The sequence below is a fragment of the Nannobrachium achirus genome (assembly GCF_963921795.1).
Source record: "Nannobrachium achirus genome assembly, chromosome: 5".
NCBI classification, from domain to species: domain Eukaryota; kingdom Metazoa; phylum Chordata; class Actinopteri; order Myctophiformes; family Myctophidae; genus Nannobrachium; species Nannobrachium achirus.
In genome coordinates, this window is record NC_137814.1 from 34,757,450 (window position 1) to 34,901,628 (window position 144,179).

The 144,179-nt window shown below is 42.7% G+C and overlaps 4 protein-coding genes, 1 long non-coding RNA gene and 1 pseudogene across 6 annotated transcripts in view; 2 read left to right on the forward strand and 4 right to left on the reverse strand.

The window, feature by feature from the left end:
• Window positions 1–1,412: 1,412 nt before the first annotated feature.
• LOC308285619 lies at window positions 1,413–2,339 on the reverse strand. Its single transcript, XR_013962073.1, has 2 exons — window positions 2,073–2,339; window positions 1,413–1,890 (listed from the first exon to the last, which is right to left on the reverse strand). It is a non-coding gene; the product is annotated as an uncharacterized lncRNA (long non-coding RNA).
• Window positions 2,340–7,690: 5,351 nt separating this feature from the next.
• Window positions 7,691–16,795, reverse strand: LOC308285616 (NAD-dependent protein deacylase sirtuin-5, mitochondrial-like). Its single transcript, XM_080726431.1, has 9 exons — window positions 16,717–16,795; window positions 15,866–15,962; window positions 13,412–13,545; window positions 11,796–12,021; window positions 11,233–11,320; window positions 11,069–11,122; window positions 10,213–10,336; window positions 8,875–8,990; window positions 7,691–8,700 (listed from the first exon to the last, which is right to left on the reverse strand). Exons 2-9 carry the CDS (start codon window positions 15,957–15,959, stop codon window positions 8,646–8,648), a joined length of 891 nt encoding a protein of 296 aa, XP_080582557.1. The 5' UTR covers window positions 15,960–15,962; window positions 16,717–16,795; the 3' UTR covers window positions 7,691–8,645.
• LOC308285617 (enhancer of rudimentary homolog) lies at window positions 7,707–8,027 on the reverse strand (annotated as a pseudogene). The gene has a single exon. The product of its transcript is annotated as an enhancer of rudimentary homolog (transcript).
• Window positions 16,796–35,113: 18,318 nt separating the features above from the next.
• Window positions 35,114–43,737, reverse strand: LOC308285019 (uncharacterized protein). The gene is made up of 8 exons (XM_080725738.1): window positions 42,300–43,737; window positions 42,000–42,205; window positions 40,930–41,028; window positions 40,041–40,140; window positions 39,654–39,661; window positions 38,673–38,783; window positions 37,600–37,720; window positions 35,114–36,571 (listed from the first exon to the last, which is right to left on the reverse strand). Exons 1-8 carry the CDS (start codon window positions 43,714–43,716, stop codon window positions 35,115–35,117), a joined length of 3,519 nt encoding a protein of 1,172 aa, XP_080581864.1. The 5' UTR covers window positions 43,717–43,737; the 3' UTR covers window position 35,114.
• Window positions 43,738–45,172: 1,435 nt separating this feature from the next.
• LOC308285615 (phosphatase and actin regulator 1-like) lies at window positions 45,173–87,499 on the forward strand (the record flags this gene model as incomplete). Its single annotated transcript, XM_080726430.1, has 11 exons — window positions 45,173–45,500; window positions 48,354–48,518; window positions 55,050–55,130; window positions 59,605–59,811; window positions 63,180–63,501; window positions 67,725–67,921; window positions 69,860–70,016; window positions 76,550–76,605; window positions 80,692–80,753; window positions 83,118–83,258; window positions 87,419–87,499. 11 exons carry the CDS (start codon window positions 45,173–45,175, stop codon window positions 87,497–87,499), a joined length of 1,797 nt encoding a protein of 598 aa, XP_080582556.1.
• An 11,640-nt stretch (window positions 87,500–99,139) lies between these two features.
• LOC308285614 (PH domain leucine-rich repeat protein phosphatase 1-like) overlaps window positions 99,140–144,179 on the forward strand; it is a gene marked incomplete at its 5' end in the record, with an annotated part of 92,710 nt that continues 47,670 nt past the window's right edge. Inside the window, 1 exon segment of the mRNA XM_080726429.1 lies at window positions 99,140–100,793. Coding sequence (XP_080582555.1) covers window positions 99,140–100,793 — 1,654 coding nt within the window.

Sequence of the window (144,179 nt, forward strand, 5' to 3'; positions counted from 1 at the left end):
AAATGTCAGGTTTTCAATGGCCCCCACAATAGCTTCGCGAGTAATCTCTGTAAGAACACAAGTAGACAATAAGAACATAAGTAGACAGTCAATTATACAGTACACAAAACTGAACATTTATGTCATAGGTTGTGATGTACACATATATCTTTAAAGGTTACAGAACATGTCAGTAGCTGGATGGAAAGAGACCTAGACCGGCATATGACAATCTGCATAAGATATTTGTTTTTCAAGCCCCTGAGCCACGAAAAGGAGACAAATCCACGCAAGAAGCACCCCTGTTTGCACCTTTTAGGGCATGACATCAATGTAGCTAAAAGTATTGATTATGTATGACCATATTATGTATATCATATGATATGGCCATAGTATGGGGGTTTTGGAGTAGGCCTATGTTGTCACGTTTATAAAAGTATATTACTCTAATGTTGGCTTTTGTGCCAGCAAACTTGAATATCTGTGATAGGCTAGCCCCGGTACCGGTAGGATATATCCCATAAATCGAACGTTGTAATTGAATAGTTTGTAGCATAGATCCCAAAAGCCAGATGGACAGGCGATAGATTTATTATTTCTAGTTAATTTCCTTACGGGACATGTATTCCATAGCTTGAAGGTATGAATGCTCTGCAATTATTAATAAATAAATCACACCCGTGTGAACTGAGCGGTGGTTTACCCATCCCCCCCCCCCCCCCCCCCCCCCCCGTGTGTGTGTGTGTGTGTGTGTGTGTGTGACTGTGTGTGCGTGTGTGTGTGCCTGGCCTGAAAACAGCGCCCCTCCCTTAACATGTGTGGTCATAAAAGGTACTACACCACAGGCAGGCTACATACAGACAGACACACACCAGAGGCTACATACAGACAGACACACACACACACACGGCCACGCTATGGAGACGGTGTGACCACCGCTCAATAAACAAGAAATGACAGTTGTTGACAATTCGAATATTAGTCTACGAGGGATTTGGCAGAACTATTTGTTCCTCCATTCCCTACAGAAGGTTCCCTTTGCCCTAGAGGTATTTGTTACAAAATGCATGTGGATTTTTGTATTTGTCTGGTTATTGTTTTGTTGTATAGTTTATTGTGACAGGGATAGGGACTAATACACAATACCAAAATAAAGCTGTTGATTGTATTGAAAAGACAAGTTGTCCTCTTTATAAGTTAACAGTTCTGACATCCCATTAATCATGCATATGTAGGCCTATGTAAGACACAATTGGATCACATTCTGTGTTTTTCTTTGTATAGCCTGCTTCTTACTAAGCTATATTGTTATATTCATAGTATTCAATTGCAGACATCTTGGTGGAAAACAATAGGTTGCATTGTAATAAAGGTAATAGTAATAGTAATAAGTAGTAATAAAAACATAAGAGGCATTCCAAAGATTAGGCCTATTCAAGATGCAAGATTCTTTATTATTACATACCGTGGGTACCATAACTTAACATATTTTATTCATTTTGGTATTTTACTGTGTAAAACAAATTTCCATTGCTTACACCACATGACATAGCATTAGTGCCAGAACGGATATGTGTGGTGCAGGTTCCCAGATGGTCATCATGTTTCAAGTCCTGGTCCCACACCTCCAGTTTCAGGATGTCACCAACTTGCTTGTTGGGGAAGTAGAAAGTTGCACTCCAGTGCGGATTCTTGTCGTTTCTGATTAACTCGGTCTGACCACCAAAGGTACCGCCACACCAGATCTTGAGATAGGGATCTGGATCATTCCAGGGGTCTCCATCCAAATTATTGGCATACATGTTGGTGATCTCAACAGTACCATTGCCCCCGTGTACAGCAGTCAGGCCACAGAGGAACAGCAGACCCAGCATGAGAGATGAGAATGCCATAACCCAGACACAATGAACTCTGAGAGGTGAGAGAGAGAGAATTTAGTAGTAGAATATATGTGTGTACGTGCGTGTGTGACATGTTGATTCAATTTAAAACATAGCCTTTTTTCAATTAGATTTAGTTTGAGTCTCTTTGTACAGTATTTTCAATGACATTCAAATGTACTTTCCTCTTCTTCTTGTATGTCCAACACTTACCTGTAAAGTGGACTGGCTTCTTTTAGTTTCCCAAAAAGACCCAAGAGTGTCTGGCTGCAGTGAAGGTGGCCCTGGTTGGCTATTATTTATATCCAGTTAATAAATGGGTACGCCCCATTTTAAAGTAGTTTCACCAACCAGAGAAATCCATGCATGCTTAACAACAACTACTTCTTATCTAACTGAAGCAGGTAAACATTTACATTTACTCTTTGGAATAAAAGGACAGCGAGTGTTTTCCAGCAGCAGCATCACTCGCTCCTTCTGAATCACTCTTCAGGATCATTGTGAAACCATGTACTTTTTATTGTAGTGCTACCTTTTACCTCTATTCACTTGGTCTTAGACCAAAACAAACTGTCCTCCTCTGTCCAGTGTTCCTTCGTAACGGGTCCACCGTCCAACTGCATGAATTTACAATGGGTTTGTATAGAAAGTATTTAGATATCAGATATCTAAATACTGAACCAAGCAACGTAAAAACTGTCTGGAGTGCTCACATCTGGGTTATATAAATATTGAACCAATGAAAAGTAGTGACACAGGCTTGTGACTAGATGATAACTACATTGGATCCATTGGAATACTTTTTTTGTTTTGTTTTGGACATATGAGGTTTCAACCCGACAGCAATGATATGTTGCCAAAGGAGAGGATTCCAGCAAAGCTACAAAGAATTGATTTCCTCTGGTATTCAGTGGTGGAAAAAGTACTCACAATGGGGAATCCACTCTCATAGGTACGTTGGTGTGGGTGCAGCCTTACAAGTAAAAGCCCAGAATTAAAATTCTACTTGAGTAAAAGTGCAAAAGTATTGGTATCAAAATGAAGTGATGCGACGCATTGTGAGCTTGTAGATCGGCTAGGAAGTGTATATTGGCCTGAAGAGGTTAATGTATGTTTTGTGATAATAATCCAAATCTAGTAATTAGTAACTTAAGTTTTCAAATAAATGTAGTGGAATAACAATATTTGGATCCGAGATGTAGTGGAGTAGAAGTAAAAGTATTGGTAATTGGTAATATTCAAGTACAAATACCTCAGAATTGTACTTAAGTACAGTACTAAGTTACTTCACACCACTGCTGGTATGTCCTTCACCCTCCACAACACCCCACTGATGATCTGGATACACACATAATCAAAAAGGTCTGAACCCTGACACGTCATCAGCCACTTGTGGCGAGCGAGATGGAGAGCTGGTCTATGGTCCAACTTGTGGCTTGTATAGGCATATTGACTCCTATATGCTGATATTTTTTAAATGTGTCTGATGAATGCTTCGTTCAAATATGACATCATAAACAGAGGGATAGATTTAGCTAAAGTTCTCTTCCTGGGTTCCCCATTGTAGGCTAAAAAATCACACCAGTGTGAACTGAGCGGTGGTCGTGGAGGCTGCGCAACAGCACTACTGTGTGTGTGTGCGCGTGCGAGAGAGAGAGGAGGGGGGTGTGTGTGGGTCATGCTGTGGTGGTGTGTGTGTGTGTGTGTGTGATTCACACTCAACACGAACACTGGCCTCCCCCCAGGGTTGTAAACGGCTCACTTCCTGTGAGTGATATCCTCTATGTGTGCTGTATACCCGAGCCCCGTTGTGTCCCTATTTAATCATTTCGATTTTCTATATTGTTGTGTAATAGTTTTTTGTGTTCTGTTTTGTCCAGTTGTTTAATTGTTGAATGTTTAATGGACCACAATGGAAACACGCTTCTGACTTTTTGTGCATCCATTCACGTGAATAGGAATAACAGAGTTAATATTCTCTCACCCCATTTGAATTACTGGCAGCTATCTTGTAACAAATGTTGCTACAAAAATGTAGCCTAACCCAACTCACACTTGATGTAGTTGCCAGAAGTCTGTTTCCCCTTTCTCATGTACACTGAGTGGATATGATGCAGAGTAGGCCTATGCTTGTACATATCCTGCAGTAGACTGAAAGCTACCTAATGGCATCTACTGTTCACTTTATGCACAAGCATGTATTGTACAATATACACATTTTCAGCCCCCCAGCCACAAAAAGGAGACAAATCCATGCAATAAGCGACTTTGTTTGCCCCTCCATTCCTTCCCCCTATTTGCCCGTTTTAGGCCAGGTTTTGGGAGTAGTAATTTGTCACGTTTATTGCGACCGGAGGTCTTGTCTGTCACTCTTTTTCTATCACTCTTCTGACATTATGTCACTCTTTTTCTGTCACTCTTCTGACATCACAATATAGCTAACCTGTTCTGACATCACCTCATCCCAGCTCAGCAGGATATAGCTGACCTGTTCCGACATCACATGATGTCGCAAATGAATTCCGTCCATGTCCCTTTTATGCCCATATATGGAGATCCCTGATGTCATCAATTTTAAGCCTGTGTGCGTCATAGTGCGTGACATCTCATCGCAGCTCATCCATATTTGGGAAAATATGGCCACATTTTGTCCAACTTAAACCAAACGCAACGCAAGTCACACTTGCAAATTAATTCCGTCCTTGTTGCTGATCCCTGATGTCATCAATATTAAGCCCATATCTGGGATATCTAATGATGACTTGTGCCAGTAAACTTGCATGTCTGTGATAGGCTAGACCTGGTATATCCCATAAATTAAGCATTGTAATTGAGTAGTTAGTAGCATAGATCACAAAAGCCAGATGGACAGGCGATTAATGTAATATTTCTAGTTCATTTCATCCCAGGACATGTATTCCATAGCTTGAAAGGATGAATGCTCTGCAATTATTAATAAATATAAACAAGAAATTACAGTTGTTGACAATTAGAATATTAGTCGACGTGTAAGGTCCTTGGCCTGCTGTCAAATGTGCACAAGAAATGTGATTCTGATCAGCCTAGCACCTGGTGTGCAAGATTATCTGAGGGAACATATAGGGCTGAGGGAACTTGAGCATTGACCCATCTGCACAGACACACTCATATCATACAATGGTGCGAACACACAAGCTGCAAATGAAAATACATCCTGTCCGCCCCCACATCATATTTACTGTCATCAGACCAATGCCACAAATATCCATTTGCAGTATTTTGGACATATTATGTGTTTCCTTTTTAAGTCATCAGGAAAGAGACACCAATGCCACCCATGGAAATGTTATCTGGTGGTTCTTAGTGTCAAGTTCAACCAGCATGTTGCCACACTGTTTGAGTCATTAAGGTAGGACTTTTTGTTATTGCTCAATTCTTGCCATCTGTGATTGATGATACCTGCCAAAGTCAAGTCCTCTCTCACTGTTTACCATCTTTCACCCTTTCACTTTCAACGTCATGCTGTTCACATTTACATGTTAATGCTTATTCATTATAGTTTAAACAAAAATGTAGGGTAAAATATTTATGCATTTTATTTAGTTTCATTTTGAAGCATTGCAATGGCAGTGTTTTTCATGTTGTAAAGTACTATATTTTGAAGCATAGCGTACATTGATACACAAACAGAATCAAGGTGTTAAAAAACATCAAGTCACAATGTAGATCAATTTCCTACGTTGTTTCCAGTAGCAACAATTCAGTACAAAATCATTAAGTACTAAATGAGTACAACATTTTTTTGCATTTTACATTAAGCTTGTAAAACTACGGATAGCCCATTACATGCAACCATAGTGACAATAAAACACACATTAAACATGTATGTACAAGAGGGAGATGATACTGATGCAGACTAGGATACAAAACAAGTGTCCCTTTCTCTATCCCGTGTGTACTTGTTCAACAGTCAAATCTGTACACTTGGCTAAATCTCTGTAGCGCTAGTTGCTGTGCACTTGAGGTTTTAAGCAAGTATTTGGTCAAGATGTTGTAAACAGTTTGAAAGGCACTAGATTACATTTTGGAAAGTATGCTGGTACATCCAGTTAAAGAAATAGAGCATGTCTCTATCGGCTATGTAGAGCTGTTATAACGCTTAAAAAGGGAATGCCACTCATTTTCAACATTAAAATGTGTTATTAATATACCTGCTTAGAGCGGTTGAGAGGAAATAAGAATAAAGCCCTTCCGGATCTTTTATTTTTATTTTTTAATAATAGTTTATTCACATAAAATCAACGAAAACGCTAACATAAGAGCAGGAAAATCCCTTTGAAAGAAAAAAGTAGGAAAATGTTGCCTTTCACATAGTATACTGTAGTAACATGAAATATGGAAATGAAAACCACTGGGATCACTGAAATTGGCCTTGTTGAGTAAAAAAAGAAATAAAGCACCCTCATCCATCAACAATGGCTTCAAACCCAACTTTACAGTTTTCCGACCACTCAATTTTCCAAACACGACCACCAAAACCTAACCTTAACCTCAGTAAAACTAATGCTGATGAATGCCAACACTGGTGAATGCCAACCTGGTGAAATGCTTACCTGCCAACACTGGTGAATGCTAACCTGGTGATTGTTAACCTGGTAGCAGGGGCGGGCATTTGCTCTACGCAGACTACGCAACTGCGTAGAGCCCCAAGGCAGAGGGGGCCCCCTGCTGGGCTCATTATTCTGAGCATTTAGAAAAAAAAAGTAAGTCTCTAGCCCATTCCTGTCAAAAGTTATGATTGTTTAAAGAATTGACCAACTGCTCACTGGAGTCAATAGGTTTCACACAGAGATCAAACTTCCTTCGCCAAACAGGAAGTGCCCTTCACCAAACAGGAAGTGCCTCTATATCTCATGAACCGTTTGTCGTACAGACTCGGGGCTGGTGTCATATGACTTGATTAAGAGTCCTTAACCTTAATTGGCGCTTCCTTCGCCAAACAGGAAGTGCCCTTCGCCAAACAGGAAGTGCCTCTATATCTCATGAACCGTTTGTCGTACAGACTTGTGGCTGGTGTCATATGACTTCATCAAGAGTCCTTCACCTTAATTGGTTTAACTTAGTCCTGTCCCCTCTTCTGATTGGCTGTTGCCCCTTGTGACGTGGGTAGAGCTGCGAGGGCCCGGTCATTGCTGCTTGCAGCTTTAATTTTATCAAAATTTTGAAAAATAATAATTAAATTAAATAATTAATAATTAAAATATAATTTTAAAGTATTATTATTCACTGATATTCCCTTATTGTTATTAAAATAATTATTGTCCTGCATCAAATATGTCCTGTATAAAAATATACATATAGGCCTACTCTATATAGGCTACCTTACTGTACTCTTCTTAAATTAATCAAATAGATCCAAAATGATTGTGGTTAGGTATTTAAAACCAACCATAATGACAACAAATAGGCTTCCTCTGCCTCTGCTCTTCATTGTCTTGTCAAGTTCATCGTCTTGTCATGCTAAATCATCACTTTTTCAGAATAGGTATTGAGTTGGAGGGTGGCATTTTTAATTCCTGCACTTCGCACGCACGCATACTGTTTTTTTTCACGCATATCTATTTTTCACGCGCGCTCATGGGGGGGGGGGCCTCTTTTACTACCTTTGTGGGGAGCCCCCAGTTTATAAAAACCGCCCCTGCCTGGTAGGACCAAAGGGAGGTCGAACCAATGCTCTGCTTCCAGTACAGGTACAAAACATTGTCACATAACTGTTTTACAAAGTTCAAATATGTGAAAGAAATCAAGATTGTAAAAAAAAAGAAGAAGAAAAAAAAAAAAGATTGATCTGTCCCATCCATCTCGTCTTTACTTCCCCGCTTGCTGGGCCTGACGCTGCAGCAGCAGCACGTATATTTTCTCCTTGATCCAGTCTTTGTAGTATGACTGGTATGTTTGAGTGACAGCCCTGTACACAAGGCAGCTCAGGTCTGCCAGGTCGTCAATGAAGTCAACAACTGACTGATGTCATACATTCGTGATGGAGGGACAGTTGGGATTCATCCTCTTCAGATGCTCCTCATACATATTGCAAACAACTTCCTTACATTCATTCACCGACTCCTAGTCAGCATATGTGCGGCCCTCAGGTCTCTTGGTTGGCTGGACAAGCAGGATTGTGTGAGACATGTTTGGGCTGGTTGCAGATTTGGAACTTTCGTCTTTTGTGTGTTCAACCGAGTATAATTTGTAAATATCGTAAATCCTTTACAACGCAGCAGCAACAGCCTCTAGCAGTGAAGATTCAATGGAAATGATAAGCAATATTGTTCCGGAGGATCGATTCTGGGGGTCCTGTGATCATATGACATACACAGCTCATGGTCTAGAATGAGGAATTTCATCTCCAAAATAAGGTATTGTAATAATATTTTAATGTTGAAAATAAGTGGCATTACCCTTTAAGTACATCCTATATCGATCAAGCCCTACGTAAAACATCAACCACCATAATATGAGAAGATATTTATCTCTATAAAAAATAACAACACAAAATCATACTGTATAAAGTCCCACTTCCAGTCAACCACATGTATAGTTCAAGTATCTCATGAGAAATCCATCTCAACTGTGTAGAAGGATATGTAGCGAAGCTATCAACTCACCAAGTGCTGAAGTGTCTTAAGGCAGGCATTTTGGAATAACAGAACATTATTATGAAATCCAATGGCCCCAGAGTGCATTATAGAAGAGGCCATTGGTTATTGCTTACAAAGTCAGCCTCCCGTCTCCTAAATAACGTCTGAATCATGGTGCCAAAGCCAAAGGCAATGTGGTTCCACATGGACCCGAGAAGTGGTACCTGTATCACATACACACAAACACACACACACGTACGTCAGGATTTCTGTCTGTTGAGAGGCCATCCCGTCACTCTCATAGCATTCATGTCAAACAAGTAGAATCCAATGCAGTGGCTTACAACCATGTGGTGCAAATAATATAATCAGAAGCAAAGCTGTAGTGTATCGCTTACGTAAAATATTCGGTTTTCGGTGTCGTTTCAAGATTGAATTCTGCCACAGGGACGCCTCTGGAAGCAACCTGGGGGCCAAACATGGCTGCTGGGTATACAATGGAGGACGTGCCCACCTGTGGGTTAACAACAGGAGGCTCAAGTCTTTTGATTGATTGAATACAAAATGGGCAACGTTTAAAAGGTACAGGCAGTACAATGAGATTTAAAAAAAACACGCCAAATGGATGACACAAAAAAGCCAATGTTCCCATTATGGCAACATTTACCACTCAAATAACTGGACAACACAATAACAGTGCAACTAAAACAATCAAAATATATAGTTTAAATTCATGATGATGATATAAAAGGAGGTGGGTGGCCTGGGATAGGACACATGGAGGATGTCACTCATGAGCCGTTAATAACCCTGGGGAACAAATTTAACTAAGTCCAATTGGAATCATCTTTAAACTTTAATGGTGAAGTTAAAACTTTCTGGGTTGTTCCAATATTAGCATTCCAATATTTTGTGGCTGCATAGCAGAATTTACCCTTAAAGGTGATACACCATGCATTTAAAAAGTATTTATGTCATATTGTTTATGTCCCAAAAACGTTTTTCAAAAGGTTTGAGGCTAAATTACCACTCCTGAATAGAGAGCCTCTCTCATAATGGCTCTCAGAGCATTTTCAGCCGCAGTACCACCTTTGGCCTGAACTGCCCCCCCCCCCCCCCCTTTTTGAAAAAAGATTTTTTTTGAAGAAAAAAAAATATTTTTTTTCCTTCAAAAACGGCCGATGATGACGTCATCATCGGCAGCAAATCTGGATAGCCTGTTTTGAGAACCTGTGGGATACTTTTAACCTTCGCCTTCTCAAAACCAGAGAAAGACACAACGGTCAGAAATGGGACTTTGTGAGGATAGAAGGTGCTAGTGGGACCCCAGGTTTTAAAATAGGAAAAGTGAAATTTCATGGTCTATCACCTTTAAGAGAGGGAAGAGATCTGGCTTGTAGATCTGCCATTTTCAAATATCTGATACTCATGTGGCCGAGTCGCTTGTTTTGGGCTTGTTTTCATAGAACTCGTTGCTTATTTCTCTCTCAAAATCTGGCGACACTCGTGAGTACTGGGGTGCAAGCTGACCAGAGCGCCAAAGAGACGAGGAGAGCAGGGTCGTCCGCAAACAGGGAACAAACCTTTACAGTGCATGCTGTTTTCATGTCGAGTAAGAGATCCACAATATAACTAAGTCCTTCCACCAAGATATTGTAACCATTAACTAGTGTGTCATATATAAGCAGGTATTACAATACCTCTTTAGCTACAGTAACAACGGGGACACAACTCACCACCAGACAAAGGTCGCAGGTATCCAGCTCCTTTTCCACCTTGGTCAGGATATGAGAATCCAGAGTTTCCCCAAAGAACACCACGTTGGGCCTGAGCAAACCCCTGCAATCACTCTCCTTACACCTTCGATATTATCACGAAAAGAGAAATCTGAGATTAAATGTGTCATATATTCGACTATTGCTACTCAAACTGAATAAACTAACATGTCATGCCCAAAATATTTTTGGTTATATATTCTTACAGAAGCCATTTTGCTCTTACTTCATATTCAGGTACAATGATTATAATTACATCTAAAGATGCTTCTCCTTCATTCACATTTGGTGAATGTAGCCTTGGCCAGGAAGAGGTGATGTCTTTAGGCGGTAACCATCGATCATTGGGTATTTCGACCCTGACTGCTACGCCCTCCTGATGGCGGGTCGGCAGTGGTGCCCATCTCCTCCTCCAGGTCAAGGCTAAACTCCTCTCTCCTGCTCTATAACCAACAAGAGGCTCCTCTGGGGAGGTATTGGGTGGGTCCCTCCTGTGGTTTAGAGGTGACATAGGTGCGTAGAGATCTCCAGCACTGTGGGGTTGTTCCTGCCTGGAGCTCTCCTTTGTCTCACCAGCTGCTACAGCTGTGCACTGCACCTTTGACCCCTCTTGTCCAGGCTTGATGTATTTTGGCCTTCTGTGTTCCTGCAGGTCTTTTCGCGGCGACACTTCATTTCCAGTGCCTCCCCAGTTGACACGAGTATGAAGTAAGAGCAAAATGGCTAGTATGTGAATATGATCTATATACTTTTAGAGCATGAACAGTGAATTATGCAGTGGGGACATGGCAGTTTTAACTTGAAATTAAAGTCCAACCTTGGCAGGTTTTCCACAGGAATCTGGGCATCAGCAACGTCAGGGTCAGGTGAACTGTGTATAGAGGTAACAGAAACATGTTGCTAATGTAAGGCAAAGAAAATGGAAAGGTCAGACCACAATAATATGCATGTGTGTGTTTGTGCGTGTTAAGCACACTTTACCCTTTGCCCTCTAGGGCAGCGCATAGTTGTTTTTTCTGGTTCGTGTCCACATGTCCGCAACTCACACAACGCGTCTCTGTCAGACTGCCTGCAGTTATAAATACAGAAGAGAAACACAGCTGTAGATCACTGAGAGCCTGTGTATTAACATCCCTATGTCCTTCATGTTCATAATAGGCTTGCTGGCTAGTTTTTTGTCCTGGCAACCATTCCTAGAATGCCTGCCTGAAAAAAATCCTTTGACCAATCTATTATTTGTCTTGTCATTTAATGTTTCGATAAATTGAGTACACAGGATCCCAATGGAAACAAGCCATAGGCTTTCTTGGAAAAATCATTTTAGCAGACATTGTATTGTACCGTACTTCCCTGTACCAGGCAAACTGTTAAGTATTCAATCAATCAATCAATCAATCAATCAATCAATAAAATGAGTTTCAATACTTGTCATTTAGAAATCAAATTGTGATTTGGACACTTTGACACTTTAACAGTGATGCTCTTCCAGTCTAGACTTGTTACTGCTTGTAGGTGTTGCCATCATCATTAATCCTGTGCCTCACCATGAATCTTGAGCACATGTTTGGAGCCGGCTCGTCGGTGGAGGTCGTCAATGCTCTGGGTTATGACGACCACAGAACGCCCTTGTTTCCTCAGCCGAGCTTCACACTCTGCTATAGCCAGATGGGCCGCGCTGGGTTTCTTACTCAGTGCCACCTCCCTCCTATACTGGTAGAACTCCCAGACCCGAGATGGGTTGCGAGAAAATGCCTCTGGCGTGGCAAGATCCTGGGGACACATAAGGATGGGCACACGTGGCTTTCAATTCTTCTCTTCTTCTCCATCAAAGTGACAAACAGAACATACAGTATTTAACTGAAAAAAGTGTCATGCATTGATTGCACAAAACCAAATTATAAATGAAGCTTACCCACATAAACCGTGGTAGTGTCACAATTTTGGGCTTGTCAAAATAGGTGAACATTCATTGAGCTTGGAGTTCAGAAATGTTCGGCAAAGAGATTTGGTGTAGAGGGGAAAAAAGGGGACCAAGTACAGACCTCTGGGGACCGCAGTCAACAAAGCACTGTATATACAGTAAGGTTTAAGGGCTTAAGGCAGTATGGATCCAATTGTAGGATTCTGAGCCAAACGTTAGAGAGAGATAAAGAGGGAGAGAGCAAGTTTAGGTAGCTAAATATGACAAATCTGTAAGAGGATACATTTCAAGGTATGAAAGAGTTTTTTAAGTCGTTCTCTGCCTCCCTTTGTACTGCATAAAGCCTGGGTCCCTACACGAAGCCTGGTTATGCAAGCAACACCATTTCCTTCATCTACTAGCTGTTGTCTAGATAAAACACTGATAGAACAGGAGGATGCCCAGCATTATGTAAAGATAAAATACACCCACTTCCCAACAATAGCTCAGAGGAATATGACAAAAGACCAAAGTTTGAGTTGAATTTTATATAAGATACAGTATGCTTGTGATATTTGATGTCGCAAGTTCAAATATACAGTATACTGGTATGTATTTTTATCACATACCCAGCCTTTATTTTCCCTGCATGGAGGGTCATAGAAGGACAGAGGAAGTGATAAGCTTGAATCGATCTCTTTTCTTGTGGCAGTTGACCAGTCAACCCATGCTTAAATGCCATCGTGCTTAACGGTCAGGCGAGCAACCTCACTGCTGAAGGAACTCATCATGTGAAACACGGACGAACCTGGCCACCAAACATGGTTGGTGTGGGTGGTTTGTTAAAATGCATAGCTGAGGAGACATTACAGTTTATCCAGGCAAAGAAAATCAGAACAAAACACAGAGCAATGCTGGACATGTTTTCAGAAGAACTCGCACCCCACACAGGGACCAGGGAAGTTTCTCTTTCTCGCTGAGAGTAATGGCAATATTTGTTCAATTAAAGACATCATCACATGTTATTTTTAATGGTCTTTGAGAGAAAACAAGGGCACTCGTCATTGAGCAATCACAAATGCCCAGATTATAATCTATAATTATTTATTCACACACACACACACACACACACACACACACACACACACACACACACACACACACACACACACACACACACACACACACACACACACACACACACACACACAGTACATAATACAGTAGATAATTACATTTGTTTTTTGTTTGTTTTATTACCTGAGACAACCATTTCCTCCACCTCCCTTCAGCTCCCTTAAAGGTTGGTACTCCACTTTCTGCACTCACACCTGCCCCTGTGATGATTGCTATGTGCTTCGCTTTGGTAAAGACTTTCCGGAATTCTGACATATCTGGAAAGGAAAGCAAAATTAGTATAGGCTACATGGTAGCCACAAATTGCAACTCTGCAACTCAATTTCTTTTTATATATATATTTTGAATGAAAAGTGCTATCTGTTAAACAACGTTAAACTCACCAACATTGCAGCTGTACGAAAAGCTTGAATTATCCTCTATCTGCAAAGTGTTTCTCTGATAGAAATCCACCGTAGACATGAGCTACTTTCTGTCGAGAAATTCCATACAGGTGATTAAGTGTTGGAGTTTGGAAGCGCTCGTGGGAACTCACTCAACGGTCCTGCGTACCACCTGTTTCTAAATTGCACATAATGAGGGCGGCATAGCTCAGGGGTAGAGAAACCGTTATTAGAGCACGAAGGGTTTCCGAAGGGTTCCCAGTTCTAATCTGGGCTCCCCCTGAGTTAATGTTGAAGGGTCCTTGGGCAAGACTCTGAACCCCACATTGCTCCCGGTGAGCTGGTTGGTGCCTTGCATGGTTTCCTCCGCCACCGGTGTATGAATGTGTGTGTAAAACTGTGAATGGGTGAATGTAATGCACAATCTCTGTAAAGCGCTTTGGATAAAAAGCGCTATATAAATGCACCATTTACCATTTACCATTTGAAGGAGGCAGCGTTATTGGAAACGAGCGCTTCCAAACTCCAACACCTGCATGGAATTGCTTGGCAGATTTCTTTTTTATTTTTATCCCACGATTTTGTAACCCATTTTTTCACCCAGTGCCAATTGCCTAACGTGTAATCTTGGTTTCTGCTCTCCCTCTGCCACACCTGGGGAGCTCTGGCTGGCCAGGGGGAGGCAGTATAGAAACCAGCATGTTTTTGTGAGGGCATCTACCCTAGGAGACACGGGGAGAACACGCAAACTCCACACAGAAAGGCCCTTTCGCCAACCCCACCTAGGGTGTGAGCGCTGATGACACGGAGGAGAGAACACGCCCCCAGCGCCCACAGCGAGAATCGAACCCAGGACCTTCTAGCTGTGAGGTGACAGCACTACCAACTGCGACACAGTGCCCCCCAACAGAAAATAGCTCATTAGTCATAACATGTCTACGGTGGATTTGATCAAACACACACTTTGCAGATAGAACAAGGATAATTCAAGCTTTTCGTACAGCTGCGTTGTTGGGGAGTTTAATGTTGTTTAATACAATCAGATAGGACTTTCTTTTCTGTTTGGATGCATGGGCTGTCAATGGTTGATGTTGCAACTCTAGATTGAACATAATTAAAACAAAAACTAGAGTTGCAATTTGCAGCTACGGCTAGCTACATGGATACGTGAACATTGGACACCTGAGAACTCTGGGCACCAATGTCACTCAATTCATGAGAATAAGCTAATATAGAATGTATTTTCATCAAATGGAGTAATTAGTATCAGAACCGGCACATCCTGTCAGCACGTTCTTCTGCGATTCTGTAACACCTCAACGTCTATAGCTGACCTCAATGCATATGGCTGACCTGCCCATATATGGAGGCTGACCATAGAGTTATAATAAGTAGGCTGACCTGCCCATATATGGAGATCCCTGATGTCATCAATATTAAGCCCATATCTGTGAATGCCAATATATATATATATATATATATACACACATGTCCCATATATGGAGATACCCGTCTGTAGAACCAGCGACACTGGTTAGACTGACATGTATAGTCTATAGGTTGCTCTTAGGCGTCTTACTAGTACATAGTATGTGAAAAAAGGTGCTTGCAGTGTGTGCTGTGTCTCAAGTGATTGAGCTAGTGTAAAGCTATTTAGCCTGTACTCATGTTGGTTCATGTTGCGACATATTGTAAGCTTATAATGTTCTTATAGATATCGCCTGAGTTAGTGCACTACCATATTTCAGATCTAAAGTCCAAACGACCAAATGGTCTCTTAGGAGTCCATTTGGTTCCTGAGATGGCCAGTCTGAAAGTCTCTATTGGTAGTAGACCAGGTGCTTCAAAATAGACCCCAAGTTGAAAGTGGTGAAAAAGGTTTCCTGCAGCGCTTTATTGGCCAGGCGGGCCACCCGGCCTTGAATCTGCAGCACCCGGCCAAGAGTCTGGTGAAAATTATACAAAACTACTCCTAAACGTGCAAAACAAACTATAATTTTGTGTTTGTTTAAGCAACTTATCTTCCTATGTTGAGGGCAAAAATAAGAATTAATCAAAACTAAGGGAATTAATTTAATCAAGAATGTGCCCCCCCCCCCCTCACCCCTCCCAGGAAACCCTGGCGAACAGCCATAAAAGCCACCTGGCACAGACCCAACAAAAGCATGCAATGTCTAATAAACATAATCTTTACCTGAGCTGGCCCTTGAAAACTCAAACAAAGGTCCTCTTGTCACGTTGGACATGCGTGGGCCAAATGCAACAACAGCCACATTTCTGAGGATCATTGTCTGGAGATTAAATAGATATCACATAATAAATCATTACTTGCTCGTCAGTCAAGTAACCCATTAGGCCTATATCTCAATGGGACTCACTAATATTAGTGAGTCTCATCGTAAGCTTTGTCTGAATAGAAAAATAATGAAACGTATAATTCTAAAATGCCTGTAGAGGGCAAGGCCCATTAAAGAAATGTAGGCAGACAATTATCCTGGCCGCACCCTGCAGGATGGAACTTGAGCGACAGCTTTTTGGTGGAAACAAAAGTATGATTCCAAACAGGTTTTGTATGAATCCTCAAGAATCGACTCGCGAACACTGGAAACAGAATATTTAGACAGATTGATTGAATACTTGGAAAAACGTACAGGACAGCACCTGGCACTGATACAAGGTCAACTAAAAGGATAAACACCACAAGAAAGCTGCTTGCATTGGGGTCCCTTCCCTTTGTACTCAATTCATACAAAACGGTATATAGGCTATATCCTGTTGATTCCTGCACAGTTGCATATGTTTCGCATAAACTCGTTATTGGCCATTTCACAGATATGGAAAGTGTTTCCATTTATTTTAAGTTGCTCCATAAGTTTGTTTGTGATGCATTCAGGCGAGTGTGGCGTGCCTTTTGACACGCGCTTGCAACCATTTCCTGGACAAAAAACACGAGTAGCTTAATATTTGTGTTGCATCATTTGGTTTATCATCCGCAAACGTTACAACACATCCAGCTGCGTTATTAACTCCTCCATCCACACTCACCTCACTTCACACTGGGCTGATGTTTCCTCCTCGATGTCCAGCCTATGTGTCCAGCGCTGTTTGTTTACCTTTAACACCACGCAATCACACGCACTGGGAGCCGTAAATACACACATTGTTGTCGCAAAGCAAAGCATGCTAGAAAAAAGGAGAAAAGTTGGGTGAAATGTGGCAGTCCATGAGCGCCATCTGGTGGGAGACACTAGGCAGTGCGTTCTGTTTGACTTGTGTAAATGATTCATTCATTACGTCCCACGTCCCACTCGTTCCCCAGTGGTGGAAACAGTACTCACATTCTTTACTTGAGTAAAATTATCAATATAGACTGCAATATAGAAATACTATAAAAAAAGTCCAGAATTCAAAGTGTACTAGAGTAAAAGTACAAAAGTAGGCCTATTGGTATTAAAATAAAATGTAGCCTACTTGAAGTAAGTAGAAAGCATAGAATACTACTCATTATGCAGAATGTCCCATTTCAAAATTTCAAGAGTATATAGGTCTATATATATTTTTAAATAGTAGATCTACAAGCTCACAATGCGTTGTATATTTTCAAAGTGTTATTAATCTATGTTTTGTCTCAAAATCTACAAAGCTAAGGGAAAATACCTAGAGTGGAATCCGCCAATGCATTTCAATGAGAATGGAGCGTTCTTTTGCAGAAATCCTCTACTGGCAAAAAAACGCTCCATTTTCATTGAAATGCATTGGCGGATTCCACTCTAGGTATTTTGGTGTGAGGGCACCCTAACTCAAGTTTTCAAATAATTGTAGAGGAGTAAAAGCTCAATATTTGCATCTCTCTGAGATGTAGTGGAGTAGAAGTAAAAAGACAATTGGAAATACTCAAGTAAAGTATATAAATAACTCAAAATTGCAGTAGTCTATACTTGAGTAAATGTAGTTACTTTAAGCCTCGCATTACATCCCACTCGTTTCACTCCCATTTCGTCACTTCGTTCTTCCTCCCCCTCCCTCCCTCCCTCCCTCCCTCCCTCCACATCTCTTTCATTCATTTGCTCCCTTTCTTGCTTTCCCGGCTGTGACACGTTTTTATCAATTCGTAACGGATCTTAGCCCACACAAACACAACGCGCACGCACGCACGCTCTCTCTCGCGCTCTCTCTCTCTCTCTTCTCTCTCTCTCTCTCTCTCACACACACACACACACACACACACACACACACACACACACACACACACACACACACACACACACATACACACGCACGCGTACAACTCACTCCCCCTTTCCACCCCCCACCGCTCCCCCTCCATCATCAACACCTCCCACTGTGCGGCCGTGGCATCGCTCGTCTCCTCCACTCCAGTAGACAGTCACTACTGGACCCTGCAGTTCAGTTCAGATTGATGGCGACCAGAACGGACGGGGGCCGTACCACCACAGACCGCCGGCCCATCAGAAGACTGCGCTCTAAAAGCGACACCCCGTATCTGGTCGAAGCCCGGATCTCCTTCAACCTTAAGACAGGTAGGCGCACCGACACCGTATGTATGCAGCCTGCATGCGCACAGCACCCCTTATGTCAGTGATGCTCAACCGTTTGAATTTCAAGAACCCCCAGTTTGACATGCATTATTATTAGGCTGCGGACCCCCATTTCATGGCATTTCTATATGTGGGACCCCAATATATATTGTAAAATCATTAAATCAATGTTGATTTTTTAAACTCACAATGTACTCAGAATGTACAAATGAAACCAAATGGACCGTCATGGTTTTGTACAGTACAGACCCATAAGGGTCCATTTGGTTCCTAACTATTATTTAGCTGGGGACCCTCTGGAACTCCCTCAAGGACCCCGCTTTGAAAACCAATGCCTTATGCTCACACTAGGGGGGGGGGGGGGGACCATTCCCATTCCCATCCTATGGTGTGAAAGTCAGATTTCATTTTTATTAAAAGGTAGAGGCTTTTTGAAATCCCAATAGAGAACTTTGGGAAATGTGGGTGATTAATTATGTATGTGGTATAATCATTAACTGATTTCGGTTGACAGAGGGAGTTGTGAAATACCGAAACAGCATTAAAAGGCTAATACCTGGCAGAGAGGGCTTCACCAAATACAGTGTTAATGCACCGACCGTACTGACGGCAGTAGGCTATGAAGTTTGAATATGGCTAACATACACTGCTGGGTAATTGCTGCCATGGCTAATTCAAAGCCGTTACATAACAGGAGCTTCAACTGTAGAAGTCTACTGTATATAGCCCGTGCTTTGATGATGGAGCATATTGCGGTTCACACTTACAGCTGTGGGTAATGGATATAGTAGGCTACAAACAGCTTGTTTTACAGTGTCATTTTAACCTGTGTATTTTAAACAATGTGCATAAACATTCTAAATGGGCCCAAGTTTATTTCCTGAGAATATCAGTGGCTGTCAGGACAGGACATAAACTTGGACCCAAGCTGTTACCTGGCAACGCAATTCCACTGAGAACAAGGTATATTTGGCTTCAGTGCTTTCTGTTATTTACTGTGTTTATCAAGTGTGTTATAGCTATGACTCCATCTTCCAGTCTGAAGTGTGTTGCATCCCTTGTTACCATGGTGACTTGGCATTTTCCTCTGGCTGAGTCAACAGGATTCTGCTATTTAGGCTACTCAAAAAATAAATTATCTTACTCACAAAAGTTTATGTATGTTCCTCCTACAGACTGAATCTCTAGATAACCTACATCATGTATTGAAGAGTATTTACAATGATAATGACCATTTGCTCCATAATTATTGCTGTTCGCTAGAGTCAGTGTGTCGAATGTGCACTATAACTTGCTAATAGTAATCACTAATGTAAAATATTCAGTCCCTTTTCTGATTTAAAATATGAATGTACTGTATATGATATTCACAGCCCCATGGACTGAACTGTAGCCTAACACATACACTGTCAGTACACCCATCCATCACCCTAGCCTCCATATTCTGGGGGCGGACATTTGACAATATATAATAGATTTCATGAGCTTGTATATCAGCTTGTAAATCGTCTATTTTCGGTGAAGAGATTTGGTGTAGACTAGAGTGAAAAAAAGAGCGGCCCAAGTATAGCCTGGAGTCTGGACCCAACACAGTGGTTCTCAAACATTTTCATGTCAAGGATCCCCAAATTGATATGTATTTGTCAAGTGTGCCAATGACCTTCATAAGGAATATTTGACACGTCTCTTTGTGAGTGTAGATCCGCTTTTTTCAAATAGCCTAAGTATAAAACATGTGGTTAAACACATTTCTCAGTTGGAACTGTCACCTCCGCGACCCGAATCCGGATAAGCGGTTGAAGATGGATGGATGGATGAAACTGAACAAATGTATCTGGGGACCCCCTAAAGGACCCCTGGCGTCCCCGGACACCACTTTGAGAACCATTGGCCTAACGCCCACCAACATCTCAAATTGCAGTTATTATTGGCGGAGTCACAACCCACTACTTACAGAACAACAAATGAGATATGTAGGCCTAGGCCACCATGTCTTTTGTTGCTTGAATGCCGGCCTCAGAGAATGTTCAGCATCCTTTAAATAATAACATTATAATTTCTCAGCATTTTACAAGCACATATCTCTGACTGTTTATAATCGATTCGTAGGTATCTTATAGTAGAACGAACCTATCCGTATATGTTTACTATTCTAATTATAGAGAACTGCATTGATTTGTATGCCATGTTATGTCATTAGTTACACATGGTCAATGTCAATTGAATGTGCTGATTCTTCTGGCTGATGTAAAGAGCGTGTCAATACTCTCGGCATCCTATTAGGTGCAGTGCAGTGTGAAACTAATCTCTCCAGAGGTGCTGGAAAGTTTCTGAATTATAGTAGGCCTATTATAAGACCCAAAGAGATCCAGCTTTGTAGCTTTATGATAAGGTCAGGAATGTGTGTGTGTGTGTGTGTGTGTGTGTGTGTGTGTGTGTGTGTGTGTGTGTGCGCGCGTGCGTGTGTGTGCGCGTGCTAGGGCATTCACGAATAGTAATTTTTAGTATTCGAATTATTCGACCTCAAAGTATTCGAATAGTCGAATATTCGACAGGACTGGACAAACTGGCCAAACTGTCAAATATTAAGTAAGCAAGAGGCCAACATTGTGAAAATAGACAATCTATATGCTCACAACACCTCGCAGCATGTAGATCTGCTATTTTCACAATATTTATCTGCGGAACATTAAATGTAATACCTACAATTCCAAGTGCTTGTCAGGGTGGGGGTCCCCAGTTCAAATTTGTTTATTTTGGGGGTCACGGCCTAAAAAGGTTTGAGAAGCCTTGGTATAGAGCATTAACAAATTCATCCACCAGGGGCATTGACAACTCATTCTTATGACTTCCTATCTAGCCAAGATTTATAAACTATATTTTTTAAAGAGAAAACAATAAAATAAAATAAGCGAATATTCTACTTCGGTGAACAACGTCGAATAGTGACTTTGATATTCAAATGTTCGAATATTCGAATATTTGGTGAACGCCCTAGTGTGTGTGTGTGTGTGTGTGTGCGTGCGTGCGTGCGTGCGTGTGTGCTTTCCTTTACCCCACTCTTCATACAAGCCACACAGCAAGACATTGATTAGAATGGAGGTGTACATCAAAAGCATAGTGACTCACTTTCTTCTCCAAGTTCCACCCCAGAGGTCTTGCAGGATTTTGCTTGCTTATTGCCAAGGATCGTCAGAGCCGCGTCGCCCGTGTGGCTAATGCAGGAGTCTGTTCTGCAGCACTGGTTAGAGTGTGAGTGCGCAGAAGTGCTGCAAGGGTGATGTATGAGTGTCAGGGATGTGAAACAAGAATCAAGCAATTACCGCTGTTAGTTTGTGATTTGTTTAATAGATTTACTTGTGATGTTCATCATATAATATAACAGCAAAGCAGAGCCTCGCTGCTTAACATTACATACTGTACTGTACATCAGGGGTCTTCAACGTTTTCAGGCCAAGGACCCCTTAGTTGAGAGAGAGATGAAGCAGGGACCCCCTCTACATATTGTACAAATGCGTGATGCAGATTTTGTCCAATGTAGTCCTTTGCTCATTTCAAAATGTGTCCCATTCACCTGCTGCATTAATTACACTGTAAAATCTCTTATGGTCAATTTGGGAGCATTTTACAGGATCTTGTGTAAACAGATTCGCTTGTGAAACGCTCTCTAATGTATGGATAGTCATGTGTTAAGCCTGTGACTTGTAGGACAACTCTTTGGAATAGCTCCTAATGGAATCTGTGTGTGTGTGTGTGTGTGTGTGTGTGTGTGTGTGTGTGTGTGTGTGTGTGTGTGTGTGTGTGTGTGTGTGTGCGTGCGTGCGTGCGTGCGTGCGTGCGTGTTGTCTGGCATGTGAGTCCTGTTTAGCACCTTGACTCGACTAATCTGGCCTTTGATTGGTTGGACCTGTGTGTAACACTGCTTCCTGTTGCAGTGTGTCATGATTAAAAACATAGTGGCTATTATTATTCATCTTTAGAGACAGATACCGTCTCTAAAGAGAATAGGGGGTGATATTGGTGGTGGGTAATGCATACGTTCAACATGATTTCTACCATTTGAGGCCAGCTGAGTGAGTATAAGATTTCAGTTAACCTGGTAAATATATGAACAGTACGCAGCTCACAGATAAATGCACACATCCACATGCACTTGCATATGCATGCACACGCACACCGTGTCTATAAATTAATGCACCACCATTTGGGCAAGCAGCTGAAGGATTAGGGTGTGTGTGTGTGTGTGTGTGTGTGTGTGTGTTAGCAGAATCATGACTGTGTGTGCTCCCTAGGACTACCAATAGGGCACGCAAACTTCAGACAAGATTTGTGGGCGTGTACAAAATCCACCATATTGGATGCGTCGCCAAGACAACCAAACCATAGGTTGTCTCTTTGTTAAGTCGGAGGCCTGACTTGACTCTGCTTCCTTTTGGGAATGCGGTGAACTTTTAGTCCTTGATCTATTTTAGTCCCTTTATTCTCACCTCGTCGATGGTGAGAAGCAGATATTCTCATCCCCATTTTGGCAAAATACTGCTGAAAGAGCACTTGCACTATGAGCTACGCACCAACTAATACCAGCGAACTTCTGTACTAGCGAGCGAAGGGGATATTACGGTATATTATGAACTAATAGACTCATTCAAAATGGCTACCGAGGGTGAGGAATAAGCCACCTCAGCCGAGTGTGACGCAATCCCTTCCTCCCCTATAGTAGGTTTTTAAGCTACAATGCAAGTTTGTGTGTGAGCAGTGTGCATATACGCAGCTAAATCTAGTGTGGGAATTTAACTCTGATCCTGTATAAATCGAGATAACAGAGTTAAATGAACACAATTATCTTCCTGTGTAGATGTCCCTCCTGTAGAAGAGTACAGTATGAGCGTGCTTGCTCATCTTAATTGCTGACACACCATCCCTCTGCTGAAGGAGGCTGTCTGCTAGTATTTATTTGCTCATCATTCAGGCACTACAATCCAACCAGGGACGTGCTGGGCCCCTGATTCAGCCCGGGAAAAAGAATTGGAGAGGCCCTCATTGGCACTCATTTAAAAAATGATTTAAACTAGTGAAAACAGCAGATCTACAAGCACACAACGCCTCGCACCGCGAGGCGTTGTGTGCTTGTAGATCAGCTGTTTTCACTACTTTTGTGCAAAACGGTTACATTTTTACTTTTGTGCAGACAGTTAATTTTTTTCCTAATGGCCGGCCTGGACCGGCCGGGAATGAACCGGCCGTTCGGGAGTTGTCCAGCTTTTCCCAATGGCCAGCACGTCCCTGAATCCAACTGTAGCAACACTACTGATATCTACAGCATATTTCTGCAGACTCATGCTGCACATATATGCACAAGATAGAATACCCAAGTGTCTGCGCTGACGTCATCCGATGGGAAAACCCTTGAGAAAAAACATGGCGACGTCATCCGATGGGAAAACCCTCGAGTGACGTCATCAGTCTGGCGATGACGTCATCATCACCATAAAAGCCAATGAGGGACCAGCACTCCGGTTGACGTCACCAATAAGTGCGACCTGATATAAACATAGAGGGATGTCATAATATATAAGGGCCATGAGAGGGGCCTAGGGAGCACTTCGCTGTTACTACGTGTCATCTTTTCGACACCCAACCCAAACCCTTATCCTAACCCTAACCCTAACCTCCGTGGGGTGAGTCGCTAACCCTCTCGACGCTCCTTTGTCGAAATGATGGTCGTTAAAAAGAGCGAGATTTCCCCGGGGCCTATCCAGTACCCAGGGCTGTGTCAGTCATCGGGTAATCTGAGTCCCCTGAGTTTTGCCACTAGGGGGTGAAGTCATCGGGTGGCGCCCTGTATGGATGGAAGTGCTTTTGGTTGTTTAAAGCAGTGGTTCCTAAACTTTTCAGGTCGAGATCCAAGAGAGATTAGACGTTTACCCGGGACCCAAACTACAGCCTGGGTCCCGATTTCTTAGATTTGTATTTTAATTTATCAATTAAATGACTTTTATTCATGAAAATCTTAGCTTTTGGGGAAATGTTTTTTGAAAATGTGCCCCTCCGATGAACTTTGAAAGCCAGTCGTAGCCATTCGGAATGGAATCTGATCACATGTGTACCGCTGTGCATGAGTTTGGGAAAAAAAACGTGTGTTTTGCAAAATGGTGGAACATTTTCCAAGCGGAAATAAGGATGGCCTAAATAGGTAGTTGCATTATGACGTGAATTGTGCGTGCAATGCTGATCAGTCCAGCAGTGCCCAAGATCACCTGTTCACAGATCATGGGAGCAAAAACATAATCCTCACCCCATCTAATTGCAATCATATTGCAATTAAGCGTCACTAAATATTGTGTGTGAAATATCATTCCATTTGCTATACTGTCCATGCTGCAGGCTTTTCTACATCTTCTCTACAATTTGTCTTGCAGAAACTGTGATTACCTGACTGCATAGATTTGCCTAGTTTCAATTATTTTTACACTGTATTGTGCCCCTTGATTTCAGCCAGGCCAGGCATTTGTCAACCTCAACAATGTCTTAATTTAGGAAACTGTCTGAAACACCTGTCCGTTCAAGAAAAAACGCCTTCCCTTTGTCATTTGTTAAATTGCAACGGTCAATATCACAATTTAGCAGTTTATTTTATAGCCCTAACTCGCAGTGCAATGTATCGTCATTTCAACCTCAGGCCTGCTCTGAGCCTCCGGTCCCTGCTTTGTCATATTCAGGGACAGGCAGAGAATGTTAGAGAGGCAGGGGCTGATATTTCAAAAGGGCCTTTTGGTGAAAACATCGACAATAGCAGACCTCCTCGGTCCTTGGAGGTCGGCTATTTTCGGTGCTTGATACCACACTGAACTAAGCATATATCAAGTCAATACTGGAGATGTGGTGTAGAGCATGGATTTGTACACAAAGAGGACAATTCTTTCAACATAAGATGCTGCATTCAAGTTCAGGAGAGTTTAGACGAGGCAATTCTCTGGAATTCTGCCTTCAGGTATGGCATGGAAAGAGGGCATTTGCATTTCTTTCACCATAGTAAAAACGACATTCCTCGTCTGGAGAGGGCACTTTTTATAGACGGGTTAAAGGGCAGGGGCTCAAGCCCCCTTTGATGTTTATGTGTGCACGTGCCTGGTCATATTGAACATAAGGCGCAGCAGACCTGCTGCACAGCAGCTAATAACGTTGAGCAGCTGTATGGCAAGTGGGGACGCTGACAGCTGGAGCTCCACCACCAGGGGCGTCACAAGGGCTAGGAAAGTGGGACTGAGTTACTGGGGCCCAAGGTGGAGGGGCCGCCCTAATAACTTTATCTATTGAAAAATAGCAGATATACAAGCTCACAGCGCGGCACCGAGTGCCGCGCTGCGAGCTTGTAGATCTGCTATTTTTGAAAAGTTGTGAAAATGTGTGAAAATCTTTGAATATATGTATTTTTTAAAGCGAACATTTCTAACTCAAATCTTGCTTCTGGGGGTTCCTTGGAACTAAATATTTTGAGATCGGGGTCCGTGGCCAAATACATATCATCTTGGGGGTCCTTGATATAGGTTTCTTGCACACATTTTCACGATTTTTCAAAAATAGCAGATATACAAGCTCGCAGCGCGGCATGGGCCCGCAGTGAATCCTTGTACCCAGGGCCCAGAATTTGGTGTGACGCCCCTGTCCACCACATTACCTGGTCTGAATGCAAATGGCCCTCTGGTGGAGCCCAGACATGGCTGCATTGCAGAGGGTGCTGGGTGGACAGTATGTGGTACTTCCCCTGGCTCAGGGCCACATGGAACATCATTCATTCCCCTCACGCGCTCGCATTAATATGCAAAGGCAGGTGCAAGTTTGGGTTTAAGCTCACAAAGCTTAGGTTGGGTTACTGACAGAGAAAGTAAGAAATACAACAATAAATACAACACTTAAAACAGCTTATTTAAAGCCAGTGATTTTAATTTGAATATATTTTATTCAAGAACATAGCCCATTCTGTACTTTATGATGGTTTTGTCATAAACTACGCTCAGCCATTCAGTATCGCAATACATAACAGCGATTCTGAGGGGTTTGTAGCGGTGATTCGAGGCTGATAAAATATGCATGCAGGCAAACACTCCCAAATACACACACTCTCAAATGACTGTGCAAGGTAAGCCCTGCAGTAACAGTAAGGTACCAAAGCTGAGCTCTGCCAGTACATTCCCTCATCCTTCCCTCCCTCTCTCCCTCTCTCTCTCCTTCTGTTTTTCACAGTCTCTACGTTTAAGCTCTGCTGTCCCAGAGAGTGCAATCAATAGCAACCCTCCAAACAGACAGAACACATCTCACTGCAGCCCCGAGAACAGTACAAAAGCACAGACACTCTGAGCTGCACAGATACTCTGAGCTGGACTTATCAGCTCCTGATCTGCTCTGACTATCGTATCTGTCTATTATGTAGGCTAGGGCAGTGGTTCTCAACCTTTTCAGGCCGGGACCCCCCAAAATAATCATATTTTAACTGTGGGGACCCCCCACACTGACGAGCACTAAGAGTTGAGGCATTACATTTTGTACAACACGGTTCTATTGTGAAAATAGCAGATCTACATGCTCACAACGCCTCGCAAACGCGAGGTGTTGTGAGCATGTCGATCTGCTATTTTCACCATTTCTGCCTCTAATATTTGACAATTTGTCCAATGATTAATTTGTCATTTTAGATGTATTAAAAAGTTCCTAAATTGTCACTTCAGAAATGTGCAGATACCCTCTATACACTTAAACTTCATGTTGGTTTGTTTACTGTTGAGTGAGAAAACAATGTTGCACATTAAGTTAATCATCTGGGGACCCCCCAAAATAATTTGGGGACCCCCCGGGGGTCCCGACCCACAGGATGAGAACCACTGGGCTAGGGCCTAGCTCCACTTTAGGCTACATTCCACATGGGCACAGTCAAAACAAATCTCTTGCCAGCCTAGAGGTGCATTGATGTTTAGTCCACTGTCTGTTGAAACATGAGGATTAGGGTTTAGACGATTTGCTTACTGTGAAAGTAGAAAGGTCCTGCCCATAGATTCTTGCTGAAGATCTACTGGAAGTTTGTTTGTAGCTCTAGTAGTCGTGTAGCTAAAGGTGTTTACAAGTTCAAGAAGTCAGGGGATATCAGTTTTAATTTTGTGGTCAAGGGAAGTGCATTTTGTATTGACGTACTGGGCGGCAGCCACAGTGAACTCTGCTGAATCCGCAATGTTTAGATATTTGACAACAATGAAGAAGGGAGGGAGGCTGATAGATATCATCGGCTCCGCTCTGTCTTTCTCCCTCTCTCTTTTAGGGCAGCAACTATCGATTATTTTCTTTTGTTATACTTTAGAAATGTATTTAGGAACAAAACAAACATCATATCTCAAATTCAATGCCCCAAAACATCCCCCTTTTTTTGCACATCAAACATCAACTAAACAAGGATACAAGCTATTGTTATATTGATTACTTTTTCAATTAATCAATATTTTTAAAATATCAACTAATTCTATTAACCACTTAGCCCTATTTCATACTGTGCCACAAGAGTGTTGTGCAGACAAACTTAAAGTTAAACAGTGAACAAGCATGTAACAATAACATCTGCTAATTTCACTGTTGCACTTGCACCCCCAGTCTCTCTCTCTCTCTCTGTCTGTCTCTCTATCTCTCACTCGCTCTCTGTCTCTGTCTCTCTTTCCACAGCACACACCAGGAGATGTGTGCACACACACCGTCTTAGGGCACTTGCACTTAGAGCACCCACACATACTCAGCAGACACATTTAACCTCCTGATGGACCAGCAGTACTGCCTCTCCCTTTGGAACACCAGGCTGGCATCACTCCCACATGAACGCACACTCTGCAGCACAGGTTGTGCTGAAGTGTCCCGCTCTCAATAAAACATGAGTGGACATATCAGAAAATAACTTTGCTGCGTCCAGGACTCTAATGGTACTGTGCTTGCGTATGTTGTTTTATGAACCCGGGTCAGCACCTGACCAGAAAAGCCAGCAAGCTCTGTTGAAAACTCTGTATGAAACAAAAAGAATATATATATATATATTTATTTTATAAATACATAAAACACAGGGCAGATGATTCAGCTCAGACCCCAATGAGTGTCACAGTTTCCTTTCCCCATGGTCTCTCCCTCTGCGACATTCTCATGAGGGGGAATGACTCTGGCTCTTTGCTAGCTGAGAAATAATTCTTTTTGAGAGCAAAGCCTCCCAAGATGAAGAAAAAGAAAGCTGCGTGATGATGTGCTTATATGTATGCATTTACAGCAAGTGTGGTGGAATGTAGGGCTGGGAGGAAGGGGAAGGGGGTACCACTGATGTAAGAAGACAGCTCTGCCGCGCTGCCAAAAGTCAATTACACTGGAGGGAGCTTCTGCACCAGGATCCTCTTTACTGACAGTTTTATCCAATTGAAAGCTAGTGTGCTGTGAATTAATAATGTCTGAGATCAGATGTGGTTGTAAATATCAAATAGAAGGAGTGTATCTGTGTGGCCTACCGAAGTATGATCTCTAATACTTAATAGAGTTCTCAACAGGCCTGAAAATGAAGGCCCGGCCCTAACTGGGCCCTAACTGGGCCGGCCCGAGGCCCTACCCGGCCTGACTAGCTAGCATATTATTTTAGGCCCTACCTGGCCCGACAACTTTGGGTCAGATCGGGTATGGTTGGGTTTGGAAAGAATTTGAGAACTCAGATAACTCAGATAGTAATAGTAATAATACTTAACACCTTACTTCCTAAGCTCACAATGCATCCTCAATCTGATGCAATTGGTTGTGAGCTTAAAGATCGCTATTTTTCTAAATGATGTAAAGATTTTCACCCATCATGACATGCTCAAAAATAAAAGAACGCCAGGACAGGTTTAAAGTGATTGAAATGACTACAGAAAAATAACATCTCCCAGTGACAATCAGGGTTAAAAATCGAACCTCTGTTCGAAGTGGAGCTGTGTGTGTGTGTGTGTGTGTGTGTGTGTGTGTGTGTGTGTGTGTGTGTGTGTGTCTGGCCTGGCCTGAACAACAGCGCCCTCGTGTGGTCACAAAAGGTCCTGTAGGCTACAGACAGACAGACAGACAGACAGACAGACAGACAGACAGACACGGCCACACACACGGCCACGTATAGGGAGCTTGTGTTCCACACAGCTCCAAAAAAGGGGTAAAATGGGAGGAAATGGTGAGTACCGATCCCAGAGAATGGCATTTTTTGGTTGTATTTGCAGATGCAGCTCCCATGGTGCACTGATCCTTATGGCCATTTCTGCTGACTGGGTTTACAGACTGAGAACGCTTTCAGTGCTGCTGCTGCTGCTGCTGCTGCTGCAAACCTTGGACTGAATTCAATCAAAACTGCATTGCAGTTTTCAGCTGTCTGTCAACAATGTTATCCTATAGAGGGGTCACATTTGGCCACAAGGATGCAATCATACCTGTATGTTTAAGCACAGATTATTATTATTTTTTTACATAAGTTGTATTGGTGTGGTGACATGTCCATTACATTCGCCACTCACCACTAATATGATAGTCAATTAGTCATAAACAGGACTATTACTTGGAATGGAGTATTTTTGCGTTGCTCTATTGGTACATTTACTTTAGTAACGGATCTGAGTACTTCTTCCACCTAAATCAAGTGCTTATTTTGTTATGCAAATACCCCTCTCCTGGAACAGATTAGTCTCATATATTGATATCATGTTACCCTTGCTCTCGTCAATTTTGCACGGAAACATTGAAACAGCAATACTTTTCACCATCAGTCACTTTACACGCACTTTCGCACGTCAAGTCCTTGTGTAATGTGTATGACAGTGGACTATTTGACGATAAAATAAAATCCTCACGATACATAGTTTTTTGTTTTTTATCAAGGTAAATGATAATAGCTATTATCGTCCCATCCTCAACACACACACACACACACACACACACACACACACACACACACACACACACACACACACACACACACACACACACACACACACACACACACTGTATACACCATCCCAGTGGATGTTGACTCCTGTACACTGAGCATAGTAGTGCTTGTGAGTTGGCAGTGTGCTTGGTGGGCTCGGCTGTGAGAAGAAATCCTGGGTGTAAAGTGGTTACATAACGCAGCACTACCTCTGCCTGAGACCACGAGATATTGGTGTTAACGTCTGCCGAACCCCGAACGGGCCGGAGGGCTACGAAGCTCTCCAGCTGATATTAGGATATCTCACATTCTCACACACACACACACACACACACACACACACACACACACACACACACACACACACACACACACACACACACACACACACACACACACACACACACACAGGGGTGAAGGACAGCTAAGGACGATAAGAGAAAATGAGAGGGGCACTGCAGACAGACTGCCTTGCTTAGCATCTTAGAGACGTGCCACACCACAGCCGGCCTACCTGTGGATCCTGCAGTGCCTATTGGAGTGTCCAGGACAGGTTGATGTGTGATGTCTTCTATTTCCATAACATGCTCTCGCCTGCTGAGGCGAGATCATGTTATTGTGTGATGTTGCATGGGGACCGCAGCCGTGCTTTATTAAGGTTGGGCGATATGGATGGACAAAGTAAAATATTACAATATTTTGGACCAAATACCTTGATACGCTAGCATGACACTCAGCCTGAATTGACATTTCGTTTCACTTCATTATTCGCCAAAACAAAAATTTAAAGGGGTGTGGCTAGCGATTCAGGGTCTGGAACTAGGCTATTGATTACACACACGCGCGCACACACGTGCGCACACGCACACACACACACACACACACACACACACACACACACACACACACACACACACACACACACACACACACACACACACACACACACACACACACACACACACACACACACACACATGCCCATATTTGGAGATCCCTGATGTCATCAGTATATGCCCATACAAGGGCCCCTTTTGTGTCTATATGTGGAGCTGAGTGATTTGTTTGTGCCTGATGCCAAACATTGATTTCCAAAATCATAATTTATGAAAATGCCAAATTGTACTGTTTTTCCCACACTATTTGAAGTATCAGCATTTAAATGAGATGCTGCACTGTCTTTAATGGAGCTGTGATAGTTTCCACGCTGCAAATACATAATAAAAACGCCACATTTTCTGCCTGTCACCCTCCGTCAGCATGCCTGCAGCACTGTTTCTCAATTAGTGCTCTAAATGGAAAAATCCCAAACTGCTTCCTCTAGACTTGAAAGGGCAGTATTGCCCATATGGCACTGAGATATAGACGAGAGACACTAAATAAGACTTAAGACTTCAGTGGCAAATGAGACGATATTGATCCTTTTTGATCCACATAGACTACAGTTCCTCTGCCATGCAGTTCCTAAGCAGGTATGCTGCTGCTGCAGAGGTCAATTTGCATTCCAGTGCTTCCCTCTGAGTGATTGCATAGATCACATAGACTCATGGAAATCACAAATGACTTACTGAACACTGGTCAGGGGAGAGACTTTGAAAGAAACTCTAAAGGAAAATGAAGAAAGATGTTTGGTATGAAAATGGAGAGCTTATGTTGGTGTGGATGAAACGTTTGGTTGAGCTTCTCCCATGGAGCACTAGTGCCCTCTGGTGGAATAACACGTATTTACAACAGTACCATGGTATTGTGTTCTCCTTGGACACAGTCCATGTAAAGACCGTTGCTATTTGCTAGCATTCTGGGGGGAATTAATTGGATATTTTATGTTCACTTTGAAGTTTTTAAGAAATGTCTGTTTCATGGACAGTAGAGAGCAGAGTAGATGGGTGATATGCAGGCTGCATGCAACTGCATGGACTGTACTAGCAGTGCACCTTGTGTTTTAAGTTGACCAAAGACACCAAAGATTTATGGAGTTTAGTTTGCCTCACCTCACTAACTTATTCTCATTACATCATGTAACCGTGTATGCTCCCTCCAACTTTGAAAAAATACGTTTTGTGAAACAAGAATGATGTAGTTATTGGATAAGCTTTGGTTTTATTTCGGGCACATTTTAGCTCACATCAGACACATCTTCCTCATATTTAATGTCAGCATTTGAAGAGGCATAAACTAACCACACTCCATTACACACAATTGACATAACAAAAAGCCAAAATTTGAAGCGTTTATGCTATTATTAAGCATGTTTTGTCTTCTCTGTGCTTCCGAAGGCGATATTTTCTTGCAAACGTCTTGCCACATCTAGGACATATAAATGGCCTTTCCCCTGTATGGACCATCAAGTGTTTCTTCAGTTCACTGTTTAACCTAAAGGCTTTGCTGCAAACTTCACACACAAAGGGCCGCAACTTGATGTGCTTGTCTCGGTGGTGAGACACCAAATCCTTATGTCGTTTGTAAAACACACCACAGTCTTCACACTTGAATGGCCGCTCCTCTGTATGCTGGATCATGTGATGTTTGAGTTGAGCTGGAGTTGGCCAGCCCTTCCCACACGTATCACAGAGATGTCCATGATTTTGCCCAGTGTGTTTATATTGATGCCATTTGAGGTATGTCATACTATTGAACTTCTTCCCACATGTTGGACAAGCGTACCCACCTGTGTGTCTCGCCATGTGTGCTTTCAGGCTATCTTTTCTGCTGAACCGTTTACTACAATGGGAGCAAATCCAGGCTCTGTGTTTCTCACTCTTCTGATGCTGAATTAGACGGGTCAAAGATGTGAAGCTCTTCCTGCATGTTTCACAGATGTGACACAATTTCTCATGCATTTCCTCATGCATTTTCTCATGCACATTCAGCATCGCGCGGCTTGTAAAACACTTCGTACAAGAGGAGCATTGGTACAGTTTCTGTTTTTTATGGTGTCGAACCAGTTCACCAAGCCTCACGAAGCTTCTCTTACACAGAGGGCAGGGGTATGGGCCGCTTACTTGGTGTGATTCCGAGTAGTGTTTTTTCATGTCGACAATTTGCAAGAAGTTCTTTTCACACATGGTGCACATGATGACACCGGGTTGTCTTTGGTGGTCCTCTGTGAGGTCTGCAGAGGATGTGAGCAGTGCAACTTTACCATCCTTCATTTCAGGCATTCCAATCTCCTCTAGATGCTTTTCGTGAGGTTGATCCGTGGACTGGAAATTACACGCTAAAATCACACGTGTCGACTCGATTTTAGCGAGTCTGCTGTCTGCACCTGCATGAGGTTCTGACGAGGTTTGGGAAGAGGCTCGCCGTTGATTCCTTTTAGATGAGCTGCCCAAGGATTTTTCCTGTGCAAAGTATGTTTTTGTTTGTGGATGTGGATTTGACGCCCTGCATTCATTTTCCCGGTATTCCTCAAAGTCTTTCCCGGTGTGATATCTCATATGCTTTGTCAAGTCTAGGCTACTAGTAAAGATCTCCCCACATATAGAGCATCTTTTTGCACGGCTGCTTCTTTTATGCACTGGCTCCTCCGACGGATCAGAAGATGACAAATGCTCAGGTAATGGATTCACGTTTTCAGTGGGTGAACACCCTTTGTCCTTATCCAGAGGCTGGGATTCGGGATCGTGAATTAACGCTGCAGAAGATCTCTTAAGATCTGTCCGCTTATTTATTTTATTCATGACATCACATGACTTCTGGTGTTTGTCAAACCTCTTCGGGTAAGTGAAGGTCTTGCCACAGCCACGACAAATTAGGCCTATGTTCTTTTTTGTGACTACTTCAATATCACAAGAATCATTTGGATCATGTTGAAGCTCTACTTCAATAGAATGACCTTGATCTACAGGTTCATCCTTAACATGCCTCTCTTCACCTCCAACCACATTCCATGTGGTCTCATGCGATTTCTCAACAGTTTTGAAATCGTTGCCAATTGAGACATGGTTCTGCCAACCTTCAGGGGCAGATGTGGATCCAGAATTGGTAGATGTGTTTCTTGTGCTAGTGTCTTCCTTCTGAAAGTGGTAAGACAGGCTGGAAAGGATGCAGTCTTCACCAGATGATGACAACCCTGGAATAATTGAACACAACCTTCAACCTTTTCTTCAACACTTTAAGAAACAGATAACTAAGAAGAGAGGTAATAACTGCAGCCTGACATATGCCAGATTTCTGGGTCCGATGCTAATCCCGATCATGGAGAGTCCTAGACCACTGATTACCGATGTTTTGACTGATATTTAAGTCCACACTGAAGATACCAAAAGCCTGAGTTCACTCAGGCTTTTGGTAACTTGTTTATTTTTGTAATTGTAAAGCGTTATAAGGCGCAATAACAATTCCGGTTATTATTATTTGGTATTAGCAGAAGGGATTTGGCTATGGAAATAAGCTGGGTGGCTCTGGCTATGAACACAGAAGGGGAGGATCTTTTTCTTATATCCACGCAACAGATGATCTAAGGCATACTATGTACTGTATTAATGACATACCATAGTTCAACATTGAGAAAGAGTGGTATTCCTCTTTAAACCCTATTCAAAAATGTAAAAGCCAAACTACTGTACGTTCAGTGTTCAAACGTAACAAATATATCCTAGCTGTGCACCTTGTTTTAAACTGACCAAAGACACCAAAAATGTATAGACTTTAGTGTGCCTCACTAACTTATTTTCATTATCATCATGTAACAGTGTATGCTCCCTGCAACTTTGAAAAAAGAAGACCTTTAAAGGATTCAGATTTTATTTTACTGCAGTGTTGAATAACTCAAACTTGACAAACATTTCTGAGGTTTGGTTTTATTCCGGGTGCATTGTAGCTCACATCAGACACATCTTCCTCATATTTAATGTCAGCATTTGAAGAGGCATGAACTAACCACACACCATTACACACGGTTGACAACGAAAAGCAAAACATTGACGCGTTTATGCTATTTCTAAGCATGTTTTGTCTTTTCTGTGCTTCCGAAGGCGATATTTTCTTGCAAAAGTCTTGCCACATCTAGGACACATAAATGGCCTTTCCCCTGTATGGACCATCAAGTGTACCTTCAGGTTACTGTTTAACCTAAAGGCTTTGCTGCAAACTTCACACACAAAGGGCCGCAACTTGATGTGCTTGTCTCGGCGGTGAGCGGTCAACTGCTTATGTCGTTTGTAAAACACACCACAGTCTTCACACTCGAATGGCCGCTCTTCTGTATGCTTGATCATGTGTTGTTTGAGTTGAGCTTGAGTTGGCCAGCCCTTCCCACACGTATCACAGAGATATTTATGATTTTGCCCAGTGTGTTCATATTGATGCCATTTGAGGTATGTCTTCTGATTGAACTTCTTCCCACATGTTGGACATGGGTACCCACCTGTGTGTTGCACCATGTGTGTTGTCAGGTATCTTTTTTGGCTGAACTGTTTACTACAATGGGAGCAAATCCAGGGCTGTTGTTTTTTGTGTATCTTCTGATGCTGAATTAGATGGGACAAAGATTTGAAGCTCTTCCTGCATGTTGTGCAGATGTGCCACAATTTCTCATGCATTGTCTCATGCATATTCAGCTGCCTGAGGTTTGTAAAACACTTCGTACAAGAGGAGCACTGGTACAGTTTCTGTTTTTTATGATGTAGAACCAGTTCACCAAGCCTCACGAAGCTTCTCTTACACAGAGGGCAGGGGTATGGGCCGCTTACTTGGTGTGATTCCGAGTAGTGTTTTTTCATGTCGACAATTTGCGAGAAGTTCTTTTCACACATGGTGCACATGATGACACCGGGTTGTCTTTGGTGGTCCTCTGTGAGGTCTGCAGAGGATGTGAGCAGTGCAACTTTACCATCCTTCATTTCAGGCATTCCAATCTCCTCTAGATGCTTTTCGTGAGGTTGATCCGTGGACTGGAAATTACACGCTAAAATCACGCGGTTTGGGTCCGGTTGACACGGGCGGACCCAAAACCGTGCAGAACTCTTAGGATCTGTCTGCCCATTTATTTTATTCATCACAACACATGACTTCTGGTGTTTGTCAAAGCTCTTCGGGTAAGTGAAGGTCTTGCCACAGCCACGACAAATTGTGTTCTTTTTTGTGTCTATTTCAATATCACTAGAATCATTTGGATCATGTTGAAGCTCTACTTCAATAGAATGACCTCGATCTTCAGGTTCATCCTTAACATGCCTCTCTTCACCTCCAACCACATTCCATGTGGTCTCATGTGTTTTCTCAACGGTTTTGAAATCCTTGTCAATTGAGACATGGTTCTGCCAACCTTCAGGGGCAGATGTGGATCCATAATTGGTAGATGTGTTTCTTGTGCTAGCGTCTTCCTTCCGAAAGTCGTAAGACAGGCTGGAAAGGATGCAGTCTTCTTCACCAGATGATGACAACCCTGGAATAATTGGACTCATTTCAACCTTTTTTCAACAATTTAAGAAACAGATAAATAAGAAGAGAGGTAATAACTACAGCCTGACATACAGTATGCCAGATTTTTTGGGTCCCGATTATGGAGACCACTGATTACCAATGTTTTGACTGATATTTATTCAAAAGGTGCAACATTTTCTAATACATTTGAAAAACTAAGATTTGTTTAAAGTTTTTATTTGAGCACATTTTATTAAGCAAAAGTTAATAGATAATAAAAATAAAATAAAAACACTATCTTATTGAACCACTTAAAAGGGAAATACCACAAATTTTCAACATTGAACTACATACAGTATGCCACTTATAAGTCCTTTATATACCTTAGAGCTGTTGTGTCTGTTGCCTAGAACTGGAGAATTGATTTTTGGGGTCATGGCCTTGGCCTGCCGACTAGGCTACTTCATTCATAAGAATGAAAACAGAAACAGTGCCAAAGAGAGGGTTGTAAATTTCCTTTTCTACCCCAGATTTGAGCCTGGATTCCTGTGCTGAAAGTTGTAACATCCCATCCCAGCACCAAGTATCCAAGGCGCATGGAGTTCAGAGTTGGCGTGTACAGTGCCGCAAAGCACAAGGCTGGTTCCAACTTTTGCACATCGATAGCGCTGTTTTTTTCTTCCATTTTTTTCTCAGCTAATTCCCCTGCCTGTACTTGCATGATGTACAGTTGTACGAAGCAACATTGTTATGAAATACTTTGGTCGGAGGTCCTATGATTTGATTTAGGATTACTCTGATCACAATTAATTGTAGCTATTTCATGAAGGATTTAACTTGATTATACATTTTTGCTTGATAACTGGTAATTTTAGTTTGTTTTTTAATGACTAATCATGGCTGAACAAAATACATTTCTGACAACACAATCATCTGTATATGTTGTCGACTAAAACTAACATTTCAGATAACTAAAACTAAATGAAATTTGTATGACTAAAAATGTATCAACATTTCCTGTCAAAATTAACACGGACACCAAAAACCTACCTTCAGTAGTACTTTTAAGGACCTTGTGATGCTGGATAAGTGTATTCAATGGCTGTGGCTTGTTCACCAACTCCACACACTCCTTCAGGATAGAGGGAGAGAGACTGAGCCAATCAGCTGTCTGTGAACAGAACACATTGTTAGTGTTATAATTAATCTGACCATGCAATCACTGTCCTTTCAGCTATGGTATCCAATGTTATCATACTGTGCCTTTGCCGTTTTATGTGAGGTGTGGATCTACATTTGTATTTAATAAGGGCTAATACTAATGGCTATTAGATTATATAGAGCAGGGGTTCCCAAACTTTTTTGTTTCAGGGCACCCCATACATTTTTTTTATCCGAGGCACCCCTACATTATAATTTTCACACCCAGCACCTTATATTTATAGCATATCGTCGTTGTCGGGTGGAAACCTTGTATGTCCAAAACCGTTCGTTTTGTATTTATCGTCTATAAAATGTACTGGACTAGTGAAAACAGCAGATCTACAAGCACACAACGCCTCGCATTACAAAAAAAAGAAAAGCTCCGAAATATCCACAAAGTGTCCACAAAAATGGTGTGAGTAATCATAGGAAAGAAAAGTAATTTTTGGGGTGAACTCTCTTTAAGTACATTACTTAAAGCTATACTGTGTAAGTTGGACCGGGCCTCACACCCCCGCGTCTGCCTCCACCTCGCCGAGATCCATCTTTAGAGGGGTCCCTGGTTCCTGTGCGTTCAGGCATTCCGGAGAAACGGACTCCTTCACCCGAGTATAGAGACACACGGGCGCCTACAAATATGGCCACCCTATTGTGATAGCGACCCCACTTCAAGATGCGCTGTGATTGGCCGGCAGTGTATAACCCTCGCTGTGATTGGCCGGTAGTGTATGATGACGTAATTTTTCCGCGAAAACCGGCCCCCGGTCAGGATCATAGAAAACATATAAAGAGAAGGCTTTAGAAGCTGAAAATAACGGAGTGGGTGTTCTAAAACTTTAGCGATTTAACAGTTAGGACAATTTTAAGATTTGTTTTATAAAAAAAGTTACATGGTATAACTTTAAGTACAGTACACCCACCTGTTCAAGGTTGGGAACAGGCAACAGCTTCTGCAGTCTGGAGAGGAGTTTCATCATTAGAGCCTGCAGGGCCGAGTCATATTTGGGACCAAACACTACTGGGAAAATGTTCTGAGGAGGAAAAAAGAGAAAGGACCACATTCCATTCCATGAGTAGAGTAAAGCAACATTTTCCTGCTAAACAATGAGCATTTTCACATGTCCTCATTGGCAGCAAAAGTTCTGTTATAGCCTGATAAGCCGTTTTCATTAAAGATTATTGTGGCAGCATGAACGTCACACTACCACGAGAGGTGACTGTAACCATGCGAGACAAGATGAAAACAGGAAATGACGTACAATGTACAAGCCGACTGGGCGCGCAGTATAATAACGTCTGTTGTTTGTTGTGTACACATTGGTTCCCTCTCTTTGTAGCAGAAAGATTAGTATCCAGGGTGAAACTTTCTCCTCCGTGCTGTGAACATTTTTACCGCCTAGGTGTCCTGCTGTTTAATCCCCCAGGAAGCACCAGAGAGATCCTGCTGTAGCACTGGTAGTACTGTTGATGCCTTGTGAGCTTGTAAATCAGCAATTTTCTTTGCGTGCCACAGTGCGCGGCCCTGTACATCAAAGTATACATTCACTACTTCGCGAGTAAACATAATCTGTGCGTTTATTTCTTTTGATGGGAAATGATTTGTCAGTAAACCGTACAGGCGTTACTGATAACAGATAACGATCCCAACCGTACCATCCCATAGTTGCCGTTGTGTTTGGAGGAGAAATGTCTTTTACAGTCAGACGAAAAGTCCCATGGTCGGGGACCGACACGGCTGTCAGCATCAGCCGCATAGCTCTCTCACGGCATGTAACCCTGGTGGTGAATCGGCTCGGAGCGAGTCAATTCTATCTGTGAGTTTTATATTTATAAGATTTAAGCCGGGCTATTCAGGCAACAAAGTAGAAAGAAGTCAGCCTGCACAATGTATGCTCTCATACCTTTAAATCTATAAGCAATGGTCAGGTTGCATCCTGAGACAGCTTTTCTACAAGACCTATAGGTCAGTGAGTCTATGAGAGTGAAAGCAGACAGCTGTGATCACAGCTTCAAAAACCCTGCAACAGCTATGCCATCAATGTCCTTGAGCAAGAAAGTGACAGGTGCACTCAATGAAACAGATGCATTCAATGAAACAGATGCATGCCCGAGTTGGCATAAGTAAATATGTACAATAACAAAGAAAATACCCGAACAAGTTAATGAAATTGTTAGCTGTTAACAACACTGTTAAAAAAAAGGAACATCAGCATCATATAAGCAGCAGCACAGCATTTCGATAATTTTACAACTGTATCTTAATCAATAATACCAAAAAGGTATAATACTGACCTTATAAAACGTATCTCTTTGGCCTGAATCATCCACAAGAGAGTTAACAAGCTGAAAGAAGGTGGTCATCGATGTCTTGACCTCTAAATCAGATCCCTTAAAAAAAAAAGAAAAAGCAAAAATCACATAAGTGAATTTAAATGAATTATGAGTATAAACCCCCTGGGTTAATTTAACTCTTTTAGTGCCACCCGTTCACCACTAGAGGGCGCCCCAGGTGCCATAGAAAATCCCATAGAGATATGCTGGTATATGCAGAAGCCCTGCAGCCATGACTTGCCTGAACACTTTCCTTTGTGCATGTACAGGAAGAGGATGAAGTTAGCTTGAAGTTAGCTATTGGCTACCAAGCATTTTAGAAGCCTTATTTTCGTGAACTTAGCCATGATTAAACCTTGCACACCTCATGCATGGGAAAAAAACAGAGAAGAATGAGCTCTAAAAAATCCAATGCAATCCTGGATTGCATTGGAGTGGATTTGTGCAGTTTGTTCACAGCTTTCAAACAAAAAAATCCGATTGGAAATCCGTTCAGGCATTCTTGAGATAATCGCCATTATGTTTTACATGTTATGTAAACAAACATGGCTGCCCTGTATGTTAGATGGGGTTGTATGGGGGTGGAACATGCAAAATCGCGATTGAAATCATGTTCACTAGATTTGATGGGGTCCAAAAAAAATCTTTTTTTTTAAAAAATTTCAATTTTTTTTTTTTCTTTTTTTTTTTCAAAAACCGAACATGTTCGGTTTTGGCATATGTAATACGTTTTAAAAAACCGAACATGTTCGGTTTTGGCACTGGATGAGTCTCACAGAGTGCAACTCACACTGAATGTTTTACTGAAGTAAAGCATGTTGTTGTGAGAATTCACCAGAAACTGACCTCTTTATTCATCTTTGTGATGTAGTTTTTTATGCTGGTCAAATGAGGCTGGATGGTGTGCGGGATGGCTTCATCATTTCTGCACAACTCCAGCACCACCTGTTGACACAATTATAAACAGGTCAAAATCCCCTCTCTCTCCACTCTCTGAGTTATGGGTCATTGAAGTTAAAAAGTTTAAGAACCACACGTCTTAAGCATTAGTGTGGTGTACTGTATGTATCAAGGCTCATAGTACAGTGATGTCATTGTAGTGAAGTGGAAACGAGAAAATATGACACTATTTCAGTGCAGTTTGACAACATTAAGCCAGTGTTGATCACTGGTGGAAATAATGAGAGATTATCATATCATATTATGATGAGAGACTATCATAATGGATTTGAAATGATGAGAGATTATCATATGGATTTGACAACTAAGCATTCTCCATCTATCTATACTATAATTTTGCGAATGTCTGTCTGAGTGTCTGAAACAGCGTTTCTCCTCAGTGGCTGGAGCAATTGATCTGAAATCGCATCACCATAAGCATATGAACACACCTGACATAACTGTGAAGCCCGTTTGTCACTTTCACAAATCATATGCTGTATATTAGCATTTTTATGGTGTATCTACTATCTATTCTGCATCTAGCATGAGGCACATCTATTCTGCATCTAGCTTGAGGCAAAATGTTTAACCAGCTCTGTGTGTGTGTGTGTGTGTGTGGGGGGGGGGGGGGGGGGGGGACAGTATCTCTGTAGCCATTAAACGAAACGGGTTTCTTACATTGACGCTCCTACATATTATCATGCAAGCACCAGTTAAAGTTACTTTCCATCCCTCATATACTGTGTGCACAGTGCACATCCCATAACCCACACACTGCACATCATTTTGGAGCTCATATCTTTGAACGGGTAAGGACTAGTAACACTAAATAATGGAATGTGGAATAGATCATATCATACGGAAAATTGCACAAAATGCCTCACTACAATGGGCTACTGTATTTTCACAGTTACATTTGCCTATAAGGTACTGATAAAATGGACTATTGCCACCTTCTCATCATAAAAGCTTACCCGTGCACGCAGGCCCATAACAAGTTGGACTCCCTCCCTGTATGTCAACATGTCTGGGACCGCTTCCAATAGAGTGCTAACAAACTCCTCCAGTATGCCATAGTACCTCACTGCTCCCTTCTTCATTATCTCCCACAAAGCTGCAGACACAAGCTGCAGAGGCGGAACGATGAGGCGCAGAGAGGAAAGGGGTAGAATTGGCGAGCCTGTTGGATTGAAAGTAAATATTAGGCATTAACCAACACGTAGCCGGGTATTTTTATAAACAGAGCTTTTTATATGCGTTTGGGGCTACGTCACCTTGTGCGCCACAGCTTGATGGTTCAGATGGATCAGTGGATTCCATGGACTCTGGGTCAATATCTGCCGTCTCAAGACCAGAGGGAATGGTGGTTGTTGTTGCAGGTGAACCGCCCCATATCTTCTCACAGAGATCAAAGTAGAGCATAACCACTTTTCCATGACCGCCCTTCCGACCCGCGTCAACGGCTTCCCTATATTTCCCCCGTATCGCCTTCAGCTTGGTGGTGAGGTTGTTCCTGTTGACCTCCTCCTTGCGATGAGGGAAGTCTGTGTTGGTCTCTGTAGGGCACCGTTCGAGGAACAGAGCCAGGATGTCGGGGTACTTGGACCTACAAGACTCCCAGTGCACATTTTCAAAGCTTTTGGCAACTTTGTATTCTAATGTCACATTGAGCAATAACTCCACCTCGCTGTCAGTCCACACAAAACAGTCCGCTCTTTTTGCTGGCGGCTGTCTGGCTACGTCACCTTGTGCTCCACAACTTGTCGGTTCAGATGGATCTGCGGATTCCATGGACTCTGGGTCAATATCTGCTCTCTCAAGACCAGAGGTAAGGGTGGTTGTTGTTGCAGGTGAACCACCCTGACCAAATATCTGCTCACAGAGATCAAAGTATAACATAACCACTCTTCCATGACTGTTCTTCCGACCCGAGTCAACGGCTGCCCTATATTTCACCCGTATCAACTTTAGCTTGGTGGTGAGGATGTTCTTGTTGACCTCCTCCTTGCGATGAGGGAAGTCTGTGTTGGTCTCTGTAGGGCACCGTTCGAGGAACAGAACCAGGATGTCGGGGTACTTGGACCTACAAGACTCCCAGTCCACGTTTTCAGAGCTTTTGGCAACTTTGTATTCTAATGTCACATTGAGCAATAACTCCACCTCACTGTCAGTCCAAAAAAAGTCCCCTCTTGGTCTTTTTGTTGGTGGCTGTCTGGCTAGTACGTCACCGTGTGTGCCACAACTTGATGGATCAGATGGATCTGCAGATTCCATGGAATCTGGTTCATTATCTGCCGTCTCAAGACCAGAGGTAAGGGTGGTTGTTGCAGGTGAACCACCCCATATCTTCTCACAGAGATCAAAGTATAACATAACCACTCTGCCATGGCCCATCTTCCGACCAGAGACAACGGCTGCCCTATATTTCAGCCGTATCATCTTCAGCTTGGTGGTGAGGATGTTCCTGTTGACCTCCTCCTTGCGATGAGGGAAGTCTGTGTTGGTCTCTGTAGGGAACTGTTCGAGGAACAGAGCCATGATGTCGGGGTACTTGGACCTACAAGACTCCCAGTCCCAGTCCACGTTTTCAGAGATTTTGCCAGCTTTGTATTCTAATATCACGTTGAGCAATAACTCCACCTCACAGTCAGTCCACACAAAAGAGTCCCCTATTTTGGTATATTGTGACATTGTGGGGCAAAGCAATGTACGCTTTCCTACTGTCTGTTGTTGTTGCTATTGTCTCGTCTCGTGGCGTAAATGTAAGCAAAGGAAAAACAACCGGTAGTAGATTTTTCGCCCAGGCATCTGATTGGCCAGTGCGGGTTTAGGATACAAATATATCGCCACCTGTTGGCGTGGCATACACTACTGACAGCGTTTTTATAACATTCAGGTTATTACCTCCGTTTATAAATCGTTGTCCAAAGGAAGCGATGGGAAACGAGTGAATGTAGAAATATGGAAGCCACCTCTCCCCGACTTCTCTCCAGCCTGCATGCATACGCCCTCTCTCTGCAACGTCTTTAGGCACGATGGTGATCTGACGCAGTGCCATGAGTTATACAAGAATGGTTGTGCAGACTCTGAGTGACCACTAGATGGTACTGGTAGCATGGGAACGGATCTGAAAACAGATTATGTTCCAGTGGTTCTCTCAAACCACTGGGCTTTAATAGATGAAGGTTTACTTGGAAAAAAAAATCCTCCCAGATTATAATTGGATAATTATTCATAATGGCCCACAGCAAAATAGAATAAAGGAGAGGGTAAAACTATGAAATTTGCCATCTTGTTTATTTCCTTTCCAATTTTAGGGTGGGTGGGGGCATTTATATAGCGCCTTGGATAAAGAAAGAGAAATAGTAGACCTATAGATTAGATATATCTATGGAGAAGAGATCAAGACACTGCAGGGTTGGATGCAAAAGGTTAGGTCAATTAAGCACTACAGCCACAGACACCCAACTGTAGCAGCCAGAATGTAGCAGCCAGCAAGTTTCTACATAATGAGTAGCCTACTTTTACTTGGCATCCAGTAGGCCTACATTTTTATGCCAATACTTTTGTAGGCCTACTTTTATTCCCAGTCCATTTTGAATTCCTGACTTCTACTTGTAACAGAGTATTTCTACATTGCAGTGTATTGATACTTTTACTTCATGTAAACGTTAGAGTACCTTTTTCCACCACTGCCCAAGCAGTCCTAAATTAACAACTCAGATTGGAGGTCGACCGTGCATTGGGCCACTCTGGAGGAGCGCACCGTTCAGCCAATCACGCGCGTTCTGCGTTTGGAGCGCTACTAATCGCGGATTAGACTGCAGGTTTGAGAGAACTGGGAGAGAGAGAGAGGCAGCCAGTCATCATTACTATTCAAACAGTCACACATTCTATCATCTCAGTGTTGAGAGCTCGCAGTGCTGCAGCTCACTACACCACGCCATGCTAGTCTAGTCGTTGGAATCTGAATCTCAGGTGTGGAAAATAAATAGATGGGTGAGAAGAAATGGTGGAAGCTGACTGAATCAGGTAGGAATCAATTGATGGCCACTTAATACAATCTCCCAAGAAGCATCGCTCATCACCGTGTGTGTGCGCACACCGCAGAGCAGACCGCGTCCGTCCGTTTTCTGGTGTCCAGTCCATGTACAAGACGGCCAGTTTCCCCCCGGTGGACCCCCCCGCGCCCACCACCATCATGCACGGATTGCACGGGACTTCGTGGTTTACAACAACAGGGTGTAGTGGGGAATTACACACGCCCGTGGCGGTGGAGAAACCCAAGAAGAAAGCGTTCAGCCTGGTCAAAATGATGTCTCTCAGCAGCGACAAGAAGCAGCAGCAGCAGCAGCAGCAGCAGAGCAAGCGCCAGCACCACAATAATAACATGCCGTTTACCATCCACTGTCACATCGGAAAAGAGATAAAGCACATTTGCAGCAACTGCAGCCGCGGGAACGATACACAGGACGGTGAGTAGATGTGGCTGCATCAGAGGCGTGATTTCAGGAAGAAATAGGGGGTGGCAAAATGAAGTTACCACTTAAACCCCATTTCTAAAAGAGCGAAAATAGTGGATTTCACGTTGACGTTGAGAGCTTGTAGATCCACCGTTTTCGCTATTTGTTTGGTAGCGAAAAGAGAATGTTTGAAAATGTTCGTCTTTAATGCCCAAAATTCCCCAAATAGGGATATGCCAGTGGTTAATTACATTTGAAGTTAAATATGAACAGTGAACACTATAGGGGTGGCCTTCCCCTGATGCTCCAAATGACGCCCCTGGGCTGCATCCTTCTGTGGTTTGGCCCATACAGACCTGCAGTGTAGGCATGGCTACTGCTATTCATGATGATACGCCTCACATTGCATCTGCAATGTATGATATGACATTTTGCACATTTGACGTTCAATCTTTGCGCTGTAGGATTGTGCATTACCTGCCGTTCTTTGTGGATTCATGATCTGGTGGGCATGTGTGAATATTAGACAATGAATGCAAATACACTACACACCGCACCAGGTGTAGGGCCTATCTGTCTGTACACTACACAGACACACTGAAGGAATTCCGTAGAGCGATAGATGGCCTATATTGAATTGGATTGCCTGTTAAAAATAAATGATAGCCTACCAATAAATATGACAGCTTTACTGTTCGTACTACTTGCGAGCAAAACTTGATCAAAATATTGTATTGTAGACTAGAGTCATATAAATAGTAGGCCTACATGTTCTGACAGGGAATTGCGTTGTTTCAGTTACAGTACATTCCATTTTCGGGCCCTGGAGTAGGGTAAATGTGGGTAATAAAGATGAACAAGCTATTTAAATGGCATTTAACTAACATTCTCATATCATGAACACCATTACAGAACATTTCATCCTTTTTAAATGACTATTAGGCCTACATCACCCCAGCCATCTTGGTCACCAAACAACAGGTGATTGTAATTGAACAACAGTCTAGCCTACTGCTTGTATATCACTATTTTACTGGCATGATGCATGGATCATAGTATCATGACTGAATATTTACAGCAACAAGACCTGTGTGTGTGTGTGTGTGTGTGTGTGTGTGTGTGTGTGTGTGTGTGTGTGTGTGTGTGTGTGTGTGTGTGTGTGTGTGTGTGTGTGTGTGTGTGTGTGTGTGTGTGTGTGACTGATCTGATTCAGATTCATTATTTTATTGTTACACATGCCTACTCCTGTTCATTGTACAATTGTTTTCTTTAAATGCTGACAATTGTCAATCCAATTTATATTCTCACAGATTTTGAAAGGCTGCTTTTGAGAAGGGTTTGTGTCACCATAGCTCATGAAGCAGTGCTTTGTATGTACATTAAACTGTATAGCAGCCAACAGTTAAAAACCCCCACACCTGTGTGAATTGAGCTGTGCTCATTTCACAATATAAAAATACTTTTCCCAAAGAAACGGTGTGGGTTCCTGTAGCATGCTAAGTAGGATTTATGGACCCACATGATGTCACAGGTACACAAAGACATCATTGCTCATCATTATTGTCAGAACAGAAAACAGAAAAGGGACATATGGATAGGGATGAACATATACACATGGATGGATATACACAGTCACGTATTGGAGTGGCTAGCACAGCTAAAAATAATACAATAGAATGTTACCTAGAAGTCCCCCCTTCCCTTTTGACTTATTTTGATGCAGCATTGGCTATGCAGCAATTTATGTATTTGTTGTTGTAGCCTAGCAGAGGATGATTTTCACTCGGATCCATATTTTTGTCATCATCATGCATTTGTTACACATTTCCCCTTTTATGGCCATGATACCAGCCAGGTGACACTATCGGGATGTTGTGATTTTAGGCCTGTTTAGCGGGAAAGCCTTGGGTTGTTATTTCTGTGCAGTCTTGGATTTATGCTGTAGCAAAGAGGTTAATAGTGTGCTAAATGTACTCCAGTTGGTGAGAACATTACAAGGAAAACATGTCTAATTTCTGAAGACTGCTTTTGGCTTTTTATTCATGCACTTCCTCTAAAGTGCTGTTTGTGTGCTGGTTTTTCTGTTTGAATCAAAGTCTCCAGTTTAATTGCCTCTTATGATCGTCCCTCCTGACTTAATAAGTCCTCGAGCAATTCTAAACTGTTCTGATCAAATTGACTAATTGTGTCACTGTGAGATAACAGAACTTGCGTATTATGGGTGTTTTCGATGCATCTTTCATGGTTAAAATGAGTTTGAAGTTACAATGGGTTTGTATAGGAATGGGCGTGTCTGATATCTAAATACTGAATCAAGCAACTTAAACTGTCTGGGGTGCTCACAAAAGCCTGAATAGACGATGAAATATCCCAAAGTTTTGGGAAAAGTGAATTATCCTTCCCCCCTCTCAATTAACATTGCAACCCTTGGTGGATATTTGGGAAGTGGAGGAAGATTTTGGCCAAACAAGATATTTAAAGCTACATTTATATAGTCCATCTCATGGTGGTCACTTACCCACAAAATGGTCTTTCTTGTTGCCCAGCGACACATCATACTACAAAGTATAATTAGACCTATAGCAGTCTGTATAGAGATGCCTGCCAAATGAGAACAAACCAGCACAAACCTACAGTGGGCTCTAGCCTCCCACAGCTCGGATTCAGATACACAGACCCACTTCAGACTTTATCCAGCCTCTAGTCTGGAAAAGACTGCTTGCTTCTTTTTTTCATTTATTTATTTTGTGGCCAAGTAAAGGTGTCTGATTCCCTGTTCATTCTCCTGCAATACTACCATAACGTCGCCACCTCTACATCCTGACCTACAGTTTGACAGCCCTTTTTTTTTGGTCTCTTTAACAGCGGAGGAGGTTGAGAGGTTGGCTGCCATGCGCTCAGAGTCCCTGGTCCCAGGGACACACACTCCTCCCATCCGACGTCGCAGCAAATTTGCCACTCTGGGACGTCTACTCAAGCCCTGGAAGTGGAGGAAGAAGAAGAGTGAAAAGTTCAAGCAGACCTCTGCTGGTATGAAACTCCATTTGTTGTTAAATGAAGCTTTTACCGGGTCATTTTGTTAGACTATAAAGAATTTATGTAACATTCAGTATTTTGCAATGTGTACCAATGCGTTTGTATATGATACACACGTGCATGCGCACACACGCCACACAACAAACATTGCTCCTGAAATGACATGCTGTGGGGGGTGTGTGTGGTGAATTTCCCCATGGCCATTCAGGGACAGGAAAGAGCCACGTTTCAGACTTCAAGGTAATAGAAATTGTTACAAATTGACTGAGTGAAAGTGCGGTTTTGCTGTTTGGCTTTTTGAGCTCTCTTAAAAGTCTCTTTGATCCTGCAGTCAGGGGCAAGTGTCATGGCTGCATGTATTTTATGTGGTTGCTAATGGTGTCTGAGCTATTGTGGAAGTCTGTTGAACATACGGTAGGAGAGGCTTTGGCACATGGCACATTTTTATTATAGTCCAGAGCTGATAGTCATCCTCTGCATCTTAATTGCAGTTATGTTACTTTTCTAGACTTTTTTTCAAATATATCTATGCCCACAATCCTGTTGCCGTTTTTAAGATTCATATTTTTGTTGTTGAACAATTATACAAGTTCTTTACAACACACCACCACCTGAAGAGAGAACTAAAGGGGAATATCAGTTTTTTTTAGGAGGGTGTGCAAGTACTCGTGTGAAATTGTGACAGACGCACACCTGCTGAATCTGACAGGACACGCTTTGTTAATGCTGCGTTAGTGTCTGCTGTGAAATGTAGTCGTGAAACTCGTGATGAATCCCAGTCTCCGTCTGACCTCGTTGCGTTTCCATGAGGCCTCACTGACCACTACACGGTGCCTTTCAGCGTACTATTGGTCTTGTTAGCCGTTCGTTATGCCATGATATCGAATACTGTTCTTTTTATCGAAAGTACCAAAAGCAAGGAATGCTACTTCTTTTCACCTTAATATTTTTATATCAGGGGGCCTGATATTGTGTTTCCTCGTGGTTTTTGACTGTTGCTTTCCCTCAAGGATATTTGGCCCCCGGCCCTGCAATCCCTGTTGAGTAAGTGATATTTTTAGTATCCCTCAACCAAAACGCTGATGCCTGTATTTTAGAACTCTTATAAACGGCTGGCCGCTGTCCTTTTGATCATTCTTTTAAATCCACCAGGCGATGATTATGAAACTTTTTTTCCCCCCTGCATAGTCATATTTCTCTACGATAACATCACCTCCCCCTCTCTTTCTTTCTTTTATTCTTTTTTTTGTGGAGGACAAACTGATGAGAAAGGTTTTGTGTATATATAATCATATCGTCACTGTCGGGCACAAACCTCGTAACTCCAAGTTTCAAGTTTGTACGTTTTTTCACCAAGTAAAACCCTGCTTCATCATACAAGGCTGTTGCACAAAAGTAGTGAAAACGGACGATCTAAAAGCACACAACGCCTCGTGGTGTGAGGCGTTGTGTGCTTGTTGATCTGCTATTTTCACTAGTTTAGTTCATTTTTAAAATGATGAATACAAAACAAACGGCCTTGGACATACAAGGTTTCCACCCGACAACGACAATGTATATTTTTTAAACTCTGCTGTTAATCAGTGGAGGCCAATGGATGAGCTTTGTTTTATCCTTTATTATCCAATTGTTTGTGTACAATGTAGCAGCTACCATGTTCAGCTCATGTACATTGTCCTAGCAAATCCTCTTTAATGTCAGCATGATACATTTGTGACCCACACTCCTCTCCCATAGGCTCTCTAGGCTTATGCTTTGTACTTCAAGAGCCTTTTTTTGTGTGCGGGAGTGGGGGAATGAAAACGTGTTTGTTGGGTTGTGAAAACGTGTTCTTTTTTTGAACAAAGCACTTTTATTTTGGTAACTTTTCTGCACTGCTAACTGGTTCACTTTTGTTTGATCAAACTGACAGGGCACGTGGCCTGAATACAACGGTAGGGTAGAGCATTAAGTTGCCCTATAGTAATAATTTTAATTGCTACTAAAACTGAATGTTGTCAACACATTTCTTTTGGTGGGCACATCATTTGATTTATAGCACACATCTCACAGTCATCTAAAGACCTGCGACCAGAGCTGTCCTGCGGTGTTCTCATTTCTGCTCTTATCTCTGTGGTGGTTTCTGGTGCCCTGATGTTGTTCAGGAACACTTCCTGTGTCAGTAGGGAGCAGACCAGCTGCTGGCTATGCAGATGTTGTTGCAGGTAATTGGGCACTGTGAGCACAGAGTAGAGGATTATGGATGACGTGTTGTGATACCAGTCCGCCAGGCGGATGAAAGCTGTCTCTAAGGGACTTTACTCCTTATCTCAGGAAGATGGCAAGGTCTGGCACCATGGCACGTTATCTTACATCCTGTCTGTCCACCATGCAGCATACAGTGCAGTCAGGAACGCGTGTATCAAAACAGCAACGCAGTATCACCAGTGGAAGCTTGTGATTGGCTGAACCGGAGGTAGGGAGCGCTCCGTTGTGTTCGCCTGGACCTCGCGGAGGTGACGAAATTCGGGGGGGATGAAGATTTACTATTCTGTCCATAACGACAGACGGCACATAAGCCGGTAACGGCGCTGAGTCGGCTCATGTTTCATATGCGATGTTTCATAACATATATAGGCCTAAACATAAACATTCTATATTTATAAGGTCAAGTATTATACTTAATAATTGGGACTAATTAAGAACCATTATCATAGTTATAATAGGCCTACATTTACAGTAGTTTAGGCATTTTGGTTTGATAAGGTTGTGGGCAGAACAATTTCCTTGTTTGTAATTTGACTATTTTTACTTTACTATTAAAGACACTTCATAGTGAATTAGTGATTATAATAAATAGCCTATGTCATGATTGCTAGATCAGATTGTGTTTATAATATAACGCCGGCGTGCCTCCGTCATCTCCACCGAAAACAAGCGATCCCCCCTTGTTCCATTGTCGAAACTGCGTTGCTGTTTTGATTCACGCGTCAGGAACAGTGCTCAGTTGGTTGAGGGACCCTACAAGTGATCTGACTGAGTGTCTGACTTCTCCTCTGTGTTAGCTTAGCTTTATCCCTCCTGGTTTCCCCTTTAAACGGCAGATGGGAAAAAACATCATTCAACACAACATTCTAACATCATTGTGCCCAGAATGTGGTCACAGTCTCATTTGTGCAACCACATCTAAAACCCCCTTCTCTCACTGATAAAAAGAAGGCATGAAAGTTTTAATATTTCTTTCCTGAGACAAAGGCTCAACCGAATAGCTTTGGTAAAAGCCTCCACTTTGAGATACCAAGCCTCAGGGTTGGTTATATGTTCAGTGTATCTGGGTCACTTCACAGTGGAATACGTCTCTAAAACCATGCATAGTGTTCTCAAGTCATTGCAGTATGTATTCAGTTATGCCAGTTTCATTTAATATGCTCTTAGCTTGGTCTCTCGGAGGAATTGCTTACCCTCGTCTTCGGTAAAGATCATGAGTGGCTGGAGTACAGGATCAAGATTTTGGCATGGGACATAATTTACTGTACTTGTATGTCTGTGTAACTGTAAAATAAGATTTAATTTAGGCTATGTTACTGCTTAAATACTATGTTATATTATATCTACAAGCTCACATGAGAAGGGATGGGTCCATTTGGTAAAATGTGTGCACTCCAATATGGGGGTCTGTGTGAGAACCACTTGAATAGGCAATGTGTTTCTGCTACACATGAAGTAATTAACTTGGGATTCAGGTTTATAGGCCTAGAGTCAGGCTCTGCAATGACTATTTAAACTCAAACATGAACACGCATGAATACAATGGAATATGAAAATCAGATGCTGCTTTGTGTGAGTGTAGGACAAAAATTGTTGTAGTTGCAAAAAGTGTTTTAAACGCAAAATGCCAGACAATCTAGTCTGGCACAAATGGCCTGGGCCTTGCGTCATGAACCAAAGAATGCAGGGGAAAATAATTATTTTATGACCTACGGTTCAAAACTTATAGGCCAAGGCCAAGTGGCCAAGTGGGCTGTTATAACGCCATCATGAGGACGAATGTGGCCTACTGGTAGCGTAACTGCCGTAATATTTTGGAATATATTGAGGGTGTGTTTTTCAGCTTGTGCTTGGCCTGAAGCTGATCTGAGATGAGTGTCTCTGGGAGAACTGTCTGGAGTATGGAGAGTGATACTGAACATCTGGTATCCTGGAGGAACTTGTAATGGAGCATACTGTTTGATGATTACTTGCGCTGATGTGACATTTTATAACATTGATGCATTGTGACATTTTGAACAGTTTTTCCAGTGAGATTTTGCCTAAAATCTGTGAGCATTTGGTTTTTAGCCATTGAGTTTTATGATGGAAGCACAAAGTCAGGCTGTCATAAATCGGTCCCATCCTCTTTTACAGTACACTTTATGACATAATGAGACATAATAAGACAGAATAAAGCCATAATAATAAATAATGTGTTGGTAATTAGAGCTAATATATTTTATTAGACAGAAACAAAGACAGAATAGTAGAAAGAGCGAATACATTCTCTGGCACCGTCACCTGCCGCGGAACTGCAGCGGCAGACACTGCCGCACGACCGCTAGTTCGACCAGCAGTCGCACTGCATCGCCGGCGATAGGACCAGCAGTCCCGCCAGTAGGACCGGCGGCCGCCACACGGACCGGCAGGTCCCGTAGCGGTAAACTGCCTGTCTGTCTATCTGGCACCGGCATCGCTGGTGGCTGCCGCGGCCTGGACTGGAGAGTCACCGCACGGACGGGCAGTTTACCGCTACGGGACCTGCCGGTCTGTGCGGCGGCCGCCGGTCCTACTGGCGGGACTGCTGGTCCTATCGCCGGCGATGCAGTGCGACTGCTGGTCGAACTAGCGGTCGTGCGGCAGTGTCTTCCGCGGCAGGTGACGGTGCCAGAGAATGTATTCGCTCTTTTTACCATTCTGTCTTTGTTTCTGTCTAATAAAATATATTAGCTCTAATTACCAACACATTATTTCTTATTATGGCTTTATTCTGTCTTATTATGTCTTAAAGTGTACTGTAAAAGAGGATGGGACCCATACATCTAGGAGGAGGTAGAGAGGCTTGGAGACTTAAACTATCTTGTGTCAGGAGCGGCACTATCCTGTGTCAGGGGCAGGACAAGACTCCAGGGTCCTACACACAGACACACGCGTAAAACGTGCATGCACAGTGCACACACGTACACATGCACAAGCACAAACGGCACAAGCTGTGGTCTCCTTCTCTTTTAAGCAGGAGCCATTGGCCTGCAGGGAGACTCTTGTGCTGGGGTCTTGCTGATCCTCATTTCACAATCTTAATTGGTTCCTTTGCAGGGGTAGATTTTTAAATGACTAACGTGACGTTTAACCGCCTCCTCTCAGCCTAGCGATAGAAAATGAAATCTAAAGATAGCTACAGGCAGTAGCTTGGGGACATGGCTGCTTGTACATAATGCATTACTACTATAGGAGGTTTATTTTTAGCTTTACTCATATGGAGCAGCAGGAGCCTTTTGCTTGGATTGTTTGGAGGACATGGTTTTAACAATTACATTTGATTACATTTAAATTCAGAGCTTAATATCAAATCAATGTCTTGTACATGTGGTACATGTCTACTTATTATTATTGTCATAATTATTATTATTACTGTACTTATATGGTTATCAACATGGGTTATCATGGATGGGTGAATGAAATATCATATTCATTTTACAGATTTCTACATTTCTCCGCAGAAGTTTAGGGCTAATTTGGCTGGGTACATCAATAATTCATATGCATCTTAAAATATGATGAATAGTCATGAGAACTACTCTTAACCCTGCAAGGCCCAGCGTTGCTTTTTGGCAAAACATTTTAAAACATTTTTAAAAAAATGTTATAATTAGTTTTCCTGTTCTTTTTTCACATTAACATCACCATTAAATCCTATTGTTTAGTATTACAATGCCATTGGCCACGATATTTGCATATAAATACCCCCCACAGAGAATGACATTCACACCTCCCAGAGAAGTTGAAATTCCAGCGTCTGAACGAACAACATCTCACTTTTTAACTGAAGCTATTCCTCACTAAAACATAAGTAAAATGCCTGTAATATTGTTTTTCGTGATCATTAGAATGTCTAGAACATGTACATATGTTATTATTGTGAAAAATATCCCCAAAATGCAAATTAGAGCATGATTTATGATTTATGGCTATAAAACCTTACAAAAACATTATGAATTTTTTAACATGACATTTTCCTTTGATTAGGACTCCTACATGACCATCTGATTTTTTTGTAATTTTTTTGGGCCAGTAGAAATTAATTCGGGTCTTGCAGGGTTAAGCTTACAACCATGTTGCCTAAGGCCTTTCCGTGTGGTCTTCACAGGAAATCTGCTCATGAAAATGTTCTCTGAATATCCTCAAATGATTTCAGTGAATGTGCTGACCAAAGAGAATGGCTTGATCAAAATGATAATGTCGTTAACATTCACTAGTGTGATGTTTCATTGATTTTTCGCCCTCTTCCCCTTTCAGCTTTGGAAAGGAAGATGTCAGTGAGACAGAGCAGAGAGGAGTTGATCAAGAGAGGTGTGCTGAAGGAGATCTTTGAAAAAGGTAATGTGTGAGTTTCTCATGGTAATCTACAGTTATGACTAAGCTGTGAGGGGAGAAGATGTGCTGTTAAATTCCACAGCCTTGAGTTACTGTAAAATATGAACATGTTTAACCACATGAACTCTAGTGCAGGGGTCTTCAACATTTTCAGGCCAAGGACCCCATAGTTGCGACTGAGATGAAGCAGGGACCCCCACAACCGTTTCAGAGATTCTATAGTTTCATCGTTTGACAGCACAAAAATTAGGATTCATGTAAATTTGTGTTTTCAGATATTTAACCACTTGAACTGTCAATACTTAAATGGACCTTTCAGTCTGCTCTTTTTTCCCCCTCTACACCAAACCTCTTTGCCAAAAATAGCCGATCTACAAGCTCACAACACCTCGCAGCGCGAGGCGTTGTGATCTTGTAGATCTGCTATTTTTGGCTAAAGTTCTCAGAATATGGACGTTAGGGTTCAAGTGGTTAATATAAAAAAGGAGAAAAAATGTTTCTATCAAAGATTTGAAATACCCCCTGTAGTAACTCTGAGGACCCCCTAGGAGTCCCGGACCCCCTGTTGAAGACCCCTGCTCTAAGCTGCTAGAGGAGATGTTGTGCTGTTAAATTCCACAACCTTGAGTTACTGTAAAATATGAACATGTTTAACCACATGAACTCTATAGCGTCTCTATTATGGGCATGTAATAATAGGCGAAAACACTGGGTGAAACAAAGAAGGGGGCCAACTACAGAACCCTGGAGGACACTGGTCGACAAACATATTTAGTGTTTAAATGGTTCAAGTGCAGCCAGTCTTTAGTGCATACACAACACTTAGTATTGGTCATCTAGAGATATGACCTCCAAGTTCAATTTTAGAAACCATTTTGCCCAGTATTAGACTATGCTTTGATCCTGATCACACAGGTTGTGGAGCTGTACTAAAGTTGTTCCAAGTCATATGCCTGGCTGGCAATCTGATATGCTCTAAATAGAACTGGTCTGAGAGAGAGGGAGAGAGAGAGAGAGAGAGGGGCGGGGATTATAAATCCCATTATGGCAAAAAATATATTAATCTGTCATCTCATTGGCCACTGGAGTATAATCAGCTTTTAGCTGTCTGACAGCCTTCCCTGGCACAGCACACACCATCCAAACCCTGTCTAGCTCTGGATATCACTGGTGTAAGTAACTAAGTTCATTTACTCAAGTACTGTACTTAAAGGGATGGTTCCACCCCAAAAAATACTTATTTATTTATGAATTACACACCCACATACATACTTAAACAAAGCGACTTATTAACCGCTCAAAGATTTGAGTACTTTTTCCACCACTGCTGGATGGAATGAAAAGCAGCACACCAATCCATCTACTGTACATCTGTCATCATAGATAGGCGAACGGACTGGTATTCGGTGGAAGAAGTTCAGTATTTTACTCAAGTAAAACTGGCGCTACCACAATGTAGAAATTATCTTAATCTAACTGGTGGAATCAACATATACATAAAGTATCAAGTGTTTAACTGCTATTTCAATATAAAATAGGACTCAAATTGTTAATGTATGTTTTGTAGTAATCAAACTCTACAAAGTAACTTAATAAGTTAATAATTGTAGTGGAGTAAAAACTACAATATTTGCTTCTGTAGTGGACTAGAAGTTTATGTAGGAGTATAAATTGGAAGGAAATACCTAAACATTGTACCTCATGTACACCACTGGAATCATGGGTGATTCTTGGGTGTGCAAAAGTTAGATTTCCCATCAGAAAGAGTAGCAGGAAATGGTACATGCTTTTTTTGTACGTTTGTTCATCAGTCATGAATCTAGGCCTTGTCACCATAATTCCGTCAGATCTCCAAAACTATAGGAGGAAACTTGGAAAGTGTGCTGCTAGAAGCTGTCATCCTCCACGGTTGTTTGAACAGGTCTCTTGTGTTGAAATGAGTCATATCATCTTGTTACCAATTGGATGCCTCAGGTGGCAACCAGAAACAAGGAGTTGTGGCTGGCACCGTCACGGTAGAATCAGTTGATGGAAAAATGTGCACACACTCTTAATCGTCCTTGGGATTTTGAAAGGCGCCATATAAAATTATGTGTGTGTATGCAGACGGCAGATGGGTAAATTAAAGGAAGAAGCTGAATAAATGACTGGAGAAACATAAAGATTATTGCATGTGCTTCCATACAGGCACTACATGAGACGATACATTTGACAATTAAACGATTAACATCATCATTTGAAAAGACGCCCAGGTTCTCTATTGGATCAGGAAAAGATCTGAAGTGACTATAGAAGAGGGTTCGTTGTTGGAGCATGGATGTCACAAACGCTGCTCTGTAGACTGATTAGTGTTGGCATAGGAACGGCAACTAAAGTGATGCAATTCGATATATGGTAAATAGAAAATGCGGTCAAAAGCTCATATTCAATGTTGGTTATATTGTGAATCCCCCATTACATTTGAGTGGTACAGAAACCATACATAGGCATTGGTTTCAAAGTCCCTTGGTCAGATGAGTAATTCTTAACTGTATTCTTCACAAGTGGGCGGTGCATCATGGGGGCATTTTTCTGTCATGTTTTGGATCCATTGTACTTCTTAGGGAGGGATGGGTCACTGCAAATCAATACAAAGTTATTCTGATTGATCACCATGCTGAATCGTTTGTCCTAATGCAGAGGTCTTCAACAGGGTGTCCTCAGAGTTACTACAGGGCGTCCTCCAAATCTTCCAATTCTTTTAATATTAACAACTCAAACCCTAGTGTCCCCATATTCTGAGAACTGTAGCTTGTAGATCAGCTATTTTCGGCAAAGAGGTTTGTTTTAGAGGGGAAAAAGAGCAGACTAAGTACAGAGTAAAAGGTCAAGTGTATTAGGTAATGACGGCTCAAGTGGTTAAATATCTGAAAACACAAATTGACATGAATCCAAAATACACTGATGATTGTGCTGTCAAACGGTTAAACTATATGGAATCTATGAGAAGGTTGAGGGGGTCCCTGCTTCATCTCTCTCTCAACTAAGGTGTCCTTGGCCTGAAAACGTTGAAGACCCCTGTGCTAATGGGAATGGTCTCTTGAGAGGTTGCTGAGTTGTGTTGAGTATGAAAATAATGTGAATCATAAACTATGGCCTTTGCGGTCGGTCAGTAATACGTTAACCCATTCAGAACGGGACGGGTACACATTATTGTGTATCATTATTTTATGCTTTAACTATTGAAAAATAGCAGATATACAAGCTCTGCTATTTTTGAAACATTGTGTAAATTCGAATTTTGACCCGATTCTATAAGTGTCTTTTGAATCCTTCTAAGATTTTTTGAAAAACCTATGTTTCTATGTCGGCAATCTGGCCAGCCATCGTCAAAGAAAAGGTCCTTTTCACTTAACTGGAGCTCAGTTAGTCTGTTCTTGAGAGACTACTATGTCAGTGGTTCTCAAACCTTTTCATGTGAAGGACCCCCAAAATGATATGTATTTGGCCACGGACCCCCATCTCAAAATATTTAGTTCCAGGGACCACCCAGAAGCAAAATTCGAGTTACAAACGTTCGCTTTGAAAATACATATATTCAAATATTTGCACACATTTTCACGACTTTTTCCAAAAATAGCAGATCTACAAGCTTGCAGCGCGGCACTCGGTGCCGCGCTGTGAGCTTGTATATCTGCTATTTTTCAGTAGTTAAAGCATTCAATAATTCTAGGCCTAAATTAAAAGTGACGTGTCCAGGGAGTGTTCTCGGGGGACACGGGCCTCCCATAGAATGGGAGGTGCCACACCAGGTGCCACCCCGTTAGACACTTTGAAAATGCACTCTGAGCATTCTATTCAGCTGAATTCAATTAACCCATTTAGGCCTAGAATTATTGAATGCTTTAACCAGTGAAAAATAGCAGATATACAAGCTCACTGCGAGCTTGTAGATCTGCTATTTTTGAAAAAGTCGTGAAAATGTGTGCAAATCTTTGACTATATATTTTTTCAAAGCGAACATTTGTAACTCAAATTTTGCTTCTGGGTGGCCCCTGGAACTGAATATTTTGAGATGCGGGTCCGTGACCAATTACATATCATTTTGGGGGTCCTTCACATGAAAAGGTTTGAGAACCACTGACATGGTAGTCTCTCAAGAACAGACTAACTGAGCTCCAGTTGAAGTGAAAGGGACCTTTTCTTTGATGATGGCTAGCCAGATTGCTAACACAGAAACATAGGTTTTTCAAAAAACCTTAGAAGGATTCAAAATACACTTATAGAATCGGGTCAAAATTCAAATTTTCACGATTTTTCAAAAATAGCAGATCTACAAGCTCGCAGCGCGGCACTCGGTGCCGCGCTGTGAGCTTGTATATCTGCTATTTTTCAATAGTTAAAGCATAAAATAATGATACACAATGTGTACCCGTTCTGAATCAGCTGGAATGTGTGTCATAATCAGACTAACTTTGTTTTTATTGTTTCTCACCAGCAACTGTCGAATTCCGATCTTCAATGGATGGCAGAGTCTGCACTCAGGACCACCCCTCTCTAAAGTCATCTATGATCATGCCCAGCAAGAAGTCTTTTACATACCCAGGTGACTTTCAGGGTACCCCTGCCAAGCCCCCGTTGTACCACAAACAGCCTCCTGCCCTCCCTCCAAAGCCTTTCTCCAGGATCTCCAACCACAGCACAGGTGAGTTACTGTATCTACATTTCTCGATGCACAACACACTCAAACAGTGGTGGTTGAAATACCCTGTTACATGTTAAAGTCCTGCTTCCGGGGCGCCCTCTGGCTTACCCATTCCTGTCAGTCTACTGTCCTGTCGATAAAGGCATAAAAGCCCCAAAACAAATATTAAAGAAAAAAATAATAATAATCCTGCATCCAACATTTGACTTACTGTTTTGCGTTTTCTTCAAAACAGAAAACACATTTGCTACTACAGTGTTGTCCAAAACTAGCGCACATCAGTACACATAATCTATGATTGACTCATGTGATACATGCAGTTGTATCAGTAAGATTTCAGATTCCGATTGTCTACGAGGGGCCCGTATTGGAAACAAAATGGAAATCATGAGGGGTTGCATCGTCCATAATTGTACAAAAAACGGTTAACGGCTTCCTCACGTCCTGACGGCTGCATCCAACAACTGACACAGCCCTGTGTAGGCAGGCAGCCCAGCCTGACAGATGGCTGTGTTCACCGTTCTGAGGAGTCCACGTTGCTACTTACAGGGTTCCCACGGTCATGAAATTCCTGGAAATATTTTGAAATTAGAAAAATATGTTTCCAGTACTGGAAAAGTTTTGGAATTGATCAAGGGTCCTGGAAGGTCCTGGAAAAAATAGCTATGCATTGTCTTTGGTTATTGATTTTGTTAATACCTCTCTGAAATGACAAATTAAACGTTGGCCAAATTGTCAAATATTAGAGGCATTGCGCATAGGAGTAAGCGACTCGTTATTGAGCTGAATTATTGTTCTATAGTCGTGGAAATTGGGTTCAATATTCTGGAAAAGTTTTGGAAAAGTTTTGGAAATTAATTGGTAGAAATGTGTGGGAACCCTGTACTTATGAATGCATTCATGTCTTCATCACCTAACATTTTGCAGCTGGTAATGGGGTCACTGATCAGTGTGCTGTATGTACTGTTGGGGGCTTGTAATACTGCATCATCATTTATCAGTTGAGTTTTTAGTTGGTAATCTAAACATGGTTATCGTCGTCGTTGTCGGACAGAAACCTCGTATCTCCTGCGTTTTCATAAAAAGCCCTGCTTCATCATACGTGTCGCACAAAAGTAGTGAAAATAGCCGATCTACAAGCACACAATGCCTACATTGGTTTTTAAAATAATAAAAAGAGAAGGGAAGGTTTTGGACATACAAGGTTTCCACCCGACAGCAACAATATGCAATATCCCTGCTTGTGGGTCAGAAACCAGCTAAACCGCAAAACGTTAAATTTCCCAGGAATTAAAAAACTAAATACGTTTTTCAGGAAATGAAGAAAACCATATTTTTTAAACAAAGCAATATTGCCTCATCCAAGTTGGTATTCTGACTTTATACATAGTCAGATACTTGCATGTGTCATTATATTATCACGACTTTACCCAAATCCAGCTCAAGTGGACAATGCAGGGGAGATGGGGTGGAGTTAGTTTGTTGGACAGACAGAGGATCCAATGGAGTTGGGAGGTTTTATCAGAAGTGCTTTTTAATATCTTGGTTCAATATGTAAGCCATTTACCATGAGAGGGAGTGGGTTGTTGGCTGATTTACCACTGTTTCAGGGTTGTGGCACGAGGCGAAGCCAAGCTTTTCTACCACTTCTACCATATAAATGAAAGAAAAAACTGTTGTAACTTGGAAACAGTGGGCGGGGTCCATGAGCCAACTCAAGGTTGTTGACTGATTTACTACTGTTTTAAGCCAATCGGAATCCAGTATCTGAACATGTGACCACAAAAAGTGGTAGAAATATATATTTTAACCAACAGAGACGTAACGATTGGGTTGATTTATGAAAAAAATAAGAAAAAAGGTTTGTGCCCATCTGCCACGATACACTAAAGCTGCCAAATAATTGTAGTGGAGTAAGCGACTGAAATTATCTGCCTCTAAACTGTAGTGGATTAGATTAGTATAAAGTAAAAAAAAAAATTAAATGCTGAAGTAAAAGTTTGACAGTGACATTTCTGTCACTGTCAAATCTGTCAGTCCCTGGGAAGTGGCATTACCTTGGCCTAGTTGGCAGTAAATCAACAAATGGGCCCACTGAGAGTTTGTGCACTCTGTTTTGCTCTGGTATGAATCATGGTGCGTACTGGCCTTGTCATGTTATTATATTTCATGGCTGTCGGCAGAAACATCTTATCTCCATATTTCAACTTTTTATACGTACATATGTGTATTTCTATTCTTGTAAAGTAATGTCCTATGTCGTCATACTACAGTGTCACACAAAAGTAACAAAAATAGCAAATCTACAAGCTCATAGTGCATCGCATCTGCAATTTTTGCAAGTGAAAGTTGTTAATTGTGTGTCAGTTTTTTTTTATTATTATAAACAAGCTTGTGACTAAGTACTACATAGGATCCTTTGTTTGGAACACATGTTCTTTTTCCATATCCTCAAAAGGAACGGTTGTGAGCTTGTGACAAAGTAATAACTACATGGGAACACATGTATGTCTATTGGAAAATAGGTTCTTGTTTTTTCCATTTCCTGACAAGTAACTGTTTGGACATACAGTACAAAGTTTCCATCTGACTTGGACGATTTGCTTTAGGAAAGTGGAAAATGTAAGTCACCCGACTTACATTTCTGTGGAGTCACAGTGGCTATTTACTACCACGAACAGCAGCTAAAGTTCGAACAAACACATCTGCTGTTGTAACTTGATTTAATGTGGTAAACAACTTAATGTTTCTAAATGAAGATGTGCAAAGTTTCCTGTAGTGCATCAAAGTGAGTGTACACTGATGCTGACCTTCAAAGCAGCCCAAGGTACAGCTCCTCCATACCTCCAAAACCTGATCAACCCCTACAACCCTACCCGTTCACTCAGATCAGCCAACATAGGGATGCTGACAAAACCCTCCCTAAAAACCCCAGGGCAAAAATCCACTCGTCCTAGACAATTTGCCCTCCTGGCCCCCAAACTGTGGAATAAACTCCCTGTCACACTTAGAACTACAGACTCACTCCCTAGCTTCTGCCGTGGACTGAAGACTCACCTCTTCAGACTCCACCTAAACCCATCGCACTACTGTAACACTCTCCTTCCATCGATGACCACACATGACGTTAGATAGCATTTTTAGGTTTTTAGAAACGTTTTTACTGATTAGCTGCGTGGTTTACCAATGTTATTATTTTTCTAGATTGATATTCCTATGCATTTGTTGTGTTGTTGTTGATTTACTGACTTATCTTGCTTATTATATTGATGTATTAACTGCTTATTGTAAGTCGTTTTGGAGTAAAAGCGTCTGCTAAATGTCTAAACTGCTCATGTTCTTTGTCTTCCCCTTGATGCCCTCTGCAGACTCTTGCCAGACCATGAAGCTACCCTGCATGCTCGGGGGGAGGCTCTCTCCCCCTCTACCTCCCAAGAAGGTGATGATTTGTGTGCCTCTAGGGGGGCGGGGAACCTCCCCCTCTCCGTCCCCCATCCCCCTCAGCACCTTCGCCCAGAAGTGTCCCCCACCTCAGGGCATGCCCCCGCACCACGGCACCCTGCTGCCGTCCCAGCTCCACCACAGCCACGGCCACCCGCTGCAGCTCCAGTACGGCAGCATGCACCACCCCAGCCGCATCATCGAGGAGCTCAACAAAACCCTGGCGCTGTCCATGCAGAGGTTTGAAAGGTTGGTGACTTTGAAAATGAAGTAGACCATACATGGGCAACTGGCGGCCCGGGGGCCACATGCGGCCCCCACCTTCACTTAATGCGTCCTGCAGGTTAATATTGGAGTACTGATATATTATTGATTTCAGCTGTTACAATTCCAAACATGGAGAAAATGACCAGCTTTAATTACTTCAGTCTATATCTATACTATAATTTTGCGAATGTCTGAGTGAGTGAGTGTCTGTCTGTCACAGCGTTTCTCCTCGGTGGCTGGAGCAATTGATCTGAAATCGCATCACCATAAGCATATGAACACACCTGACATAACTGTGAAGCCCGTTTGTCACTTTCACAAATCGTATGCTGTATATTAGCATTTTTATGGTGTATCTACTATCTATTCTGCATCTAGCATGAGGCACATCTATTCTGCATCTAGCTTGAGGCAAAATGTTTAACCAGCTCTGTGTGTGTGTGTGTGTGTGTGTGCAGGCAGGTGGGTGTGTGTGCAGGCGGGTGGGCGGGCGGGCTGGGGGGGGGGGGGGGGACAGTATCTCTGTAGCCATTAAACGAAACGGGTTTCTTACATTGATGCTCCTACATCATGCAAGCACCAGTTAAAGTTACTTTCCATCCCTCATATACTGTGTGCACAGTGCACATCCCATAACCCACACACTGCACATCATTTTGGAGCTCATATCTTTGAACGGGTAAGGCCTAGTTAGTAGCTAAATGACTAGCATACTGTTACTGTATTTTTTTACGACTATTGTTTTTGTATTTAAGTTCATAAAGTTAACATAAGAACATATAAATGCATTTGACATTTTAAAACAAAAGAAGAAAAAATAAAGTAACTTTTTGGGATTCCAATTAAAAAATAGCAAAAATAGCAGATCTACAAGCTCAAAATGCATCGCCCTGCGACGCGTTTTGAGCCTGTAGATCGGCTATTTTTGCTATGTATATGCATTGTGGCCCTCTGGAGTGAGTGTGAAAATTTAGTGGCCCTCTCAATCATCAAAGTTGCCCACCCCTGAAATAGACCATGGGGTGCAACAGTTAATCGAACTAATCGGTTTGATTTATAAAATCACACTCGTGTGTGTGTGTGTGTGTGTGTGTGTGTGTGTGTGTGTGTGTGTGTGTGTGTGTGTGTGTGTGTGTGTGTGTGTGTGTGTGTGTGTGTGTGTGTGTGTGTGTGTGTGTGTGTGTGTGTGTGTGTGTGTGTGTGTGTGTGTGTGTGTGTGTGTTCGTGTGTGTGTGTGTGTGTGTGACAGCGCCCCTCCCTTAACATGTGTGGTCAGAAAAGGTTACTGCAGGCGACAGACAGACAGACACACAGACAGACCCACACACGGCCACGTATAGGAGCGTTGTGACCACCGCTCAAAAATATGTTGATGATCAATCATTTAATAAAATGACAGATTAATAATCTAATGTCATTGTAGGCAATATATTTTCCAAAAATATATACTGTATTTTCACAATTTTTCATGACAGTTGTGCGGAAAAGTATAAAATGGTTCTTAATTGATTTATTGATATATGAAAAATAAAAAATACTTTGATTCATTTAATAAATGATAGAATAGAAAATAATCTAGTTGCAGCCCTAAAGTAGACCCTAAGAGCTATCCTCTTAGCTGGTCCTTCAGTTGAATTTACCCTTCTGTACGCAAGCACAAGCTCTGGGAACAAGATGACCGCATGCTTGAGTCACCCGGCATGTTCTGAAGTTTATGAAGCACAGAGAACATTTGCAGAGGTTGCGCAAAACTAGCTGGAAGACTGTCATGACTGAGTGCTAAGCAGGATAGGATATGAATAGGCACACAAGAAAACATGACGTTGAAGAAAGCAGATCGCTTGTACTTGAACAGTGGCATCCTGTATCCTTGAGCCTGCAGCAGCCTGATAAAGCTGCACACATGGCGTCACAAAAACATTGCTGTTGCTGTCGGGCAGAAATCTTGTACCTCTATACTTTACATTACATAACATTTTGTAAGGGAAAGTGATTAAGACAGGGGTCTTCAACGTTTTCAGGCCAAGGACCCCTTAGCTGAGAGAGAGAGAGAGAGATGAAGCAGTGACCCCCGGATTCCATATACCGGTTTCATCATTTGACAGCACAATCATCAGTGTATTTTGGATTCATGCCATTTGTGTTATCAGATATGTAACCACTTGAACCATCAATACTTCATAAACTTGACCTTTCATCTGTACTTAGTGTGCTCTTTTTTCCCCCCTCTACACCAAACCTCTTTTCCGAAAATTGCCGATCTACAAGCTCACACGAGGCGTTGTGAGGCGTCTGGGCGTCCCAGACGCCCTGTTGAAGACCCCTGGATTAAGACTATTTGTGGCTTTTATAAATATTTTAAGTTTAACCATTGAAAAGTATTACAATGTTTGACGAAATTATACCTATTATATTGGATCCACTGGAGTTCCTTTGTACAAGATTTCTTCCCGATAGCCACTACTGCAGGGGTCGGCAATTAGATTTGGCCTCGGGCCAATTCTTTTCTAAGTCATGAGCTGGCGGGCCAGAACATAATAATGAAAGGCTAATTTAGGAAATTGATAGTTAAACATTAATGTTACTGGAATTCCAAGACAGACTGCCTTACAAGACATAGGCATCTGTGATTTAAAAAAAAAAAAGATAAAAAGAATACAAGCGCATTGCATACTGTAATATTAACAGGCTGAGATAACACAATGTCTTGTCGATGTGTTGAAGCATTGGGTTTAAAACATTGATTGTTCATCTTGTCTTGTGAGCACTCAGTAGCTTGAGGTAGCACCCAATGCTACAACAACAACCATCCTACCATATTGAAAATTCAACTTTGTAAAAAAGCAGTTTTGGCCCGCGGGCCGCCTATTGCCGACCACTGATCTACTGTATATGCTTATGTAGCTCCTAGAGTGAATGGTATGGTTGTTCGAAAAATTATACATCCTGTACTGAGGAGGTGCGTGTCAGACCTCCTATATATTTTAACATTTACTTGGTTGATTACCTCACATTATCTCTTGTTTCTGTTAGATACGCTGACGGTTCTTGTGCTGCTGGGTGATTTAAAAAGAAACACAGATATAACAGACTTGAACCTTTTTTAGTAAAGATACTAGTATGATGCTCTGCTTCCGACACACTGTATAGATCTGTGCTAGAACACCCACTTCCGCAAAGCATGGCCTTACCGCGTTTGTAATGGTCTTACCTAGGGATGGGACAATACGCGATATTATCGTTTATCGTGATAAAAAACACTCGCGGTAATCATATCGTGGAGATTTAATGTATCGTGATATCGTCCTCCGTCATGCACTGGGATCAATTCACCTACTTGATATACTTTTTTTCACTCTCAATCAAACGTCTTTGCCAAAAAATAGCCGATCTACAAGCTCACAACGCGTTGTAGATCTGCTTTTTTTGGCAAATGTTCCGCCCCAGGATAATGGATTTTGATTATCGCGATAATATTGTAAATCGTGATTTCTTTTGTCACAATAATCGTGATATGATATTTTCATATCGTACCATCTCTAGTCTTACCGTTATTTATTTATTTGAAAGGATAGGGTAGGGGATTGGATATTATGCAACATACACAGAAAGATACACAGAAAGACATGGCTTCACCAATGACTTTAAACGCTGGATAAACCGTTATTTATAGTCAGTCTGAAAGCATGGACTATTGCATAACATCATGCATTGTCGTTGGTTCTTCAAATGGTTCATTTGTTTAGCACTTGTTATCATTTGAGGTACATTCAGCTACGGTCCTTTTTTATGGTAGGTGCTGAGCCGTAGTTTGTGTTTTTCCACTTTATGTTATACAAGTTGTGTACGTTGTTTCCCTTCTGTTCATCGTAGTTGAAAGGCTTGCAAGGGATTGCGTAGCATTTGTACTTTATGTGTATTTGCACCCTTCGTGTAGTTGAATACTCTAGTGTGATCCTGCCACATAGCTTCTGCACAAATGTTTCCATTCTTGTCTTTCTGGCCCTCTCAATACTTGTTTTTGACCCGTGGGCATCCTGTCAATGCTCCCGTTCGCGGCTCCGTGCGACGCAGAATATTCAGTGATTTTTTTTCAAAGGTAGGCCTACGTGAAAAATCTTTTTGTTGTCGCAGAGAATGAGTTAATAAACAGAAAATAAACATTCAAGGGTATTTCATGAACTCTTTGCTCCTGTGTCTCCCAGCTCTGCCTTACATGGCGGTGGACAGTGTGCTCTCCTGGACAGGCGGGACCTCCCGTTGGCTATCATAGACTGTGACGACGACAAGGAGAACATGCCAAATGAGAGCGACTACGAGGACCTGCCCAGCATGTACAAAGATGAAGAGGACGACGATGAGGATGATGACGACGATGAAGATGATGACTCCATATTTACAAGTAAGCGCTATTGATAGATGAGATAGATCGATACCTTTACTTTATTATCCCAAGCCAGGGGGAAAATCAGTTGCCCGGAGGCAGCATAGCAGTATAAGGATATTTACAAAGTTACAGAGAAGTATGAAAAGAATAAAAAAAGAACAGAGTACATTAAAGAGCAAGGTACATCAAAGAAAGGGAACGAAGAATATAAACATGAAGTGACAAAAACACTCAATGCTCAAAGTGAAACCGCCAACTTAAACAAAAACAGGTCATTGCGATTGCAGAATCATTTTTGATGATTTTTAACCAGCATCCATATTCTGTGGGGAACATTAGCCAAATTGGCAGCACTACAAGCTCTTGGCAAAGAGATTTGGTGTAGACGAGGAAAAAAAGCTGTCCAATTAGTGACAGCTCTCCAGTTTACCAAGTCCAGAGGGTTTAAGTGGTCACTGACACTGCAGAATCATTTGATGGTTTGTAACTGGGCATTTTGGCACAGCAAAATGATTTTGATGGTATTTAAGTGGTCACTGCGACACTGCAGAATGATCGTTTTCAAGCTGTCAGACGAGGAGTAATCACAGTACCCTACTTTGTTCTCTAAAAAGAACAGTGTAATGTGTATATTGGACCTTGCTAATGCTCACAATACCAGAAATCTTGATCGCCTCTTGACTTGATTGTTTAAACATGACATTATGGGCCGCTATGCTCGATAATGAGCTTGATAAGCCCAAAGCTTTTTGAGAAAATGTTTGTATTGTAACAAGACAATTACAGCCCCTAAACAAAGACATCATGCGTGATGACGTACGTTAACTCTACTTAATAATTCACGAGGTCAGAATGATTGACAGGTGCCTGTGTCAATCAACTTCAACTACTTCAATGTGAGCTACTCCCCGCAAGCTGTTGGTTCGTGTGCCTACCCCCTTCCCCCGCCTCCCCCATTCGTCCTCCCCGCACAGCGGAGCCAGTGTGTTGCGCTTGTGGTAGTAGAAAATATTCAAACGAGAACTTTGAAGGCCGAAGTAAAGAAGGGTTCCATCATGTGAACGGCAGTATCACATTCAGCCAATCACAAGCTGCGGCCGACATCTCATCTCCTATGAACACACATTGTTTCCGTAGCCGCTGCCATGTCAGTCTATGGGAACGACGATGTGTCTCTCAGCGTCACTCGTCAGCCCGCCCGTCTTTACATATTAATGTCTTCAATGAGTTATGGCCCGTCTACTTTTTGACCGTAGAATCCCGTTCCCAAGGTAGAGAATAACTGGTTTAGCAGATTTGATGTCCCTGCAAGCTCTCTTGTAGGGATGGGACGATAAGCGATATTATCGTTTTTCGTGATAAAAAAACACTCACGATAATCGTATCGTGGAGATTTAATTTATCGTGATATCATCCTCCGTCATGCACTGGGATCAATTCAACTCTTATTTGCCGAGCTGCATATCCGGTACCCTTTATAATTGGTAAAAGGTACTTATAATATACGTACTTGATACAGTCTTTTTTTCCCCCACTATCAAATGTCTTTGCCAAAAAATAGCCGATCTACAAGCTCAACACGTCACAACGGCAACGTGACACGCTGTGAGCTTGTAGATCTGCTATTTTTTGGCAAATGTTCCGCCCCGAATAATGGATTTTGATCGCGATATCGTAAATCGTGGGGTGCCCGCTGGCCTACTGGTCCAGGGGCATACCACTTAGGCATTGCCACGTAGGCATGGATGCCTGGCGGCGGCGCCGGTTCGTTTCCCGATCCGGACGTCACTCTCCATCTCTCCCCCCATTTCCTGTCAGTCTACTGTCCTATCATTAAGGACGAATCTTTGAATATCGTAAATCGTGATTTCTTTTCTCACAATGACGATATGACATGTTCATGTCGTCCCATCCCTGCTCTCCTGCAGTGATTGTGACTGACTGTCATTCCAGGTAGGTTGGCTGTGAAGGTGCTGAGGAAGGACTCTCTGGCCATCAAGCTGAGCAACCGTCCGTCCAAGAGAGAGCTGGAGGAGAAGAACATCCTGCCCATGCAGACGGACGAGGAGAGGCTGGAGTCCAGGCAGCAGATAGGCACCAAACTCACACGGTCAGTGAGATGCATGCACACACACACACACACACACACACACACACACACACACACACACACACCTCACACTAACGGAGTTATGGGTACATGTTAAGCCCCATCTGAAAAATGGCATAAATGGTTGATCTACAAGCTCACAATGTTTCAAGATGCGTAAACAAAATGTATTAAAAATACTCTTTTCACATATGACAACGCCACAGTGGTTCAATTAACATGGAGGATGTTACTGTGCAGTGTGCACGTAATCCTTAATTTTGCTTTCTTGTAAGCCAATTGAATATTACACTGCAGCCAACTGCTGCATGGTAGCTTTGGAACAGTGCTGCGCTTGGAGCCAAACGAGAGCTGTTTTGGAGCTCTGGTGTGATAACGGGATTGTGACGGGCCAAAAGCAAATGCACTCGTCAACTTCGCACCGTCCGATAGCACTTTTCTGTCACTTAATTTGTCCCCTTCAGTGTCCGATAAAGATAAGCCCTCCATCTCGTTAAAGAGAGCCTCTGAAGATGGAGCTGACCTAATTTCGGCGACGCATCATCTCTCTCCCTCCCACTCTTGCTCACTCTCTGAATCTCTCTCTCTCCCTCCCTCCCTCCCACACTCACTCACCCAGTCACACTCTCTCCCATTCTCTCTCTCTCTCTCTCTCTCTCTCTCTCTCTCTCTCTCTCTCTCTCTCTCCCACTGGCTGCCTTCCTCCCTCGCTCACTGAGTCACCACAGTTGATGTATGTATGTGCCAAATTATCACCACTACACTCCTCCACAAAACAGTTGCATATTTTCTTGTCCATACTGACACACACACACACACACACACACACACACGTACTGTGTGCAGTACAGTTATTGTACGTCACACACACAATGCAGCACACAGACACAGATTAAACAGGTTTGTGAATTCAGTGGATCACATACAACGCTTCCTCCCCATGGGTCACAATTCTTCATCCACACTTTTCTTTCCTCTGTTCTCGATGTGTTCTCACCCTATGAGAGCAAAGATGAGCTGAGGATGAGAGGACATGATGTTAAGCTCATAACGGGGCTGAGCGATATGGATAAAATCAAATATCAATAGTTAAGACCAAATACCTCTATTGATATTTATTTATTTAAAAAATGTGAACATTTTGCTATTTCCTTTGAACATTTCAAATTTTTGAAAGTATCAAATAAAATGGGGCTTAAGTTATTTAAAACCAGGAAAAGACAATACAACCCTTATGCCATGTCACGATATTACGATATCCAAAATCGCAGACGATATCCAGACTCGTATGGTCTTACAACCCTAACCCAGCCCTGCCCCATGACTAATCGCATCAGCAGCAACAAACAGAACGCTAGACAAGTACAATGCGAATGGAGGCATGGGAAATGCGGTTGCTAGGAAGGGGAAAGCGAGGGTGTCAACTAGAGTGGTTGGCACGCTAGCCTCTGTTCCCCCCACTGCGTCTGGAACAAGCTACGCTCCCAGAAGGCCCGCCCGCCTGCCTGCCTGCCTGTCGTATTCCCAAAAAAGCCCTGCCTCACTCTCTCCTTTCACCAGTGCAGTGGTTTTCAACCTTTTTGAAGCGGTGAAAACCGCTTCCAAGGTATAGCTTTGTCTGTCCCGTACATGTCCCGTGCATAGCTTTGCATAGCTTTGTCTGTCCCGTACATGTCCCGTGCATGTCCAGTCCAGAATGAAGAATTGAGGATTGGTCAAGCTTCACATGACAATTTAGCTCTCCAGACAAAATCATTAATTCATTCAACACTAAAAATATAGAACTAAAGCACATAGAAAGTATAGATCTAGAACACAGAATGTATAGATCTCGAACACAGATTTCATAGCTCTAGGACCATAGAATAAAAATACACCGCTTCACTTCAAACCGAGGTTTGATTTTTCATATCAAGGGCCATTCTGGAGACCACCATTTGATGAGATTCAGACCAAAAACGTAGAATATTTTGTTATAGTTGGATAGGATTTTGTCCACAATTCCATGCTGTTTACTGTAGATGTGGTACCAAAGGACTGATAACGGGTCAATCAAAATAACAATTCTTCGACATTCTCAATTATTCTATACATTCTCTAACTGTGTAGACTTCTTGTAAATTAAGCAATGCAGGTGTTTAACAATAATTTAAAGATCTATAAGGTTCCATTTGGTTACCAACTCCATGATTTAGCTGGGGACCACTTGGAACCCCCTGAAGGACCACTGGTGGTCCCCGGACCTGCACTAGTGTCATCAGAAACGTTATTCACAATGATGTGCCATTTGTCCACCAGCACAGTCCTTGGTGTTCAGCCAATCAAAGCTGATCACGATAAATCCTGGTGTAGGACACACTGACCTCTGCACTGTTCTCTCGTCCTTGTTCCCCACGGGGAAACCCATGGAAGTGTAATGTATTTACCATTCATCAAATGGTTTTATCACATTGGCCTTTTCCTAAAACCATGTGCAATTCCTTGCATAATGTCATTATGGTGTGGGTCCTGTGACCTCATACACACAGACTGCCGCTTTGTTGCATAACGAAGATGACAATGATGATTCGTGGGGAGATTAAATTGTAGGGGATTGTTTAGTGTGTGTGCAGGGATGGTTGGACATTGATCAGATGTGTACAGCCAGCATTGGGAAGCGAAGGACTCATGCAGTCCCCTCCCCATCTTGTTTCCCTTGAGTGGGTGCACTCGAGCATGGAAAAGACACGATACCAGGAGGGGCGAGACAAGCAACTCCTTATCCTGATTTATACTACATGTATGGTGCATGCTGATCTACAAGCTCGCCGTACCGTGACACGTTGAGAGCTTGTAGATCGTCTATTTTCTTTTTGCTCAATGGAGTACAGCCCTGAGGCTGCAACCCTGAACTTGACTTGACAGTTCTGCTGTTTGACAGTTGTCAATCAGCTAGACAGACTTATCATGTTAAAATGGACCTGTGTATTTTCACGCTTTGAGTTCAACATGGTCACGTTGTCTCCAATCCATTTACTATAACCTTGCTGGCTGCCAGATTTGTCTATTTTCTGTATGTGAATTACAGAAATTGGAGATAATTTAACACGTTGCAAGCCGCGGCAGAACCCTCTGAACAGAGGTAGCGCCGAAGAAATAAGCCATTTATTTACAAACATGTTTTAAAAAAACAAAGCCCACATGATAACAACACGTACTGGAGTGCTCGACACAGCGTACATATTCATCCTGCAGAGGTCGGCGATCTTACTTTGGCGAGGCGGAGGGGAGATCAATTCCATTCGTTTACGTGCGGCGAAGCAGGGAAAGGAGCGATAGAGAAGCGGCGCCCGAACGTGATTGAAACCGCGATCCACGAACAGAGACAAAGACCAGCCATCTTGTTTGAGCTTCTTGCTGAGTTTCAACACTGGGGAGAGGATGAGGCTCCTCCTGGCCAGCCATCCATCCAGAATGTGAGTCAACGGCGTGGCCTGCTGGATATTAGGAGTATCACACCCAGCACCAGAAAATGACTGTCAGAGCATATTAACCCTTTCAGATCGCTCCAAAAAGACACAGAGAAGAATTTCCGATGTTTTTTTTTTTTTTATTATAATTTATATCAAAAGTCCGGGAATAGACGGCGTGGCTGATGGGACCCAGTAGGAAGTCCGAGGGAGTACGGCCAGGCTTAGAAGGTGTTAAGCACAAATCTCACTAAACTTTCATGAAGTAAAACAACAACTTATTGTGAGCTTGTTGATCAGCTATTTTCAGCATGTGACACCAGCACAATGCCAATGCATTGTGAGCTTGTAAATCGGCTATTTTCAGCATGTGACACCAGCACACACCAATATTAATGTCTTTAGACCTCATGCACTGATGTGCATGTCCATTCCTCATATAGGATGTGTGCAGCTGTTATGCTCCACAATCCAGCATCGGCACAGGCTGATTATCTGATTTCTTTTGGCACTCGTCTCCATGTTGCACTAGCCCTCTAATGCAGCTCCTAATGCTTTATACAGGGTTTCCATGGTCATGAAATTCCTGGAAATATTTTGAAATTAAAAAGTATTTTTCCAGTACAGGAAACGTTTTGGAATTGATCAAGGGTCCTGGAAAAAATAACTATGCATTGTCTTTCGTTATAAATTTTGTTAATTCTGAAATGACAAATTAAACATTGGCCAAATTGTCAAATATTATAGGCAGAAATTGTGAAAATAGCAGATCTACATGCTCACAACGCCTCGCAACGCAAGGCGTTGTGAGCATGTAGATCGGCTATTTTCACAATAAAACCGTGTTATACAAAATTCCTCAACTCTCTTCAAATATGATAATTTGGGGGGTCACGGCCTGAAAAGGTTGAGAACCACTGGCATACACTACCTGTCTTTGGGCATTGCGCATAGGAGTAAGCGACTCGTTATTGAGCTGAATTATTGTTATATAGTCATGGAAATCTGGTTAAATATTCTGGAAAGGTTTTGGAAATTAATTGGTAAAGATGTGTGGGAACCCTGTTTATACTTCGTCTTACAATCCAGCACTTGTAGATCGGCTGTTTTTGACACACAACATGGGCAAATTCAGCAGTCTTATGTGTATGTCTAATGCCGTGGGTTGCAGAATTTTTTTAAACGGTGTACCAATGTGGTTGTCATGAGCGAGCACTTCAATGAAGATGAGTTGCACAAAACAAAACGCAAACAAATCATGTTCTCAGGTTGGCATTGGTCACAAAATATTACATTTTCTTTTATTACAGGAAATATAAAGGAACGTCCAGTCTACATAAACATATTTGGTTCCTTTGGGACTAGCTAACTAGGAAACTTTGTATTACATCAAACTCAAGAATGCCAGAATGGCGCTAAATGTCATTTTTGCTGACACGCAGTCCTTCAAGCTGTCTGTTGGATGACAGGATTCGGATGGATGGTGTTATGGTAAAGAGAAGTGTCATTGCAGGAAATTACTTAACTGGCAAAAAACGCTTAGGAAGAGAAACTAGCCTAGCCTTCCTCTGAAGTTCACGTGATCACAAAGGCAGCAACTCAGTAGATTATTTACTACCGTTTTCAAACTATCTATTACTGTTTGAGCCATGCTTGCTGAGGATTTCTGTTGGACGATGGCAATTGGAAGTAACATCACCATTGTGCAGTAGGTTGATATTTACACAATGTAGCTGTAATTTAACTCCGGACCCATAATGGTCCATATTTACACTCACAAATGAATACTCCTGGTTTTACTGTGAAGGTCTCTTACAGATTGTGTTTATTGTCTCCGCCAGGCCGAAGGCATGACCAAGACTGTTTTTGTGTGTGTGTGTGTGTTTCTCTGTCTGTGTACAGCTAATCTGTAAAGCGACTTAAGGTACTAAGCGATATATAAGTCTGAATTATTATTAATAACAATACATCAGGGGTGCCCACACTTTTTTGACCGGAGAGCTACTTTTAAAATGTCCAGCTCAACATGATCTACCCTCCCCAAAAATGTACCTGGGGGGGGGGGGGGGGGGCTTTGGAATAGTAGCGGCACTGGCGTTAAGACAAACACACTTGAAAAGGGAAATGGAAGTGATACATACATGCTTGAAATGGGAAATGGAAGTGATAGGTTTTTGGGTTCTTTGTAATGCTACTGACTTGAAACCAAAGCATTGCATTGGGGGGGTTTGCCTACTTTAGAAGCAGTGAAGGGAGCTGACAGGCAAGTCAAGTCACCTCAATTCAAGTGACAGATGCCAAAATGAGGCTTTTTTTTGTTTTTAATTTCCCTTTATATTGGGGGCATGTTATGTGGCTGCACAGCCTTTGTGAACTACCGGTAGATCATGATCTACCTTTTGGGCACCCCTGCAATACATTATTATTTTGTGAAACTTTGCATACACATTACTTACTACCAGGCCGATTTTATTTTATTTTTTCCCATATTGGCCTCATGGTTTCTACCTATAATTGGTGTAATCGGCATTAAACTTTGCATGCACACTCCCTAGAGGCCAAGGAAAGGCTGTATGTTTTTTCCAAACATCTATCCGATTAATTCATTCATATTTCATACTAATCGGCTAAGATTGCCTTCTACTACCTGGCCTGGCGGAGACCTGTTCTCAGAGGAGCAAATTCTTCTAGTTATTCTTTTTTGTTGTTTTTATCCATCATTATTTTTAGTGATTTCTAAAGTGCTTTTTGGCAAACTTTTAAGACATTATTTGACAGACAGTTGAATGTCATCAGTGCCATTGACTTGTTAACACCGGGGGAGAGTAGGGGAGTGACATGCAGCAAATGGTTCACCCGCCCGGGAATTGAATTGGTACGTGCCCTAACAACTCGGCTATCGGGTCACCCCTATTTGTATGTATATTTTCATCTGTTCAAAGTCTAGCCTTGCTGAATGTGCATTATCGTGCAAGGCTGTGCTGACCATGAATGTGTCTGCTGACCATGGGGGAGTGTCTGCTGACCAGGGTGGGTGGGTGGGTGTGTGTGCTGAGTACTGACCATGAGTGTGTTTTTCTGCAGGCGGTTGAGTCAGAGGCCCACAGCTGAGGAGCTGGAACAGCGGAACATCCTCAAACGTGAGTCGTTTGCTTTTCGTAGCCAAAGCATCATTATCAAGCTGCCAAAGTCATTTTACACATGGTCATAATTTATCCTTTTATTGTATGGTGCTTGAATAAGACCCTAGCTCTAAGACCCTAGTTGTAACAGCCTTTTTATAACATACTGGTTCATACAGGTAGCCCAGTAATGTCACTGGCCTAGTTACATGACATCTAGTGGCTTAAGTCCAATAACCCTCTCCTTCTGGGTTCTTGGTGTAAACCCCTTAATACAATAAATACAATACATAAATGACCTTTATTTACCCAGGGGAGGTTGCTGAGCGCACATGCTCTTTTTCAGCCATGTCCTGCTTCACACTCGCACCTATATTAAAACATCAGGAGTTGCCCGCATAGTTTTATACTGTTTGGTCATTTAGTATTTGTTTTAATCTATAGTATTTGTTTTAATCTATTTCATATTAATCTACTAATGTGAATTAATGCAATTAATGTTGTAGTTTTATTGTGTTTTCGTTTTTGATGCGTTTGTACCATGTCATTGTGTGGACTCCAGGAAGACTAGCTGATTGCTACGGCATCAGCTAATGTGGATCCTTTTCAAATAAACAAATACATAAATAAACATTGAGCAGCTCTACTTAAGCAGTTGAGAGTGTGGGGGGCGAACCAGGAACATTTCGGTCACAAATGTGCTCCTCTAACCTTTAGGCCGCTGCTGCCCAAATATTTGAGGCTGGCAAACGGCAGGGCTCCCTGAAGAAATCCGCTCTGTAGCACGGAACTCTCTTCAAAGACCATTTTCATAGCAGTTCCCATCATCCCAGTGGCTCCTGTTTCGATTGGCGCAGCCACTCCAGAGTGATGTCCACACCACAGTACAACCACGGTTACACAAACCGTGGGCTTTACTGGGTTGCAGTTCTACACAGTATTCTGCAGCAAGCTATATATTTAGCACAGACATTAGTGCATTGTGGCTGCTGAAGGCCTTGTTATTTGGAGCAGTGTCCTGGTCTGCCTCCAGTAAGTTTTGTGTTTTACTTTTAACTCCTCCAAGCTGGAGGGTTCCTTTGCTGGTAATTGGTTTGGAATCTGCCCAGCACTAGATCCTCTAGTGAGATGTAAGCATTTTGCCTGAAAAATATGAGTTTGTGTTTTTTTGGGGGGTGAGGCGGGTTTGAGCAAACACATTTTGCTCCAAAATAGGACGACTTTTAGCATTGAAATGTTATTTGATCTCTGTCTATATCAGGGGTCTTCGATGTTTTCAGCCCAAGGACCCCTTAGTTGAGAGAGAGATGAAGCGGGGACCCCCACAACCTTATCATTTCATCGTTTGACAGCACAATCATCAGTTTATTTTGGATTCGTGTCAATTTGTGTTTTCAGATATTTAACCACTTGAACCGTCAATACTTAAAGGGATATTTCACTTTCAAAAAAACGTTTGGTCATTTTATCATCTAATCAGGCTTTTATGAACACCCTGAACAGATTTTAATTAGCTTGATTCAATATTTAGATATTTGATGTAAATGTTATCAAGTCCTGCTCCTCCAGGAGGGCCCCAACACCCATTGTAACTTCAAAGTCCATTATAACCATGATAGATTCATTAAAAACACCCATTATTTTTTCTGGTGACTCATACTATCCTCCTAATACGTGAGCAGGCCGTGTTTTTTTTTCTCCCCCACGTATTAGGAGGGTACTATGAGTCACCAGAAAAAATAATGTGTGTTTTTAACTGTATGGGGCCTTCCTCCTGGAGGAGGAGGACTGATAACATTTACATCAAATATCTAAATATTGAATGAAGCAAATTAAAATCTGTTCAGGGTGTTCATAAAAGCCTGATTAGTGATAACATGACCAAATGTTTTTTAAGTGAAATATCCCTTAATAAACTTGACCTTTCACTATGTTCTTAGTCTGCTCTTTTTCCCCTCTACAGCAAAGCTCTTTGCCGAAAATAGCCATTCCGCAAGCTCACAACGCCTCGCGCTTGTGAGCTTGTAGATCTGCTATTTTTGGCTAAAGTTCTCTGAATATAGACACTAGAGTTCAAGTGGTTAAGGAGAAAAACAAAATCTATCAATCAAAGATTTGGAGGACCCCCTGTAGTAACTGAGGACCCCCTAGGGGTCCCGGACCCCCTGTTAAAGACTCATGATCTAGACGTGATGTTATGGTTTTTTGGGGAATAAATTTTTATTTTGTCCAATCTGTATAACGTATACAATTGGGGTGGTTATATTTGGTTGTCCTGCTCTTCTATTGAGACGGCTTGTGGTAAATATTTCAGGAGACCAGGGTTCAAATCCGGAGTAGAGCAGGAAAGTGACATAGTGCAGCTTTAACAATCCTACAAGCAAAGGAAGTTTGGAAATAATTTAAGGCTTTTAAAAAACAAGACACTGAATCGCATAACTGCGGGTCTTCCTTGTGCCATTGAAAAAGCTTTCAGACAGTTTGTTAAATTAATTATCAGTTATCTAGCTAACTGGCTTGATTCCAACTACATGTTAACCTACATCTTAAAATATGAGTTGAAAACATTTCTTTGATCTAACTATTGTGGGAGAAATGTTTTCCTTAATCATTTTACATTGGATACAGTGATATGCATACATCTCTTGAATAATGCATAAATCAGCATATACTGTATCTTGAATAATGCATACAAATCACAATCTATGTAAAGCTCCTTGGATAAAGGCGCTATACAAATGCACAATTCACCAGTGATGTGCTAACATGATATTTGTGTGCTAACGTTGATAATGTTGCCTATGGCAGTGGTTCTCAAACTTCTTCATGTCGAGGACTCCCAAACCGATATGTATTTGGCAGACCCCCATCTGAAAATGAATTGTGCCAGGAACCTCCAGAAGAAAAGATGTATGTGAAAATAATTTGTTATAATTATTCACAATTTTCTTACGTATTCAATATTTTATATCGGCAATTTTCCATTTGCCAGCGTATAAAATATGGTTAAAGTGGTTACAATGATTGTGACGCCGTATTAACTAATTTTGCTGGGGACCACCTGGAACCCAACAGACCCCACTTTGAGAACCACTGGCCAATGGAGGTTCATTGTAGCCACACAGCAGTGTTAGTTTGCTGTGATTGGTCTAATTTCATGGGGACAGAGATAGAGAAAGACGGCAAGGCCCATTGGGCACCACACCATCATTTATTTTATAACGTAAAGGTGCACATATTGCATTTTAATCGATGCATTGCATTTTAATTATTCAGATATCTATTTTGATTATCTTAAGTACCAGCTCTTATGTCTTAACTTAAAGGCCTGTCTATACTATCTCAGACCCCCAAACCTTTTGTCGGAAAGGTCCGGTTCAACTGCAAAATGATGACACTCGCATCTTCTGAAAAGCATTAGCCCGAAATTACAGTTCGGAAAGTCGGAACTCTCCGACGATAGGTTCGGTGGTCGGAGACGGTATGGACAGGCCCCCAGGCAGGGGTCTTCAACGTTTTCAGGCCAAGGACTCCTTAGTTTAGAGAGAGATGAAGCAGGGAACCCCACAACCTGTACATAGATAGATTCCATATAGTTTCACTGTTTAACAGCACAATCATCAGTGTATTTTGGATTCATGTCAATTTGTTTTCATATATTTAACCACTTGAACCGTCAATACTTAACTTGACATTTCACTCATGTACTTAGTGTGCTCTTTTTCCCCTCTACACCAAACCTCTTTGCAGAAAATAACCGATCTATAAGCTCACAACACCTCGCGCTGTTGTGAGATCTGCTATTTTTGGCTAAAGTTCTCAGAATATGGACACTAGGGTTCAAGTGGTCAAGGAGGGAAAAAAACTTCTTTCACACAAAGATTTGGAGGACCCCCTGTAGTAACTCTGAGGACCCCCTAGGGGTCCTGGACCCCCTGTTGAAGACCCCTGAGTTAAGGCATAAGAGCTGGTACTTTAGACAATCAAAATACAGTAATAAGTGTTTATTCTTGCTATTAATTAATGTTTTCCTAAGCAGCCATTAAGCTCATGTGCCGCATGCCATACACCGTGCAATGCTTTACATAATGTGTTTTTCTGCAGCACGCAATGAGCAAGAGGAACTGGAGGAGAAGAGGGAGATTAAACGAAGATTGTCGCGAAAGGTAAAGCCCAAAATAGCTTGACAAAATTACGCAGCGTCTCAGGATCTGCACAGGTGAACCGCAGGCCAGCTCTCTGTGATTCTTTAAGGTGTTGTTTGGGTCACACATATAGTGTTTACCTGGCACAACAAACTTCAGAGCAATGAGTCATCCGAGGTGAGAAGTGAAATCAGCGGCAGTCCAAGTATTTCAGCCCTTACATCTCCACAGGGGGACGATCATGTCCTCTGTGCCCTTGACTGTTCAGTGGGGTTGTGGCCAGGACTTCACCACCCCATCTGGAGGTGTTGGGCATGTTCCTATCACCTTCAGTTGCGTGGTAGCACTTTGCACACAACCCAAGGGCAATATCTTGCCATTGTGCCAGGAATTTGTTTGACCTTTTAATTCCTCCTTAAGCCTGGCAGCACGTTCTCTGTGGATGACATTGTTTAATGCATTGGTTCTCAACCTGTGGGTCGGGTCCCCACATTATGTTGGGGAGGGGGGGGGGGGGGGTCCCCAGATTATTAATGTGCAATGTTTTCTCACTCAACAGTAAACAAACCAACATAGTTTAAGTAGAGGGCATATCTGCACATTTCTAAAGTGACAATTTAAGGACTTTTTAATACCTCTAAAATGTCAAAAAAATTGTCAAATATTAGATACAGAAATTGTGAAAATAGCCGATCTACATGCTCACAATGCCTCGCAACGCACAACAGAACCATGTTATACAAAATGTAATGCCTCAACTCTGCTTGTCAGGGTGGGGGGTCCCCAGTTAAAATATGATTACAGTATTTGGGGTGTCACAGCCTGAAAAGGTTGAGAACCACTGGTTTAATACTCAGTACTGCATGAGTTTGTGTGGTTTTAACACCTGGATCTCCACTGGGTTTTCAATCAAGCCCCCCAAACGTGCTTTGACATAATTTGTCTCTGAGATTCTGCCATTTCTGGTGGCAGACGTGTGTGTTCTCCATTAATGAATTGCCATCTGGTTGTGTTTGTAGTCCTTAAGCTGTATTACAGAGGCCTGTACCTCCTAACCAGATTACAGAAATAAAACCATATAATGCATATCACAGTGGATGTTTGCATTGGTCTTTTCTGCAATGATGTTCAGCTAGTTAGAAAATCTTGGAGTTTCTAGAACTGCCGAAACGAAGTTTGCCAAGGCAATCTTTTTGTTTTCTTCGCAATTATGTCATTTTGTTAACCTTGCCAAACTTTTTTTCCATGAGTGTTGCAGCTTCCACAAGTAATTAACAGACAACTAATGATTGATTGATTGATTGAAGACTTTATTAGAAGTTTGCATAGGAAAAGGTACAGTTTCATGACGGTACAGTTCACTGGTACAAGGTCTACTAAAAGGAGATCCATGAAAAGACTAAGCTTATTTCCACTGGAAACCATTTAAGTATCTCATATAACATTGAATGACAGACAGATAGAACACAGTACTATGCAGTAGATATGTAAAGAAAAACAAAACAAAGACAGTAATTCTTAAACAAACAGTATATACAAAGAAGGGGCAGGGGAGGGTAGGGTTGGGGCTAGGTTCATTATTACCAGTTGCGAACGGCTGCTGCCTGTAAGTGGCTTTTCAGGGCAATTTTAAAGGATGCAAGTGATCCACACTCCTTTATGGCCTTCGGTAAGGCTTTCCACATTTTGGTGGTATAGCAGAAAAAAGAGTTTGACCCTTTGTTGGTTTTGACTCTGGGTTGAAAGTGATCTGTGGCGCTGCCTCTGGTGTTGTAATTATGGACATCCTTAATGTTTATAAAGTATTTTGACAGGTACTTGGGTATCATAGTGGTGTAGTGTATCTTGTACACCAGGCCCATTGCAAGCTGCTGTACTCTGTCATCTACTCTGAGCCACCCCACTCTTAATTGGTGAGTAGCGGTGAGGTGAGTCTGATAGGGAAGGCTAAGCAGGACCCTAATTAGTTTATTTTGGGCTGTTTGGAGTTTAGTTTTCAGGGCTTGTGGGGCGTCACGATACCATACGTGGACTCCGTAGTCAAAGAGGGGCTGGATTATTGCACCAGCTATGGTCTTCAGTGTGTTAAAATTGACCATCGGGGCTATCCTCTGTAGGAAACGAGTTCGTTGGTTGATTTTATTTATTACTTTAGAAGTCATCTTTTCACTGGAAAGATTAGCTTCCAGGATACATCCTAAGATAACGAATACGTTTTCTGTGTAACACAAATTTACCGAACTGTGCCAATTATAGGTAGCCGGCATTTGTTTGAAAGCCAACACAGTTATATGAGAATCCCTTAGACTGCAAATGGGAAGTCCTGGAATCCCTTTGTTGTTGTTGCCCATTTTCTGTACTAATGATTTGCTCATGTTGTTTCAGCTCAGCCAGAGGCCCACAGTAGAGGAGCTGAGACAGGCTAAGATCCTCATCCGATTCAGTGACTACGTGGACGTGTCTGAATCTGAGGATTACGATAGACGGGCAGATAAGCCGTGGACCCGGCTCACCGCCGCCGACAAGGCAAGTACCACCAGTGGGACCCCCAGAATAGACTATATCAGGGGTTCCCAAACGTTTTTGGCTCGGGGCACCCCTATAAATATTTTTTTAATCCGAGGCACCCCAACATTATAATTTTCACTCCCGGCACCGTATATTTATAGCATATCGTCGTTGTCGCTTGTCGGGTGGAAACCTTGTATGTCCAAAACCGTTCATTTTGTATTTATCATCTATAACATGTACTAAACTAGTGAAAACTGCAGATCTACAAGCACACAACGCCTTGCATCGCGAGGCGTTGTGTGCTTGTAGATCGGCTGTTTTCACTAGTTTTGTGCAACAGTCTTGTATGAAGAAGCAGGGCTTTGCTTTGCCTAAAGACGTACACATTTGAAACTTGGAGATATGAGGTTTCTGCCTGACAGTGACGATATTTTAGTGATTATGTTGCAAGGAAAATGTTGAGATAATAGCCATTTTGGTTAGAACTGACTGAAAATAACTTTGTACTTTTTTAAATGTTTAAAATGATACTATATACCGTATATTCAAAATATTATCAAATTATCTAGCGGCACCCCTGGACTGCCGTCGCGGCACCCCAGGGTGCCCCGTCACCCACTTTGAAAACCGCTGGCCTATATTCACTTCATAATTTTGACTAGTACATCATCGCTGTCGAGCACACGTCAGTCCCTCGTCTCATTACTCTGACTACCTGGCCACACGTGCTTAGGGTTGCCACGTTTCAGCAGGCCTTGTTGGCCGCCTATGTATGTTTTGCAGTTTGAAATTGCCAATTGTTTCCAAAATATGAAAAAGTAAATTGTATGAAATAATGTAAAGTATGCATGATTTTAACCTGCTAAAATGTACCCTTCAACTTATTGTTTATGCCATAATGACACACACACATTTGGGCTATAGTAATAGTTGAAATTAATAGTTATTAAATGTCAATGTTCTAATCATGTATGCTTTACCTCATTTCAGACCATTTGTCAAAGCATATACAGCCTTCTAGGGTGCCCACTCTTTTAAAAGACGAATGCTTTGATTTAATTGACATGATTTCACATACCCTATAGCAGTGTTTCTCAAACTTTACAATTTCAAGGTCTCCCCTTGGTTCCATTTGCACAGTAACCCTTCCTGGCTTCTGTGGTGCTTGCTTCTCACTATACTGTGGCTAGTCTTGTAGGCTACACAATTTTTTGTCACACTTTCTAGTCAACCTTAATTTCCCCCCCCCCAGTCAGTTATCATGCTATACTTGCTATACATGCTATACTAGCTATACTTCTGACGTCTTTAGTTTTTTCTTTAGACATTCAACTCGTGTTCTGAGTCTGAGACGAGTGTCTTGACTCTGGTAGTAGCCTCCCTGACTATCGTCGCAGTTTGTTGTGGTTTGAATGGATCAGGGTGTGTGTGTGTGTGTGTGTGTGTGGGGGGGGGATCGTATCTTAGCAACACTGAAAGCGCCAACTCTCATTGGTCGCGACGTCCTGTCATGAGTAAAATGAGCTGCTGTTGAGCTGCCTGAGCACATTCTCAGACACCAGGTTCGCACAGCTGACAGCAGAGTAACACAGCCGGAGGGAGAGAGCCATGGGGAGAGCAGAATTACCGCAATATCTCGCCCCGTCATTCATATTTATTCCCAGACTTTAAAATACGGAACAAAGAGCGTCCTGTATCAGTTCATTGCGGGACACGTCTTTTAGTTTCCAAATACAGGACGATTCCGTATTTTACAGGACGGGTGTTAACCCTGCCTGCGGTTAAGGTTAGACAGACGAACGCAAAGTCAGAGTGATGCGCGCCGGAACAACAACACACACCCCGAGCAGAAACCTTGTATCTCCTTATTTCAACTCTGTTTCTTTGACGCGAATGAATGCCCTGCTTCATCGCACAAAAGTTGTGAAAATAGCAGATTGTAGATTAGCTTTTTTCACCATTTTACAAGGTTTTTAAAATGATTAAAAAAAAGGTTTATAAAATGATAAAGGAACGGTTTTGAACATTCAAGGTTTCCACCCAACAGCAATGATACAAAGTGGATGCCTGTGCTGCCAGAGTGCTCACAGCCCCTTGTTGCAGTTCCCGGGGACACAAACATTGGCGTACTATGAGTTTCTAACCATGTAGTGAATTCCTTGGGGTATAGTATACGTAACGGTATACTAAGATTATTCTTGGCTTGTTGTTAATTGGTGCTTTATGTGAAATTATCCATCCCTACCCCCACTGTAGCTGATACCAAAATAGCAGCAATATTCATAGAACAGAATCAAGACATTAAGAATGCAGCGGTTGGGGGATTAGTTATCCATTTATGGTATTTCCTCCTCAACCACGTCATGTGTAAAGACGCCCACCCCCCAAATTCTCCCAAGCAGTTATGTTGCTCACTACCCAATGGTCCATGCATCGGACTTTTAATTGGCTCAAATGAAGTCTATGCTGTACACGTGACGTGCAGCCCAGAACATCACACCTGGGGACATTTACCTCATGTAAAAACATGGAGAATGGAGAATCAGCAATGGCTTACGCAACAGTCCTTTTGCCTGCCCTTATATAAGGCAGTAATTGGACAGACAGTGCCCCAGGACCCTCTCTCTCCAGCCTCAGCACAGCTCTGCTGACGTTGGCTCTGTTCCTACCCAGTCAAATGTGCCTGCATCATCTAAGGCTGGCTGGGGTGTGGGTATCAGTTGTTCTCTGCTGAGGCAAGGCCTGGCTTTGTGACAACTGACCAGGGCCTGGGGTGTCCCCTTGAGTCATGCTGATTGCAAATTGAATCCACACAACCGGATATATGCGGTTGCACATGACATCACACAGACTTCAGGCTAATGACATCACATAGACTTCAGGCCATTAGCACCAAAACCTTTTTCAGATTTTACCACACTTGGTCGCCAATAAATCTGTCTTTTCGTTGTTTAATATCAGACGGCCATCTGATACACCCCGCAGAAATGCAGGGACTCAATTTCCCATGATCCTTCGGGAGATGCAGTCATCCGGGTATCTGGCTTTCCATTCAGACCAATAGTAGAGAATTCAGAAAACTGGATTTATCCAGGATTCTACTCCCCAAGTCGTCCAGACCCAATTTTTCTTTACCGGGGGAAAGAAGACATGATCGTTGGATAACAAGTTCCAAGGTCATTTCTAAATCTGGGCGTGATGATTAGAAATGAGTTGTGCTTCCCCCTCGCTATCATTAGGGTACCCCTTAATACAATCTGGCAACCCATTTGGTAAACAAAAGGGGGGGAAAAATATGTTTTATTTGTTTTAGCATTTGTGGGCACAACCCTTTTTTGTGTTACAGGAACTTGAGTTTGGCTCCTCACCCTTTTCTTAAGTTGACGTCCGCCCGGAAGCTTCTGTTTATTCCTACTTACAACAACATTACATGTTTAAGGCAGTAGTGCTGATAGATTCTACTCTCAGCAGAATCTGTCATGATTAAAATGGAGTTTGAAGTTAGAATGGGTTTATGTTGGAAGGAGGTGTGTCTGATAAAATGAATATCAAGTATTTAAATACTGTCTGGGGTGCTCACAAAAGCCTGAGTAGATGTTAAAATGACCCCCCCCCCCCCCCCCCCCCACCCCCCCCATTTTGACATTTTTGCTAGTTTGAAAGGAACAGTCTATAAACACAGCAAGATATCTGTCTAAACACCAGAGCCAGAGCGCTCTGTCTTCTGGTCTGTGGAATGTAAAATAAAAGCACTGTTTACCTATTATGTGCCGTTTTCACTGCAACACTTAAAAATATAAAATAGGTGTGACTGTGAACCCAAAGATTTAGGATAAAAATTCAGGTATGACATTTTTAAAGTGTTAAATTGAACGATAATTCAAATTTTCGAATGGACAATTTACTTTTCGGGCAAGTGGGCATGACCTTTGGGCAAGTAGAAAATTACCTGTACTTGCCCGACGGGCAAGTGCCTCTGAGACCTTAGTGTTAACCCCTGGGGCACTGATCCAGAAAACGTGGGGAAACGCTGCTCTATGTTATATTTGAAAGGGAAATGCAAAAACTTTGGAGGGAGAAAATAAAGTGTGGAGCAGAAACACTCATGACATTAAATGGCTCGTGAAGAGGACTGTGTTTCCAAGCTAACGCTCGCTGTTCCGTTGTCTCTGCAGGCCGCTATACGGAAAGAACTCAATGATTTCAAGAGCAACGAGATGGAAGTGCACGAATCAAGCCGCCATTTAACCAGGTAATTCTCACTCTGCATCTTTTGGTTGCCGTTCAAACTGAATCAAGCGTCCAGGCACATACCACATAGGCTCTAATGCAGGGGTGGGCAACTTTGATGATGGCAAGGGCCACTATATTTCCACCTTCACTCCAGAGGGCCACAACGCATATTGCTACTTTGCCAATCTAGTATCTCATGAATTGGAATCCTGAATATATGTAAGCAATTTACCCCGAGTGAGAGGACATTATGCTCTCATAATGTCCGCAGTGAGGGTGTTATCGGACGAGGCGCAGCCGAGTCCGATAACACACTCACTCAGGACATTATGAGAGCATAATGTCCGACCCCGAGTGGTAAATAGCTTTTCTACCACTTTTTCCCGTATACATGAAAGAAAACACATAGTTGTAACTTGCAAGGATCTTAAGTTACAATCATTATTGCCTATAAAACTTCCGCGAGACAGCAGATAGTTCCACCAACAACATCTTCTACTCACCAACAGATGGCGCCAACTCCATACTAATCCATGCGTCTAGCTTACAGCTAAGCTAACGTCAGTTAAAAGCACCGTTCCGGCCGTAAATAGAGGCTGTTCGCTTCCAGAAAGGCATAGGTTCAGAGAAAAGGGGCTTTAAAGTTGGCGGATTGCATTGGATCCAAATAAATCGGCGACGATAGTACGCACGTTAGTAAACATAGGACCGCTGCGACCTTCATTTGTTGTTTGGGGGACTACCTCCTGAAGTCCCCGGATGTACACTGAGGCGCATTGATCTCGGACACACAACTTTGCGGCAGTTGTCCTCTCATAACCTCCGGAATTTAGCCAATCAGAATCCAGTATTTGAACACGTGACTCGAAAAAGTGGTAGAAATATATATATATATATATATATATATATATATATATATATATATATATATATATATATATCTTTTTTATTGGAATCCTGAAATGTAACATTCTGATTTAATTTCAAACACATTTAATTATACACTCATGTTAACTTTATGAACTTGAATACAAATACATTGGACATAAAAAAGACATTTTAATACTACTATACTAGTCATTAAGCTACTAATATAGACTGAAGGAATTAAAGCAGGTCATGTTTGGAATTGCAACAGCTGAAATTAATAATATATCAGTATTATTTATATTAATCTGTGGGCCGCATTAAGTGAAGGTGGGGGCCGCATATGTGGCCCCCGGGCCGCCAGTTGCCCATGTATGCTCTAATGCCTGGCAGCGTGTTGCGGGTTCCGAGTCCCGACGGCCTGTGCTGCATGTCACTCCCCTCACTCTCCCTGTTTCCTGTCCACCTACTGTACTGTAAATAAAGCAAAAAGCCAAAAAAGATATATCTAAAAATTAAATGTATAATCTATGCTCCATCGTACAACTGTGTCACTTGTTGAGGAAAAAAAGGTAAAAACACTTTTCAACCATATCCTCATAATTGTTCCACACTAAGGTCATAAGATATATTTTTCAGCATCTCAGATCTGGGCTATGATCTAAATGATGAAAACCTTCCTGGCCAAAAATGGCTATATGAAAATGCAGGTTCAATATTGTATGGAACAATGGTGGCCAGGAATGTAGACACAGGATTAAGATCTACTATTTTGCCGAATGTTTTCCATTTTATGTATGGGTTCACGTGGTTGACATCCAGCAGGCTTTACTGTAAATAATAAAGCTATCCGCTAGATCTCTCTTGAGATGAAGTACATGATTTCTTTCCCCTTGTTTCTCCTTAAGGTTTCACAGACCGTAGTCGACCACCACTGTCTCTAGCAACGCCAGACTGGCACTCTACTCCACTGAGAACATTGAGTGCTGGCAGGCAAATGGTGCCCGTTTCTACAATAAGGCCATGTCTTCTGAAAATGCCTTTTTTCAAGACCCAACGCAGCTGAGTCGGTACTACGCCCAAGATACAGACGCCCTCTACTTCACACAGTAGCAGCACACGACGGCTCGGGACTGACTCGATAAGACCACCCCATAAACCCCACACTATGCTCCCAGGCAAGATGGCTCTGTACCCTACGGATGGGACAGCGGAGAAGGTTTGGGGTTTTGAATTTGGCATTCTCTGGTGTGTCATGGGCTACCATGGCCCCTCTTCCATATCTGTTCCTCAGTGACGCCCGTGGACTTGATTCCAAAACCATGCTCTCAGTGGACACTAACTGATGGTTGAAGCCCTCCCTTTAAACTTGACATCGGAGGTCCTCCTACACCATGGACCCTATTGAATATGGACGTCTCCGCGGGTGGATGCAGGATTGGCTTTGATTAACTCACTTTCAGCTAGAGATACGACTTTGATGGTCTAATTGTGGACTTTAGAAATGGCTTACAGGGATATGTGAGAAAAGAGGGAGGGATCCAACACTAGAATTATGTGCAATATTTTCTCTCTGCTCTTCTTAGATCACAGTGCCCCCTGGAGGTCCCTCTGTATCATGACAACGTAGTCCTAACTAGTCACTCTTTCTTGCTTATTGTGCAATTCCCCACTGTACCGACCAATGTTGATCTAATTGCTAACTGTGAATTTGGGAGTTTGGGCAATGTCTGCGCTCTCCCCAAAAATGTACATTTTGTTTATACCTAGGTAGACAAGTTGACATTTAAAGAAAACTCATGCTTGAATATGTTCCATTTCATGTCGGGATTTAGACATTTTAAAAAATGCAACAAGATTTATTCTGCATACAATGTGTGCAACAATTTACTGAAGTTTTTATTTATTTATTGTGTCGGTTTTGTTTGTTTTTAATAGTGGGACTTTAAATAGTTAACTTATGTCTTCAGGGGATGTCACAGCTCTTGTGTGACTTGAATATAAAATGAATAGAAGATCTTAGAACCAAGAGCTGGGCTCATCATATTGATATTCACATGGTTCTTTTTTTGTCTTGTTTTACAGCTCTATACATAATGACTATTTGGCATACTGTACATTTTTCAACCATAATCGTTCTTGTTTTTTGGAGCTTTTGAATAAGCAATACTCCTCCTGTTGGTTGAGAAAAAGATGCAGGTACAAGCGTAAACCCCATTTAATTTTTTTACTCTGCTTGTACACTATTCCTCACTTCAGGGTTTTTTAATTTTCTTTTATATTTCATAAATGATTTAAGAACAGTGATGGAGCCAGGAGTGGGGTTTCTTGATTGATCCACCTTAACCCATTTAATACAGGTACACATTATAGTGTATCGTTATTTTATGCTTTAACTATTGAAAAACAGCAGATATACAAGCTCACAGCGTGGCACCAAGTGCCGCGCTGCGAGCTTGTAGATCTGCTATTTTTGAAGATTTTTGAAAATTCGAATTTTTAACCGATTCTATAAGTGTCTTTTGAATCCTAAGGTTTTTTGAAAAACCTATGTTTCTATGTCAGCAATCTGGCTAGCCATCGTCAAAGAAAAGGTCCTTTTCACTTAACTGGAGCTCAGTAAGTCTGTTCTTGAGAGACTGCTATGTCAGTGGTGCTCAAACCTTTTCATTTGAAGGACCCCCAACATGATATGTATTTGGCCACAGACCCCCATCTCAAAATATTTAGTTCCAGGGACCCCCCAGAAGCAAAATTTGAGTTACAAACGTTCGCTTTGAAAATACATATATTCAAAGATTTGCACAAATTTTCGCGACTTTTTCAAAAATAGCAGATCTACAAGCTCGCAGCGCGGCACTCGGTGCCGCGCTGTGAGCTTGTATATCTGCTATTTTTCACTGGTTAAAGCATTCAATAATTCTAGGCCTAAATGGGTTAACATTATGTCGTCTCACTATATTCTGCCGAAGGGCATTCAGGCTGACAGACCAACTCTGGATGAGAAACAGAATCATCCATTCTCACTTCTGTTGGAAGACGGTTACAGGTTTTGATGGATCCATGGAGACGTGAGCCTTTTTTATTTAATGACTGGAAGGATTTGCACTGTTGCTTTGTCACTGTTTTTTTTTTTTTTTTTTTTTTTTTAATGTCAGGCCTTGTATGCATCCAGTATAGTACACAGTAATATCCACTGTGTTAATTTAACTCTTGAGTGTACAAATGAACCTATAACCAAATGAATCTTTCGCGTCCATTTGCTTACAGGTGTTAAATTAAATCAGAGGATTTAACAGTGTGAGAACTCTTATCTTTTTTTCTTTTTTTCTTTTCTTGACATTACTGCTCATGTACCTTGACCACTTATTCTAGACCAGTGCCCTTGTGCTTATAGGCTTTTTACGGATCCAAATTACTTTTAAATTATTTAACACCATATTAATTTATTTATATATAAATATATATTAAAATAACAAGGGGAATTTCTGTTTGTCTTGTTTCTGACTGCAAGGAACAATGTGCCTATGCTGCTGAAGTCCTTCAAATAGTGGGGAGGATTCCCCACTATTTGAAGGACTTCAGCAGCATAGGCTAGATGACCCAGTATACAATGAGAACTGGGACACAAAGGGGTTATGCACTTAAGGTTTATATATGAACAAACAGGGGTTTTGATAAAGACTTTGAAGAATAATTGGTTTCACAGCTTGTTCTCATAATGAACAAACAGGGGTTTTGATAGGACTTGGAGCAGAATTGGTTTCACAGATTGTTCTCCTTCACCATGTCCCAGTTTTTGTTAGTTCTCAGTTCCACTGGGTCATCTAATCGGAGTCCTTGAAAGATGAGGTTGTGTTTTGTGCTAGAACCAGCTCCCTTATGATTCCAGCATCATGTCATTTTGGGGAATTTGCCACTAATTAACTCCAGTGCAGTTGAACATGACAAATGCAATTATCTAATCACAGCCCTACAGCCCTATCATCCTATCATTTTGCTGGAATCAAGGAAAATTAATTTCAGCAATAACCATTTCCTTTTCTTAATTGAGGGGGTTGAAAGAATTTTAAAGTGATGGGAGGTTTTAGAATACAATGTAAATGATGCAACATGTCTATTAAATTCAATTTCTTAATGCATCTGTATTGTGTTATAATAAAATCCCAAACGTGAGAAAAGGACGCACTTGATCAAAAAATGTGTATATCCGTTATCATACTTTATCGTGCTAAAACAAAATGTCAGCCTCAGAATTATAGTCCTGTCAGCAGGACTTATTTCAGATTCAAAGATACATATTTGCACATCTCATACACTTTTGGTAACACCAGTTACTATACCCCTACATTTTTCATACACTTTTGGTAACACCAGTTACTATACCCCTACATTTTCCAAAAACAAACGTAGCTGGCTGGCTGGAAGTTTACACAAAGTAAAATTAATTATTTTCAGTCTAAAATCAAGCAGTTGAAGTGAAATCCTCTTTTTAATGGTACTCTACAACAGTGGTTCTCAACCTGTGGGGATCCCCAGGGGGGTCCCCAAATTATTTTGGGGGGTCCCCAGATGATTAATTTAATGTGCAACATTGTTTTCTCAACTCTCAACAGTAAACAAACCAACATAAAGTTAAAGTTTATAGAGGGTATCTGTACATTTCTAAAGTGACAATTTAAGGACTTTTTTTAATAGCTCTCTTTTAAATTAAACATTGGCCAAATTGCGAGGTGTGGTGAGCATGTAGATCTGTTATTTTCACAATAGAACCGTGTTATACGAAATGTAATGCCTCAACTCTTAGTGCAGGGTGGGGGGTCCCCTGTTAAAATATGATAATTTTGGGGGTCGCGGCCTGAAAAGGTTGAGAACCATTGCTCTACAAGGTAGACTTGAAGTGTTGAGTCTTGAGTGTTGAATTTGTTCCTGAATAAGAGCTTTAACTTTGTTTTCTGTAAACGATTCTAACAAGCCCAACTTGTTGGACTTGACTTTCTTCAATGAGATGATCACGTCCTTCAAACCTCTGTTTACCGCACACCAACGGGCCATCATTGGTTCTCAAAAGTGTGGTCCGGGGACCCCCAGGGGTCCTTGAGGGAGTTCCAGGGGGTCCCCAGCTAAATGATAATTAGGAACCAAATGGACCCTTATGGGTCTGTAACTCAGAGTTTACAAACTGAACCAAATGGGCCTGTTAAGACCATAACAGGTCCATTTGGTTCCATTTGTACACACTCAGAGTTAAATTAACATTGATTTTACAATATAAATTGGGGTACCAGAGATAGAAATGCCATTAAATAGGGGTCTGTAGCCTAAAATGCATGTTAAGCTAGGGTCATTGAAATTGAAATGGTTGGGAATCACTGCTAGAGCTGTAAACAAATCTTCTCTTATTGGGGTCCCTGGTATATCTCTTACAAATAATAACTAATAAGTGTCAATTTGGGGGTCCTTGACATGAAAAGGTTTGAGAACCAGTGCTATTGAAAATGGAATGATGGACGATTGTTTATTCCCCATTAGCTGACGCCAGAGCAGCAGCTAGTCTTCCTGGGGTCCATATGATATGCATACAAATACAAAAACATGAATTTGAAAACATAATTACAATGCATAATACAAGATTAGCAAAATAGTACATACTGTAATTACAAAGCATAATACAAATTTAACGTAACATTAAGATTCCTGTGTCTTTAAGCATTCTTGAAAGATAATTTGGTTAGTATGAGATTAATGTGAGGTGGTAACAAGTTCCAGAATGATATTGATCGATACATTGAGGAGATTGGTTCTTGGGGCATGAAGAGTTAAATGACTATGGTTGGCATTGGCATTCCTGGTGTAATAATTGTGTGTGTTATACTTGATTTTAAAAACTGTTAAAAGATAATCTGGTGTTAGATTTAAAATAATGTTTAAAAAAACTACTGTTGGACAGACAACCAGGACAGGCATGGCTATGCATATACAGTATAATGTAATAATGTGTATGTAGACCAGGGTTCCCCAATAGGCGGCCTGCGGGCCATTTGCGGCCCGCGGGGGGCTACTGTCTGGCCCCCACCAACCCCAGTAATAATGGTGGTATAAGAGCAGCAACAACACTAGTATATCGTCGTTGTTGGGTGGAAACCTTGTATCTCCAAATTTGTATGTTCTTTTGCAAAGTAAAGCCCTGCTTCATCATACAAGCCCGTTGCACAAAAGTAGTGAAAACAGCAGATCTACAAGCACGATGCGAGGCGTTGTGTGCTTGTAGATCGGCTGTTTTCACTAGTTTAAATCATTTTTAAAATGATAAATGCAAAACAAACGGTTTTGGACACAAGATTTTCACCCGACAACAACGATATCTGAACTGTCGCTGGAGTAGCAGGAACGCCACCGTCACCCCCTGCAAATGGCCCTCGGCTTGGTACCCTTAGACATATTCGGCCCTTGGGGAAAACTAATTGGGGAACCCTGGTGTAGACTGTAGACTATAAAGCCAATCTGGCAGCTTCGGTTCTGAAAAAGTTGTAATTTGTTCTCTGGTCTGTCTTAGTTACTGCAGACCATACTAGGCTACCAGACAGATTTGTAGTTGTGTTATTTGATCAGTTTACTATCCTGTGTACCAAATGAAGAAAAAAATGGACCACAGGCCTTTTGTGATGGGTTTCAATCGCTGTTCTGTAGAGATTAGAAACATCAGGAATCACTGGCACATCCAATATGCTCTCCAAGGCAGAGGTGGGTAACCGTATCTTTGATCTACCGGTAGATCAGGATGCGCATGTGAGTAGATAAAGGGGCACTTTGAAAAACCCAGTCAGACATCCATTACTTTTTTTAAATTACACTTTTATACATACATGTATGCAGATAGATTTTATTCATATCAAATTGTTGTACTTATTCTGTGCATTATTCTGATTAACCTAGTAAGACTTCAAAGAGCTGGATATTTCCACTGTTGACTGATGATGGAGCCATAGATCTCTCCTGTTAAAGGAGTAGTTCACCCCCTAAATAAAAAAATTCTATTGATTTGTCACGCCATGGAGACTTGAGTTCAATAATATTTCTTTGTATTCGTCGCATTCGTAAGACAATATATATATATATATATATATATATATATATATATATATATATATATATATATATTTAATAGTACATTTACCCCAATAGAGGGTATGCGCGTGACATCACTGTTGCTGTAAGTTATGTGGGAACGCCTAATGTATGGGCTGCCATTGACAGCCCATACATCCAAACAGAAAAGTCCTATCTGATTGTATTAAACAAAGTTAAACTCACCAACATTGCTGCTGTACTGAAAGCTTGAATTATCTTCTTTCTATCTCTAACGTTTTTGTTTCATAAAAATCCACCATAGGCATGTTATGAGCTATGTTCTGTCAAGACATTCTGTGCAGGGTATTATTTTTCCAAGTGTCAGAGTTTGGAAGCGTTCATTTTCAACAACACAACGTCCTGCTGCCTCCTGCATTTAGTGTATTATGTGCAATTTAGAAACAGGTGGTATGCAGGGCCTTGCTGAGTGATTTGCATTTTGCAACTAGCACTTCCAATTCCAAACTCCAATGCTCCATGCTGCTCAATGTTTTGCCACTCAGTCTAGATTATGGGGGCGGGTCCCAGTGGACGTGCATACCCTCTATTATTGCATCCGGATTGGGACCCAAATAAGGTCATGGATGGGGACCCAAATGCATTTGGGTCAAAATCAATGGGGGTAAATTTAGGGTCAAGGGTCAAGTCAATTTACCCCCATTGATTCTGACCCAAATGTATTTGGGTCCCCATCCAGGGCCATGCATTTGGGTCCCCATTCAGAATCAAAGGGGGTAAAATTAATACAAAACATTTTTTTTTTCGTCTTAGGAATGCGACAAATATAAAATAATATTATTGAACTCAAGTCTCCATGGCGTGACTAATCAATAAGGAAAAATCATTTTGGGGTGAACTACTCCTTTAGAAGATCTCACACCTGAAAAGATTTGCCCAACTCTGCTCCAAGGGATCATGAAATGGTCTCTTGTTCCCTATATACAACCTGAACATGTTTCACATTGTAACTCCACACATTTAATTTACGTGTTGATCTGTCTCCGTGGAAAGTCTTAGATATGACAAACCAAAATACTCAAACTGCCACCAGGAAATCTTTGGTCATTGGCCAAGCTTTACTCATTACTGTTCCTTCATTTCATTTCTGTTCATAAAAAAATCACTGCCTCAATTTGAGCTACTTGCTAAAGTTCAAATCCCTGGATCACTGGAAATGTTCTTAATATAAGCCAAATTGCACTCAATAACTGCCATTAATGTGAATTAGGCACATAAAACCGCATTTAAGGATCTTTATTGTGATACTATGTCATTATATGTATCAACAATATATATTCGGAATCCAATTTTACCGTATAACAGTGGTGTTATATTATTATGCAATAAAATAGGAAATGGGTAAATAGGCTATCAAGTATAGACTTGTTGACCAACAATAGAGGGTATGCACGTCCACTGGGACCCGTCCCCCTAATCTAGACTGAGTGGCAAAACATTGAGCAGCATGGAGCATTGGAGTTTGGAATTGGAAGTGCTATAGTACAGGGGCTGATACAAATTTTGGTACCACAAGGTGACCGCAAGATTTTTGGATTTTCTTCTTCGTACATGTCTCTAGTTTATATTTTGGTATGATAACCCTTTCTGAGAAGTAGCTTAATTGATGTTATCACCCGCTAGAGTCGGTCTCCCATAGACTTTCTATACAGAAGGAAAATACCCAGAAAAAAAAAATCTGGGTATTTAAGTAGGATGTGAGGGGTCTAACTAGGGGTTTGTCATGATGCTGAATCCATTGCAAGCATTTGTTTTGCACAAAAAACATTCATGGGACTACAAATGGCCCCAGAAAACGCCCACAAAACTGATGAAACTGATGAAAAGTGATGACTCATCACTTTTCATCACTAAACCATCGTTTTCTGGGGCCACTTCTCAGAAAGGGTTATCATACCAAAACGTAAACTAGAGACATGTAGGAAGACAAAAAATGTAAAAAATGTACGGTCACCTTGGGTGGTACCAATTTGTGAAAATATCACTATTAGCCCCTGTACTAGTTGCAAATCACTCAAAGGCCCTGCATACCACCTGTTTCTAAATTGCACATAATGCACTATATGCAGGAGGCAGCAGGATGTCGTGTTGTTGAAAATGAACGCTTCCAAACTCTGACACTTGGAAAAATAATACCCTGCACAGAATGTCTTGACAGAACATAGCTCATAACATGCCTATGATGGATTTTTATGAAACAAAAACGTTGCAGATAGATAGAAAGAGCATAATTCAAGCTTTCAGTACAGCAGCAATGTTGGTGAGTTTAACTTTGTTTAATACAATCAGATACAGATAGGACTTTTCTGTTTGGATGTATGGGCTGTCAGCAGAATTTGTTTTTTGCCACTCAGTAGGCGTTCCCACATAACTTACAGCAACAGTGATGTGCTGTTGCCACGCGCATATACCCTCCAACCATAAAAAAAGGTTGAGCTACATCCAAATTACACTTGAAAGAACCGTTTAAAAGTCTAAGAGCTGGTTGTGAAATACTTGTTTTAGCCTTTTATGTTCCTGTCAAACAAATGGCAAGAAAGTCAATCAGGCGCATATCTATTTTGTGAAGAGGTATGAGATCTACCGGTTGATCAGGTAGCTCAACAGGCCGGTATGCTAGGCTCATGGAACTCCACTAGATGGCGTAAAATACAACATAATAAAGGCATTGAATCTACCGGTCGGTCAGCATGGCCTTGTGAAATGGCGTCCTGATGAGATGGTGCTGAGTTATTTGCCTCGTCACCACTAGTCAAAAATGACTATAATCCCGACTTTCATTTGAATTTGAAAATGGCCCTACACTTGAGACTGTATTTTTCATTGCAAATGTATATTCTGTGCGGTGTTTCTGCGGTTGATTCCTGTAATAAAACATATTGGAGCATGCCTGGCACCAACCATTTGGCATTTAAGTTAAACTTATTTTTTATTTATTTTTTTCATTGTAGGATTTCATCAAGTGCGCGCAAAGGCCAACATACGCCTACGCATGGCCTTCCAAAGGATTGGGCTAGTAGGACCTATGAGTAGAACAGATAAGGGGATGTGCTTATGTGGCTACGCTACATTTTATGGCCGCTCTGTTTACGCCTCCATAGAAACACCGCCTCTGTCCGTTGACAGACCATCTCTGGGAAATGTAGTTTTCCCGCTTAGGTGCTTTTGAGAAAGTCCATTGTAACACATGGCTCTTTAAAATACATGGCCCACAATGCTTTGCGTTGTTGATAGCGCCCCCATCTTGTCTCGCCCTCATGAATATATATCAGTCAGTATTTGCGTAAGAGGTCGGCCGACGTTCATTTCATATTCTACCATAGTGTTTTGGTCTAAATGAGACGTACAGTGTCTCGTCTCCGCCCTGATCTGTCCCAGCGCGTCCAGCCTCTTCTCTTCTCGGCGCATTTCATCGCTTTAAAATGTTTTGTGGAACAACAGTGGAAGAAGACACCCTGCCAGGAAGGAGAAGGCACGGCGTGAATGACTAGCGTGATAATAAGTAGACTCCACCGCCCGCCACGGCCAGTCTGGCGGACATTTACTGTGTTGTGATCCACAGTCTGGCTCCTAAATGTAGAGCTTGGATGTTTGGCCGAGTGCGCACCGTTATCTAGTAGTGTGTCGGCTACTTTTCATTTGCAAAGATGGAAAGTGCGCAGGCTGTCGCGGAGGACGGGGTGTCGGAGGGAAACGCGACCAAGTTGAAGAAGCCCAGCGGACCGTCGCTGGCCCAGGGGACTCCGGCGGGGGATGATGATGATGGCGGTGGACATTCGGCAGGTTCCCGTTTGGAAATGAAGAATGGGAACAACATCTCATCTCACGCTGCCTCTACGCCGGGGTCCGCCGCTTTAAACAAGAGCGTCGGCACCGCATCTAATGGCCGGAGCCTCACCAGCAACTCCAACTCTCTCCTGTTGAGACGACGGCGGCTGAAGAGGAATCTCTCCGCCGCCGCAGCTGCAACCACTGCCTCCTCCTCAGCTGTCACCGCCAAGATGAACTCGGCCCTCTCTTCTGCGTCTCTACACACCCGGAGTCTGGACAGGAAGACCCTGTTGAGGCAGCGGCAAAACATGCAGCTCCAGCCTTCGGACAGAGAGTGGATGCGCGCCGATCTGCACCGGGGCTCCATCCACGTCCACGACAGACTCACGCCCTCATATCCTCGGCCGGTTCTTTGCACGATGGACACCACGGCCGGCGAGATGGCGCTACGTCTGAGCAAACTCTGCAGTAAGTCGGGCTCCGCTTTGCGCACATTTTGCAAAGATAGCCCCGCGACTGACCAAAATGGTAACTGTAATGTAAATTATAAATACGGTGATAATCAGTGCAAAGTGAATGGAGACGGAAGTATAAAATGCAACCACTTGAGTTCTTTGGAATCCACAGAATTCAGGACTGGCCTTTCCACCCAGCCAGGTGACAGATTGAGACTACTGCTCATGGATAATGCAGATGACAGGCAAAAGCAACAGGACATGGATGGGAAACTTTTTACCCCAGACTCCGAGTCGCAGGACAACATGACTTGTTCCACGTCAGATTTAAATTCAAATTCTAACATCGATACCCCCAACGATGACGATTCAGAGCAGAGGAATGGCATGGACAGCTACGGGTTAAATTCTGGCTCGGATGTGGAGAGCAGTGCATTTGACGACCTCAGCTCCGGGGCCCGGCTCAGCGAGCACCGGGACTCGCTCAGCGATGACATGATCCTGGGCACGGACGCTTCCATCCTGAGCCCCACGTTTGACAGTGCCACGGACGGCCATGACACGTACGGCAGCTCCTCTGACGAGCTGGAGCTCGATTGCCCCACGTCAGGCACAAACATTGACCCCGTTCCCCAACATCTCTCCAATGGCATCGACGCCATCTCTGCCAACTACAAGCATTGCGACACAGGACATTTAAACAACATGACAAATGATACGGGGCAGGTGAACAGACTGAAGCCTCTCAGTCTGGGCAGCCTGCCACCCAGCAGCAGTGCGAGCTCATTGTCAAGAGCCTGTTCAACAGGTAATACACCTGACATCCAAGACCATGACAGCTGTGAAGGCACTTTAAAATCAGGGTCGACACCTGACCACAATGGAGATGCGTGTGACTCCAGTCCCACACTTTATGTTCAGTTACACGGTGAAGCTGTCAGGAGGCTAGGGCAAGATGAGAGGCCTCTCCACATCCAGAATGACTTTCTCTTTAAGCTGGGATTTAAGGACCCATGGCGAGTTCAAGAAGAAGGCATGAACACCGAGATTGGCTCCCTGATACGTTTTTATGCAGGTAATAAAAAAAGAGAGAAAGAGAAGCACATGTTCCAATCACCTATTCAGTTGTTACTAGTATAAGGCCTGATTTATACGCATTTTGCCTATCTACAAGAAAAGGGCAAATCTACAAGCTCCCAATCTGTCACATGAGCCTGCAACACATTCTGAGCTTGTAGATATTGGCTATTTTCTGTGCACAACACCAGCACGCAACTGTGTAATCAGGCTTAATGGTGTCTTGTTCCAGGTCATCCTAGGACCTGATAAGGCTTTCACTTTCTCAAACCACATACGTTGCTTACTTTGGACCATGGACCTTTGTATGTTCTTTTTGATGCATCTGTAACAGTTAGCCTACTTTAGCTATACCAGAGAATGAGGCCAATGCATTCATGCAGGTTAGGGTGGATCTTAAATTACCTTTTTTAGATTTTCTTGAGTCTCACCCCCCAATTATGTTCCAATGTACAAAAAACTGCTTTGGTTAAAATTTGGTTGAATTTCAAGCATATTTAGAGGTAGCTCAATCAAGTCAAAGATTGTACATTTTATTGGTCAAAATCGAATTGCACTGCAGGCACATTTAAGTTATACATTACACATTATTCTTATACTAAGCACAGAAATTATATTTTTTAAGCTTACAAATCTAAACACAAATCTGATTACATGTTTGTCATATGTCAAACCAGAATTAATGTATTGTAGGAAATAGCAAAGCAAAGAATGACAAATTGCTATTTTTCATTTAACGTGCACAATGACATGTCTTTATTGCACACTCTTCAATCATACTCACAACACACAACAAGTACACAGCCCCACTTCCTTGTTTACCCCCAAAAACCCCGAAAGTCACTGCAGTATAGCAATTCAGTTACTGATCAATTAAAGTTTGTTTACGGCTATCGGGATACTTGTGCCGATGGTTCTGCACAATTTGCAGCAAGTATTGGAGTTGGGACTCATCTTTAGTAATGAGACCACAATATTCTTGTATTAGGTCAACCCCACGCTCTGCATGATCATTGACAACATTCATTGCCTTCACTACAGCCAGAGCTTCTTGGTAGTCTACCCTGGGCTCCCACTCATCGGGATCAACGTCAAGGAAGTCATCTGGGAGATCCATCATTTTGAAAAGCACTTCAATGTTCTTCCTTGCAATTGTTCCAAGGTCAACAGTAATTCTCAGTTCATGATCTTCATTTCCATCTTTCATGGCTCTCACCATCAGCCTCTTCGTTTGCGCGCTCACTTGACTGTCAAACAATGCAAGTCCGAGAATCTCTGGAGCAAAATACCATAAGTGATTGGAACACTTTTGAGAAGCAGCTTTAGACACCTCAGCATTTATTGATGAATATTCCAGCAACGATTTTAACAGCTGCCAAGTAATTTAGTGGAGCGCTGACAGCAACAGGTGCCATCATCCATGCCTTCACATAATTGCAAACTGCAAAAATGCACAAATCCATGCATGCTTTTTCTTCCCTGAAGGTCAGTTTGAATTGGCCATGAAACATCCAGATCTTCATACAATAAATAACCTTTGCCATCCAACGGGCATGATGGGTAGCTCCTGGAGCTCTGAACCGGATACCTCGAGCAGCGAGGTATCCGGTTCATCAATAAATGCTGAGGTGTCTAAAGCTGCTTCTCAAAAGTTTTCCAATCACTTATGGTGAACAGGGGCATATGAAGAGAATTACTGTTGACCTTGGAACAATTGCAAGGAAGAACATTGAAGATTTTTTCCAAGGTGCTTTGAGTGGGAGCCCAGGGAGGACTACCAAGAAGCTCTGGCTGTAGTGAAGGCGATGAATGTTGTTAATGATCATGCAGAGTGTGGGGTTGACCTAATACAAGAATATTGTGGTCTCATTACTAAAGATGAGTCCCAACTCCAATACTTGCTGCAAATTGTGCAGGACTATCGGCACAAGTATCCCGATAGCCGTAAACAAACTTTAATTGATCAGTAACTACTGAATTGCTATACTGCAGTGACTTTCGGGGGTTTTGGGGGTAAACAAGGAAGTGGGGCTGTGTACTTGTTGTGTGTTGTGAGTATGATTGAAGAGTGTGCAATAAAGACATGTCATTGTGCACGTTAAATGAAAAATTGCAAATTGTCATTCTTTGCTTTGCTATTACCTACAATACATTAATTCTGGTTTGACATATGACAAACATGTAATCAGATTTGTGTTTAGATTTGTAAGCTTAAAAAATATCATTTCTGTGCTTAGTATAAGAATAATGTGTAATGTATAACTTAAATGTGCCTGCAGTGCAATTCGATTTTGACCAATAAAATGTACAATCTTTGACTTGATTGAGCTACCTCTAAATATGCTTGAAATTCAACCAAATTTTAACCAAAGCAGTTTTTTGTACATTGGAACATAATTGGGGGGTGAGACTCAAGAAAATCAGAAAAAGGTCATTTAAGATCCACCCTAATGCAGGTGCATGTGCTACCAATGGCACTGAAAACAAATACTTTACATTTCAGTTCAGACAGTGAGAGTAATGTCCCACTGGACTAGCCTACTCTTCTCTTTTATCACAAGGCCTGAATAGAAGAGTTTCACATCTTCCTCTTCCTGTTTGCTATGAATGTTGTCAAGTGAGGCATGTGCAACAAAGTAGAAGATAACTTTGGATGCACACAATAGGCAGAAATAAATGTGAAGAAAGTATATATTTATTCCAAAGCCTGCTGTACAATGGCGGAGTAATGTTCAAGTTTAAGTATGCGTGCTGGCATGAGGGTGTTAGTACAAGGTTATGGCTAACGCTTGGCCAGACATACGCTGCCTTGGGGACATCCTTTAGATTCTCAATGCTTTTTTCCCCCTTGCGGCCTTGGACCATTTTTGGTGGACCGAAACAGCACGCTCTGCTCCCATGGACACGCATGACATCGCCACAAAGCCATCGCCACAACTTATGGCGCTCAGACATGGGCCCTTTTCCGGCTATTGCCCCATTATCATCCTAATGAAAAGGCTGAATGCTTGTGTGGGCGGATGGAGAGAGAGGGGTGGAGGTGGGCGGTTGAGGGGGAGAGATGACTGGGGGTTTGTGGGGGGGGGGTGTCACTATAAACCCCAGCTCTGTGGACTTTGTGAATTCTGGTCATTGAGATGCGGCACAGAGCCTGTCCTCTTGGCACCCAGCGCAGCGACTGTCACACTAGCTAACGGCCTGCCAAGCCCGGTTAGCATGCCCCTCCAGAGCTCAGGAAGCTCTTTTCATTTGCCATGCTGCTGCCTCCGCCACTGCTGCTTTCGCTGCCACTGCTGAGCGAAGAGATCATCATGGCGTTACTTCAGGGGAGGGAGGGGGGAGTTGACGGTAGAGGTGATTAGCAAAAACCCTGTCTGTGTCGGTAGGACGGACTCCTGGGGAACGAGGGTATTTTAAATGTGAAGGTGAGCAGTTAATCTTTGGAGTGCCTGCAGTACAGACAGACGCAGTGACGCTGTCCGGCTTCCTGTCCAGAGGAGCACGTCAAAAGCAGAGGTCACTCGTTCCTAAGCGGAGAGTTGTCCCGTTTCACCTTCACTGTCATCACGTGCGCTCTGTGACCTATTGTGCTGTCGGAAAGACTTGTTCTTTGTTTGGTGGCTTGGAGAACTGCTGGAATGAATTAATTTAGATGGCCTCAGATGAGAGAGCGTATGTACTGTTATAGAATGACTGTGTATACAGTCAGTGTGTGGGGCTTTATGTGAATGGCTGTGTACACTATTTATTCTGCATGTACGTTTTGGACAGAAAGCAAACGTGCACTCAACAGGGCCGCATCCTGTGCACGCCTTTCACAGTCAGCTGAGTAGTGGCATCAGATGCTCCTCCGAGGCATGGACATCACTCCACGTCCCATGTGAGAGAGCTTAGCATGGTCACCTGAGCCCTCTCCCTCCACCCCTCCACTCCCAGCTGAAGTCATAATTCTGTTTCACATTTTTAGTTTGCGGCATCACAGATGACTTTTGTTTCCAAACACACAGATGGACAGTTGGACACAAACACAGGCATTGCACTGTAAAATCCTAAGCGTTGTTTTAACCATTTGCATCTCTTAAGAGCATGCTAATGGAACGGGTCCCTTTTTGGTTCCATTTGCAAGCTCTGAGTTATTAAAAATAATACAAACTGCAGGGTACTGGAGCAACGATTTATTCAAAGAAGCGACGTTTAGGTCACTGATGACCTTCTTCAGGCATCAAAGTTAAGCCACGCTCTCAGAGTTAAATTAACGGTCTTGATTTTACAGTGCGGAAAGTAAAAACAGTGCTGGATGCCCTCGTGTCCCACCCCGCCCCCTTACAGCATGTGAGGAATGTACGCTGGCTCCTCCAGAATGTCAGGCATGTCTTTTTGGGGAGGAAGTGGAAGGAGGTGGGGTTTAGGGGCAGGAGGATGTTTTTCTGTGTGGGGTGGGGGAATTCCACGCTGCCATGCGTGTCGCTGACTTTACATGCTAGTCCGTACAGTGAAGACAGAGCAGTGAACCGGCCTCAGCTGACTCGCTGGCGGCCTCACAGCCACAGCTGTCACTACTGTAGGTCTCTTGTCACACTGAAGGTCTTTGTGTTTGTATGCACGTGCACGCAGTGAGGGCTCTGGTACAGGAAGTTCAGTATGTAATCTCTCTTTTATGGTGGTTCAATAGTTCAATATGCCCCATTCTCTTCTAGATATAGCCTAATGTTAAGTCATCATAAATTCTTAAAGGTTACTTGTAAACTTAATGTGTCTTTGCTTAAATGTTAAATTGAAATGTTAAACGTTTCTATAATACGATTACGTAACGTAATGTAGTTTGTGTTGGCTAATATAATGTGGACTCTGTGTCTATAACAAGCGAGATGAAGCATGCACCCTCTCGGCACCTTTTGTACTGGGATCAAGGGAAGCATATGAATGGAGAGGCAGTGGCTGGCCGCTCAGCTGCAGAATTTGTTGTGATGAATGCTGCCAAATGCTTTGGAAAGTGCAGAGGCCAGTTTGATTTTCCAGGGGTCAGGTCAAGCTTTGAGTGCACACACTCCTCAGCGGCCAGATAAGAGGACCCAGTTGGGATTCTCACACGCACGCACATGCGTACACACACACACACACACACACACACACACACACACACACACACACACACACACACCGAGTACATACAGCAGGTTGCCCAGATCAAAAGGCTGCTGTGCTTTTTTACAGGTTCACACAAGCTTCTCAGGGTTACCACACAGGAAACCCTTTATAATGCTTAGCCAGCAAAATAAACCATGATTCTTACTCCAGTCTATTGGAAATATTGAGCACAGGAATTCGAGTAATAATTTAAAAACACAACTTGAAATTGTGGTCGCCCCAACAATAGTCGTGGGTTTGAGGCTGTCAGGACCCTGTTGAGGAATCGGCTGGGGAAAATGGGACGATATGAAAATTTCATATCACGATTATTGTGACAAATTAAATCGCGATTTACGATATTATCGCGATAATCAAAATCCATTATCTTGGGGCAGAACATTTGCCAACAAATAGCCGATCTACAAGCTCACAACACGTCGCGATGCGGCGCGTTGTGAGCTTGTAGATCTGCAATTTTTTGGCAAAGACATTAATAGACTGTATCAAGTACATACCTTTTACCAATTGGGTTTAAGTGGTACCGGATATGCAGCTCGGCAAATAAAAGTTGAATTGATCCCAGTGCATGACGGAGGACGATATCACGATAAATGAAATCTCCACGATACGATTATCGTGAGTGTTTTTTATCCCGAGAAAACGATAATATTGCGTATCGTACCATCCCTAGTAGAGAGGCCCTGCAATATGCATTTCAAATTCGGTGTTGATTGGATATTAGCGTTCATGATGTATGGTGTCTTGTTTTTAGGGAATAGCTTCTTCCACTAAGTTTGTGTATTGAATCAAATTCAATATGGCAGAAAATCTAGTTAGATGAGCGTGGCCTACTGTATATGGGGGGTTGTGTCATGATCCAAGGAATTGATTTTGATTCTACAAATCTAACAGACAAATATCTGAAGACGAATATCCCTTCGGGGATAATAAAGAAGATTATTATTATCTGGGGTTGACACTAAAGGTCTCAGAGGCACTTGCCCGTCGGGGAAGTACAGATCATGTTCTACTTGCCCAAAGGTCATATGCCCGAAAAGTAAATTGTCCATTATAAAATGATGGGCAAGATTTGAATCACCGCTCAATTAAACACGTATTTATTTTCTGGGGCTGTGCGATAAAAAATTGCATACCTCCAAATCCGAATACCAAATATAGCTACGATTGTCTGTGGTTTCATACTTTATTTTATATTTTCAAGTGTAGCAACAGTAAAAACAGCACATTATAGGTAACCAGTGCTCTTATTTTACATTCCACAGACCAGAAGACAGCCCTCTGGCCACATTCAGGTGTTTAGACAGATATCTGGTGTTGTGTTCACCTGCCTCACCTGCCCGAAAGTTTTATTTACCTGCCGGGGGCAGGTGGGCAAGCCTTAGTGTCAAGGCCTGATTATTACTACACCTACAGTTCAAGAGTTACAGGCCATAATGTAAAGTGGGCTGCTATAGAAAATGGGCTGAAAATGTACTGAACATTTCTAACACTATTAGGGGAGCCTCATTGTGGCAACTAGTGAAGCGAACCAGTTGCTCAGATAGAAAAGATGTACATTGTACATTCACTATACTGTATATGCAAGAGAGAACTGAAGACCAGCATATTTAACCCTAGCTCCCTCTGGCACTGGCATTTAGGCTGAGGACCTATTATGCCTTACCAAACGCTAAATAATTAACTTTCATTAGCCCTCTCCTTAGCTTTGCAAATGCTTGCATGCAGGCACCATATCTGCTGCGTTTTGCAAGCTCTTTACTCGCACACTATTAAAGTTTAGATGGATTATTTTTTCTGAAGGCTGTTTCTTGTAAAACTAAATTGGTGTTTAGTTTTGGACGGCTTTATGACAGAAATTAATGACCGTTGGCATGCACTGACCTGAAAATGACTGCGGCAGTAGTACTCTTTTCAATTCCACTCATTCTTAATAGACACGGTTTCTGTCAGAAACAAAGTCATAAATTCGGCACGGTGTGCCCAGTAGTGCCCAGGCAATTATGTCCTCAAGTGTTGTTTGCGTCGTGTGCAAATTAAGGTGCGCTTGGTGGGACAGGTGCATCATGGGAACAGCTATTCATGCAGAACTGATTAAAACATACATGCGACTAAATGTTCAAACTTGTGCATCGCTCATGATGACACAAAGTATGCTCATAGTGCCTATTTGGAACTTGTTTGTCCATTTCTCATTCCATCTCTACTTTTCCTGAAAAATGGTCAACGTTGGCAAGAAGGGTGGTACACATAATCAGTAGTCACCCATTCATTATTTATTCGTATTTGTGTGTTTGTAGAGGGCTGTTACATTCCTGGAAACCTACAGCCAATGCTAGCACAGTGGCTATGAGTCCATCTCTTGTGTGTGTGTGTGTGTGTGTGTGTGTGTGTGTGTGTGTGTGTGTGTGTGTGTGTGTGTGTGTGTGTGTGTGTGTGTGTGTGTGTGTGTGTGTGTGTGTGTGTGTGAATATATAGACAATCAGTAAGACGCCCTAAGGGCGAGAAGGTCACACTGAAACAACAGAGACTGACGCAATATGTCCACATATGGGCATTCCCAGATATGGGCTTAATATTGATGACATCAGGGATCTCCATATATGGGCATAAAAGGGACAATGACGGAATTCATTTGCTTGCTCGTGTCGCAAAATCTTTTATCTCTGGCACCGTTGGCCCTATCGATGCCAAAACTTTGCACACACACTCCTTGGATGGCAAATCACAACCTCCGCCCCTGATTTCTCACATGGCCCTCTTCTAGCGCCACCGTCAGGGCCATTTTTGCCAAACAATTTTTTCGGACATTGCTCCTACAGATTTTGACCTAAAATCACGCAAAGCGGCAGTATCTCTAAAATCATGTCATCAACATGGATCTATCCCATTTCCCATATTCCCTCCTGATTGGCTACGATTGCCTTCTAAATTTGATGTATGCGACGTGATGGTCCTTATCTCCCGATTCGGGAGTCTTAATGATTATTATTATTTTGCATTTTATACTTTATTTTAGTCTAGATAGAATGTAGAGACCGGAAACCTGGGGCAGATAGAGTTGGAGACATGCAAGACATGACAGCAGTTTGATTCGAACTCGGGTCCTCATGACTCACCCGTATCTCTCCACCCTTCTGCCAGCGCCCTGAAGACGGCTGGTGTGACATGATGACTTACAAACACTCTACAGGGTTTAAAGGCTTCATGAAACTCCCAGCTCCAAGGCAGCCAATGAAGTAGACCAGTGATTCTTTCTCAACCTTTTTCAGTCCCAGCTTTATGTATGTATGCATGAAACTGGAACCAATTGGTTCCATTTGTACGCTCATAGAGTCACAGACTCACAAGGGTCCCCGGACTCCATGTTCAGAAACAGTGGAGTAGACTACAGCTTCCAATGGTTTGTCTGTAATATCGCACACCATATGTATCTCAGCATGCCTTATTATTGGCACTGTATTTTCTGTATAATTCTTAAGGTAAAAGTGGAGCAGAGTTTGACACTTGTTTTAATGCATGGTAACTGGCGAGTCGCTCGTTGTCTTGGTAACGATACAAGGAGCCCTCCTCGGTGAATAATACATTCTTAGTTATGGAGCCTTTTTTGCCAATTCAAAAGTCCATCGTTGTACTCACCATTTCAAAACCAAAAGACTGGAGTATTGGTTTCAGACGTCAGTGCACGTTAGCCAAGACCTCTCCGTCTTGAGAGATTGCGTGAAGTGAGACACTATGCTGCCTCATCATCACTCCTCACTTAAGTCCTCGCCAAGCAGCTAATTGTCCTCCTAAACGGCCCAATGGCTGAGTCATTATGTAATCAGATTTCACACGTTCCAGAGCTCCAATCCTGTGTGTGCGTGTGTTGCAGAACAAGGAGAACAGAAGAATGATAAAGTCTGGCAGTTAAAGAAGGCATTCATGTTCTTTGAGACTTTGCAACAAAACAGCAAAAGCTCTTCAACACAGAGAGGTGTGGGAAAAAGCCAGTGTGTGGTCAGGTCGGTGTTGTGATACTGAGGTGGACGCAGATTCTGGAAACTTTGGTGCGTGTGCGTGTGCGTGTGCGTGTGTGTGTGTGTGTGTGCAATGCACAGTGAAAACATACTTTGTTATATGGTGGCATCGCATGGTGAAAATAGCCGAGCTCACAATGCATTGACGAAGAGTTGAGAATTATTACAAAAACGAAGTAAACCTCCACCTATATTGATACATTGTCCAAGATACGGACATGTGTTTGACACTTCCTTCACCTGGACACCCTGCCTGCATGCCTCAGAGTCAGACGTGAGGAGCTAAATCGTCTGGGGTTTTGGACAAGGTTGATGCCCCCTCGCAGCTTGGGAGCTACTTCAGTTCAGTGCTGTTTAAGTGTAGCAACATTTTCGAGACTTAATAGACGTTGGTTTGCATGGGTGAACAGTTTTATGACGGTACACTTAACTGGTACAAGGTCAACTAAACGGATACGTCAAAAAGCTTTTGTGCTTGTTTTGTAAATAAATAAAACACAGCGAAAATGTAGTTTTGAGTGTGGCAACATTTTCATAAAATACCAAAGAAGTGTTTATTTTTGTTATTTATACGTCGTCGGAGATGCGCATTTAACATAGAATGACACGCCGTAGGACCTATGCAGGAAAAAAGGGGGAAAATACCAATGCTGTGACTGGGGGGGGGGGGGGGGGGCCTTGTCCAAAACCTCAGCCGATTTAGCTCCTGGCCTCTCAGACAACGTGCACAACGTGTGTTTGAGGAGGGTGGGCTTTGGGAGGATGCTGTCATCTGTGTAGTCAGTGGAAGCCATGACTCTGCATTCTCTCCAGTATAGTAGACCCCCCACCCCTCCTGGCTTGACACGTCTCTCTGCCTCCATCCTCTTCTCATGTCTCGTAACAAGATAACAAAGATAACACTTGTCCACCCCCCCACACACACACCTTCTGACAGCTTCCATTTCTCTGCCCCTATCTCTTTATTTCTCTGCACCCTTTTATTTTCATTCATCTCTATCTAGGAATTACTGCTCATACACACAGACAGTACACACACACACACACACACACACACACATAATGTATATATCGGTGTATGTAATCTGTACAACTGCAAAACTACAGTGTAACAACAGCTACTCCTGTGCTATTGCTATCCGCTGTATTGTGTTGTGCCTATGCAGCTACAGCACCTCTTCCAGCAGGCCCAAAATATTGGCTTAGCTCACCGACCACCATTCTCTCTTGCTCCCTCGTGAGCTCTCTCTGGTGTGAGATGTGAGAAAAAGGCAAGGCTGCCGCGTGTGTGTGTGTGTGTGTGTGTGTGTGTGTGTGTGTGTGTGTGTGTGTGCGTGTGCGTGTGTGCGTGCGTGCGTGTGCGCCTGGCATTACAGTCAAGCTCGTTGAAAGCGGGTGGACCGAGTGCCATTGAAGTCAGCGGTGCTTTGTGCCGGTAGCTACTGTAGCTAAATCTAGGACAGTGGTTGTTCCCAACCTTTTCTGGATCAGGGCCCACTTGAAAATCGCAAAAACGTCCGCGGCCCGCCCATCTGACCACTTAACACGGCTGCCATTCAGCTGCCGTGTTAACCCATTTAGGCCTAGAATTATTGAATGCTTTAACTATTGAAAAATAGTTAAACTTCAAAAATAGTCAGGGTCCCGCCCTAGAGGTTGGGAATCGCTGATCTAGCCTAAAGAATGTCATGCTGATATGTCATTCCTGTCTGCCTGCCGGCTCGTCCAGGCAGGGGGGGGGGGGGGGGGGGGGGGGGGTGTTGGGTTGGTGTCTGTGGGTTGGGCACGTCCAGTGGCATGTCTTCTCAGCTGTCTGTCAAACTGCTGTCTGAGGAACTTGCCCCTGAGATACCGCCGAGGCTTGGAGTAGGGATGGGACGATATGAACATTTCATATCACGATTATTGTGACCAAATAAATCATGATTTACGATATTATCGCGATAATCAAAATATCCCCAACATCCATTATCCTGGGGCGGAACATTTGCCCAAAAATAGCCGATCTACAAGCTCACAACGTGTTGCAACAGATTTGGTAGAGAGTGAAACAAGACTGTATCAAGTATGTACTGTATATTAAGTACGTTTTTTAGAGGGTTTAAACTTTAAATGGTACTGGATATGCAGCTCGGCAAATAAAAGGTGAATTGACCCCAGTGCATGACGGTGGACGATTTCACGATAAATTAAATCTCCACGATAAACGATAATATCACTTATCGTCCCATTTCTAGCTTGGAGTGTGTGACGCTTTACGAGCGTAGCAGTGAAGGTGTCTGACTGTATATCTCCACGAGGAGAGGGCCCTGAGCTGAGCCCCAACTGCTGCCTTTGGCCACATGCAGAAAGGGAGGGAGGGGGGGGGGCAAGGGGGCGGATTAGAAGTAGGCCAGCGGGGGCTCACTCTCCCCAGCTTTGATCACCAGTGACACAGCCTAATGCCAGACAACATCTGCAACTCTCAGCATTAAAAGTGGCCCCGAACTCTGATTATGGAACATGCTGCCTGCTTTCTGCCTGCCTGCTCCAGAACAAGAACTGCATCAATTCCCAAACGCAACATCCTTACAGTGACTTGTTGTGTGCCCCGGCCTGTGTTCCCTCTGTGAGGCCACTGCAGATTTCACTTTTAAGAATCGCAATTGGATAATTTGGGTTGTCGTCGTTGTTTTTGTAGTGTCATCTGCTTACCATTATGGAGATGCAACTGTTTTGCATAGTAACCTCTCAAAAGTGTATGAATGTAAAACATTAGCTGTTAGATTCACCTTTGAGTCATCAAGACAAAGCTATAGATCAGTTTGTTTGGGTGGAGCTGGACTTGTTTTTATGGACTCTGCTCTAATACAGATTGGCAATAGTTCAAAGTTCAGCTTCTTCAAAGAATAGGCTTATATAACACCGCCAGGGCTTCTGCTTCCTTGCTGGCCGGAGCTGCCGCTGTCTCTATACTGGTAGGAAGTATTTAAAATCCACTGAGTCTGACTGTACACGGGGAGAAGCCCATTACGTGTACAGTCAGTGTACAAGCTGGTTTCACAATGCCAACATGGCTACTCGTGGATCGTAAAGTGACAATGTTCTTCCGCTATACAGGAACAGCGGTTATGAATCCAGTATATTTTGTATGTCGCAAGAGTGATTTTATAATGGCGTCCTGATGCTGCGTTAACACATTAGAGGTGGCAAAAGCTAAGCTACCAAGCTGTGGCCAGTTACATTGCTGCTGAGTCGCTGTCAGAGGATGGCTGAAGCCACACTGTGATGAAAAGGGCAGGGTTAAATGACACAGAGAACTGGTTAACGGCAAGAATTAGTTTTTCATCTTCTCGTTTTAGAACGAAACTGGAATTGTGGGGATGGAGAAGAGGAGTGGAGGTGGTGAAACAAAAACATGATTGATTGATGCTTCACTGCGTCATCGGGGCACTGAACAAAGTTGAAGCCATGTAAACCTTTTTTGTAGCGTGTCACAGCAGCAAGAGTCAGCCGTCATTTTGTAGCTTCATGTTGCTGGCTTCCACTGAGAATGACTTGTAGCCTGTTGCTTTGTCGCTGCAGTGTGTGAATGCAGCGTCAAGAGTACGAGTTTAGGCAGGGGTCTTCAACATTTTCAGGCCAAGGACCCCTTAGTTGAGAGAGAGATGAAGCAGGGACCCCCACAACCTTTTCATAGATTCCATATAGTTTAATTGTCTGACAGCACAATCATCAGTATTTTGGATTCATGTCAATTAGTGTTTTCAGATATTTAACCACTTGAACCATCAATACTTAATAAACTTGACCTTTCACTCTGTACTTAGTCTGCTCTTTTTCCCCTCTACACCAAAGCTCTTTGCCAAAAATAGCCGATCTACAAGCTCTGCCTCGCAGTGTGAGGCGTTGTGAGCTTGTACTGTAGATTGTCTATTTTTGGCTAAAGTTCTCAGAATAAGGACACTAGGGTTCAAGTGATTAATATAAAAATTAAAATACGAAAAAAGATTTGGAGAAACCCCTGTAGTAACTCTGAGGACCCCCTGTTGAAGACCCTTGAGTTAAGGTTTTTTAACGCATGATGCATTCTGGGTCATGTAGTTTATGGATGGTGTGACCTCTGTAAAGCAGCGTAGAATTGCATTGTACAAATAATATTCTTTGCAAGCTCTCGTGGGCCTCATAAAATGTGCAGCCGGCCCAGATTTGGCCTGGCGGGCCTTGAGTTTGACACATGTGATCTAGGGTCCATCCTTCCCCTGTGTGAAACCAAACTCAAATATTAACGGTTAATTGATTTCAGCTGTGCTCCTTTGACAATTATACAAGCCATGAGAGAAAAGAGGAGCTGTCACCTGCTGAACTGAGAAACTCGCTCTCATTTCCCATCACTCATTTGTTGGCCTGTGTGTTTTTCTTTATTTGCTGTGTCGTTACTTCTATTTCATGCCAGTTACTTCTCTTAACTTAGAGCACTTGCTACTCTACCAGTCACTCTGGTTAAACTTCCCCTAATTCTCTCTCTCTCTCTCTCTCTCTCTCTCTCTCTCTCTCTCTCTCTCTCTCTCCGTTCTCTAACCCCCCCCATCCCCCAGTGGCACCGTGTTCACATGGCCCTTGCATGTGACACGGAGACGAGCCAAAAACACCCCGGATGCCTGCTCCGGCCCTCGCTGTTCCAGGACCTCGTTAAATTTTAAACAAAACAAAAGGGAAGGAAAGGGGGCGAAAACCGAGAAGAAAGAGAGAAAGCGAGCACGTGAGGCCGGGGGAATGTGCAGCAACATCACATTCTCATTCATTCAGTCCTCCGCTCCCCGTGCATCACCGAGGGAGCGCGGCCCTTTAACTCTCACTTTGCCCCTCCTCTCTCTCTCCCGCTCGACCTCGCTCTCTCTCATGCAAAGCTGTCCTCTTTTCCTTTTCTTCCTCTCTCTCTCTCTCTCTCTCTCTCTCTCTCTCTCTCTCTCTCTCTCCTCTGGACTGTGCAGGAAGTTAAATGAGCTTTTACCACAGAGCCTGGGTCTTGTTACTTCCAGGCCTGTCTAAATGTTGTCCTTTGACCAAATGAAAGAGTGACTAACCCCTTTGGCTGTTACCTCGGTGGGCAACTTCCTCCTTCGCTCCCCGCAGGCTGGAGTTGGCCACTGACCGCAGCTCTCAAATCAAATCATTCTGCCGTGCCACAGCCCTATCCATCATGGCGTGGAAGAATAAACTGGACGCTTATCTGTGATTATGGCCGTGTGCACTTTTTCTTTTTATTGCTCATGCTTGTAACTCCCGTCACAGCTCTGAAACACTGTCTCCTTTGTACGCTTTCATGTACAGCTCCTCTCAAGGGAACAACTTGATGACCGCAACTTCCCCCTGACTTATTGTTTGATCTCCAAAGTACAGTGCAAAGTACATTCTTAGTGGTTCGACCTGAAATATGTGCATGGTCCCACTGTTGATTTGGTAGGATTTTCATGCAACTATGCAAGCACTAAGAACGCTCAATAATATTAGAGCCCGACTGGTGACAGATCTTTGGGTCTGATCCCGGTTTTGGAGAGTCCTAGACGGACGGGTACAATGGGAACAACGGGTATTGCATAACCGAGTGGGGCATGCATTCCCAACGTGCATCGTTCCCGAATAGTTTCATAACTCATGTAGCTCAAAACAAAAAACGCATGTGTTTTATTTTGATATTCACATACCTTGTCTAGGAGCTGACTGGACAATACTGCTTCTAGAATATATTGTCTGTATAGTCTAATTTTAGAAAGCTGTCGTTTCTTACGGTTTCAAAGTTTGTTGACAGAGAACAAAAAAAAAAAAGAAAAACCTTCAAGTCATCGGCAATCCAAAAATAGCCTTCATGGCTTGGATGGGAATCTATAAGTATGGATTAAGTAATACCCCTGTGGTGTGTGCGTCCCTGGTGGTCCAGTGTCTGTATCTATCTATGTCCTCCTCTTCTCCGCCCATACCATTCTTCTCTGCCGATGCATACTCCACTTTTAGAGACAAGTTTTATTTGGTTCGGGTGTCACAACAGCTCAGCAGCACTGAACAGCCAACTCTATGACGGTACCTGCCCCCCGAACCTCTCAATGACTTTATATTGTAGTCTGGACAGAGCCGAACCAAATTAACGAACGGGTACACATTATTGTGTATCATTATTTTATGCTTTAACTATAGAAAAATAGCAGATATACAAGCTCACAGCGCGCTGCGAGCTTGTAGATCTGCTATTTTTGAAAAATCTAGAAAATTTGAATTTTGACCCGATTCTATAAGTGTCTTTTGAATCCTTCTAAGGTTTTTTGAAAAACCTATGTTTCTATGTCAGCAATCTGGCCAGCCATCGTCAAAGAAAAGGTCCTTTTCACTTAAATGGAGCTCAGTTAGTCTGTTCTTGTAGAGACTACTATGTCAGTGGTTCTCAAACCTTTTCATGTGAAGGACCCCCAAAATGATCGGTATTTGGCCACGGACCCCCATCTCAAAATATTTAGTTCCAGGGACCACCCATAAGCAAAATTTGAGTTACAGACGTTCGCTTTGAAAATACATATAGTCAATGATTTTCACACATTTTCACGACTTTTCAAAAATAGCAGATCTACAAGCTCGCTGTGAGCTTGTATATGTGCTATTTTTCAACAGTTAAAGCATTCAATAATCCTAGGCCTAAAGTAGAGTATGCATCGGCCTAAAGACTGCAGTCAAACCAGTATCAGCAGCACACTATCGTCTTCACCTTTGGCCTTGAGTCATCTGTCCCTGCTACTGCTGTGGTTGTTTGGCGCTCGGTCGTTAATTAACGACTTAAACACTATATTATTATATACTATATTTTTTTTCCTCTACACCAAATCTCTTTGTTGAAAATAGATAACCTATACAGCCTTCTGAGCCTGTAGATCAGCTATCTTCACCGAATGTTCGCAGAGAATGTGGCCAGAATAGGGATGCTATAGGGTTCATGTGGTTAAGAGAACGCATTCCTCTGGATGTAACTGAATGACATGCTTACATACACAACATTTATCACATTATGTGAGGACACAGTGAGGCTGTGCAGGGGCAGAATTTAACTTTAAACTTAATTTAAACGTAATTTATACATGTACATTGTAAACTGATTTTCAACCCACAGTAAAAACACGTCACACGAGTGTACATTGGGCTTAATAAGGGTGCAATCGACTGACATAGAAAGAGTTCCTCACGCGCACACGCTTGCAGTGGTGTAAAGTAACTAAGTACATTTCTTAAAGGGATATTCCACTTTCAAAATAACTTTTGGTAATCTTATCGTCTAATCAGGATTTTGGGAACACCCTGAACAGATTTTAATTTGCTTCATTCAGTATTTAGATATTTGATGTAAATGTTATCAGGCTCTCCGCCTCCAGGACCTTTCCCCATACACACCCATTGTAACTTCAAACTCCATTTGGAACAGATCCATGTTGATGACATGGCTGGAGACATACTGTTTACCGCTTTGTGTGATTTTAGGGCATTTTATGTGCGCTGCAGGGGCGGGGGTCCTCCACTAGGGGGCGCAAGCACTTTTGCATGCATTGTGGAGCACCAGGAGTGGGTGGTCCCTGGGAATTCACTGTGAGCCGGCAAGGAGTGTGTGTGCAAAGTTTGGCATGGGCAACGGGCGTTACAGCCTTTTTAGCGGGCTGCAGTGGCGGGGGTCCGCTGGTAGGCGGGTGCGCTCTACGCAGGGCAGTGTCCGCGGCGGCCAGACGGACGCGTGGCGACCGGCCGCTCCTAGCCCGAGTTACGGCATTTTATATTAGTTGCTGTGGCGGGGATCCTCCACTAGGGGGCGCAACCACTTTTGCATCCGTTCTGGAGCACCAGGAGTGGGTGGTCCCTGGAAATTCCCCGTGAGCAGCACCGTTGGGGTGGTAATTTGGTCATTTTTCCCTAGGGGTCCCTGGAGCTCCGGGGGTCCTGGAGGTTGTGGTTTGGCAGGCAAGGAGTGTGTGTGCAAAGTTTGGCATGGCTAGGGGCAACGGATGGCAGAGATATGAGTAGGGCAAAAGTGTGACGTGACGTGACAGAGAGACAGACTGACTGACTGATAGCTGGTGGAGGTTTTGATAGTAACTGCGACCTGACGGTTGCAACTATGTACTTTTTCCACCACTGCAAGCTTGTGTGATTTCAACTACAGCTGCTAGGATGTCGCAATAGTGTGGTTCACTGTTCCCATTATGTCGGCATTACGCATGGCAGGTACACTGACCTGCAGTTTCTGCTGTGAAGGACTGATTATGGACAGACAGAATGGAAGGGGAGGGCAGCCGGGGAAAATGGCAGTGATGACAAGGGAAATGAATTTAGAGTTGGTTGGTCCTCGTCATCTTGCGAGGAAGGCTGTGAGTGTGGCAGTCGGGGGGAAGAGGCTGAGGGAGGGAGCCAATCCAGGCAAAGCTCTGAATACGAATTGTCCCAACTCCATTTTCTGTCACCGGCGGGCATTATTAATGCAACGGTGCAAATGAACAGGGAAACCCAGGGTGACAAACAGGCGGGAGTCACTGCAAGGTAATTAATCATTCACTGCACACACACACACACACACACACACACACACACACACACACACACACACACACACACACACAGATACTTACAGATACAAAAACAAACACTTGCACATATGTTTACTGATACCTACACACTCGCAGATACGGTACACAGACGCACACCTGTCAAGGATGCCTTACCAATTAGCGGTTTTGTCTCCTCTTTAGCCTGGTTATCGGAGGGAGGTGTAGTCGGCCTGCTCCCGTATCAGCGCTCACTCTTCATCCCTCAATCTCACATTTCAGCCTCCCCTGGTGCACCGTCCAGGGGGGCTTACAGGCCTGTGGAGTGAACCAAAACCTCTGTGTCTGAAAGGGGAGGGGGGGGGGGGGCTATTGTGCTACAGTTGCAGATGCTGACAATAACTCCATCTCTCTCTCTCTCGCTCTCGCTCTCTTTCTCTGTCTTGTGACGAGGGATGCACCGATACTGTTTTTTTTTAATTTCGATCCGATATATACATTTGGATATTTCCCGATACTTTACCGATACCCGATACAGTAGGCTACATAGCAATGATAAAAAAGTGCAGTGCAGTCAGTGCAACTGAGTGCAAAATGAAATGGCAACACGTGTCTCGTCTCAAGAGTGGAGGAGCTACAAAAAGGATTTGCTGGATAAGATTGTGTGATATCGTTTATTTAATAAGTATATGCTAAAACGTTTGGTTATGGACTTAAAATGTATTGTGTGATTATATTGCATATTTATAAGCCAGAGACTTTTATTATTCTTTTTTATCTGTGACTTGGATCGGTGACGTCATGTCCGATATCCGATATCGGACATTTATGACTTGGGACTCTGACTATAGGCTCTATAGAGTGCTAGAGAGACAAGAGGGCTGCTGCACGCAGACCGTTAATGACTGCTGAGTGACAGAATGTGGATGCTAGACGCAGTGACACAGGGGTACTGCTGACGAGATACTGGCATGCTTTAGCCTACGATGCAGCAAGATGACTTCACCATGTATATTGGCTGAGAAACTGTACATTTAAATCACAAGGACAGTTTTCTTTTGTTTTGTTATGTTTTTAATGTTTATAGGCCCTAACCGCTACTTAGCATGTGGAGGAACATGCTATCCCTCTCAGTTCTAAGCACCCAGTTCAACAACCAACCTGTAGGAGGCACATGGTTTTTTTTCTTTGGCAATTTTTTTGGGCAATTTTCTTTCTCGCTAGGTTCGTTATAACACATGCACACGCGCACACACACAGGGCTTGCCTTGATCCTAGGAATATAACTGCATTACCTGTTCTATGAAGCACTCTTCCTCTCCAGTTCTTAATTGCTGCATTGTGTCCATAGCTGATATTCCCCGGTGCAAACATGCAGATGCTAATGAGTCCGTGAGGACTCTAGTATAGATGAGATGTTGCTGTAGGAGCTTATAGTTGTGTTCTGAAGCTAATAATACAAAATAATACATAACAACAGTGGCCTCTTCTTTACCACGTGCTGACGGTATTGAGATGCCTGTTGAATGTGTATTAAAAAACAATTGTGTATACTTTAGGTCAGTGGTTCTCAACCTGTGGGTCGGGACCCCCAGGGGTTTCTCCTACTCAACAGTAAACAGACCAACATACGGTATAAATGTATCTGCACAAAATCTAAAGTGACATTTAAAGACCTTTTTAGTACCTCTGGTCAAACATTGGTCAAATTGTCAAATATTAGAGTCAGAAATTGTGAAAATAGCAGATCTATATGCTCACAACGTGAGGCGTTGTGAGCATATAGATGCTCACAACCATTTTCACAATGGAATAGGTCGAGTCAAACTAAACGTAATGCCAACTTCTACAATTCCAAGTGCTTGTGCAGGGTGGGGGGTCCCCAGATAAAATATGATTATTTTGGGGGTCGCGGCCTGAAAAGGTTGAGAACCACTGCTTTAAGTGTGTGTGAGAGAGAGTGAGAGACAGAGAGACAGAGAGAGAGAGAGAGAGAGAGAGAGAATGAAGACAAGTGGGCGTGCGTATGGGTGGATGTGCCTCCATGTGTTGGGAGCAGAGCTATGGGAGCCCGGTAACGTGCTGCATCATTCATGAGCATGTGCCACCCTCTCTCTCTGCCTGGACAGCAGTCACCCCGTAGCTGTCAACGCCACGTCCTTCAGCGTGGCGTCAGCGCTCACACAGAGGCCACACTGCAGGGCCTGCCTGCTGGCTGGCTGCCTGGGTGGGTGGGTGGGGATGGGATGATAAGCGATATTATCGTTTATCGTGATAAAAAAACACTCACGATAATCGTATCGTGGAGATTTAATTTATCGTTAATTATCGTACAAGCTCACAACGCGTCGCCTTGCAACACGTTGTGAGCTTGTAGATCGGCTTTTTGGCAAATCATGTTCCCCCCAGGATAATGATTTGATTGTCGCGATAATATCATAATTCGCGATTTCTTTAGTCACAATAATCGTGATATGACATTTTCATGTCGTCCCATCCCTAGTGGAGGAGCTGAACAAGGCCTTGGTACTGTATGTGTGTAGGATTGGGATCCTTTAAGATTTGAGCCATTCCCGTTCCTTAACGATTCCCTTTTAACGATTCCTATAGGGCATGGGTCTTCAACAGGGGGTCCTCAGAGTTACTACAAGGGGTCCTCCAAATCTTTGTGTGATAGGAACTTGGTTTTTCCCCTTTCCTAGGTTAACCACTTGAACCCTAGCGTCCATATTCTGAGAACTTTAGCCAAAAATGGCTGATCTACAAGCTCACAACGCTTCGCGCTGCGAGGCGTTGTGAGTTTGTAGATCGGCTATTTTCTGCAATGAGCTTTGGAGGGGAAAAAGAGCAGACTAAGTACAGTGAAAGGGTTAGGGTTAGGGTTATTAAGTATTGACCGTTCAAGTAGTTAAATATCTGAAAACACACATTAACATGAACCAAAATACACTGTTGATCGTGCTGTCAAACAATGAAACTATATCTATGAACAGATTTTGGGGGTCCCTGCTCCATCTCTCTCTCAGCTAAGGGGTTCTTGGCCTGAAAACGTTGAAGACCCCTGCTCTAGGGAGTTCCAGATGGACCGTTATAATGTAACTCTGAGACATACAGGTCTGTAACTCTGAGAACCAAATGGACCCGCAACGTAAGAGTTATGGTGATCCTTGAAATTGAACATTCTGAGAACCACCGGTATTGTTATTGTATAGCAGCAGACAAACCGGTTTCCGGAAACGGTTCCAAATGTGATGGAACCCATTCCATGTCTAGGGGATTCCCAGCCAAATGAAATCTTATTTTACACTTTGGTAGAGGAGGTTTGGGTTGTGTTGTTACCAGTGACATGATGTCACTCCTAAGGTGGGCAGGAAATCAAAACGAGATGGTCCATTGATTAACGCATTTAGAACGGGTACACATTATTGTGTATCATTATTTTATGCTTTAACTATTGAAAAATAGCAGATATACAAGCTCACTGCGCGGCACCGAGTGCCGCGCTGCGAGCTTGTAGATCTGCTATTTTTTTTAAATCGTGAAAATTTGAATTTTGACCCGATTCTATAAGTGTCTTTTGAATCCTTCTAAGACTTTTTGAAAAACCATATGTTTCTATGTCAGCAATCTGGCAAGCCATCGTCAAAGAATGCCTAACTGGAGCTCAGTTAATCTGTTCTTGAGTGACTACTATCTATGTCAGTGGTTCTCAAACCTTTTCATGTGAAGGACCCCCAAACTGATATTTATTTGGCCACAGACCCGCATCTCAAAATATTTAGTTCCAGGGACCCCCCAGAAGCTAAATTTTAGTTACAAACGTTCCCTTTGAAAATACATATAGTCAAAGATTTGCACACATTTTCACAACTTTTTCAAAAATAGCAGGTCTACAAGCTCGCAGCGTGGCACTCGTGCCGCACTGTGAGCTTGTAGATCTGCTATTTTTCACTGGTTAAAGCATTCAATAATTCTAGGCCTAAATGGGTCAAAAAATGCTCCTCATTGACTTACTGTACAGTGAAACAGTCAGTCCATGAACATAAAAGTTGTAGTGTGATGCGTTGCCATAGTGTTATGAATTTGTATGATGGGCTATTTTGACAACTTCTGCTTTGCAAGAAAAAAAAAAAAAAAGCTTATTGTTTATTATTGTTTTTAACTGTTGCATTTCCCTACTCAACAACTACACACATCAGCTATGGAGAGAGGAGAGTAAAGACCATGTTTAGACCATTGACTACGTTTCACAGTACACTGACTTGATATCGGTGCGCATTTTACAAAGCACAATCTGGGGGGAACCCATTCTGTGAAAAGCAAAACAAAAATGCATTTAAAACCTGTCTTGGGAGATTAGCCAAAGCATACAAAGGTTTATTTGATTTTCAAAGAAGCCACTGGATACAGTTCATTTCAGTACACAGTCACAGCGGGGGGAATCGACGTGCAGAGACTTTAAATTCGCTTGAGATGGGTCATCCAGCACACTTTTATTATATTTTTTCACTCTATGAATTGTCTGTGGTTATGTACGATATAATGTTCAAGCTGTGCATAGACACCGGCATGGTCCTTTTAAGGGGAGATGTGACACGGGGGATTATGTGAGTAATTGCTAGAGATAGTGAGGTGTGGAGCAGGGACAGATACGGCCAGGCCAGGAGGGAGGGAGAGAAAGACTCAGCTAGGACAAGGAGCAGTAGGCCTGTCACAGTTATTACACTATTGTCTATTCCAGGGGTCTTCAACGTTTTCAGTTTCAGGGAAGACAGAGCAGGGAATAGGGAGGACGGCGGAGAAGTTTGGGTTGCCGACCGTTGAGACATTTCCTCCCGTAACTGCCAACATTCATTCATGTGAAATATGCATATACCCAGCCTGAGGTGTTACTTAACCCATTTAAGGGTCATTCCCAACGGACGTGACATCAATTATGACGGCTTTATCGTTGTGGTGTGGACGCTGCCATCCACTTCAATTGAAAACAATATTTTAATAATAATCTATATATCGTTATCGGTTGGAAAGGGCCTTAAAGGAGTAGATAATAATAAGACAATAATTTGATTACAATAAATGTTCCCCCATTGATTCTGAATGAGGACCCAAATGCATTTGGGTCCCCATCCGGAATCAATGGGGGTAAAATTACTATTTTTGTCTTAGGAATGCGACAAATACAAAAAAATATTATTGAACTCAAGACTCAGAATTGCCAAAAAATTACAAAAATAGCAGATCTACAAACATGCAGTTACGGCACTCTGTGCCACGCTGTGAGCTTGTATATCTGCTATTTATCTTTCTTGGGGGTTTGGTTTGAGACATATCCCCCCGCGACTGCCAGCATTCATGGATGTAAAATATGCATATACACAGCCTGAGGTGTTACTTAAAACCCAGAGGGTCAGAGTAGCCTTGACCTGTGTGTCAGTGTATGAGAGGGAGAACAAGCGGTAGGGAGATACATTACATAACTGGGCGCTATGTCTCTCCTGCCAGTTCATTATCACACAACAGCAGCTCAGTCCCCGTGTGCACGTGTGTTCGCTTCTGTGTGCAAAATGTGGAAGCTTCCGTTCATCTCAAATTGAGCGTAGCCGCCCTTCATGGCCTGCTGGTCATGTTGTATTGTCAAACATTGCAATCTACTGTACAATTTAGGCATTTAGCAGGCGCTCCTAATCCAGAGCGATTTACCATAATAAGCAAGTTAAACACAAGGTAATGCATGGAATGCTTAGAGACGGTGTAGTGCCTCAGTATTCTAGGATCGTAGGTTAACAAGTCTAAACATTTTTTATATAAGAAAATTATTTGTACATTGATGCAAATCATAGGATGCCAGGTCCACAAATGAACCTGGCATCTGTAAATAACATGCTATATAAATTAACCATGCATACTGTAAAACTGCATGGCCGTAATAAATTGCTACGGGCTGAGATGGAGTGTGAAGAGGCGACACAGTGGATAGTTGGGAGTGTGTCTGCAGTTCTAAACTGTAATGAGGTTCCACAGTTTGGGCGGCAGAGGGGGTGTGGAGCGTTGTCCACCCTGATGCAGTCAAACAACTATATGACCATTGGTTATCTCTGCAGCGACTGTAATGACTGCAAAGCTTAATACCCAGGGTTATGGATTTGACCTCAGATAACCTTAGTCTGTATTGGCAAAATATGAGGGCATTAGAACATAATAGACCCAACCAGGCAGGCAGTGGAGATGAAATTCCTTTACGGTACAGAAAAACCAAAGAGCAAACTGCCCAGCGTTATCACTATAAACCATTATTTATTTATTTATTTCACAACTGATGCAAGGCTCTGTGAGACTGTGTGCTTGGATGCTCCAGAACAAGTGGTTCTCAACGTATTTAATTATGAGGATCCCATATGATACCTTTTTTTTTGTATTCCTGGGACCTCTGCACTGTTGTAAAATCCTCAGTGTTAATTTAACCCTAAGCGTACACATCCATGTGTACACTGTGGACCCATAAGTTTCCATGTGGACCCCTGGTGAAGTAGACTACAGCTTGCTAGCCGATGGTTTGTCTGTATGCACACCATACTATACATAATACACCATATTGGCATTACACACGTGAACATTTGTGGGTCACAGACCCAATATTTTCACGACTCGAGTAAAAATCCCATTTTCTTTTTATAGATTAAATATTTAACCCTTTTAGTGCCTATCCCGAACTAGTTCGGGATATTCGGGATCAAAAACAATTTTTTATTTGCTATTTTACTTACCCCGAGCTGCTTGGAGCAACGTGGGTGGTCCCGGCTCGCCCAGCGCTCACCAACGAGAGGCGCTAGATGCTCCGACGATTTATTCCATTGAAAATGGTTTAAAATAAAGTTTAGACCCCCCCCAATGTTCACCAAATGTTCATTGTAGGCGGCGCGACGTATTCCAGGGTGCCTATCCCGAACATGTCCGGGATATTTAATAAAATGAATTATTTTATCGGAGGCCTCAACGAAGCCCCGGTCTAGACGTCCATCCTTGGCCGGGACTTAGACTCGGCCATCCACGGGCCGTATTCGCGCTAACGGCCGAATCGCGCCGCCCACTCCAATAATAAATCACATCTTTAGACAGGATTTTCTCCGGATTGTGTCCCCAGACCCAACGAGAAAGTTTTTTGCGGCTGAAATAGCTTTAGATCGGGCTTCTAAATGGGTTAGCATTTTGGCTACGTGTCAGCTAGCTTCCTCCTCTGGACACCCATAGGATTGACCGGAGTGAAAACACAGGCCAGTTGGGAGAGGGTCGACGAAAGCTATAAAGAAGGTCAATGGAGAAATTTCTGGCACTCTAGCACCCCTTGTGGCCGGATGGCACTGTATGAGTTGAAAAACATAAAAATTATAATAATTAAGAAGTAATGAAAATAGCTGATCTACAAGCTCGCAACACAGTGCGAAGCGACGCGTTGTTGCTTGTCGATCTGCTATTTTTACTAGTTTGGTCCCGGGCAAACGTTTAATCTCTCTTTTGGGTCACAACCTGAAAAGTTTGGGAACGACTGCTCTATGCTTTGTGAAACGGACATGAATTGGCTCTGTTCTTGGTCTGCCCTTGTTTTCCTTTACACCAAATATCTTCGCCAGATTAAATAGCAGGCCGACAAGCTGACAAATGCAACGCATCGTGACGTGTTGTGAGCTTGTAGATCGGCTATTTCTAGCGAATGTTCCCTCCCAGAATAAGGGCCGCTGACATTCAAGCGGTTAATATTGTGTGCCTGAGACTTTGCGTGCTTGTGCGTGAGATTGTGCATGACTTCAGTTCTGTGCCACACACTTAATGGACTGGCTTACAGCTGGATGCCGTTGGCTCACCTAGCTTTAGAGCAGCGATACCTCAACCTGTGGTCGGAAGCCCACTGGTGGGCCGTGAGGATGTTGCAAGTGGGCCCCCAAATGACTGGCAAAATGATAATGAATCATTATTTTTCATATTATATAAATATTTTCAGATGGGGGTCCGTGGCCAAAATACATATCATTTTGGGGGTCCTTCACATGAAAAGGTTTGAGAACCACTGACATAGTAGTCTCTCAAGAACAGACCAACTGAGCTCCAGTGAAAAGGACATTTTCTTTGACGATGGCTAGCCAGATTGCTGACATAGAAACATAGGTCTTTCAAAAAATCTTAAAGGATTCAAAAGACACTTATAGAATCGGGTAAAAATTCTAATTTTCAGGATTTTTCAAAAATAGCAGATCTACAAGCTCGCAGGAAGCAGGAAGCAGGAATCATCTGGGGGACCCCCCCAAAATAATTTGGGGAGTGCCCAGGGGGTCCCGAGTCCCGACCCACAGGTTGAGAACCACTGCTTTAGAGCACTGCATTTCTGACTCCCTCTGCTTCAGCTGATAAGATATCTACAGTATCTATCTATCTGTCTGTACATTCCTTCCTTCTTATATATCGTCACTGTCGAGCAGAAACCTCGTATCTCCAAGTTTCAAATTTGTATGTTTTTTCATAAAGTAAAGCCCTGCTTCATAATACAAGACCGTCGCACAAAACTAGTGAAAACAGCAGATCTACAAGCACACAACGCCTCGCACGCGAGGCGTTGTGTGCTTGTAGATCGGCTGTTTTCACTAGTTTAGATCGTTTTTAAAATGATAAATACAAAACGAACGGTTTTGGAGATACAAGGTTTCCACCCGACAACGACGATATTCTTTCTTTTCCCAGCTGGTATCCCTGCTAATTCTGCTTTTCCTTTCAACCACCTCTCCATTATGTCTCCAGTGAAACACCTGGCAGCGTTCATGCTTGTACAGCAACATGCAAAATAGGGAGCCTCGTGTTTAGTTTATTTATTCTTTACACACACACACACACACACACACACACACACACACACACACTCTCTCGCTCGACGGCGCTCACCCACAAACATTGTTAATAATTCACATGCGGTCTCTCTGCACGTTTCCACAGCCTCGGAATTCCATCCCGATTCACGTTCCACACATTTTCAATCAATGTGTTCACAATGCACACTGACAGCACAGTACACACACCACGCACGTGTATTCACACAATGCTTATCGTCCACTGCACTCAAAATTCACATTAGCGCGCGCGCGCACACACACACACACACACACACACAAGATGACTACTAATTTGTGTGTGTGTGTGTGTGCATGCGTGTAATCTCTCTGGCTCCGTGGTAGCTGATCAAAGGGCTCGTGTTTCCAATGTAAGGTTTCGTAACACGCACTTATTACATAACGCCGGCACAGACGGGGTCTAGAAAGACTATAGAGGAGAGAAGATGGAGGAGGGGGGAGCGCGGGGGGGGGAGGGGGGGGGCACACATCGATCTACGTCACCATCCCACTGTTTCACTGGCAGAGGAACCACTGGGGACTGGGGGGAGAATCATCCACTACGCTGTCACATCTCGAGAGTCCATTTAACTCTGCGTGTGTAGGGCTGTCACGATTATTGTGACATTTTACATGACGATTAATTGTGGTTTTGTCGCTGACGATTGCATTTCCGTTTGGCTTGTAGGCTTTGAAGTTTCACAATCATGGCAGATATGACAGATAATTGACCTAAATATACAAAGAAATGACTGACACTTTATACTTCAAAAAGGACATTGAGAGTGGAAATAGCCGATCTACAAGGTCACAACGCGTCGCATTGCAGTGTGTTGTGAGCTTGTAGATCAGATTGTAGATTGTAGTAGGGATGGGACGATATGAACATTTCATATCACGATTATTGTGACAAAAGAAATCACGATTTACGATATTATCGCGATAATCAAAATCCATTATCCTGGGGCGGAACATTTGCCAAAAAATAGCCGATCTACATGCGTCGCAACTGAGCTTGTAGATCTGCTATTTTTTGGCAAAGACATTTGATAGAGTGAAAAAAAGACTGGCCTACATATATATTATAAGTACCTTTTACCAATTATAAAGGGTTTAGTGGTACCGGATATGCAGCTCTGCAAATAAAAGGTGAATTGATCCTAGTGCATGACGGAGGACGATATCACAATAAATTAAATCTCCACGATACGATTATTGTGAGTGTTTTTTATCCCGATATGATGATCATCCCATCCCTAGATTGTAGATCAGCTTGTAGATCAGCTTTTGTCGACTCACAGAGTTCCAGGATGGATGAATTAACACATGAGCAGCAACCGCTCCTCTCCTCTGAACCTCCAACTGTTTGACACTTTTCCCTGTTGTTCTTGTTAATTATTTACCTCTGAGAGTGTAAAATGGACCCAAATGGAGTTAAATTGACACCAATGCACCAATGCATTGTGTGTGTGTACACTGCAGTGTGTCATGTGATGGTCAGTCTAAACTGCTGTTATTTAATTACCGGTATGTAAGCTAAATGCTAATGTTATGTTTTTATATCCATTTTACACACACACACACACACACACACACACACACACACACACACGTGCGCTCTACACTCAACTGTACTGTATGTATAATGCATAGCTGTACAGCATGATTTATAAGCCACTCATGATGCACATCTGACAAAACGTCCTCATTCTCTCAGTACAGTAGTGCGGTCTGTATTCCTGTATTATCTATGAGGTGTGAATAGGGTGTTACTGTTAATTCATCATGTTTCCTTGAGCATCCTTGTGAATTAATATTGTGTGTGTGTGTGTGTGTGTGTGTGTGTGTGTGTGTGTGTGTGTGTGTGTGTGTGTGTGTGTGTGTGTGTGTGTGTGTGTGTGTGTGTGTGTGTGTGTGTGTGTGTGTGTGTGTGTGTGTGTGTGTGTGTGTGTGTGTGTTAGGGTCTTAGGGATGTGCGTCTTTATTCAACTAAATGTTTAAACGGTGCTGCCGCCTGCACCTACTAAACCTTTACTAAATACCATTCATTTAAGTATTAAACTATCTAGACATATTTCTTTATTTTCTTATGACATTTACCTTTTTGTTTTACACGTTTAGAATTTGCACCCAAATGACTGTCGTGTCTAAAATCTTGCTTTTAACTTGCAAAAATAAAAGCGTGATTGCAGGCCTGACACATTGTTTTTTCACAGCAGCCTGGCACTATGGATTAACTTCCCTGTGAATGTACTATAGATAATGGGAAAGTTGTTCTTAACTCACTTTTAAAGGATACTAGTTGCGACCGAAGGTCGCAGTATACCATGAGAAATGCTGCCCCCACAATCACCATCTGGTACTTAGGGCTGTCACAATTATTACATAATCGTCTAATCGTGATTTTTTTTTGACATAATCGTGATTATTTTTCATAATCGTCATAATCGTTTCCATGTTGAAAAATGTTGATATATTTTTTTTAAAAGTCAAAAATTTTGGAAATAGCAGATCTACAAGCTCACAACGCGTCACATCGCGACACGTTGTGAGCTTGTAGATCGGCTATTTCCACTATCAAAGTTATTTTTTAAGTAGTAAGTTGTCAAATATGTCAGTAATTTCTTTGTATATTTAGGTTATGTGTCATATCTACCATGTACAACTTCAAAGCCTAAAAGCCAAAACAGAAATGTAATTATCAACAACAAAAACACAATTAAATCGTTAATCGCCAATTATTTGAGTGACAATTAATCGTCATGTAAAATGTCATATCGTGACAGCCCTACGGTACTGCTCCCACTTTAGAGTTGTAAAACACAGTAATGGTTTGATGGGGGACATATCATGACCTCGCTTAGATTCAGTCCATAGTGTGTACTGTGTGGAACCCAACTGCAGTGTCATTGGGGTGTGTGTGTGTGTGTGCATGATGTGATGGTGTCCTTCTTGGTGACAACCCTAAAGAGAGATGACTTATAAGAGCTCCAGCACATCCATCAAGCGGTTAATTGTCCACCTTGCTCCCTTCTCCGTGGGCGAAGGAACATTTCATGGTCAACTTCTGTCATGGCGGCAATTTGTCCCTCAGCCCCGCTGTCCCACTCCTTTCACCCAGGGGCGTCACAAGACGGGGGGGAAAAGTGGGACTGAGGTCCTAGGGTCCAAGGTGGAGGGGCCTTAATTATTTTATACTTTAGCTATTGAAAAATAGCAGATCTACAAGCTCATGTCAAGCTCAAAAGTCATGAATATGTGTGCAAATCTTTGAATATATGTACTTTTTAAGCGAACATTTGTAACTCACTTTACTTCTGGGGCGTCCCTGGAACTAAATATTTTGAGATTGGGGCCCGTGGCGAGCACCACTGACATTGAAACATAGGTTTTTAAAAAAAAAAACCTTGGAAGGATTTGAGAAATTCAGACTCCGCAAAAATGTTCACGGTTTTTCAAAAATAGCAGCTCCGAGTGCCCGCGCTGTGAGCTTGTATGTCAGCTAATAGTTAAAGCACAAAATGTAAGTGAATCCTTGTACCAAGGGCCCAGAATTTGGTGTGACACCCCTGCTTGCACCCTCCTATGACAGAGGACAACACGTGAGCGGGCATGAGCTGTTTAAAAGTCGAAGGATGCACAGTGTCATTTTGTTGACATTAGGAGATACAAAGGAAAATTGTCACTCAGCTCACGCGCACGCATGCGCGCACACACACACACACACACACACACACACACACACACACACACACACACACACACACACACACACACACACACACACTTGCGCACCCCTAAAGTGTAAATACACATTCAACAGGCATCTCAACACCTACGTGTTAAAGAAGAAGCCACTGTTATGTATTATTTATTTTTATTATTAGATTCAGAATACCCTATACAATCCTACACACACACGCACACACAAGGCTGCCGTCTCCTACCGCCCCCAGTATGAATCTGAGAGGGTGGAATTAAAAATCTCCATGTGTCTTGACATTCTCATTCTCTAACTTACGCTGTCTGTATAGAATAACAATTCCATAATATGCAATACATTTATTTTATTCATAGATTCAATAATCTATATACTGTATAATGTAATGTATACTGTACACACAGATTACACACACAGACACACACACACACACACACACACACACACAGTCAGGGGTGTCGCACCAAGTTCTGTGCCCTGGGTACAAGGATTCACTGCGGGTTCTTCATGGGGGGGTTAAACCATTTAGACTGGGAACGCATTATTACGCATTATTTTGTGCTTTAACTCTTGAAACATAGACACAAGCTTGCACACAGTGGTATATTCAGGTTTAGGTACCTTCAGCAGCGGCCGGGTCATTGCGTGCAGTGCCAGCTCAGCGTCAGGTGATGATCACTGCACCTGAAGCATGCCTGCATGCATGTGACTGATCAGATCAGTCACACGCTGCACGCTTCATCTCACTGGCTATTTTAACTTCCCTGCTTACCTGCTCAGTCTGCTTGCTGTCTTGCTGCTTTTTGTTTTATTCCCTTAGGGGGGCGTTGCTATTTAATTCCCTTTCGTGTATATTATCTTGATGCTGACATACGGTATGCTCACAGATATTCCTGTTCAGTAGATATGTGTATTTAGGGCTGTCACAATTATTACATAATCGTCTAATCGTGATTATTTGACATTATCGCAATTATTTTGTCATAATCGTCATAATCGTGAATGTCAGAAATAGTGGAAATAGCAGATCTACAAGCTCACAACGCGTCGCATAGCGACGCGTTGTGAGCTTGTAGATCGGCTATTTCCACTATCAATGTTATTTTTTAAGTAGTAAGTTGTCAAATATGTCAGTAATGTATTTGTATAGTTAGGTTATGTGTCTTTTCTACCATATGCAACTTCAAAGCCTAAAAGCCAAACAGAAATGTAATTATCAACGACAAATACACAATTAAATCGTTAATCGCCAATTATTTGAGTGACAATTAATCGTCATGTAAAATGTCATATCGTCACAGCCCTATGTGTATTTCAATCTAAAAGGTATCTGACTGAACTTGAACTTAATAGTACATTGCTGTGTATATACATCGTACACAAAATAATATGTGATTAAAAGATGACACTGCATGGGTATACTAGCCGAGAGGTTAATAGGGATGGGACGATAAGCGACATTATCTTTTATCGTGATAAAAAAACACTCGATCTACAATCTCACACATTTTTTGGGGGCAAATGTTCCACCCCAGGATAATGGATGCTGGGAAAATTTTGATTTTCGTGATGACATTGTAAATTGCGATTTCTTTGGTCACAATAATCGTGATGACATGTTCCCTAGCGGTTAAGGCAGGTGCCACTTACAGTAGGCTGTGATCCCTGACAGCGAGTCCCCGGTTGGATTCCCATTACCTGTTTCCTGTCTCTGTCTCTATAGGGTGTGCCAAATGTAGTTCTAAGAGCGGCCATTTCTTGGGTAAACACAGCCTTACACGGGTGTTCTGATTAGACTATAGCATTAGTTCTATGCAATCAAACAATTGAAACACCTGTGTTTTGACCCAAGAAATGGCCGCTAAGGACTACAATGACGTAGCCGCTGGCACACTATACTGTGACTATCAGTAAAAGCAACCCCCCCTCTCCAAATAAAAGTAAAAAAGATTACACTGAACATAATTGTGCAGGGGTCTTCAACAGGGGGTCCGGGACCCCTAGGGAGTCCTCAGAGTTACTACAGGGGGGGGTCCTCCAAATCTTTGAGGAATAGAAACTTTTTTTCACTCCTTTTTTATATTAACCAGTTGAACCCTAGCATCCATATTCCGAGAACTTTAGCCAAAAATAGCAGATCTACAAGCTCACAACGCTGTGTGACGAGCTTGTAGATCGACTATTTTCGGCAAAGAGGTTTGGTGTAGAGGGGGAGAAAGAGCAGACTAAGTACAGAGTGAAATAGTTACTGTAATTAAGTATCGACAGTTCAAGTGGTTAAATATCTGAAATTGACATGAATCCAAAATATACTGAGGATAGTGCTGTCAAAAATGGAATCTCTGAAAAGGTTGTGGGGGTCCCTGGTTCATCTCTTTCTCAACTAAGGGGTCCTTGGCCTGAAAACGTTGAAGACCCCTGATATAGTGTATCACGTTCCATATGTATAATATTTGTTGAAGCTACAGTTGCAGAGAAGCTGTTAAGTCTCTGCAGACTCATTTGTTTGGAGAACATCTGGGATCTTTGTAGGCGAGCATCTGGGAACTTTTAAAGAGGATGCTCCGAGGATTAGGAAGGTACTAATTAAGGATTACACTTCTTTCACAAAACTGTGAAAGTGTGGATTTATTGGGTTTAAAAGGCTGCGAGACCCCCACAGACAATCTCCCCCCCCCCCTGTTTTCCCGCCCTTAACGATGCGTGTTGACAGTTCACACGTGCCCTAAAGCAGTGGTTCTCAACCTTTTTCAGGCCGTGACCCCCAAAATAATCATATTTTAACTGGGGACCCCCCCCCCCCCCCACTCTGACGAGCACTAAGAGTTGAGGCATTACATTTTATATAACACGGTTCTATTGTGACAATAGCAGATCTACATGCTCACAACGCGAGCATGTAGATCTGCCATTTTCACAATTTCTGCCTCTAATATTTGACAATTTGACACATGTTTAATTTGTCATTTTAGAGGTATTAAAAAGTCCTTAAATCGTCACTTTAGAAATGTGCAGAGACCCAGTCTATACACTTAAACATTATGTTGGTTTGTTTACTGTTGAGTGAGAAAGCAATGTTGCACATTAAGTTAATGATCTGGGGACCCCCCCCCCCCCCAAAATAATTTGGGGACCCGTCTGGGGGTCCCAACCCACAGTTTGAGAACCACTGTCCTAAAGAGTGTGCTGCTCTATGTCTGTATTGCGCGCCAAAGGTGGCAGCTGCCGGCTTGCCACACGCTGTGAGCTTGCAGATCTGCTGTCCGCGGCGTGCGACACATCGCATGACGAAGCATAAGTCGGGCTTAATGGAGGTTGTGACAGCAGATGGACTTGGATAATTGTACTGCTTGGATTGGCCCGCTTGGCTGACCGCAGTGAACAACCTGTCACCCGCTATGGCTCTCACCGCCATCCCTGCCAGTGCCGGCCAGCTACAGTAGCCAGGGGTGTCGCACCAAATTCTGGGCCCCCTGGGTACAAGGATTCACTGCGGGCCCCCCATGAATGTTTTTCATAGGGGGAGGGGGTTTATTAATGTGCATTATTTTGTGCTTTAACTATTGAAAAATAGCAGATATACAAGCTCACAGCGCGGCACCGAGTGCCGCGCTGCGAGCTTGTAGATCTGCTATTTTTGAAAAATCGTGAAAAGTCTTTTTTTGAAAAACCTATCCAAGTTTCCCCGGGGGTTTACTGGAGACTATCAGGACCAAACTTCCGGGTTTAACAGCAGACATACAAGCTCACGTCGCGTCGCAGATGCAACCCGTTGTGAGCTTGTAAATCGGCGGCGGAACCTCGATGCAGACGTTTGCGCAATGCACTATGGGGCGTTGGAAACTCGTGGATATGTTTCTATGTCAGTGGTGCTCAAACCTTTTCATGTGAAGGACCCCCAAAATTATATGTATTTGGCCATGGACCCCCATCTCAAAATATTTAGTTCCAGCCACCCCACAGAAGCAAAATATGAGTAACAAAAGTTCGCTTAAACAATACATATACCGGTATTCAAAGATTTTGAACACACAACTTTTAAAAAATAGCAGATCTACAAGCATGCAGCGCTGCAAGCTTGTATATCTGCTATTTTTCAATAGCTAAAGTATAAAATGATTAAGGCCCCTCCACCTTGGGCCCTAGTAACTCAGTCCCACTTTTCCCCTCTTGTGACGCCCCTGACCACTGCCAGGGCCGGCCAGCTACAGTACAGTAGCTACCACCTGAGCACACAGCCAGGCTGAGCGTGTGTGTGGCCGCCTTTCTGTCTGAACGCACTGCACCCAAAGAGGAAGAACGTGAGAAAGAAAGACAGAGACAAGGGAAATGCAGAAGAGAAATGAGGAAATGGGCTGATTTTAAGTTTGATTCAATGAGACTTTGATGGGGGCTGCTCGGTTATACTTGCACGAAGATGTGCATTTTAGGCAGATGTGGTTTGACATTGCGTTTGTGCGTGCGTGCGTGCGTGCGTGCACATTAACAGAAGGACAGTGGAGCTATTTATGGACCAGCGTAACAGCTGGCCTCACTCTTGCGTTCCCAGCCTCCTATCTCTCTTAGTGTCTCCACTGGATTCCTTTCCTTCCGCTTGCATTTTCATTCAACACCACCTCAAACATAGTAAAAACTAATTTTCATGAATATCTTGTGATATCATAGCTCCTTCTTTCCCTGTGGTGTGAGCCTAAGATGCCTCGCATATTGACACAGGAGGGAAAAACAACCAGCGTTGGAGAGTTGAGCAGTAAAAACGATGACACACCCCGGAGTCACATCTGTCACAATCCAGCATTACATGTGCAAGCAAACACACACACACACACACACACACACACACACACACACACACACACACACACACACACACACACACACACACACACACACACACACACACACACACACACACACACGGACGTCTACGTTCCTGAGTGTATGCATGAATGCATTTGTATGCTTGTCTTGGTATACTCGTGCTGTGCTGTGCCTTATGTGGGTCATCGGTGCCCTAAGGTAAGGTATACCCGGTCCTGTAGTGGAGGTGCACTGATGTCAGGTTGCATTGAGCACGTGCGGCTGATTAACAGGGAAAGTGGCCTGGTTGTAACACAGAGCAGAGACAGAGCCTCCTAAAGCGGACAGTGGAGAGAACTGGACTTATGCCTGATTTTATACTCAGGCACGTGCACACATAGACATGATCTACTTCTATCTGTCTGTTATAAGTGCCCTCTCCAGACCATGAATGCAGTTTTTACTGTGGTGAAAGAAATGAAAATTCCCTCTTTCCATGCCATATACCTGAAGGCAGCATTCGAGAGAATTGCCTTGTACAAACTCTCCTGATAAACTTGAATGCAGCATCTTATGTTGAAATAATTGTCCTCTCTGTGTAGAAATCCAGGCCGTTACTTACGCCACATCTCCAGTATTCACATGCTTAATATGCTTGGTTCAGTGTGGTATCAAGCACTGCTGCGACGCGTTGTGAGCTTGGAGGTCTGCTATTTTCGATATTTCCACCAAAAGGCCCTATTAGAATTTTCAGCCCCTGCCTCTCATTCTCTGCACATCCCTGGTGTACAAGCTCACACCGTGTCGCATTGTGGATGCGTTGGGAACGTGTCGTGTAGATCTGCAATGTTTGATGCGTAACACTAGTGCACAACTAAGTATAACCAGAAGGCCTTAACCTTTTGTTCTGACCCTGATGCCTGTCTTGCACACATGGCCTTTTGTGAATGGACTGCTTGTGCTGCAGGTTGTTTTGCATAATGTAGTAGTTGAAAGTTTGCTGGTTCAAAACTACTGCCACAGCGATCCCAAGCAAGGGCACCCAACTCCCACGTGTACAAGCCTGTTCCAAGGACGGACAGTAGAAACTAGCTAACATTTGCTAAAAATACTGTGGTCTGCAATAAGCAGTTGTTTGCATTGTCCTTGCGGTCGAGTCTATCCTTGTAAAGACAAGACCACAAATCTAAAGCTGGAAATGTTACAGATTGAGAGAACAGAGCACTTATTATGATGATGATGATTATGATTATGATCACTATCATTTGCAGGTTCTCACGCATTGAAGAATTGTAATGTCATACAGGTGACATGTTCTTTTGGGCAAAGAATGCATAATGCCAACACCGGAATGGCTCACTTGCAGAAATGTCGCATGTTGTCCTGTCGGTGTCCGCTAATTGCACCCAGCCATCCAAGATCAGTGTTTAGCCACCACCTGTTTGAGAATGGTTGCCAATAGGCTTGGATTGTGTCCCATCTGGAACGCTCCAGCACTGTACGTTTCACACTCACATGTGAGTGAGGTGGGGCAGTTCAGTACAGGACAGCAGTGGTTCTCAACCTGTGGGTCGGGACCCCCAGGGGGATCCCCAAATTATTTTGGGGGGTCCCCAGATGATTAACTGGCAGAAATTGTGAAAATAGCCGGTCTATTGCGTTGCGAGGCGTTGTGAGCATGCAGATCTGCTATTTTCACAATAGAACCGTTTTATACAAAATGTAATGCTTCAACTCTTCAAAACTACTGACACGGTGATGCTCGTCAGGGTGGGGGGATCCCCAGTTAAAATATGATTATTCTGGGGGTCGCAGCCTGAAAAGGTTGAGAACCACTGCAGTACAGTACAGCAGTCTCAACCTTCTCAGGCTACGGCCCCCCAAAATAATCATAATGTGAACTGGGGACCCCCACTCTGAGATGCACTTGTAGGCTAGATAATCAATGTTGAGTTGGGGCATTAAATCTTGTTTTGACTTGGTCCCACAGATAAATATCGTGAAAATAGCAGATCTACAAGCTTACTGTACGATGCCTCATTGCGAGCTTGTAGATTTCTTTCTTATATTATTTGACAATTTGGTCAATATTTGAACAGTTTTTAGTTTGTTGATCACTTTTGATCGTAATTGGCTTTTTTTTACGCAGTAATGGTCTTTTGCCTTTTCTTTCTTTCTTCTTTTTGTAGGTATTTAAAAAGTCTTAAAAGTCCTTAAATTGGCCCTTCACTAAGCCCATCCCCAACCCGTCCTTGTCCAATACCACGTTAGCAATGAGTTACTCAGAGAGGAGCGCTGGCAAGCTCTGCTTCTTCTCACCCATTGACTTGCATGTTATATGAAAGCTTTTTCCCCCATGTAAATTATCCATCATTTCAAGAGCTTCAAAATCTCTCCTAAATCTAGTCAACAAGGCCTGCATTAAGCTATGCACTGGTCAAATGTGCATGACATTATTTCAATGAACTAAAATCACAGGGAAATAATAGAGGGAGAAACAGTATCCATCTCAATCAACTTCAACATCATTTTAATTTATCACCGGTCCGTGCAGGAGTTTTAATGTACCGCATGGTAAGACTACAGAAGCAGCAGTTCATAAATAGACTAACAATGAATTAATCTACAGTCAGGGTACTAAACGGAATCTGAAACAAGCCAGCCCAGCAGCGTCAATACATCAGCATCAGATCACTGCAGATTTGTACATGTGTTTGTTTTATATGATTTGCTCCTTGGTTACGATTGCAGTGGTTAGTATTATTGCCATCACCTGGACGGGTGAGTTGTGTAACTTTCCCCACTTTAAGCTGTGTATGTGTTCAACAACACAGCCATGCAGCCTTGCAGTTTAAGTGCAGATTTCAGCTTGGGAAAAGGGGTGAAAAAATGCACCCTCCAACCGTTTTCTGCGTATGTGGAATCTGTTGCTGATTCTTGTAGTCTCCGACGCGTTCATACTATTCTTATTCTTGCTATTATGTTGCAAACTGTGTGTGAGCGGGCGAAATGACATTGACAGCTATGATAGCTGACGAAAGCTTGCCTTGGCAAGCTGGGCAAGCTGCCAGTTTAGCAAAGCTTGCTAAGCTAGCATTGAACAATCTCTTTTGGGGAGGGGCTTAGCGAAGGGTCAATTGTCACTTGGGGCCACCCCCAAAATCACCCCCCTGGGGTCCTGACCCACAGGTTGAGATTGGGAACCACTGCAGTGCAGTAAGTAGATACATGCTTCCCATGTTACTTGCACTGTATGGCTATAGGAAATGTAAGTGTATTCCTGGTAGCAGGCATTCATTTCCCTCACGTACTGCTTAATAGAAAATGACTGCGGCTTATCAGCGAGGGGATGTGGCTTGTGATAGCATGTTGAGCATATCAAATAAAGAATTACACACAGACCCAACGTGCACAGGCAACTTAATTCTTTATTTCACATATTGCGTAGTCACTGCAGGGAATTCGGTTGGCCCTGAATATAGTATGCAAAAGAAAACGAGGGCCTTAACTGGGGCGTCATTAGAGGAATGCATACACGGTCGAATACGTTAATGAATCCATTTGTAACTCTGGGAGTGTACAAATGTAATGCATATCCCAGAGATGCATTTACACAGAGGGTTTTGCTGTGTACACAGTCTACACAACATGGATGTTGGAACCGAGCGTGGAAAGGGAAACAGTCTTTTCCTGATCTCGGGGAAAAGGAAGGAAGCCATCCTTAGAAACGGCGAAAGCAACACACGCCCCACTTCCATACGCTCTCCACCCACTCCTTCTCACACATGCACCGTGCGTGTCTGTTTGCAGATGCACCTCCTGTTTCTCCTACTCCCACAGAGGTCTGGGAATAGACCAACCAACGAACGAACGAACGCACTGCTTCAGCGGTGCACACCTACCTCGCCAAGCCTTCCCGTTATTTTTAAAACACACATCTTATATCGTCTCTGTCGGGTGGAAAGCTCACACGTCCAAAACTGATACTTTTTAACCCATTTAGGCCTAGGATTTTTGAATGCTTTAGCCATAGAAAAATAGCAGATATACAATCTCACAGCGCGGCACCGAGTGCCGCGCTGCGAGCTTGTAGATCTGCTATTTTTGAAAAAGTCGTGAAAATGTGTGCAAATCTTTGAATATATGTATTTTCAAAGCGAACGTTTGTAACTCAAATTTTGCTTCTGGGGGGGGGGGGGGGGGGGGGGTCCCTGGAACTAGATATTTTGAGATGCGGTCCGTGGCCAAATAAATATCATTTTGGGGGTCCTTCACATGAAAAGGTTTTAGCACCACTGACATAGTAGTCTCTCAAGAACAAACTTACTGAGCTCCATTTAAGTGAAAAGAACCTTTTCTTTGACGATGGCTGGCCAGATTGCTGACATAGAAACCCGTTCTAAATCTTAAGTGTGAGGCTGTAGTATGATCAGGTAGGGGCAGGCATTAATTAATTTATGAAAAGACATATATGGAGATAAGAGGTTTCTGCCCGACAGCAATGTTATGCAAGTCCAACATCTATACTGTAGGTTACAGGGTGGACACAGTGACTAACATCTATACTGTAGGTTACAGGGTGGACACAGTGACTAACATCTATACTGTAGGTTACAGGGTGGACACAGTGACTAATATCTTTGCAACACTGGAAGCAAGACGGCTCAAAATATCTGATTGCAGCAGGGGTTGCACCGGTGGGTGAATTGATAGTGCATCCAACCACATGATCGCAGTGTCCACCGGCTTGATCCCGGCAGGAGATCTGTTGTATTCCCCCCCACCCCTCCCCCCCCCCCCCCCCTCTCTCTACTATCTAATCCACTGGTTTCCACTGATATGTATTTGGTGGCGGATCCCCATCTGAAAAGGTTTGTAAGGAACCCCAGAAGAGAGGATTTGTGTTAAAAAAATGAAGAAATGATTCAAGCTTTTCCAAACACTTTTTAGATTTTTCAAAAAGATTTTCACAAATACCAACCAGATGTGCAAGCTCGCAGCTTCACTGATGAAGACTTCCTGCTTGACAACCACTACCAACACACACACACACACACACACACACACACACACACACACACACACACACACACACACACCTTGACCCCCATGTAAACAGGAAGCTCACGTGACAGTCCATCCCATCCACTTGTTTCAGTGGGCGTCCAGGCCCTGCATGTGGATGTGTGTGGGAGAGATGTACTGTATGTGGAAACAGTGCCACACCCACCCATACAGTTGGCCTGCTGTCTCTCTGTGTCCCACTTCAGCCCTGTGTATTGTTCTCCTTCTTCAAAACGTCCGTTCCTGTTTTGGTCTTTAAAGGAGTAGTTCACCCGCAAAATGACTTTTTTTTTTCTATTGATTACTCATGCCATCGAGAATTGAGTTCAATTATATTTTTTTGTATTTGTCGCATTCCTAAGACAATAATTTGATTATAGTAAATTTACCCCAATTGATTCTGGATGGGGACCCAAATGCATGGCCCTGGTTGGGGACCCAAAGGAATGGCAGTGGATGGGTAAACCATCAGGGTACTTTTTTCTTTCTTTCTTTTTTTTTACATTTTTGTCTTAGGAATGCGACAAAAACCAAAAAGATATTATTGAACTCAAGTCTCCATGGCATGAGTAATCAATAGGGAAAAAAGGTCATTTCTGGGGTGAACTACTCCTTTAAGTAATATTCAGACAGAGGGACAATTAGACGGATGCACGCCCTGGGGCGCAGTTCATCAATGTCACTGTCACAGCTAGCAGAAGTAAGAGAGTGTGTGTGTGTGTGTGTGTGTGTGTGTGTGTGTGTGTGTGTGTGTGTGTGTGTGTGTGTGTGTGTGTGTGTGTGTGTGTGTGTGTGTGTGTGTGTGTGTGTGTGTGTGTGTGTGTGTGTGTGTGTGTGTGTGTGTGTGTGTGTGTGTGTGTGTGTGTGTGTGTGTGTGTGTGTGTGCTTGCAAAACAAAAGGAGAAAGTGGTGGGGCGTGTGTTTGTGTCTGTGAGCATGTTTCAAGGAAGGCCTAAAAATAGTAAGAATTAGACCATGTGACATATTGAGGCTAAAAGCTTGTGAATAATTTGGCTTAATGTAAAATGTTCCGTCTCCTGATGCTCAGCCCGCGGAAGTCTGTGCTCATCAGGGTTTGTGTGTGCAGTGTGATACAGGTTGCTGTTTGAGCTGTCATCAGGGTTTGTATGTTATGTATACTGTACTATAATAGTGGTTGCTGTTTGAGCGTACCGGCAAGCGTTCTATTTAAGCAGTCTTCACTGTGACACAAGAACTAGTGTGTGTTCTTGCACATTCAGCATTCAGCCAGCACAACATTTACACCAGTGGTTCTCAAAGTGGGGTCTTTCTCCCCAGAGAAAAGGTTCATATGCCTGACTACTGTATTAGGAGCAGTGGCTGCCATTGAAACATCACTAGTCGGGGAGCAGTTAGGGGTTAAGTGTCCTGATCATAGACCAGGGGTCTTCAGCAGGGGGTCCGGGACCCCTAGGGGGTCCTCAGGGAGTCCTCCAAATCTTTGTGTGATCGAAACTTTTTTTTCTCTTTATATTAAACACTTGAACTTGCGAGGCGTTGTGAGCTTGTAGATCGACTATTTTAGGCAAAGGTTTGGTGTAGAGGGGGAACAGAGCAGACTAAGTACATTAGTGAAAGGTCAACTTTATTAAAATTAAGTATTGACGGTTCAAGTGGTCTGAAAACACAAATTGACATGATTCCAAAATACACTGATGATCGTGCTGTGAAACAATGAAACTATATGGAATCTATGAACAGGTTGTGGGGGTCCCTGCTTCATCTCCCTCTCAACTATGGGGTCCTTGGCCTGAAAACGTTGAAGACCCCTGCCATAGACACTTCGACACATAGGGGAGAGCCGAGGAGTTGAACCAGCGACCTTTCAATTCCCAGATGAGATATAGTCTCTACCCACTCAGGCAGCCGTCAGATGAGCCTTGGCTAAGCTACCTTGGTATCTAATGTGTGGAACTCTGGTCGGGAGGATGTTAAACTATGCTGAGCGTGTTGGCTGAAGGCAGTGTGTGCATGAGTGAGGTGGAGTACAGTAGTGTGCTAAGTTAGTGTTACAGTCGGCATGTAAAAGTCCTGAGTTAAATTATTCAGAGCGGCAAGGGCATGTTCACCACGCTAGCACTTACAGTACCGGTACTTACTCTACTGAGTCTGGCGCTATCCCCACTGTCTCTCTCTCTCCTTGCCCCTCTATCTTTCACTCTGATCTGTTTTTTTTTTGGAGTCTCAATGAAATATGTACAGCATGAGACAGCTGCAAGAAGGATGTTGTTACTTGTTAGACATTCTTAGCGGCCATCTGTCCTTGGGAAACGTCACAATCCAGGCCATAAATTAACTTTGCCCGATAGGAAAGGCAACCAGGTGGCATAACTATATAAAATATACTAGATAATCGAAAAGCTGAGGCTCTAGCCACGGAGAAAGACCTACAGGGGAGGGAGGAATAAAGAAAGACAGGCCTGAGAAAAGAGAGAGCAGAGCAGAGCGTGCCAGATCGGATTCAGGGAGGCTTTCTGCGGAGGTGGAGGTAGACGGGGAACATGTGGATGTTTAGACAGAGCGATAAGGCAGCCAGGCTGACAGAAAGCTGATAAGCACGACTGACTGTCAGGTTTGGCAGGCCCGACAGGAGGGAGAGAACAGGCCACGGAGGACAGGCGTAGATGGATGCACAGAATAAAGGAATTCTACCAAACCTGTAAGAGAAAAAAGTTTCTTGGAGTGAGTGGTGTGCCTGGCATTGAATCCCAACAGAAAACTCTTCAATGCAACGAATGAGGGAAAAAGTGGGGCAATTCGAGGCGCTTCCTGATTATATTTAGACGCTGTGTGAACACTGAACACAGCATTGTTTTGACTTGGTCCGCAGAGCTGGCCTGTTAACCACACCAGTTATATTAACAGTTTAAGGCTCCGTGCTGAATAGGGATCATGTTCTTAGTATTCTCCAGGGCTGGGCAACATGACTTCAAATCAATACTATGATTATTTGTTTGCCTCAATTATGATTAATGAACGATTAGGCTATAAAACAGTGATATACTGTAGTGAAAATAGCAGATCTACAAGCTCACAATACTTTTCACTGCACAGCATTATGAGCTTTTAGATGGGATATTTTCACTGAGTGTAGTACAGGCTTAAGTGATTAATCAGACTTATCGATTTTTAAATCGACCGGTTAGAATCTTCTTGTCGTTTTGATGATATATATACAAGATT

Bases quoted from the DNA above. Each gene is read 5' to 3' on its own strand.
- LOC308285019 (XM_080725738.1), bottom strand. From the start codon at position 43,716: ATGTCACAATATACCAAAATAGGGGACTCTTTTGTGTGGACTGACTGT. The intron at 41,029-41,999 runs GTAAGCTTTTAT...TTGTGTCAACAG, and splicing joins TTATGGGCCTGCGTGCACGG to GTGGTGCTGGAGTTGTGCAG. The intron at 36,572-37,599 runs GTAGGTTTTTGG...CAATTATTCCAG, and splicing joins CCTTAAAAGTACTACTGAAG to GGTTGTCATCATCTGGTGAA.
- LOC308285616 (XM_080726431.1), bottom strand. From the start codon at position 15,959: ATGATCCTCAGAAATGTGGCTGTTGTTGCATTTGGCCCACGCATGTCC. The intron at 11,123-11,232 runs GTAAAGTGTGCT...CTCTATACACAG, and splicing joins GCTGCCCTAGAGGGCAAAGG to TTCACCTGACCCTGACGTTG. The intron at 8,991-10,212 runs GTGAGTTGTGTC...GTTAACCCACAG, and splicing joins CCTGCGACCTTTGTCTGGTG to GTGGGCACGTCCTCCATTGT.